The sequence below is a fragment of the Hippopotamus amphibius genome, chromosome 17 (assembly GCF_030028045.1).
Source record: "Hippopotamus amphibius kiboko isolate mHipAmp2 chromosome 17, mHipAmp2.hap2, whole genome shotgun sequence".
NCBI lineage: Eukaryota > Metazoa > Chordata > Mammalia > Artiodactyla > Hippopotamidae > Hippopotamus > Hippopotamus amphibius.
In genome coordinates, this window is record NC_080202.1 from 12134367 (window position 1) to 12246681 (window position 112315).

Consider the following 112315-nt stretch of genomic DNA (forward strand, 5'->3'; position numbering starts at 1 on the left):
CATTAATTTTGTATCCTGCTACTTGACTAAACTCATGAATTAGTGCTAGCAGTTTTCTGGTAGAGTCTTTAGGGTTTTCTATATATAATATCATGTCATCTGCAAAGAGTGATAATTTTACTTCTTCTTTTCCAATTTGGATTCCTTTTATTTCTTTTTCTTCTCTGATGGCTGTGGCTAAAACTTCCAAAACTATGTTGAATAATAGTGGTGAGAGTGGACACCCTTGTCTTGTTCCTGTTCTTAGAGGGAATTCTTTCAGTTTTTCCCCATTGAGAACAATGCTGGCTTTTGGTTTCTCATATATGGCTTTTATTATGTTGAGGTAATTTCCTTCTATGCCCATTTTCTGGAGAGCTTTTATCATAAATGGATGTTGAACTTTGTCAAAAGCTTTTTCTGCATCTATTGAAATGATCATATGGTTTTTATCCTTCAATTTGTTGATACGATGTATCACGTTGATTGATTTGCGTATATTGAAGAATCCTTGCATCGCAGGGATAAACCCCACTTGATCATGGTGTATGATCTTTTTAATGTGCTGTTGCAGTCTGTTAGCTAGTATTTTGTTGAGGATTTTTGCATCTATATTCATCAGTGATATTGGTCTGTAGTTTTCTTTTTTTGTGACATCTTTGCCTGGTTTTGGTATCAGGGTGATGGTGGCCTCGTAGAATGAGTTTGGGAGTGCTCCGCCTTCTGCAATATTTTGGAAGAGTTTGAGAAGGATAGGTGTTAACTCTTCTCGAAATGTTTGATAGAATTCACCCGTGAACCCATCTGGTCCTGGGCTCTTGTGTGTTGGGAGATTTTTAATCACTGCCTCAATTTCCGTACTTGTGATTGGTCTGTTCATGGTTTCTATTTCTTCCTGGTTCAGTCTTGGAAGATTGTATTTTTCTAAGAATGTATCCATTTCTTCCAGGTTATCCAATTTACTGGCATATAGTTGCTTGTCTCTCATGATCTTTTGTATTTCTGAGGTGTCCGTTGTTACTTCTCCTTTTTCATTTCTAATTCTGTTGATTTGCATCTTCTCCCTTTTTTTCTTGATGAGTCTGGCTAATGGTTTATCAATTTTGTTAATCTTCTCAAAGAACCAGCTTTTAGTTTTATTTATTTTTCTTATGGTTTCTTTCCTTTCTTTTTCATTTATTTCTGCTCTGATCTTTATGATTTCTTTCCTTCTGCTCACTTTGGGGTTTCTTTGTTCTTCTTTCTCTAGTTGTTTTAGGTGTAAGGTTAGGTTGTTTATTCGATCATCTTCTTGTTTCTTAAGGTAGGACTGTATTGCTATAAACTTCCCTCTTAGAGTTGCTTTTGCTGCGTCCCATAGGTTTTGGGTTGTTGTGTTTTCATTGTCATTTGTTTCTAGATATTTTTTGATTTCCTCTTTGATTTCTGTAGTGATTCCTTGGTTGTTTAATAGTGAATTGTTTAGCCTCCATGTGTTTGTATTTTTTGCAGTTTTTTCTCTGTAATTGATATCTAGTCTCATGGCGTTGTGGTCTGAGAAGATGCTTGATATGATTTCAATTTTCTTGAATTTGCTGAGGTTTGATTTGTGACCCAAGATGTGATCTATCCTAGAAAATGTTCTGTGTGCCCTTGAGAAGAAAGTGTAGTCTGTCATTTTTGGATGGAATGTCCTATAAATATCAATTAAGTCGAGATGGTCTAATGTGTCATTTCAAGCTTGTGTGTCTTTATTTATTTTTTGTTTGGATGATCTGTCCATTGATGTAAGTGGGGTGTTCAAGTCTCCCACTATTATTGTGTTACTGTCGATGTCCCCTTTTATAGCTGTTAGCATTTGCCTTATGTATTGAGGTGCTCCTATGTTGGGGGCATAGATATTTACCATTGTGATATGTTCTTCTTGAATGGATCCCTTGATCATTATGGAGTGTCCTTCCTTGTCTCTTTTAATCGTCTTTACTTTCAAGTGTAATTTGTCTGATATGAGTATTGCTACTCCAGCTTTCTTTTGACTTCCATTGGCATGGAATATCTTTTTCCATCCCTTTACTTTCAGTCTATATGTATCCCTTGGTCTGAAGTGGGTTTCTTGTAGGCAGCATATAGAAGGGTCTTGTTTTTGTATCCATTCAGCCAGTCTGTGTCTTTTGGTTGGAGCATTTAATCCATTTACATTTAAAGTGATTACTGACATGTGTGTTCCAATTACCATTTTCTTCATTGTTTTGGGTTTGTATTTGTAGGTGTTTTCCTTTTCTTGTGTTTCCTACTTAGAGAAGTTCCTTTAGCACTTGTTGTAAGGCTGGTTTGGTGGTGCTGAATTCTCTTAACTTTTGCTTGTCTGGAAAGCTTTTGATTTCTCCCTCAAATCTGAATGAGATTCTTGCTGGGTAGAGTGTTCTTGGCTGTAGCTTTCTCTCTTTCAGGACTTTCAGTATATCCTGCCATTCCCTTCTGGCCTGCAGAGTTTCTGTAGAAAGGTCAGCTGTTATCCTGATGGGTTTTCCCTTATATGTTGTTTGTTGCTTTTCTCTTGCTGCTTTTAATATTTTTTCTTTGTGTTTAATTGTCGTTAGTTTGATTAATATGTGTCTTGGTGTAGTTCTCCTTGGGTTTATTCTGTATGGGACTCTCTGTGCTTCTTGGACTTGGTGAATTATTTCCTTTCCCATGTTGAGGAAGTTTTCCACTAGAACCTCTTCAAATATTTTCTCAGACCCTTTCTTGTTTTCTTCTTCTGGGATGCCTATAATTCGAATGTTGGTACGTTTAAGGTTATCACTGAGGTCTCTGAGACTGTCTTCTAATCTTTTTATTCTTTTTTCTTTTTCCTGCTCCGTGGCAGTTATTTCCCCCATTCTATCTTCCAACTCACTTATTCGTTCTTCTGCCTCAGTCATTCTGCTGGTTATAGCATCTAGAGTATTTTTAATTTCAGTTATTTTGTTATCCATTGCTGTTTGTTTTTCTGAGTTCTTATGAACTGTTTCTTGTACTTTCTCTATTTTGTTATCGAGATTTTGTATCATTTTTACTATCATGACTCTAAATTGTTTTTCAGGCATTTTTCCTATTTCCTCCTCATTTATTTGGTCTTGCGGGTTTTTTTCCTGCTCCTTTGCCTGCATGGTGTTTCTTTGTTTCCTCATGGTTGTCCAAACTTTTGGGGTTGCTTGTCCTGGCGATAGAGGTGTTTATAGAAGACTGTCCAAGCCTCAGACTAATGTCCAAGTATTGGATTAAACGAATATTAAGTCGGCTATGTCGGGCTCCCTGCAGCCCTTTCTGGTGTCCGAGGCCGTCTGCTGGTGTTCAGCTGGTTCTCTGTGGGAATTACTGCGTCCTTCCGTGCATTCCCAATGCATCTGTGGAGAGGGATGCACTCCACGTCTCTCTACTTCGCCGCCATCTTTTCCCCTTCACACATATACTTTTTGATCCTACTGTCAAAATACAGTCAATCCCATTTTGAGAGACGTGGATGGACCTAGAGACTGATCTCACCAAGCACATCAAACTGATGAGGAAGTATAATCTCAGCATGTGGAAACTGGAGACCGTCTGTGTCACATTCACGAGAAGAATGCTCACCTGTTTTTATCAGCTCTTCATGCTAGCAGTGTTTTTAACTGCCATCATGGCACCCCATTGTAGCAGAGGTAGCTGGTTTTCCCCTGATACAAAGTTTTTGCTTCTTCCATACCAATATAATATTAGCCGGGCATATGGGCACCATGTATAATGAATACATTTCCCAGGCTCAGCTGCAGCCAGGTAAGGCCAAGTGACCAAGTTCTGGCCAATAGGATATAAAGGGAAGAGGTATACGCAACTTCTCCCAGATTTTGCCCTTAATGGGAAAAATTGTGTCCTCCAGTTGACCTTTCCTCTTTCTTCTTTGTTGAAATAAAGACTTATTGGCAGAAGTTTAGTAGTCACCTTGGACCATAATATGGAACCATTCTTTAAGGTTGGCAGAGAACCAAGAGAGAGGTAGCCTGGATCTTTAATGACTATATAGTCAACATATCATGAGATGGTTTATTTGTACATGAGAGGGAAATAAATGATCAATTTTTTAAAGCTAAGATTATTTAGAATTTATCTATTATAATTGCCAAACTATTGCCATTTTCCCTACAAAATCCTAGTTAATTAGGCAGGACAACTATCAGTGATTTCATTTCATAGATGAGAAGACTAGACTTACACAAAATAAGTGGAGGCACTTAGCTTAGGATCCAGGACTCCTGGGCACCACCTGGGACTCACTCTTTCCTCATGAAACTCTGGGATGAATTTGTTCCATGGCCTTGACTTTAGACAATGCTCTTGCATTCACTCTCGGTCTTGATGTGGACTTGTGAATTTTACACCATAGAAATAAAAATCATAAGCTCCATTCATCTTTGATTCAGTCTTGGTTGAGACTGGAGGGCACACATTTCAACAGAAAGAATCTTGAAAGGACACAAGATTCCTGGACTGAAAATGTGAAAATCAGCATTCACAATCAGCCATGACTTAAGCAGATAAGGAAGAAGGTTAGAAAACAGCTACACACGAGTTACCATAATTTTACCTTAAATTTATTATTTTACCCTCTCATTATAAATTGTTCATAAACCCGTTTCCTGAAAATAACACAGATCATTCCTATATTGTTGGGAGCTTTGTTTTAATGGTTGCAATGATCCTTGATTCATAACCTTCATGAATGTGTTTATCTAATTTCCTATTTTTATAGGAAAAAAAATATACTTGATCACTGGCAGTTGTAAACTCTTTGCTGCCCAATATTGATCTTAGTTGCTCATCTTTTGATCATTAACTACTTTCCATGACCTTACTGATCAACGTTTGATAAATTAGTATGAGAGGCTGCACAGACTTTTAGGATTACGAACATCTCAAAAGACATTCACTCTTGTGAAAAGTTATTTTGTAAGGAAAATAAGTTAATAAATGGGACTTCCCTGGCGGTCCAGTGGTTAAGACTTCGCCTTCCAATGCAGGGGTTGTGGGTTCGACCCCTGGTCAGGGAGCTAAGATCCCACGTGTCTCACGGCCAAAAACCCAAAACATAAAACAGAAGCAATATTGTAACAAATTCCATGACTTAAAAAATAAGTGAATAAATAAGCAGCTCTTAACAGACTAACTTTAAAGAAAGATGCAAAAATCTTGACTTTTCTCAATAATATCAAACTCATAGTGGAGAGGCAGGAGAGGGGAGTGGCGATAAGGTGCACATGTGGGGTTCGGAAATGAGACACTCGAGGTAGATATTTCTGTGACGTTCCTCACTGAGGGGATGGAGGACACCTGCAGTTTCTCTGCAAAGTCACTGGCCCCATGAGCAGGAGACTTTGCCCCCAAGAAGTCTCCCCAGGGCCCCCTTCATGTCCTTGTTCCGCAGGCTGTAGATGAAAGGGTTTAGCAGGGGAGTCACCACTGTGTACAGGACAGCAGCTGCCATATCCTCTTCTATTGAGTTGGAGGAAGAGGATGAGGGGCACAGATAAGCCCTGATCACAGTCCCGAAGAACAAGGCAACAACAGCAAGGTGGGATCCACAGGTAGAGAAGAACTTGTACCTTCCTTGGGCAGAGGGGACCCTGAGGATGGCTGACACAATGAGGATATAAGAGACCAGAATGAGCACAAAAGGGATTAAAATGACGGCTCCCCCCAAGAACAGGAGCACAAGCTCACTGACCTGAGTGTCAGAGCAAGACACCTTCATCAGGGGTCCCAGATCACAGAAGAAGTCGGGAATGATCTTCTTAGAGCAGAAAGAAAGTCGGAAGATGAGGAAGGTGTGCGTCAAGGCAACAAGGCTCGTAAGGGTCCAGCAGGCTGCAACCAGGACGACGCAGCGCCGGCGGCTCATGACCATGGCATAGTGGAGAGGGTGGCAGATGGCCACGTAGCGGTCGTAGGCCATCGTAGCCAGGAGAAATATGTCCATGTCCCCAAAAGTCAAGAAGAAGTAGAGCTGAGTCAGGCATTCTGCATAAGAAATGGACCTGCTCTGGGTCTGGATGTTCACCAGGGCCTTGGGCACGGTGGTGGAGGTGAAAAGGATGTCTGCACAGGACAGGCTGGCGAGGAAGAAGTACATGGGTGTGTGGAGACGCGTGTCAGTGCCAATGGCCAGGACAATGAGCAGGTTCCCAGCCACAGTGACCACGTACATCCACAGGAACAGCAGGAAGAGCACGCGCTGCTGCTCGGGCTGCTCTGAGAGTCCCCAGAGGAGGAGCTCAAAGATGCTGCTCTGGTTCCCTCCTGCCATGAGCCCAGAGGTCAGAGAAGGAGACCTGCGGTGAGACCCATTAACCCTCTCTAAGCACACTTCACTCTACATGACTGATGAGTGTGCCAGTCTCTTAACTCTAGAGAAGAAAAACAAGAATGGCCTTAATTTACCTGTACTGATCACATACTACATGCACTGTATATTTTTATTGAAACCTACTCGATACAAGGTACTAGGAAGTGTGCGAGATACAATTTAAGGGAATTAAACTAGATTTCTTGGTTTATTTCTTTACACTCCTTTCGGTTCCCAATTTCTTTAGTTGTAGTTTCTTCTTCTTCAGCTGTACTCTCAGGAAAGTCTAGAACCCCTCCTTCATTCATTCCACAGATATTATGTACTAATTCTGGATCTGGTAGAGTGCTCGGTAAATAAGACAATGATAATCCTTAACCTCAGAAAAATTTCCATCTAATTTGATAGACATAACTGCCTATTTTAAAGTCCTGTAAAATTTTGACTCAGGGTTCTCCACCCATTCAGCTGCCTCTGAATCACTCTCAGACCCCAGACTTTACCTGACCCGATCTATTGTGCCCAAAAGTCAACATTCTGAAGACAAAGAATCTAGTATCTATTCTTTTTTTCTTTTTTAATTTACTTATTTATTTTATTGGCTGTGTTGGGTCTTTTTTTTTGCTGTGCGCAGGCTTTCTTTTAGTTGCGGTGAGTGGGGGCTACTCTTCATTGTGGTGCGCAGGCTCCTCATTGCTGTGGCTCCTCTTGTTGCGGAGCTCGGGCCCTAGACGCGTGGGCTTTCAGTAGTTGCAGCACATGGGCTCAATAGTTGTGGCTCACGGGCTCTAAAGTGCAGGCTCAATAGTTGTGGCACACGGGCTTAGTTGCTCCGTGGCATGTGGGATCTTCCTGGAGCAGGGATCGAACCCGTGTCCCCTGCATTGGCAGGCGGATTCTTAACCACTGCGCCACCTAGGAAGCCCTCTAGTATCTATTCTACCAGAAACCGATTTAATAATTAAACAGCTATTTAGTAAAGATATGTAAGATAACTCAAGTTATCTATAACGACAAAGAGGACATCATAATCCCTAATCTCCAAAATCTCAAAACCTGGTTGTATGTACGCACATACACACACTTGATACAAAGCAGACTGAGACAAAATTGGGAGATTGGGATTGACATACACACACTACTATGTGTAAATAGACAACTAATAAGAGCCTACTGTATAGCACAGGGAACTCTACTCAATACTCTATAATGACCTATATGGGAATAGAATCCCCAAAAGAGTGGATATATGTTTACCTATAACTGATTCACTTTGGGGTACAGCAGAAACTAACACAATTGTAACTAACACAGAAACTAACACAATTGTAAATCAATTATACTCCAATAAAAATTAATTTAAAAAAAAAAGCAGATTGTGGCAGAAAAGGAAGGCTTTCTGGGCCATAAATGTAGTGCAGGATCTTACCAGTTGGACATGGGCAGCACACTGAGGCAAACTCTTGAACAAAGACCCGGTGGTAGGAAGCCTACTAGGTTCAGAGCTGGGGAGCCGGAGCTTTGAGCATGAGATGGAGGAAGGATTGCAGGCTGACATAAAGCTGGAAAGGGAACTGAGGGTCCAATTTGGAAATATTTGGAATGGGAAGTACTGGATCTGGAATTTATTCTGTATGTTATAAGGAGCCACTAAAGCTCCTTGACCAGGAAGTGATGTTAGCACTCGAGTAGGTCCAATACCTGAAAATCCTGTTCCTTTCCCATGTGTGAAACCAACCAAGGGTTAGCTACAAAGTTGGTCAGTCAGATGGAAGGAAAAAAATTTACTTTTGTTATAGAAAAAAACTAGGTTGGAGAATGTATATTAGCTGTGTTCACTAAGTGAGCTTTTAATACACTGCTGAAACTAAATTTATTTCCCCTTTCACAGGCTCAGCTGAACAATTATGGGACTTTCTCACAGGGAAGAGCCTGCCCCTACAAAACATAAAACTGGGAAGAACAGAACAAAACGAGTGTTTCCTAAAAGTGATCAGATTCCTGATAAGAAGGGAGAAGCTGAGGAAACTCAGCAATCAGATAAGTCACTGGACAGAGCAGTGCCCAGGCCGGGGCTGCTAGTCTAATGGAAGAGGTCTTCACATGGAAAGAAACATCAGGATTAGGCAGTATGTGTTCCCCTAGTGAGTGAGGCAATTGTATACGGATGCGTTTTCTTTCCATCTCTGATTGGTAAAATTCCACACATTCCACACCAATGTCACCTACTACATAAAATTTCACTGGTCCTTTTATTAAAAAAAAAAAAAAAAAAAAAAAAAAAAAAGGTTGTCCCTGCACCAAACTTCCTCGATGTTTTGTCTACAGAATTTTTATGATTTTTTTTCTGTCAGCACTTGAAGTGAAGATTTTCATGTTCGTGTATTACCTCTAGATTCTTTGATGTATTTTTGTCTTCCCCATAGTAGCTGCAATAGTGACTCGAGTACAGAAAAAGTTAAAGAAATATAAGAAAAAAAAAAAAATTCAAGCCTGTCATCAGAAGAGAACTCCCTAGGAAAGTGTCTCTAGAGAGAAAAATTCCAGTACAATATATCTTCAAGAAATATTGTGTGATCACGCCCTGCTCCTTGACTCCTCACTACTCCCTCCAGGATGGGGCACACAGTCTTGAAGGTATTAGCCCTCTGTGCCAGCTTTAGTGCCTGGCAAAGCAACAAAGCTATTTCTTTTTACTTCATCCAAAACTCTGTCTCCAAGATTTAATTGGGCATCAGTATAGAGCAGTCGGATTTTGGCAACATTTGTAGTAAGAAACAAAAGATATTGTCTAAAGAAAGAAGGGACTCAGGGTATATGTTATAGTAAGATGTTAGCATAATGGAGAACCTCCTATGATGAGAAAGAAAGAAAGGAAGGAAGGAAGGAAGAAAGAAAGAGAAGGACCAGACTACACACTAAAGGACATAAAATAATATGACAGGTAAAATAATATGGCAGATCTGGGCCAAGCACATCAGACACGTTAATAAATATAAATGAGCTTAATGCACCCTTTAAAAGAAAAAACTCTAAATTGACTTGCCAAGCAAAATCCAACTCTACTCTGTATCCAAGAGAAACAGCTAAGATAAAGCAATTCAGAAAAGCTGAAAATGAAATGATGGGAAAAAGCATGGGGACTAATGTAAAAAAGGAACATGATCTTTATATCAAACAAGGCATATATCACTGTGTTCCAATAACAGTAATAAATACACTTTACTTTCAGGTTCCTATAGAGCATACAGAAAGAAAAAGACACTTTATTAGAACACAAAGAAAATTTCAATAAACAGCAAAAAGTAGCTATAATTCAACTATGCAATAAAATGCAAAATGCAATAAAAGTAGAACAAAATCAAAAAACAAAAAATGGCCTTTCAACTTGTAAATATTTTAAATGTCTCTATTAAATAATCCTTGAGTCCAAAGGACAAATAAAAATCCAAATTTCAGAATGTTTAGAAAATAATAATTTTACATGTTAGAAACTATGGAATATTGTTAACACAATAATCAAAAGAAAATTCATCACCTTAAACACATGAATAATGGTAAAAATATAATATATGAATTAAGCATCGGTGACAAAAAAACAGCAAAAATAAACTAAATACAAAAACATTTAACGCAAAGATTGAGTTGGAACTCAGAAAACAAATAAAATTAAAAAACAGTTATTTGGTCTTTTCAACAAATGATGATGGAACAACTGGAAATTCACCTACAAAAGAATTGGGACCCCCACCTCAGATCATATATAAAATTAACTCAAAATGGATCAAAGACCTTAATATAGGAGCTAAAACAATACAACTCTTAGAAGAACATAGAGGCATAAATCTTTGTGACCTTGGATCAGGCAATGGTTTCTTAGTATGACACCAAGAGCATTCTCAACCAAAGAAAAAGTAGATAAATTGCATATGATCAAATTTTAAAGCATTTGTACTTCAAAGGACACCATCAAGAAAGTGAAAAGGCAGCCCACAGAATGGGAGAAAATTCTTACAAATCATATATCAGATAAGAGATTTTTATATTTTATATTCTAGATAAAAATAGATAGAAAGACAACTAACCCAATTTTAAAATGAGCAAAGGATATGAATAGACATTTCTCCAAAGACAATACACACATGAGCAACAAACATATAAAAAATGTTCAACATCATTAGTCATCATGGAAATGCACATAAAAATCACAAGATACTACTTCACATCCTTTAGGATGGCTAGAATCAGTAAACCAGATAACAAGCGTTGTTGAGGATGTGGAGAAACTGGGACCCTAATAAATTGTTAATGGCAATGTGAAATAGTTCAGTCTCTTTGGAAAAGTCTGAAAGTGTCTCAAAAGGCTAAACAAAGAATTTCCATATGACCCAGCAATTCCACTCTTAGGTATACATCCAAGAGACATGAAAACATACATCTACACAAAAATTTGTACACAAATGTTCATAGCAGCATTATTCATAATAGACCAAAACCAAAAAAGACCCAAATGACCCTCAAGTTGTGAATGAGTAAATAAAATGTGGCATGTCCATACAATGGATTAGTGTTTGTCAATAAAAAGAAGTGAAGCACTGATAGATGCGACAACATGGATGGTCCTTCTTATACCAAGTGCAAGAAGCCAGACACGAAGGACAACGTATTGTATGATTCAGTTTATATGAAATATCCTAATAGGCAAGTCTATAGAGACAGAAAGCAGATTAGTGGCTGCCTACAGCTGGGAGCGATGGGGGGAGTGGGGGTGATGGCTAAGGAATGTAGGGTTTCCTTTCAGGGGTGATGAAAATATTTTAAAATTGATTGTGGTGATTAATGCACAATTCAGTAGATATTGAATATAAAAAGCCATTGAACTGTACACTTTGAATGGATGAATTGTACTATATGTGAATTGTATATCAATAAAGCTGTTAAAAAATTTTAACTTCTTTGAAAAAACTCAATAAAAGAGGTAAGGCACTTGCTAACCTAATCAAAAAAAAAAAAAAAAAAACGAGAGGACAGGGAAAAAAAACACAAATAGACAAAATGAGAAATGACAAGGTGGATATAAACCGAAAAATTAAATTATTTAAAATCACAATACTACTTAGCAAGAAGCCATACAAACAAATATGTAATTCTAAATGAAATAACCCCTCCATTGTAAACTCACATTTTCCTTTGCAGGATGCAATGTACCAAAAATAACCCTAGTAGAGATGGAAAGCCTAAGTCAACAACATTCCGAAAAGAAAAAAAAAATGTTGTGGTAATCTTTTCTCCTCACGGTAAAACTGTGGTAGGAACCACCCCCAAATCTTGGTGGCTTACAAAAACAAAGATTGATTTCCTCACTTACATTCCATGTCAACTTGCAAGTTGCACGTGGCTCTGATTAGCAATGCTTCATGTATCTTCTTCATTCTGGGATCCAGGCTGAAGAAGCAGCCCACATTTGGAATGCCCATGCCACTCTTAAAGAAAAAGAGAAAAGAGTAAGGGAGCTTATGGAAATGCATAATGGTTCTTAAAGCTTTTACTTGGAACTGGCACATACCATGTTCACTCAACTTCACTGGTAAAAACTGGTAACACGGCCAACGAGACAGCAGAGGGATGCAGAACAATAACCTCCCACAGAGAGGCCGTGCAAGTGATACAGCAAAGAACGGGAGTGAATAATCCTCTTTCAGGGAAGGTAGAAAAAAACTGACATCAAAACTACAATCTAGTGTATCTGTCAGCAATGTGTCCCCACAGGCAACACACAGGAGCAGAGACGGGGGAGGAAGGTGAGCAACATCTTGAGGGGCCAGAAAGAGGAGGTCCTGACTCAGACACTAGAATGCAGCCCTCTCTGTGGGCGTGACCCCTCACCTGGACAGGGCAGGACTCAGCACATTGGGCTGCATGCCTGGCTCCGCTGGACCTGAGTACAGGCTCAGAGCAAGACCCTCCCAATTAAAGGGCATTTCCTGTAAAGTCGAACAGCAGAGCAGGTTCCTGCCAGAGCCTCCCTGCAGAGAAGGAAGATGATGTTGAGGGAGGACAGTGTTAAAGGAAAGGGACTTCCTTTCAGTGCATCCTACCAGGAGCCCTGACCAGGAAACATGCGAAATCCCCTCCAGGGCCACTGGAAGCAGATGCTGTTGTCATCCTATGCTAATGAGGAAACTGAGGCTCAAAGAGGTTGAGTGAGGTGCCCCAAGGTCACACACTGATAAGTAACAGAATCTGGATCTGCTCCTTACTCATGTGACTCCTGCTGCCAGGCACTGGTATCCTGTACTTTAGAAGGGAGAAAGGCCAGGAAGAGCTGACAGCTGGGCTTAAATAGCATCCTACTGGCCACATAGCTGTCCGTTCTGATCCAGAGCTAACCCTCTGATGGCCAACAGATGCTATCCTGGGTGCCCTGAGTTCCCTCCATCAGTACCTGCCTGACGTTGACTGTCTTCTTATGACCTATCCATTCAACACCACCATCAATCTGACACTGCCTCCTCTGTTAGCACCAGATATGATATTTATCAGCTTTTTGAACACACAGGCTCCCCTCAACTCTACCCCCTAGTCCTCATCTCTGGATGCTCTCAGTTACTCTTCCTTCTACCTGGAACACTGTCTCCAGCACCACTTTCCACTTCCTGTATCAAGTCCTGCTCATCCCTGAGGTCCCAGCACAAACATCCCTAAGAGGACTTCTCAAGCTCTCTGTATCTTGCTGGGTGTTCTGATATCAATTTTCGCTGTCCCTCTTTCAACACCACTATAATTTACAATACTTATTTCATTAAGTCCAGCTTCAGCACCAGAATGAAACTTTCAGGAATTCAGGGTCCTTGTGTATTCTGTTCATCATGTGATTGCCCAGTGTCTAAGATAACGCCTGGCACCAAAGAGATGTTCAAAAAACAGACAATATCTGAGTATATGAAGGCATGAACACTGGAAAATTATAACTCAACTCTTCCATTTTACCTTCAGAAAACTGAGTTCCACAAACATGAGAGAAACAAAAAGGTAGCTTCCGTGAATTCATGTGTGGATGGAAGCAGGGATACTAACCACTGACCCCACATTCAAGAAGTCCAAAACCTTGTACTGAGAGCAGACCAACTACAGGCTTGCCTTGATTAGGGCCAGAGATTAGTGGACATTCTCAATTCCCACCCAAACTTGAGACATCTAATACCAAGGATCGGTCCCACAGGAAGGAATTTCACAGTCAAAACACAGACTCCCTTTTTTAGAGTGCCCAACTTTCTAAGCCTTCCTACAGGGGCTAGAATATGAAACCCACAGCCATCCTAAAAGATTCATCCTGGGATTTTCTTTTAAAAGAAACTCTTCTCTCACCAGTCCTTCCACCCTCTTCGGGGGTGGGGGGCTGGTTCTAAACCCCCCTGCTGTCTTTGTTTGTGAAGCCCTCCTGGACATACCAGTCTGCAGGGATCCTCATTTGCCTGCCTTCCCCCATCACCTATTTTCTGTATCCCTCATTTTATGCGGCTCACATAAACTGCCTGGGGAATCTCTTATCTTCTGATGGAAACGACTTTTAGGCTTACATCATCCTTCCTCCTAAACAGTGCAAGTGTCAAGATTTCGTTACATTTTTATTAACAAATGCTTAGGTCTTTTATTCCTTACTTGACCCCGACACTTCAGAGACGGAGAGTATGCCTTTTCTACCTTCCTAGCCCTCTGCGCACTAGGACATCTCGGTCTGCATTTGCTGTTGTGCATGGGGTCTGTACTGGCGCTTGTGTTCCACCCCTGCTCTGAGGCTTACCTTCCTGCCTGTGTTTGTCACTGATGACCTGCTGCCTCTTCTTCAATGCTCTACATCACTGGAAATTAACAGGGAAAATCTGCTCAGGTACTCACAGGCTGTCCCTGTGTGAAGCAATGAACGTGGTAACAGGCTCACGTGCAGGCTGCCTGCCTCTGCTTGCAGGGCTGCAGACAGGGGTGTTTCTGTTCATTAACATCAGTACCTCTGGAATAACCCTCGGGTTCCCAGCCCTGGGCTGTCAGGGCACTTGTGCTATTTATGTATTTCCCAGGTAGCCTCAGTGTGAGCCCTCTCAGGGGTCCTGTGGGAGTTTGAAGCTTAGTTATTGTCCCCTGCCCTTTACATCCCTTCAGGAGCAGTTGCTGAGAAGAGGGAAGGATGTGGTCCAGCAGCATTGAGATTTCCTTTCAGAAACGTTATTAACTGCCTGTCTCTTGGGTTGAACTAGAGAGCTACCCTATTCATCCAAAAATGTCTCCTTTCGTCAAAGGTATCTGAAATGACACTCTTTAATTAAGTCACAAAAGGCCTCTGCTAAAATTAGGATATCTTGTGTGAGGAAAATCACCTCTCGAGACAGTAGAAAATGTATGAAGTCATGGTCATTCTCATTCAATGTGGATTTTTTTTCTCAGAATTTTTATGAGAAGCTTGGAGGAGGGATGGAGAGAGGGACAAACATTGGGACACAATGATCTGTGAGCTTCCAGTGAGAAGACATTGAGGACTGAGGGGCACCACTGGGTACCAGAAAACTCCAGTCTCTGGACATGCTTGCTACTCACTACAGATCCTCCATCAAAGTCAGCTCCTGGGCCACCAGGGATTGGCCCTCCCCAGAGTGGGTCTCTGCACTTGCTCCTCTAAGTGCAGCTGCTGCACACGTGATCAGACTTAGACCCAGCATAGCCCCACCCCACCATCATCTCTGTGGCCAGAGCTTTCCTTGCTCTTCCTTCAGGAAAATCCTAGAAAAGAAAAGTTCAATCTTAGAATATACATGACGTTGTCTTAGAACTGCGAACCCATGCCACTGAGAAAAACAAATAACTAGAGTATATATGTTTACAGTTCCTTTTACAATTTAGTATGTGAGGATATACAGTCAAAATACTGTGTTCAAAGATCACTGAGGGAGAGGGAAATGGGTGTCCAGACCAAGAATGGCAAAGTAACTCAGCTACTGAGCTCAGCTCCTTCAGTGGACAAACCAAAACTACAACTACGTATAGAACAACTCACTCTGAGAATGACCTGAACACTAGCAGAATATAGATTTTCTACACCTAAGGATATAAAGAAAAAGCAACATTAAGATGGGTGGAAGGGCAGAGATGTGGTCTAGTCAGAACCCACACTCCTGGTGTGGTGACCCACAGTAGGAGGGATTTCATAACTATGGAGTTTCCCCCTGAGGAGTGAGGGGTCTGACCCCATCTTAGGATCCCCAGCCCTGGGGACCTGCACCAGGACGATGAGCTCCCATAATGTCTGGCTTTGAAAATCAGTGGGGCTTACGTGTGGGAGAGCTGGAGGGCTGTGGGAAACCGAGACTCCACTCTTGAAGGGCTTGCACACAAATTCACTCACCCCAAGTCCGAGTGCAGAGGCAATAGCGTGAAAAGTACCTGATTCATGGAGAAAAAGATTCATTGACTAATTTTAGGGCATGTGCTGGAGGGGCAGGGATCTGGTGGAACTTTGTCTGCAGACTGAAGTGCTGATGGGAGCCTTTTTTTTATTCTCCATCTATCTGGCCCAGCACTGGCAGACACCATTTCCGTCAGCCTCTGTCAACCTAGCTAACATCGTGTATCCTGTCCTGACATTCTCCAGGACCCAGCCCACCCAACCCACCATCCCTGCCCAGCCCCTCCAAAGTGGCTCCCATTCCACCATAACTGGTGGGCAAAGTGGCTCCTGCTTCAGGGGGTCAGCCCCACTCCACCTGGCGGATGGCCTTGGCTGTCACCAGTGCCCCTCCAAAGCAACTCTTACTCCAGAAGGCCAGCCCCACCTCATTCCACCTGGCAGGTGGCCTCACTTTGCACCAGTGCCCTTCTAAAATGGCTTCCATTCCAGAGGCCCGCTCCACCCACCAGCCCAGCTACAGAAGTTGCAATCAGGCCTCACAGAAAGCCAGGCTGGGGACTAGTCCCACCCAACAGTGCACCTACAGCAATCATTGCTCAACCACAACAGGAGGGCACATGCATCCCACACAGGGGATACCTCTGTAGCACCTGGTTCTGTTGACCTGGAGGGATTGTGCCCCTGGGCCCCACAGGACACCTTCTACATAAGGCCACTCCTTCAATACGGAGAGGCATAGCTGATATACTTAAAACACAGAAACAAACACAGAGAGATAGACAAACTTAAAAGACAAAGGAATACCTTCCAAACAAAACAATAAGACAAAACCTCAGAAAAAGAACTAAACAAAATGGAGATAAGTAATTTACCAGATAAAAAGTGCCAAAAAATAGTCATAAACATGCTCACTGATCTTGGGAAAAGAATGGATGAACTCACTGAAAACATCAACAAAAAGAGATAAAACATTTAAAAAAAACCAATCAGACTGAAGACTATAATAACTGAAATGAGAAATACACTAGAGGGAATCAGTAGCAGATTAGAGGATGCAGAAGAACAGATTAGCAATCTGGAAGACTGGGTAGTAGAAATCACCCAATTGGAACAGCAAAAAGAAAAACAAATCTAAAAAATGAGGATAGTTTAAGGGACCTCTATAACAATACCAAGCATACCAACATTTGCATTACAGAGGTCCCAGGAGGAGGAGGAGAGAGAGAAAGAGACAGAAAACCTGTTATAAAAAAATAATAACTAAAAACTTCCCTAACCTGGTGAAGGAAACAAGACATCCAAGTTCAGGAAGCATAGAATGTCCCAAGTAAGATGAAGCCAAAGAGACCCACACCAAGGCACATTATAACTAAAATGTCAAAAGCTAAAGATATAAAGAGAATCTTAAAAGCAGTAAGAGAGAAACAAGTAGTTATATACAAGACTATCAGCTGATTTTTCAGCAGAAACTTCACAGGCCAGAAGGGACTAGCATGATATATTCAAAGTACAGAAAGGAAAAAACTTACAATGAAGAGTACTCTACCTGGCAAAGTTATTATTCGAAGTTGATAAAGAGTTCCCCGACAAGCAAAACCTAAAGGAATTCATTTATGCACCATTAAACCAGACTTACAAGAAATGTTAAAGGAGCTGCTTTAAATAGCAAAGAAAAGGCTGTAACCAGAAACAAGAAAATTATGAAAGAAAGAATCTCACCAGTAAAGGCAAATATATAATAAAGGTAGTGGGTCAATCACCTATAAAGCTAGTATGAAGGTTAAAAGACAAAAGTAGTAAAATCATCTGTATCTAAAATAATTAGCTGTGATACCCAGAATTTTAAAATGTAAAATGTGACACCAAAAGCATAAAACATGGTGAGGGAAGTCAATGCTTTTAGTGCTTTTAGAATGAGCTTGAACTTAAGCAACCATTCATTTAAAATAGATTACTATATACACAGGTTGTTGTAATATTAACCTTATGCCACAACCAAAAACCTATAACAGATAAACAAAAAATAAAAAGAGAACACAAACATAACACTAAATCAGTTCATCAAATCACAAGGGAAGAGAACAAAAGAAGAAGAAAGGAAGAGAAGAACTACAAAAACAACCAGGAACAATTAAGAAAATGGCAATAAGTACATACCTATCAATAATTACTTTAAATGTAAATGGACTAAGTGCTCCAAACAAAAAATATAGAATGGCTGAATGGATTAAAAAAAACAAGACTGTGCATATGCTGCTTACAAGAGACTCACCTCAGATTTAAAGATACACATAGACTAAAACTGAAGGGATGGAGAACAGGTATTTTATGAAAATAGAAAGGAAAAGAAATCTAGGATAGTAATACTTATATCAGATAAATAGACTTTAAAACAAAGACTAACAAAAGACAAATGAAGGCATTACATAATGATGAAAGAGTCAATTCAACAAAAGGCTATAATATTTGTAAACATTTATGCACCCAAAAGAGGAGTACATAAATATACAAAGCAAATCCTAATAGAAATTAAAGGGAGAGGGCTTCCTAGGTGGCACAGTGGTTAAGAATCGCCTGCCAATGCAGGGGACACGGGTTCAATCCCTACTCAGGGAAGATCCCACAAGCTACGGAGCAACTAAGCCCGTGTGCCACAACTATTGAGCCTGTGCTTTAGAGTCCGTGAGCCACAACTATTGAGCCCATGTGCTGCAACTACTGAAGCTCATGCACCTAGAGCCTGTGCTCCACAACAAGAGAAACCACGGTGATGGGAAGCCCGTGCACCATAACGAAGCGTAGCCCCCACTCCCTGCAACTAAAGAAAGCCCGTGTGCAGCAACGAAGACTCAACACAGCCAATAAATAAATAAATAAATTAAATTAATTAATTTTTAAAAACCTTAAAAAAAAGAAATTAAAGGGAGAAATAAAGACAGCAATATAATGATAGTAGGGGTCTTTACACCCCACTTATGTCAATGGATAAATCACCAAACAGAAAGGAGGAAACAATAGTCTTAAATGAAAAATTAGACCAGATAGATTTCATAGATATGTACAAAAAATTCAATCCAAAAGCAACAGAACATAACATTCCCCTCAAGTGCACATGGAATATTCTCCAGGATGGATCACGTATTAGGCCACAAGTCCCAATAACTTTAACAAGATTGAAATTATACCAAGCACCTTTTCTGACTACAACAGTATGAAATTAGAAATCAATTATAAGAAGAAAACTGAAACACACACACACTTGGAGACTAAACAACAAGCTATTAAACAATCAATGGGTCAACAAAGAAATCAAAGAGAAAATCAAAAAATACCTTGCGACAAATGAAAATGGACACAGAATTCCAAAATCTATGGGATGTAGCAAAAGCATTCTAAGAGGGAGGTTTATAGTGATACAGGCCTACCTAAGGACACACACACAAAAATAAACAATCTAATCTTACACCCAAAGGAACTAGAAAAGGAAGAACAAACAAATCCCAAAGTTAGTAGAATGGAAATAATAAAGATCTGAGCAAAAATAAATAAGAGACTGATTGAAGATTCTGGAGAGGTTCTAACAAACACATGTGTAGAGTAGGAGTTATAAAATAATAGCATTGACTTTTAGTGCTAACTATATGCTAGGCTCTGCTAAAAGGACTTTCTAGGTATTAACAGATTTGATCCTCATAACAACTTTATGAGGATATTATTACTACTCCTATTTTAGAGATGAGTAAGTATATTCAATAACTGTCCCAGGTCAGTTACAGCCAATAAGTGGAGGAGCCTGGATTAAAATCCAGCCAGAACTCAGAGTCTTCACCACAGTCCTCTACAGAGTCCTAGTGACCTCTCTGCCATAGGAGATGCTAAGTCATAGGATAATGGCCATTAATGAGGACTGTTATAAAAGTGGCACACACAAGAAGTGGACTGAATAACATCTAGTTCCCTTCCACCTCTGTGAATCTAAAAAACACAAGAGACCTACCATCAGCATGGTAGATAAAGAAAGCGTAATTCCCACCCTAACTCTATTCAAGTCAAATCCTAGAGGAAAGTGACCAAGAGCTTAGCTGTACCACAACCTTTTTATCCCCAGGGGTGGTTCTAAGTTTGTGCTGAACAGCAGAAGAGAGGGGCCCATATTCCAACAAAACATTTACAATAGACCAGCCCAGGGTTTGGACCCTAGAGACATAATCTCCCTACACCTATCTTGCTTATTCTTCCTTCTAGAAAAGAACTCTGGGAAACGTTACACTTGAGAGCAACTCCATCCCTCAGGGCATAGTTATAGGAGTGTGTTAACAGAGCTCAACAATTATTTGGATTCTGGCCTGAATGAAGATGTGGGGAGTCACTTTTCAGGACATTATAACCTGGTGAATGAGTCATGATTATATCTATCCTATGACTCATCCTGCTTTCTTAAGGAAGAAGATAGAGCCCTCATCTTCAGGCTCCATCCAGAACAGCTCCTTCTGCCCCTTCTGCCCTACAGTTAGGAAATGCAGGGTTCCTCTTTGTAAACCATTCCAGTCCTGTCTCTTCTGCTTCAAGAACACAGGCCCAGAGACTCACTCTCCAGGACTACTACTGGCACGTTCTCCAGCATGCCTGCCTCCAGAAAGGAAAGCTAACAGATGCTGAACCACCTGGCTATAAACTCATTTGTGGAAGAGGTGTGACGGGCACATGACCAAGACCATTTTGGCAGCATCTGAGCTGACTCTCCAGGTAGATGCTGTGGATGTTGGAGAAGACACTCTTTATCAACATCAAGGGATAAATAGCCAATAACTGCCCTACATGTATCATCTCCTTTGACCCTCACAACACCCTCAAGAGGTAGGTAGGATTATTTTGTCTTTTTTCAAATGAAAAAAAAAAAAAAAGAAACCAGTGAACTGCCTATAGTCACAATATAGGCAAAACTAGGACTCAAATCTTGGCTCCAGACCCAAGTTCTTAAGATCTGATGGATATAAGACGAACAGAGAGAGAGAGGCAGGTGTGTGTGTGTGTGTGTGTGTGTGTGTACACACACTTGCACAAGCCCACTGTCTCTACTAGAGAGCAGCTACAAACCGACTTTGCACTCCCACATTCCACAGTGCATGTTAACAGACCCCTTCAGGAAATCATGTTATTTCATTGTCAAAGCACTGATGGGTTCAACTATCAGGGAGTCTCAAAACACTCAGGGGACATTTTTTGACCTTGTCTGCTACCCCTCTTGACAAAGGGAGGCATTTCACCTCTCTTGTCCCTGAAAAACTGTCTTCAGCATCGTCACACTCCTGTAATGGATATCTCAGAGCACAAACACTTCCTATGAAGAGTATGTTAGTGGCCAGCATTGCCTAGGACTCCCGGCTTTTTTCCAGTGGGCTTGAGGCTCTCATTCTGTCTCTGGTATTTACATTGAGGCACCTCCTGCTCCTCTTCCTGGAAGTGTAAGTTTCTTTCACCTCTTAATCCAGGATGTCTATAGAAATCATCTCTCACCATGATGACCCCAACATCTCATACTGTAGTTTTCTATCCTCAATTCCCTGTGCTCAGAAACCTCTCTCCTCTGGTTCCCTGTTTCTTTTGCTCTGCAAGGAAATTGCCAACCTCATATCCTTTCCTGGTGCTACAATTGGGATTGCAATGAATTCATTAATTGGAGGAGAATTAAAATTTTTACATTTTTATTAATACTGAATATCTCCACATTGCTTATCTCCACATTTTTTAGGTATTCTTTTTGTCATTCATTAAATTTTTGTAATTTTTTTCATCTAGTCTTAAACCTTGTTTGTTAGAATTGTTTCTAGATTCCTTACATTTTTGTTCTTATTGAGAATAAGAAGTCTTTTAAAATTATATTTTACAATTTATGTTTATATATACAACATAATATAACAATATAAATAATATATAATAATATAACAATATTATTTTTAACATTTATTTATATCAGACAAACTTGCTGAAACCTCTTAGTTCATCTAGAGAGTCTCCTGGATTTCCTTTGCAGACAATCATATTTTCTGTTTATTCTATCCATTTTGTTCTTTCATTTCCAATTCTTTTCGTTTGTTTGTTTTGTTTTGTTTTTCATTTCCAATTCTTATACGACAAAATTTTCTTCTAGTGCTCAAATGCTATGCAGAAGGCTCAGATCAAGTTCCCTGCTTCATGTGAATATGTGGCCACATCTCCCAGGGGCCACCACTTCTGGCTTACAACTCTGGCTCTGAGGGATTTTTTTCTTTCTCATATGTACGTAATTCCATTTCTTTCTTTGGGTTTGGCTATGTGTTTTCTCTTTTTCTTTAACAATTTTTTTATAGAATTTCTATGTGTTTTAATAGGAATGGGACATGTCAACATCAGCTAAGCCTGCTATGTTGCCACTAAACTATTATACTCTTTACCATATCAGCTAACCATAGTTTCTGAGCCCTCCTGTTTACTGAACTCTCTCAACTCTGGGATATTATGATTCTGTGTATATATAGGAAAGGGAATTTCAAGAAGAAAACCAATTCATTTACGTCCAGAGATGGAAAAGCACATCACATTTAGGGTAAAGATATTTTCCCTGCTTCCGCTGTGCCTAGCACATGATTCTGATGTGTACTATAGGAGACACTGAAAATTGATGGTTAAATTAATTAAAAATAGAATTAATTATTGAGTAGAGGTCTCTTTGGAAAAATTAGTGAGTTATTTAGGTTATCCTGAACTACAGTTTCTAAAAAAATACATGCAAAATATGTAATAGCTTAAACAGAATGAAGTTTATTTCTCTTTTATGTAGCAGTCCTAGTAGGTGTCCTTGGTGATGGGTAGCCTTCCTAGGTGTAGAGAGCTAGAGACACAGGCTCATTTGACCATGTGACTGCACCATCCCATTCAGCCTCATAGCCATTTGCATCCAGCTGGCCCAAGGGGAAATGGAATTTGGAGGAAGATCAGAACTGGAACAATGGATGGATTGGCTATAATTTAGTCACATGTTCACACCTCAGTGAAAGGAAGGCTGAGAAATTTAGCTAAGCTGAGGGTCTAGGAAGAAGAGAACAAAGTGTATTTGGGTGAAATGCTAGTAATCTCTGCCACAATTAGTATGCCTCAGATTCAAGGTGGGAAAAGGAGAGAACCCATACTAAAGCAGTTAAGAGAGCGTTTCAATATTTCAGGTAGAAATGATGGTGGTCAAAGCTAAAGCACTGAGACGATAAGTAGAAAATTATGTTTGAATTTTTTACAATGAAGAATTAACAAGATCAGATATAGAGGTGAGGGATAACCTGGGTGACAGTGCCTGATAACATTCCACACGTGGGGAAAAGTGAAATAAAAATATACCCAAACTATTGAGTGCAAATATAGCAATGCATACAATGAGTAATATTCCAAATAATCTCTGTAAAGAAGATAAAAATAAACAAGACATGCTACTCTTCTTCAAAAAAGCTTGCAGTTTATTAAGGTCGGATGTTCAAAGTATGGTATTTGGACAGACATGTTGGCAGCATGACTGAATGAGGAAATGTGGGGAAAAGAGATCAAATCTACAAATATAGACCCGAGAGTCTACTAAGCAGCTGTTGAAGCCACAATGGAATTGGATGAGTCACCAAAGGAATTAGTGAAAGAAGGTAAGGTAAGGTCAAAGGGAAATGATTACACATATTTAAGGGTTTGGAATAGAGATGAAATCTATCCAAAGAGGTGGTATACGTCTACATTTAAAAAGGGATACCTGGAGTAACACTGACCTTGTGTGGCTATGACCTAAACCCAATTAATTGTCTTTATGATTTACAATCTTCTGATGCCAGTCTAGACACTTGTTGCCTCCTGGGCTCTGGGCTCATTCTGAGTTTGGTCAGTGGAACAATTTCTACTTCTCCAGGGTGCTCCTTGAACTAACCATACTTTGCACTGGGGTGTTTTCTCAAAGACCGTAAAATATTCTCCTTTTCCTTTTCACGTGTAATAAAATTAGCAGGTGACTCTGTCTTCTCCATTGAGTTGAAAGATCATTGAGACAAGAGACTATGCCATATATGACTAAATGGATGAATAAACTGTACTTTTGTCCATATTTATGATTTTGCTTCAAGGTCTAACAAAGTTTCTAGCATATCCAATATGAAATTAATTATCTGTTAAATGATTAAACCATAGATGTTTGGGTGGTGGGGCTGGGTTTGGAGACAATGGGCACTTTTGACTCATAGATTACTCACTTCTTAGACATGAGTGTCCTGGGCTAATTGTCAGCTAGTCCCACTGACCAATAGGGAGGTTTTTCCTACAATAAACTGCCTATCTCTGGATTTAGTAAGCCCAGGAATGGACATGGCAACCACCAGATTCAAAAGGAGAGGTTAAGAAACATCATTACACACAGCACTTCACTACTAATTTTTGATTTCCCTCCCCTTTCCTGCTGAAGCATCCATGAGAGAAGACAACCAGTCCTCTACCCTCGATTTCATCCTCCTGGGAGTTACTGGTCAGCAGGAGGAGGAAGATTTCTTCTTCATCCTCTTCCTATTCATTTACCCCATCACAGTGATTGGAAACCTGCTCATCATCTTGGCCATTCGTTTTGACATTCACCTCCACAACCCCATGTATTTTCTCCTTGCCAACCTCTCCTTTGTCGACATCTTCTTCTCCTCTGTAACCATCCCTAAGGCAATGACCAACCATCTCTTAGGCACCAAAAACATTTCCTTTGGAGGATGCCTAACACAGATGCATTTCATTATTGCCTTGGCTAACACAGACAGCTACATCCTGGCTGCAATGGCATATGATCGTGCTGTGGCCATCACCCGCCCACTTCATTACACAACCATTATGAGCCTGAGGTCTTGTGTCCTGTTAATTTTGGGGTCTTGGGTAGTGGGAAATGCCAATGCTCTTCTCCATACTCTACTCACAGCTAGTCTGTCCTTCTGTGGAAACCAGAAAGTGGCCAACTTCTACTGCGACATTGCCTCTTTGCTCAAGCTGTCCTGTTCTGACATCCACTTTAATGTGAAGATGATGTACCTGGGGGTTGTTGTTTTCTCCGTGCCGTTACTATGCATCACCATCTCCTACATTCGGGTCTTTTCCACAGTCTTACGGGTTCCATCCACCAAGGGTGTGCGCAAAGCCCTCTCCACCTGTGGTTCCCACCTCACTGTTGTTTCCCTGTATTATGGGACAGTCATGGGCATGTATTTCCGCCCTCTGACTAGTTACAGCCTAAAGGATGCAGTGATAACTGTGATGTACATCGCAGTGACCCCAATGTTAAATCCTTTCATCTATAGTCTGAGAAACCGAGACATGAAGGCTGCCCTGGGGAAACTCTTCAGCAAGAGAATCTCCTCAAGACCAATGTGAGGTCACTGGAGACTGAAGTCATTTGGAAATCCTTCTGCCCCTTCCCAGAAGCCACACTTGATCTCTCAGGGCAAGGTCACTCAGGTCTGCTAGCTTCCATTAGATCTTGTCACGGCCAAAGGGAGACATGGTGTCAGCAACACATGGCTTCACCCTGTCACACATCTGGTAGAACTGTGTCAAGAGGCAGTATCTTCTTTTGCTCTGTGCCTCTCTAACTGGGCAGGACCCTGCGGGGCTCTCCCAGGGACAGACCCCTCATGTCCCCCAACTGCCTCTTGTTTGTAGAAGAAGCTTGGCATCTGTGACTCCCTTTTGTATCTGTTATAACTGTTGCTTTAAACTCTGTCATTAGTCTCTGCTTATCTGTGCACATAGACATGTTATTCCCTAAAGGAATTCTGCCTACAGCTTAAGATTGATGCAAACAGCCCCTCACCCAAAACTTGCCTCCCACGGGGAGACGAGGAAATTTGAATGAAAGTAACAATTCTCTTGTCAAGATTCATAGGAACATCGTGTCCAGACTCATGTCAACCAAAGTCAACTGACCAAGAACAAAGAGGTTTCACAATTCTCCTCAGACCCTTGCAGGCGCCCAGATGTCTGTGGTTGTCCATCACTTCCTGACCTTAACCCCCTCAAGGTTCCCCATTCCCTAGCATAAAAGAAGCTTGAATTCTAACTTGAATTAAATGATACTTGAGGACATTAGTCTGCCATCTTCTCAGTTCACTGGCTTTCTGAATAAAATCACTTTTCCTTTCCCCAACACCTGTCTCTCGTTTTACTGACTCATTCTGCAGCAAGTCATACGACCTTGGACCCAGTTACACCTCTTTCAAGGTGTTAATGGAATATTGGATTCCCTCATCGCATAATCAATTTATTCATTCCTTATCCTCAGCTACTATTCCACCGTCTTCATTATACCCTAACTTTTCCAACTTTGGATGAGACATTAGGTTAAGCCACTGTGCTGGTTAAGACTGTAGGCAGAAACACTAGTCTAGCAAGTCCCTCCCCATCAGTCCACTTCTATTCAGATAGGGTAAGGTTGCACAGGTACAGAACTAGTGAGCTAGTCTGACCACTTAGGCAACCATGTTGCCAGATGGGCTCAAAGTACTATACACCCTAAAAGGCCCTTAGGAATTCTGACTTCAGATTTTAAAACATAGTTATACTTTCTTGCATAGCATTATTCCTGTGTCCAGACCTGGTACTTGCAGTCCTGGTACTTGCAGCCCTGGTCCTGGGACCGCTGCATCAAGTAACGGGAAAAAAATCTAGGTAATGTGGGAAAGAAAAAAAAAGTATAATCAGCATGCCAGCATACTCCTCCCACGGCAAAAACTGTGTAGTCATACCAGCATTCTACCTTATCTCCTGTTCCCCAGATCCACCAGTAATGCAGAAATATATCCAGTACCAACATTGCTTTAGCCCCATTCACTTTCATGTTGAAGGTGAACACACACTGATGAGGGCATGTAAGCCAGCCCTACATGTTTATTCCAGACAAGCAATGTTTCAAATGTCCGTTCCAATTCTCTCTGTCAATACAGCACTCTGAGGAGGATATCTCTCTGCCCACTGTTGAACATTATGGGCTGTAAAGTGTGTTCATCAGTCTGAAGAAATGACATTTGTCTGTCCAAAATGATACAGTAGCTTCTGTTTCAGTTTTTTATAGCAATCTGAGCATCTGCTTCTACAACTGGGTAAGCAAAGCCTGGTGCACCATCAGTGTCTATTCCTGTTAAGATTCAATCGCAGCCCCTCTTGGCTACCAGCATCAGTCTCACGTGCCAACGAGGGTCAAGACCTTCCCCTCAGGGGATCTGCCACGTAGCCATCAGCAGTCTCTGCCTCTCGTGTTGGCAGACAGAACAACTCTTACCGGCATTTTGTGCTTTGGATGGGGGGCAAGAGGAATACATCTAGATTCAGCCCATTGTTGCATTGCTGCAGTATCCCATGTCCACTTACTTCATGAACCCAGGGGGCCACTTCAAGTGACCACACAGGTATATCTGCTTGTAACTCCAATCACCTTCTAAACCTAGAAGGGAGCTCTTATGATGGGCGTCAACATGTCCTACTTTCATGAACCCCTCAAATTCCCACTGTGATTTCATAGGACTGTGCTCCACATGGGCATCCCTTTAGTAGGCCAGGTTTCCACTGTGCTGCTGCCTGACCATGTGGCTAGGCCATGTGTCAGTGAAACCCAAATATCGGGGCCGGGGGTGCAGGTGGTTACCACTCTTCAATCAGTGTCAAGATCTGAACACACAGCTACTCCAAATATTTAGCCTCTAGTCATGAAGGGTAGAACACTTGAAATGTGCCAATCCAAAGTGAAATGTGTTATAAGCATAAGTTACACTATGGATTTTAAATATTATAAAATACCTCAATAGTATTTTTAAATGTTGATTGCATGTCAAAATGATAATAGCTTGGATGTGGTGTTTTAAATTAAATATGTTATTAAAGTTTTTTTCACCTGTTTCTTTTTCCTTTTATCCCCAGCTTTATTGTGCATCTTTTTAAAAATTCAACTCTTACTTTCATTCACCATTTCTTTTCTTTTTTTTTAGTCTGTTTTTCATTTATTGCTGCTCTGATTTTTGTTATTTCCTTCCTTGTGCTAACTTTGCCCTTAGTTTGTTCTTTTTTAGTTCCATGAGATATACAATTAGGTTGTTTTTTTCTTAATGTATGTGTTTATTGCTATAGAATTCTCTCTTAGAACTGCTTTTGCAGCATCCTATAGATATTGGTATGTTGTCTTTCCATTTTCATGTTTTTCTAATATCTTTTTGGTTTCCCTCTTGATTTCTTATTTGACCCGTTGGTTGTTTAGGAGTGTGTTCTTTAGTTTCCACACAATTGTGAATTTTCCAGCTTTCCTCCTATTATTCATTTCCAGTTTCATTCCATTGTGGTTGTAAAAGATACTCGGTATGATTTCAATTTTTTAAATTTGCTAAGACGTATTTTGTGACCAATTATGTGCTTTATCCTGGAGAATCTTCCGTCTGCACTTGAGCAGAATGTGTATTCTGCTGTGGTCAGATGAAATATTCTGTACAGGTCTTTGTCTAAAATATGGTTCAAGTCCAAAGTTTCATTGATGATTTTCTGTCTGGTGATCTATCCATTGTTGAAAGTTGGGTGTTGAAATTCCTTACTGTTTTTGTGTTGTTGTCTGTTTCTCCCTTCAGATCTGTTAGTATTTGCTTAATATATTTAGATGCTGCAGTGTTGGGTGCATATATACTTATGATTACCATATTGACTTCCTCTTCAGTATATAATGACCTTTTTCTCTTGTTAACATTTTGGGCTTTAAAGTCTATTTTTCTGTATGAGTATAGCTACCTCTGTCCTCTTTTGGTTTCCATTTGCATGGAATATCTGTTGCATCTCTTCACCTTGAACCCATGTGTGCCCTTAAAGCTAAAGTGGGTCCCTGTAGGCAGCATATATCTGGATCTTGTTTTTTATCCATCCAGCCTCTCTATGTTTTTTGATTGGAGAATGCAATCCATTTACATTTAGATTAATTTTGACAGGTAAGGAGTTACTAATGCCATCTTACTGACTGGTTTCTGTCTGTTTTGTAGTTCCCTTGTTCCTTTCTTCCTCTTTTGCTGCCTTCCTTTGTGATTTTCCATAGTGATATGCTTTTATTCCCTCCTTTTTATCTTTTGTGAATCTACTGTAGATTTTTACTGTGGGGATACCATGAGGCATACATAAAACATCTTATAGATATAAATGTCTATTTTACACTGAAAACAATGTAACTTAAATCACATACAAAAACCTTGCTCTTTTACTCCCTCCCTTTATGCATCTGGTATCATAATTTCTCTCTTTTTAAACTGTGTATCTATTAACAAATATTTTGCTGATAGCTATTTTTAATACTTTTGTCCTTGAACTGGAGTTAAGTGGTTACAAAACCACTACATTTACAGAATTAGAATGTTCTGAATCTGAATCAATGGTTACTTTTACCAATGTGTTGAATATTTTCATATGTTTTCATGTTACTAATTACTGACCTTTCACTAATTAGTGACCTTTCATTTCAGCTTGAAGAACACCTTTCAGCATTTCTTGTAAAGCAGATCTAATGACGATGGAATCTCTCAGCCTCTGTTTGTTAATGAAAGTCTTTATTTCATATTCATGTCTGAAGAGCAACTTTGCTGAGTAAATTATTCTTGGTTAGCAGTTTTTTTTTTTCCCTCAGGCTTTGAATATATCATCTTACTCTCTCCTGGCCTGCAAGGTCTCTACTGAGAAATCTGCGGATAGTCTTATAGTAGTTCTCTTTTATGAGAGTTTTATTTCCTCTTACTTTTCTTTTTTTATTAATTAACTAATTAATTAATCTATTGGCCATGTTTGGGTCTTCATTGCTTCACACGGGCTTTTTCTAGTTGCAGCTAGCCAGGCTACTCCTCGTTGTAGTGTGCAGGCTTCTCAGTGTGTGGCTTCTCTTGCTGTGGAGCACGGGCTCTAGGCATGCGGGCTTCAGTAGTTGTGACACACAGGCTCAGTAGTTGTGGTTCACAGGCTCTAGAGCACAGGCTCAGTAGTTGTGATGCATGGGCTTAGTAGGATCTTCCCAGACCGGGGATTGAACCCATGTCCCCTGCATTGGCAGGTGGATTATTAACCACTGCACCACCTGGGAAGTCCCTCCTCTTACTTTTCTTACAAATTTATTTTTCTGGTGTTAATTCTACCTAAAATGTCAATTAGAATCTCCTCTTTTGGTCCTTATTGATTTCTGTCTGCTGTCTCCAGATCAGTTTCATTTTCTCCTAAATTTTTGGCTGATTTATGCTGTATCTTTTTAGTAATATCTTAAGAACATGAAAAAATTAATTTATAAAAAATTATTCTGCTCGCTTTCTTAAACTGTTTGCAAGGATAAGTTTCTCTTCCAAGTATTTATGGTCTTCCTCTGCAAATGTATTTCATGCATAATTTCTTCTTTTAAAAATATCTTTAAATGAGAAGGGATCTAACCATGTCTCAATACATAAGGCAAATGCTAACAGCCATAAAAGGGGACATCAACAGTAACACAATAATAGTGGGAGACTTGAACACCCCACTTACATCAATGGACAGATCATCCAAACAAAAAATAAATAAAGACACACAAGCTTGAAATGACACATTAGACCATCTTGATTTAATTGATATTTATAGGACATTCCATCCAAAAACGACAGACTACACATTCTTCTCAAGGGCACACGGAACATTTTCCAGGATAGATCACATCTTGGGTCACAAATCAAACCTCAGCAAATTCAAGAAAATTGAAATCATATCAAGGATCTTCTCAGACCACAACGCCATGAGACTAGATATCAATTACAGGAAAAAAACTGCACAAAATACAAACACATGGAGGCTAAACAATTCACTCTTAAACAACCAAGAAATCACTAAAGAAATCAAAGAGGAAATCAGAAAATATCTAGAAACAAATGACAATGAAAACACAACAACCCAAAACCTATGGGACACAGCAAAAGCAGTTCTAAGAGGGAAGTTTATAGCAATACAGTCCTACCTTAAGAAACAAGAAAATTATCAAATAAACAACCTAACCCTACACCTAAAACAATTAGAAAAAGAAGAACAAAGAAACCCCAAAGTGAGCAGAAGGAAAGAAATCATAAAGATCAGAGCAGAAATAAATGAAAAAGAAAGGAAGGAAGCAATAGCAAAAATTAATAAAACTAAAAGCTGGTTCTTTGAGAAGATTAACAAAATTGATAAACCATTAGCCAGACTCATCAAGAAAAAAAGGGAGAAGATGCACATCAACAGAATTAGAAATGAAAAAAGAGAAGTAACAACGGACACCTCAGAAATACAAAACATCATGAGAGACTACTACAAGCAACTACATGCCAATAAATTGGATAACCTGGAAGACATGGATAAATTCTTAGAAAAATACAATCTTCCAAGACTGAACCAGGAAGAAATAGAAACCATGAACAGACCAATCACAAGTACAGAAATTGAGGCAGTGATTAAAAATCTCCCAACACACAAAAGCCCAGGACCAGATGGATTCACGGGCGAACTCTAACAAACATTTAGAGAAGAGCTAACACCTATCCTTCTCAAACTCTTCCAAAATATCGCAGAAGGCGGAACACTCCCAAACTCATTCTACGAGGCCACCATCACCCTGATACCAAAACCAGGCAAAGATGTCACAAAAAAAGAAAATTACAGGCCAATATCAGTGATGAATATAGATGCAAAAATCCTCAACAAAATACTAGCTAACAGACTCCAACAGCACATTAAAAAGATCATACACCATGATCAAGTGGGGTTTATCCCTGGGATGCAGGGATTCTTCAATATACACAAATCAATCAACGTGATACATCATATCAACAACTTGAAGGATAAAAACCATATGATCATCTCAATAGATGCAGAAAAAGCTTTTGACAAAGTTCAACATCCATTTATGATAAAAGCTCTCCAGAAAATGGGCACAGAAGGAAATTACCTCAACATAATAAAAGCCATATATGAAAAACCAAAAGCCAACATCGTTCTCAATGGGGAAAAACTGAAAGAATTCCCTCTAAGAACAGGAACAAGACAAGGGTGTCCACTCTCACCATTATTATTCAACATAGTTTTGGAAGTTTTAGCCACAGCCATCAGAGAAGAAAAAGAAATAAAAGGAATACAAATTGGAAAAGAAGAAGTAAAATTGTCACTCTTTGCAGATGACATGATATTATATATAGAAAACCCTAAAGACTCTACCAGAAAACTGCTAGCACTAATTCATGAGTTTAGTAAAGTAGCAGGATACAAAATTAATGCACAGAAATCTCTTGCATTCCTATACACTAACAACGGAAGAGCAGAAAGAGAAATTAAGGAAACTCTCCCATTCACCATTGCAACAAAAAGAATCAAATATCTAGGAATAAACCTGCCTAAGGAGGCAAAAGATCTGCATGCAGAAAACTTTAAGACATTGATGAAAGAAATCAAAGACGACACAAACAGATGGAGGGACATACCATGTTCCTGGATTGGAAGAATCAACATCGTGAAAATGACTGTACTACCCAAAGCAATTTACAGATTCAATGCAATCCCCATCAAATTACCAATGGCATTTTTCACAGAACTAGAGCAAGAAATCTTACGATTTGTATGGAAACGCAAAAGACCCCGAATAGCCAAAGCAATCTTGAGAAGGAAAAATGGAGTTGGTGGAATCAGGCTTCCTGACTTCAAACTATACTACAAGGCCATAGTGATCAAGACAGTATGGTACTGGCACAAAAATAGAAAGGACGATCAATGGAATAGAATAGAGAACTCAGAAGTAAGCCCAAACACATATGGGCACCTTATCTTTGACAAAGGAGGCACAAATATACAATGGAAAAAAGATAGCCTCTTCAATAAGTGGTGCTGGGAAAATTGGACAGCAACATGCAAAAGAATGAAATTAGAACACTTCCTAACACCATACACAAAAATAAACTCCAAATGGATTAAAGACCTACATGTAAGGCCAGACACTATAAAACTCCCAGAGGAAAACATAGGCAGAACACTCTATGACATACATCAAAGCAACATCCTTTTTGACCCACCTCCTAGAATCATGGAAATAAAATCAAGAATAAATGAATGGGACCTCATGAAACTTAAAAGCTTTTGCACAGCAAAAGAAACCATAAACAAGACTAAAAGGCAACCCTCAGAATGGGAAAAAATAATTGCCTATGAAACAACGGACAAAGGATTAACCTCCAAAATATACAAGCAGCTCATGGAGCTTAAGACCAAAAAAGCAAATAACCCAATCCACAAATGGGCGGAAGACCTAAATAGACATTTCTCCAAAGAAGACATACAGATGGCCAACAAACACATGAAAAGATGCTCAACATCACTCATCATCAGAGAAATGCAAGTCAAAGCCACAATGAGGTATCACCTCACACCGATCAGAATGGCCATCATCACAAAATCTGGAAACAACAAATGTTGGAGAAGGTGTGGAGAAAAGGGAACTCTCCTGCACTGTTGGTGGGAATGTAAGTTGGTACAGCCACTATGGAAAACAATTTGGAGGTTCCTTAAAAAACTACACATAGAACTACCATATGATCCAGTCATCCCACTCCTGGGCATATACCCAAAGAAAACCATAATCCCAAAAGAAACATGTACCATAATGCTTATTGCAGCACTATTTACAATAGCCAGGACATGGAAGCAACCGAAATGCCCATCAACAAATGAATGGATAAAGAAGATGAGGCATATATATACAATGGAATATTACTCAGCTATCAAAAGGGATGAGATGGAGCTATATGTCATGAGGTGGATAGACCTAGAGTCTGTCATACAGAGTGAAGTAAGTCAGAAAGAGAAAGACAGATATTGTATGCTAACTCACATATATGGAATCTAAAAACGGTACTGATGAACTCACTGACAAGAACAAGGACACATATGCAGAGAATGGACTGGAGAACTCGAGGTTTGGGAGGGGGCAGGGGGTGAAGGGGAAGCTGAGACGAAGTGAGAGAGTAACACAGACATATATATACTACCAACTGTAAAATAGATAGCCAGTGGGAAGTTGTTGTATAACAAAGGGAGTTCAACTTGAGGATGGAAGATGCCTTAGAGGACTGGGACGGGGAGGGTGGGGGGGACTCGAGGGAGGGTGGGGGGTGAGTCGAGGGAGGGAGGGAATACGGGGATATGTGTATAAAAACAGATGATTGAACTTGTGTACCCCCCCAAAAAATAATTAATTAATTAATTAAAAAAATTATTCTGCTCGCTTTCTTAAACTGTTCGCAAGGATAAGTTTTTCTTCCAAGTATTTATGGTCTTCCTCTTCAAATGTATTTCATGCATAATTTCTTCTTTTAAAAATATCTTTAAATGAGAAGGGATCTAACCATGCCTAGAATTTGCCAACAGACAGTTCAATTTACCTTCTCTCTCCATTCAGTGACTTATTTCTCTTTAGGAGGAAAGAAATGGTCAGATATTCCTTGAGGATTTAAGGAAGATGTAATCACTGCCCACAGATTATATTTGCAAATGTTTGAGTGTTAAAGCATTATTTTCCTCATAGTTCTCTGATATGTTATTCCACAATTCCTTGACCCTAATGGGTACCCAGTAAATAAAATTTAGAATAATAAAAGATTCTTAGAATGATACCAAGAGCAAAAAGTTATTATTAAGAAGAAAGTATACCATGGGATGTCATCTTATCCATACATGAGAGTCCATTATCCGGACTTTGAAACATGATATGAACACAGGGCAAGTAAAAACAGAGCAGATAGGATATATGACCTGAAACTTGTCTATAAGAAAATGTAATTAAACAAAGGTTTCACCATCTACCATGTGCAGCCTCTGATGAAAGATTTTGGAGAGTTATACAATTACATGAATAAAGCAGGAATTAGTAAAATAACAGCCAACATTCACTAACTGCTAAGTATGTGCTAGGATTTAGTCTAAAGACTTTACAGATATTAACTCAGGACAACTTTATGAGGATGTTGCTGTTGTTGCTGCTTTGTTATTCCAATTATAGAAATGAGTCCGTACAGTAAATTACTATCCAGAGTGAGTTACAGCCAATAAGAGGCAGAATCAGGAATGAAACCCAGCCAGAGCTCACAGCCTTCACCACGGTGCTCTACAGAAACTTAGTGACCTCTCTGCCACAGGTGCTAAGTCACAGGATAACAGCCGTTAATCAGGGATGTGATACAGGTGACACCTATTGTACAGGAAGTGGACTAGATGACATGTAGGCCCTTTCCAGCTCTAAGAATCTAAAAAAGTAAGAGACCCACCATCAGCATGCCACATAAAGTGTAATTCCCACCATGACCCCCCTCAACCAAATGGAAGAGGAAAGATAAAATTGAATTGTTTTTCTCTGCCCCACTTCACACCAGAAAGGCTTCAGTGCAGCCTGGAAGTAAAACCGAGAGCTGAGTTGTATCACAGTCCTTGTGGCTCCCAAGGGGTGGTTCCAAGTTGGTGTGGAAATGGATAGAGTAGGTCAGCCCAGTGTTTGGACCCTGGAGACATTCTCTCTGGGAAACCATCTCACCCCTCCTTCCTTCAAGTAGATTTCTAGGAACCATTACTCTTGAGAGCCACTCTGTCCACTCAGGGCACAGCTGTAGGAGTACATCAACAAGTCTCACCAGCTGTTCTGACTCAGGCCTGAGTGAGGACCTGCAGGAGTCCTGATGCAGGACTTTATAACTTGGTGAATAAGTCACAATTTTCTCTCTGCTGTAACCCACTCTACTTCCATGAGGAGGAAGCTAGAGTCCTCATCGTGAGGCTCCATTCAGGACAGATCCTCCTGCCTTGTCTGCTCTATGGCTGGGAAGCTTGTGGCTCTTCTTTCCAAACCATTCCAGTCCTGTCTCCTCTTCCTTGGGTGCAGAGGGCTACAAACCTGCTCTCTAGGCCTATGACTAGCACTTCCTCCAGCATGCTTTCCCCCAAAAAGGAAAATAATGGGTGTTAAACCAGCTGCTGTAAGCTTCCCATTGAGGGAAGAGAAGTGAAGGCCACAGGACCTCCAGGACCCTTTTTGGCAGCGTCTGAGCTGATTCCCCAGTAGGAGCTGCAGATATTAGAGAAGAGAATCTATGACAGACACACCAAGGGATGGACGGCCAGCAACTGCACAACATGCATTATTGCTTTTGACCCTCACAAAATTTCCAAGAGGTGAGTACAATTATTGTCATTTTATCACATGGAAGAATGGTGAATTGAATTGCCTGAAATCACATGCACAGTTTGGGAAGGCAAAAGGCAGAGAGAGAGAGAGAACACTTCTCTTCTGACAAATGTTTATTTGGATTCTTGTCCATGAAAACAGAATCAGGAAGAGGTATTTCTGATTTGATTTTCTCAGGTCTGAGCTCTCTCTAACTCCTGAAGTTGTATTGTATGAGTGTGTGTGTACACACACTTGCACAAGCCCACTGTCTCTATTAGAGAGCAGCTACAAACCCATCTTGCATCTCCACATTCAACAGTGCATGCTAACAGACCCCTTCAGAAAATTATTTCATTGTCAAAGCCCTGATGAGCTCAACTATCAGGGAGTCTCAAAACACTCAGAGGACATCTGTTGGCTGTGTCGGCTACCCCTCATGCCAAGGGGAGGTATTTCACCTCTTGTGTCCCTGAAAAGCTGCCTTCACTCCTGGGGTGGATATCTCAGAGCACACTTTCTAGGAAGATTGTGTGAGTGGTCTTTAAGTACAAGGTTTATTTCACCTCTTCCTTCAGGGTTTCCACAGAAACCATCTCTCCCCATCATGATCTCCTACATCTCACATCCTCAAGTCCCTGTGCACAGAAACCTCTCTCCTCTGGTTTCATTTCTTTAGTTCTACAATGAACTAAACATCCTTTTCCGATGCTACATTTCTTACACTGCTTACTTCTTTCATTTTATCACCTTATGGTGTCTGTGTACCAGACCGTCCCTTCAAAATGTTGCCCTACTGGTCACTAACATTAATTCTTTGTCCAAATGTGTATATTTATAGCAATCTCTTTATAGCAAACAAGAGATTGCAGATTCCTGTTATCCGAAAGAGTACGGCAACACGTAGCCGCCACACCAATTCTAAGTTTCCAATGATTATAAAAATTGATTCAAAATCGTCCACATATCAACCCAAATTTCTTTTCCAGACTGACTTTCCCACTGTCTCCTGTGCCCCTAATAAAGATACATAATCCATTTCTGCCTAATGTCTTTTTCCATAGTATGAATTCTTTGTCCTTGAGTTTTCTCCATGAAATGAAACTTGGACTTCACCTGTTAGGTGATGGGTAGACAGTGAGTGATTTAAAGAGACAGACACAATCCCATTTGCATGTTATAAATATACTTGTGGATCCAGTAAGCAGACATCTCTATAAAGAAGCCTGTCTGAGAAAGGATGAACATAGGTTTAAAATACAGCTGCTTCGCTTTGTTGTACAGCAGAACCTGGCACAACAGTATAAAGCTATTATACTCCAATAAAGATCGGGAAAAAAAAAGAAGAGCAGATTTATCATGTGTTCACAACTCCAAAATAAAATAAAATAAAGTAAAATAAAATGGGATAGTAGATAGAAAGAGTTATGAGATTGAGGAATATGGTTGAACGATCAAAGAGATCTCAATATTTACCAGTTAATGGGAAGGAGCTTGTGTTTAAGGTAGAAATTGGAGAAAAAATACTGCAGCTGAAAGAATGATGGAGTTAAAATTGGTGGAAGACCTAAATAGACATTTCTCCAAAGAAGACATGTAGATGGCTAACAAACACATGAAAAGATGCTCAGTGTCACTAATCATTAGAGAAATGCAAGTCAAAGCCACAATGAGGTATCACCTCACACCAGTCAGAATGGTTTTCATCAAAAAAACTAAAAACAATAAATGCTGGAGAGGGTGTGAAGAAAAGGGAACCCTCCCGCACTGTTGGTGGGAATGTAAGCTGGTACAGCCACTATGGAAAACAGTTTAGAGGTTCCTTAAAAAACTACAAATGGAACTACCATATGACCCAGTAATCCCACTCCTGGCAAATACACAGAGAACTCCACAATCCAAAAAGAAACATGTACCATAATGTTCATTGCAGCACTATTTTCAATAGCCAGGACATGGAAGCAACCTAAGTGCGCATCAACAGATGAATGGATAAAGAAGATGTGGCACATATATACAATGGAATATTACTCAGCCATAAAAAGGAATGAAATTGAGTTATTTGTAATGAGGTGGATAGACCTAGAGGCTGTCATACAGAGCAAAGTAGGCCAGAAAGAGAAAAACAAATACCATATGCTAACTCATATATACGGAATCTAAAAAAATGGTACTGATGAACCCAGTGACAGGGCAAGAACAAAGATGCAGATGTAGAGAACAGACTTGAGGACATGGGGTTGAGAGGGGGCAAAGGGGAAGCTGGGACGAAGTGAGAGAGTAGCATGAGAGAGTAGCATATATACACTACCAAATGTAAAATAGATAGCTAATGGGACGCTGCTGCATAGAACAGGGAGATCAACTCAATGACGGGTGATGCATTAGAGGGGTGGGATAGGGAGCCGGGAGGGAATCGCGGGAGGGAGGAGATATGGGGATGTATGTATAAAAACAGCTGATTCACTTTGTTGTACAGCAAAAACTGACACAACAGTGTAAAGCAATTATATTCCAATAAAGAGCTTAAAAAAAAAACGGATGGATAAAGCGCACACGCGCGCGCGCGCACACACACACACACACACACACACACACACACACAATGATGGAGTTATATAGCTAAGAAAACCAAAGAGAATTAGGGTGTGAATATATAGATGCATTTACAATTTTCTTCTACATTTTTGGAGAAAAAGAACAGGATGGAAGGAGGTGTATGGAAATGGTGTACTGGGGCAAATACTGAGGGAATATTCCCATATGGGTTTAAGTTTCTCAGCGAAGAGGAATGTGACACCTAGGTTACTAGGAAAGTATTGATGTAGGGAATGTGGTGGTTTTGAGGAGAATGGAGATGGTTTGGATTGACTGTGATTATTGATTTTATAATATTGAGTTATCTCACACATATATGCTGAAACCTCTTATTTCATCTAGAAAGTCTCTTGGATTTTCTTTGTAAGCAATCATATTTTCAATGAATTCTATCCATTTTGTTCTTTCCTTTCCAAATCTTATATGGCAAAAATTTTTTTTCTAGTGCTCTTTTCATCAATAGGACAATGCTTTAACTGTTTTATAAAGAGGTTCAAATTAAATTTCCTGCTTCATGCAGATCTGTGGCTACACCTTGTATAAAGGTCATTAACACCCCCAGATTCCAGCCTTTAGACCTAATTCCTGGTTGAAACATCAAGGGTCCATCACAGTATCAGCTCTGGCTTACAACTCTTGTTCTGAGTGTTCGTTTTGTTTCTCATACCTACATATTCCCATTTCTTTCTTTTAGGCTTGGGTATGCATTTTTAACTACTTACTAAATTTATTTATAATTTCTATGTGTTTTCATTGGAATGGGACTTGCTGACTTTGGCTAAGTCTGCCTTGTCACCACATATTACAATTTATTACCATGTTAGCTGACGTTTGTCTCCGAACCCTCGTTTTACTAACCCTCTCAACTCAGATATTATGATCTCATATGAATATAGGGAAAGGCATTTGAGAGAGAAAATCAAATTCACTTAGGTGCAGAGATGAAAAAGTGCATCGTATCTGTGGGAAAGATAATTTTACCTGCATTCCCTGTGCCTAGCATATAATCCCCATGTGTACTACAGAGACACGCAGAACAGGTGAATGAATTTATTAGAGATGAATCAATTTTGAGCAGAGGTCTTTTTAGAAAAATTAACGAATTCCTTGGGATATTCTGGACTACAGTAACAAATACAGGACAAAATGTGCAATGGTTGGAGCAGAATAAAGTTTACTTTTTTCCTGTGTAACAGTCCCAGCAGGTGTCCTTGGTGGATGATGGTTCTCCTAGGGACACAGGTTCCTTCCACCGTGTGACTCCACCATCCCATTCAGCCTCCTGGACATTTCCGTCCAGCTAGCACAAGGAGAGCTAGTGTGGAGGAAGCCTGAGATCATAAACACAATCTCCCTCTAACTTCTGTGACCTTGGCTTCTCACAATTAATCCTTTAAAAATTACTTTTCTGTATTTTCATATATAGGTATCCAATTGTCCTAGCACTCTTTACCAAATATACAGTCTATCCTTTTCCTGCCTAGTACTAAACCAACCATGTCAGATACCAATTTCTCACAATGTTGGATCTGTCTCAAGGCTCTCTAATCTGTTACATAGCTCTGTTTGTCTGCTCCTATGCCAGTACCACTCCACTGTTTGAATTACCAGAGTAAATCCTTTTGATAACTGACTGCTCAGTTCCTTTCTCCTTATTCTCATTCCTCAAACTATCTTAGCTCTTCTTGGCTCTTTATTTCCCTACACAAATTTTTGGATCAGTTTAGTAAGTATCATCTTTTACAGAAACTTGTGGTATTTTGACTGGAATTGCAATGAACTCATAAATTAACTGGAGGTGAACTGACATTTCTACAGTATTGAAACTTCCATCAATATTATTTGTCTCCCTTTTTCTTTTTTGGTATTTATTTTCAGTTGCTCGGTAAAGTTTTGTAATTTTGGCAACAAGTCTGGAACTCCTTTTTTAAAGAATTTTTTCTGTATTTCTTAAAATTTCTCTTGTGAATGGGGATTCTTTTTTAAATTATAATTTTGAATTTATTATTACTGAAGTATAAGACAATATTGATATTTTAATATTGATTTCTACACAACTAACTTGCCCTAATCTTTTAATTTACCTAGAGAGGCTCTTGAATTTTCTTTGAGAACAACTCTGTGAATTCTATCCACTTTGTTCCTTCTATCCATTTCTTTTATGGTAAATTTTTTTCTAGTGTTCTCTTAACAAATAAAGCAACATTTCAGGTGTTTTAAGCAGAAGGCCCAAGCTAAGCACCCTACTTCATGCAGATTTGCCTACATCTCCTGAAAAAGGACCACTGTCATCCCAGACTCCAGCCATTAGGACCGTATTCCCAAGGGACCACCAGAGCATCAGGCTCTGCTTTACAGCTCTTTCTTTGAGCTTTCTTTTTACTTCTCATATCTAAGTATTCCCATATCTTTCTTTTATATTTGACTACATGTGTTTTTATTTTACATTTGTAACATTTAGACTTTTTACGTGTTTTGATAGGAATGTGGCCTGTCAACATCAGCTTAGTTGGCCGTATTACCGAGAGCACTCTCCTTACTCTTACACTTCCTTACACATGAGCTCACCACTGCCTGTGAGCCCTCCAGTTTTATGGAATCCTCTCAATTCTGCAATATTATGATTCTGTGGCAATATAGGCAAAGGCATTTCAGGAGAGAAAAACAAGTTCAGTTAGGTACAGAGGTGAAAAAGCAAATTATCTTTAGGGGAAAAATCATTTTCCCTGCATTTCCTGTGCCTGGTATAGAATTCCCATGTATACCACAGGAGACACTGGGAAGTGGCAGTTGAATGAATTACTGTTTAAGTCAATTATTGAGTAGAGGTCTCTTTACAAAACTTAGTGAATTACTGAGAAAAACCTGGACTACAGTATTATACATGACAAAATGTGTAATGTTTTAAGAAGAATAAAAGCATATTTCTTTCCTATGTATCAATCCCAGTGTGTCTTCTTGGTGCACAGTGGCCACCCTGGATGGGGAAAGCATGGGACAAAACTAAAGCATGGAGACACTGAGTAGAAAATTTATACACAAGTTATTTAGAATTAAGAATCAATGAGAACACATGTAGAGGTGAGGGTTAAACTGAGTGGGCCTGTGAGCATTCCCACATGCAGGAAACCCATAAAACAAAGCTGGGTATAACTCAGAACTGCTGACTGCAAAATTACTCACACGTATCATGAACCGTATTCTGCAATAACCTCTGGAAGGGATCAAAATAAACAGGATATGGTCCTCCTCCTCAAAGAAGCTCACAGTCTACTTAGACTGGATGAGTGGCGGATGGAGTTTGGTCAGACATGTCGGCAGAATGACTAAATGAGGAAATATAGCAAAAAGAGATCAACAGGTACAGACGTGAGATTCTATGAAGCTGTAATTGAAGCCACCATGAAATTGGATGGGGCACTAAAGGAGATAATAAAACAAAAAGATAAGAAAGGTCAAAGAGAAAAACATCATAATTACATAAAGAGTTTGGAACACAGATACAACATATCAAATGTGAATGTTTACTTTTAAAAACGAGATACCTGGGAAATAAATTCACTGATCTCATTTTGCTATGAGTTAACCCCAGTGAGCTTTGTGATTTGCAATCTTCTGATGCCAGTGTAGATACATGCTATGTTCTGGACTCTGGGCTTATTCAGAGTTTAGTCGGTGGAACAATTTCTAACTATCCAGGGTGCTCCTTGAACAAACCATCCTTTGCACTGGAGTGTCTTCTCAAAGACTCCAAAATACTGTCCTTTGATTTTCATAAAATGAGCAGGTGATTCTGGCTTCTCCATTCAGTTGTAAGGTCCTTGAGAAAAAGACTTTGCCATATATGAAAAAAAAAATGAATACATTGCATTTTCCCATATTTAAGATTTTGCCTCAAGATCTAACAAAGTTTCTAGCACATCAAATAAGAATTTAGTTATTCATTAAATAATTAAACCCTAGGTGTTTGGGTGATGGTGCTGGGGTTGGGGAGGATGGGCACCTGTGATTCACAGATTACTACTTCTTAGAACGAGTGTGAAGAGCTAACGGTCAATTATTCCCACTGACCAATATGGATTATTTCCCCCAGTGTACTGCCTATCTCTGGATTTCGTAAACCCTGGTATTGACACAGGAGTCAAAAGTGGGGGCTTTAAAAGATCCTCACACACAGTAACTTCACTACAAATTTTGGATCCCTCTCCCCTTCCCTGCTGACGGATCCATGAGAGAAGACAACCAGTCCTCTACCCTCGATTTCATCCTCCTGGGAGTTACTGGTCAGCAGGAACAGGAAGCCTTCTTCTTCTTCCTTTTCCTGTTCATTTACCCCATCACAGTGACTGGAAACCTGCTCATCATCTTGGCCATTCGTTTTGACACTCGCCTCCACAACCCCATGTATTTTCTCCTTGCCAACCTCTCCTTTGTTGACATCTTCTTCTCCTCTGTAACCATCCCTAAGGCACTCACCAAGCATCTCCTGGGTACCAAAGCCATCTCCTTTGGAGGATGCCTAACACAGATGTGTTTCATGTTAGCCTTGGGTAACACCGATAGCTACATCCTGGCTGCAATGGCATATGATCGCGCTGTGGCCATCACCCGCCCACTTCATTACACAACCATTATGAGCCCACAGACTTGTGTCCTGCTAGTCGTTGGATCTTGGGTGGTTGGAAATGCTAATGCCATCCCCCACACTCTGCTCACAGCTAGTCTGTCCTTCTGTGGAAACCAGAAAGTGGCCAACTTCTACTGTGACATTGCCTCTTTGCTCAAGCTGTCCTGTTCTGACATCCGCTTTAATGTGAAGATGATGTACCTGGGGGTTGCCGTTTTCTCCGTGCCGTTACTATGCATCATCATCTCCTATGTTCGGGTCTTTTCCTCTGTCTTACAGGTTCCATCCACCAAGGGTGTGCGCAAAGCCCTCTCCACCTGTGGTTCCCACCTCACTGTTGTTTCCCTGTATTATGGGACAGTCATGGGCATGTACTTCCGCCCTCTGACTAGTTACAGCCTAAAGGATGCAGTGATAACTGTGATGTACATCGCAGTGACCCCAATGTTAAATCCTTTCATCTACAGTCTGAGGAATCGGGACATGAAGGCTGCTCTGCAGAAACTCTTCAGCAGGAGAATCTCCTCAAGACCAATGTGAGGTCACTGGAGACTGAAGTCATTTGGAAATCCTTCTCCCCCTTCCGAGAAGCCACACTTGATCTCTCAGGGCAAGGTCACTCAGGTCTGCTAGCTTCCATTAGATCTTGTCACGGCCAAAGGGAGACATGGTGTCAGCAACATATGGCTTCACCCTGTCACACACCTGGTAGAACTGTGTTAAGAGGCCGTATCTTCTTTTGCTCTGTGCCTCTCTAACTGGGCAGGACCCTGTGGGGCTCTCCCAGGGACAGACCCCTCATGTCCCCCAACTGCCTCTTGTTTGTAGAAGAAGCTTGCCATCTGTGACTCCCTTCTGTATATATCTCTTCTGTTGCTTTAAGCTCTGAGTCATAAGCATCCGCTTAGCAGTGCACGTAGACATGTTATTCGCTAAAGGAATTCTGCTTACAGATTAAGAAACTTGACTCCCACGGGGAGATAAGGAAATATGAATGAAGATAACAGTTGTCTTGTCAAGATTTATAGGAACATCGTGTCCGGACTCATGTCAACCAAAGTCAACTGACCAAGAACAAAGAGGTTTCACAATCCTTCTCGGACCCTTGCTGGCGCCCAGATGTCTGTGTTTGTCCATCACTTCCTGACCTTAACCCCCTCAAGGTTCCCCATTCCCTAGCATAAAAGAAGCTTGAATTCTACCATGAATTAAAATGGTTCTTGAGGACATTAGTCTGCCATCTTCTCAGTTCACAGGCTTTCTGAATAAAGTCACTTTTCCTTTCCCCAACACCTTGCTTCTCAACTTACTGACCCGTTGTGCAGCGAGTTATATGACCCTGAACTCAGTTACACCTCTTTCAAGGTGTTAATGGAATATTGGATTCCCTCATCACATAATCAATTTATTCATTCCTTATCCTCAGCTACTATTCCACCTTCTCTCCATTATACCCTAGCTTTGGAAGAGACAGCTGACGCCACTGTGCTGGTTCAGACTGTAGGCAGAAATACTAGTCTAGCAAGACCCTCCCCATCAGTCCACTTCTATTCAGATAGGGTAAGGTTGCAAGGTACAGAACTAGTGAGCTATTCTGACCACTTAGGCAACCACGTTACCAGATGGGCTCAAAGTACAATCCACCCTAGAAGGCCCTCACTAATTCTGACTTCAGATTTAAAACACAGTTTCCTGCATAGCAATTATCCCTGCATCTAGGCCTGGTACTTGCAGCCCTTGTCCTGGGCCCACTGCATCAAGTAGGGGGAAAAAAACCTAGGTAATGTGGGAAAGAAAAAAATATATATAATCAGTATACCAGAGTACTCCACCCATGGCAAAAATTTCTTAATCATACCAGCATTCTACCTCACCTCCTGTTCCCCAGACCCACCAGTAATGCAGAAATATATCCAGTACCAACATTGCTTTAGCCCCCTTTATTTTCATGTTGAAGGTGAACACATACCCATGAGGGCATGTAAGCCAGCCCTACATGTTTATTTCAGACAAGCTTGTTTCAATTGTCTGTTCCAATTCTCTCTGTCAATACAGCACTCTGAGGAGGATATCTCTCTGCCCACTGTTGAACATTATGGGCTGTAAAGTGTGTTCATCAGTCTGAAGAAATGACATTTGTCTGTCCAAAATGATACAGTAGCTTCTGCTCCAGTTCTTTCATAGCAATCTGAGCATCTGCTTCTACAACTGGGTAAGCAAAGCCCGGTACACCGTCAGTGTCTATTCCTGTCAAGACTCAGTCGCAGCCCCTCTTGGCTACCAGCATCAGTCTCACGTGCCAACGAGGGTCAAGACCGTCCCCTCAGGGGATCTGCCACGTGGCCATCAGCAGTCTCTGCTTCTCGTGCTGGCAGACAGAACAACTCATTGGCATGTTGTGCTTCGGGGCGGGGGGGTTGGGGGGCGTGTGGGCAAGAGGAATACATCTAGATTCAGCCCATTGCTGCTCTGCTGCAGGGTACCCCATGCCAATTCATTTCATGGACCCAGGGGGCCACTTCAAGTGACCACACAGGTATATCTGCTTGTAACTCCAATCACCTGCTAAACCTAGAAGGGAGTTCTTCTGATGGGCGTCAACATGTCCTACTTTAATGAACCCCTCAAATTCCCACTGTGATTTCATAGGACTGTGCTCCACATGGGCATCCCTTTAGTAGGCCAGGTTTCCATTGTCCTGCTGTCTGAACATGTGGCTAGGCCATGAGTCAGTAGAAACCCAAACATGGGAGGGGGTGTTTACCGCTATTCAATCAGTGTCAGGAGCTGAACTCTCAGCTATCCCAAATATTTAGCCTCTAATATATGTGTCTGTAGAACTCTTGAAATGTGCTAGTCCAAATCGAAATGCGTTGTAAGTGTAAATTACATTCTGAATTTTAAATATTATAAAATATCTCAATAGTATTTCAAAATGTTGATTGCATGTTGATATGATAACAGTTTGGATACAATGTTTTAAATTAAATATATCATTAAAATTATTTTCACTTGTTTCTTTTTCCTTTTTGCCCCAGGTTTATTGTTCATCTTTTCAAAAATTCAATCCTTGTTTCATTCGCCATTTTTTTTCTTGGTCTCTACTTCATTTATTTCTGCTCTGTTGTATTTACTTCCGTGTGCTAATTTTGCCCTTACTTTGTTTTCGTTCCATGAGATAAAAAATTAAATTGTTTATTTGAGATCATTATTCTTATCTTAATATAGGTGTTTATTGCTATGAAATTCTCTCTTAGAACTGCTTTTGCAGCATCCTATAGATTTTGGTATGTTGTGGTTCCATTTTCATGTTTTCCTAATTTTCTTCTTGGTTTCCCTCTTGATTTCTTATTTGATCCATTGGTTGTTCAGAAGTGTGTTCTTTAGTTTCAACACATTTGTGAATTTTCCAGCTTTTCTCCTATTATTGATTACTAGTTTCATACCATTGAGGCTGGAAAAGATACTTGGTATGATTTCCGTCTTTTTAAAGCCAGATTCCTGGAGAATCTTCCATGTGCACTTGAGCAGAATGTGTATTCTGCCGCTGGCAGCTGAAACATTCGGTATATGTCTTGGTCTAAAGTATGTTTCAAGTCCAAAGTTTCTTTGTTGATTTTCCTGTCTAGGTGATCTATCCATTGTTGGAAGTTGGGTATTGAAATTCCTCACTGTTATTGTATTTTTGTCTATTTCTCTTTTCAGATCTGTTAGTATTTGCTTAATATATTCAGATGCTACAATGTTGAGTGCATGTAAACTTATGCTTACTAAATGTTCTTGATGAATTGACTTCCTCTTCAGTATATAATGACCTTTTTCTTTTGTTACCACTTTGGGCTTTAAAGTCTGTTTTTCTGCATAAGTATAGGTACCTCTGTCCTCTTTTGGTTTCCATTTGCATGAACTATCTTTTTGCATCCCTTCACCTTGAACCTATGTGGGCCCTTAAAGCTAAAGTGAGTCTCTGTAGGCAGCATACAGTTGCATCTTGTTTTTTATCCATCCAGCCACTCTGTGCTTTCTGGAGAATGCAGTCCATTTACACTTAGAGTAATTCTGATAGGTAAGGCCTTACTAATGCCATCTTATTGATTGTTTTCTGGCTGTTTTGTAATTCACTGTTCCTTTCTTCCTCCTTTGCTGCCTTCCTTTGGCAATTGATAATTTTCCATAGTGATATGCTTTTATTCCCTCCTCTTTATCTTTTGTGAATCTACTGTAGATTTTCACATTGTGGTTACCATGAGGCCAACTAAAACATCTTGTAGATACAAATGTCTATTTTACACTGATAACAATGTAACCTAAATCACATACAAAAACGTTGTTCTTTTACTCCCTCCTTATGCACTTGATATCATAATTTCTCTTTTTAAATTGTGTATGTATTAACAAATTATTTTACTGTTAGCTATTTTTAATAGTTCTGTCCTTTAGCGTTAAGTGGATACCAAACCGCTACATTATACAATTAGAGTGTTCTGAATCTGACTCTGTGGTTACCTTTACCAGTGTGTTGAATATTTTCATATGTTTTCATGTCACTAATTAGTAACCTACCACTTCACCTTGAAGAACTCCTTCCAGCATTTCTTGTGAAGCAGGTAATGGTGATGGAATCTCTCAGCTTCTGTTTGTTAATGGAAGTCTTTATCTCATATTCATTTCTGAAGAGCACTTTGCTGAGTGTATTATTCTTGGTTGGCAGGTTTTTCTCACTCAGGCTTTGAATATATCATCTTACTCTCTCCTGGCTTGCAAGGTCTCTTGCTGAAAAATCTACTGATAGCCTTCCAGTAGCTCTCTTTTATGAGAGGGATTTTTTTCCTCTTACTTTTCTTACATTTATTTTTCTGGTGTTAATTCTGCCTAAAATGTCAATTACAATCTCCTTTTTTGGTCCTTATTCATTTCTGTCTGCTGTCTCCAGATCAATTGCATTTTCTCTTAAGTTTTTGGCTGATTTGCGCTATATCTTTTTTTTAAACATCTTAAGAACAGGAAAAAATAATTTATAAAAAATTATTCTGTTCACTTTCTTAGACTGTTTGCAAGGATAAGTTTTTCTTCCAAGCACTTAAGGTGTTTATTTCCTTTCTCTTACTCTACAAATGTATTTCATATATCATTTCTTTTTTTTAAAATATCTTTAAATGAGAAGGGATTTAACCAAGCCTGGAATTTTCCAACTGACAGTTCAATTTAGCCTTTCTCCATTCAGACATTTATTTCTCTCTGGGGGGAAAGGAATGGTCAGATATTCTTTGATAAGTTAATGAAGCTGTAATCGCTGCCCACAGATAATATTTGCAAATGCTTGAGTGTTAAAGTATTATTTTCCTCATAGTTCTCTTATATATTATTCCACAATTCCTTGACCCTAATGGGTATCCAGTAATTAAAATCTGGAAGAACAAGAGCTCTGAGAATGATACCAAGAGCAAAAAGTTATTACTAAGAAGAAAGTACACCATGGGATGTCATCTTATCCATACACAAGAGTCCATCATCTGGAATTTGAAACACGATATGAACAGAAGGCAAGGAACAACAGAGCAAATAGGATGTATAACCTGAAACTCATCTACAAGAAAATGTAGTTAAACAAAGGTTTCAACATCTACCATGTATAGCTTCTGATGCAAGATTTTGGAGAGTTATACAATTGCACGAATAAAGCAGGAATTAGTAAAGTAACAGCCAACATTCACTAACTGCTAACTACATGCTAGGCTTATTTTTAAAGACTTTTCAGATATTAATTCATTTAATCCTCAGGACAACTTTATGAGGATGTTGCTGTTGTTGCTGCTTTGTTATTCCAATTATAGAAATGAGTCCCTACAGTAAATTACTATTGAAAGTCATTTACAGCCAATAAGAGGCAGATTCAGGACTGAAACCCAGCCAGAGCTCACAGCCTTCACCACGGTGCTCTACAGAAACTTAGTGACCTCTCTGCCACAGGTGCTAAGTCATAGGATAACAGCCGTTAATCAGGGATGTGATACAGGTGACACCTATTGTACAGGAAGTGGACTAGATGACATGTAGGCCCTTTCCAGCTCTAAGAATCTAAAAAAGTAAGAGACCCACCATCAGCATGCCACATAAAGTGTAATTCCCACCATGACCCCCCTCAATCAAATGGTAGAGGAAAGATAAAATTGAATTGTTTTTCTCTGCCCCACTTCACACCAGAAAGGCTTCAGTGTAGGCTGGAAGTAAAACCGAGAGCTGAGTTGTATCACAGTCCTTGTGGCTCCCAAGGGGTGGTTCCAAGTTGGTGTGGAAATGGATAGAGTAGGTCAGCCCAGTGTTTAGACCCTGGAGACATTCTCTCTGGGAAACCATCTCACCCCTCCTTCCTTCAAGTAGATTTCTAGGAACCATTACTCTTGAGAGCCACTCTGTCCACTCAGGGCACAGCTGTAGGAGTACATCAACAAGTCTCACCAGCTGTTCTGACTCAGGCCTGAGTGAGGACCTGCAGGAGTCCTGATTCAGGACTTTATAACTTGGTGAATAAGTCACAATTTTCTCTCTGCTGTAACCCACTCTACTTCCATGAGGAGGAAGCTAGAGTCCTCATCCTGAGGCTCCATTCAGGACAGATCCTCCTGCCTTGTCTGCTCTACGGCTGGGAAGCTTGTGGCTCTTCTTTCCAAACCATTCCAGTCCTGTCTCCTCTTCCTTGGGTGCAGAGGGCTACAAACCTGCTCTCTAGGCCTATGACTAGCACTTTCTCCAGCATGCTTTCCCCCAAAAAGGAAAATAATGGGTGCTAAACCAGCTGCTGTAAGCTTCCCATTGAGGGAAGAGAAGTGAAGGCCACAGGACCTCCAGGACCCTTTTTGGCAGTGTCTGAGCTGATTCCCCAGTAGGAGCTGCAGATATTAGAGAAGAGAATCTATGACAGACACACCAAGGAACAGACAGTCAGCAACTGCACAACATGCATTATCGCTTTTGACCCTCACAAAACTTCCAAGAGGTGAGTAGAATTAGTGTCGTTTTATCACACGGAAGAATGGTGAATTGAATTGTCTGAAATCACATGCACAGATTGGGCAGGCCAAAGGCAGAGAGAGAGAGAGAACACTTCTCTTCTGACAAATGTTTATTTGGATTCTTGTCCATGAAAACAGAATCAGGAAGGGGTATTTCTGATTTGATTTTCTCAGGTCTGAGCTCTCTCTAACTCCTGAAGTTGTATTGTATGAGTGTGTGTGTACACACACTTGCACAAGCCCACTGTCTCTATTAGAGAGCAGCTACAAACCCATCTTGCACCCCCACATTCAACGGTGCATGCTAACAGACCCCTTCAGGAAACTGTATTATTTCATTGTCAAAGCCCTGATAAGCTCAACTATCGGGGAGTCTCAAAAGACTCGGAGGACATCTGTTGGCTGGGTCGGCTACCCCTCATGCCAAGGGGAGGCATTTCACCTCTTGTGTCCCTGAAAAGCTGTCTTCACTCCTGGGGTGGATATCTCAGAGCACACTTTCTAGAAAGAGTATGTTAGTGGCCAGCATTGCCTGGGACTCCTGGCTTCTCTTTAGTGGGCTTGAGGCTCTCATTCTGTCTCTAGCCTTTACACTGAGGCACCTCCGGCTCCTCTTCCTGGAAGTATAAGATTTTTTTCATCTCTTTCTTCAGGGTTTCCACAGAAACCATCTCTCCCCATCATGACTCCCCAGCTCTCACACTGTGGCTTTCTATCCTCAAGTCCCTGTGCAAAGAAACCTCTTTCCTCTGGTTTCGTTTCCTTAATTCGACAATGAACTAAACATCCTTTTCTGATGCTACATTTCTCACATTCTTTACTTCTTTTATTATGTCATCTTATGGTGACTGTGCACCCGGTTGTCACTGCAAAATGTTGCCCTATTCATCGCTCACATTATTTCTTTATCCAAATATCTGTATTTACAGTAAACAAAAGCTTGCATATTCCTACTATCAGAAAGAGTACTGCAACACATATCCACCACACTAAGATTCTAATGAATATAAAACATTGATTCAAATCCTCCACATATAAATCCAAACTTGATTTTCCCACTGTATCCTGCTCCTAATAAAGATACAGAATCCATTTCTGCCTAATGTCTTTTTCCATTGTTTAAATTCTTTGTCCTTGAGTTTTCTCCATGAAATTAAACTTGGTCTTCATCTGTTACGTGATGGGTAGACAGTGAGAGATTTAAAGAGACAGACACAACTCCATTTGCATGCTATAAATATACTCTTGGATCCAGTAAGCAGACATCTCTATAAAGAAGCCCGCATGAGAAAGGAAGAATGTAGGTTTAAAATAGGGTAGTAGCTAGAAAAAAATTATAAAATTGAGGAAGATTTGTTGAATGGCTAAAGAGGCTATGATATCTAACAGTTAATGGGAAAGAGCTGGTGTTAAGGTAGAAATTGGAGAAAGAAAATACCATAGTTGAAAGAATGGTGGAGTTATATAGCTGAGGAAACTGAAGAAAATAAGGGTGAGAATATATAGACGCATTTATACTTTTCTTCTAAGTTTTGGGAGAAAAAGAACAGGATGGAAGGGGGTGTATGGAAACGATGTACTGGGGCAAATATTGAGGGAATACTCCCTTAAGGGTTTAAGTTTCTCAGTGAAGAGGGATGTGACACCTAAGTTACTGCAGAGTTTTGATGTAGGATGTGGGTTTGAGGAGAATGGCAAAGGTTTGGTTTGACTGTTATTATTGATTTTGTAATATTGACTTATCTCACACATATATGCTGAAACCTCTTATTTCATCTAGAAAGTCATTTAGATTTTCTTTGTTAGCAATCATATTTTCAATGAATTCTATCCATTTCGTTCTTTCCTTTCCAAAACTTACATGGCAACTTTTTTTCTAGTGCTCTTTTCACCAGTAGGACAACCCTTTAAGTGTTTTATACAGAAGTTCAAATTAAATTTCCTGCTTCCTACGGATCTGTGGCCCCATCTTGTGTAAGGGTCATTAACACCCCAGACTCCAGCCTTTAGACCTAATTCCTGGCTGAAACCTCAGGGACCATCGCAGCAGCAGCTCGGGCTTACAGCTCTCATCCTGAGTGTTCGTTTTGTTTCTCATACATACATATTCCCATTTCTTTCTTTTAGGCTTGGGTATGCATTTTTAACTACTTACTAAATTTATTTATAATTTCTATGTGTTTTCATTGGAATGGGGCCTGTTGACAGCAGCTAAGTCTGAATGTTGCCAAGAGCCCCAACTCTAAAATATTACACTTCATTACCATATGAGCTAACCATACTCTCTGAACCCTCCAGTTTTACTGACCCTCTCAACTCGGAAATATTATGATTTCCTGTGAATATAGGGAAAGGCATTCAAGAGAGAAAATCAAATTCACTTAGGTGCAGAGATGAAAAAGTGCATCGTATTTGGGGGAAAGATAATTTTATCTGCATTCCCTGTGCCTAGCATATAATCCCCATGTGTACTATAGAGACACGCAGAACAGGTGAATTAATTTATTAGAGATGAATCAATTTTGAGCAGAGGTCTTTTTAGAAAAATTAACGAATTCCTTGGGATATTCTGGACTACAGTAACAAATACAGGACAAAATATGCAATGGTTGGAGCAGAATAAAGTTTACTTTTTTCCTGTGTAACAGTCCCAGCAGGTGTCCTTGGTGGATGATGGTTCTCCTAGGGACACAGGTTCCTTCCACCGTGTGACTCCACCATCCCATTCAGCCTCCTGGACATTTCCGTCCAGCTAGCACAAGGAGAGCTAGTGTGGAGGAAGCCTGAGATCATAAACACAATCTCCCTCTAATTTTTGAGACCTTGGCTTCTCACAATTAATCCTTTAAAAATTACTTTTCTGTATTTTCATATATAGGTATCCAATTGTCCTAGCACTCTTTACCAAATATACAGTCTATCCTTTTCCTGCCTAGTACTAAACCAACCATGTCAGATACCAATTTCTCACAATGTTGGATCTGTCTCAAGGCTCTCTAATCTGTTACATAGCTCTGTTTGTCTGCTCCTATGCCAGTACCACTCCACTGTTTGAATTACCAGAGTAAATCCTTTTGATAACTGACTGCTCAGTTCCTTTCTCCTTATTCTCATTCTTCAAACTATCTTAGCTCTTCTTGGCTCTTTATTTCCCTACACAAATTTTTGGATCAGTTTAGTAAGTATCATCTTTTACAGAAACCTGTGGTATTTTGACTGGAATTGCAATGAGCTCATAAATTAACTGGAGGTGAACTGACATTTCTACAGTATTGAAACTTCCATCAATATTATTTATCTCCCTTTTTTTGGCATTTATTTTTTTGTTGCTCAGTAAAGTTTTGTAATTTTTGCAGCGAGTGTGGAACTCCTTTTTTTAAGAATTATTTGCATATTTCTTAAAAATTTCTCTTCCTATTGTGAATGGGGATTCTTTTTTAAAGATTATAATTTTGAATTTATTGTAACTTAAGTATAAGACAATATTGATATTTTAATATTGATTTCTATGCAACTAACTTGCCCAAATCTTTTAGCTTATCTAGAGATTCTCTTGAATTTTCTTTGAAAACAACTCTGTGAATTCTATCCACTTTGTTCATTCTATCCATTCCTTTTAGGTAAAAAATTTTCTAGTGTTCTTTTAGCAAATAAAGCAACAGTTCAGGTGTTTTAAGCAGAGGGCTCAAGCTAAGCTCCCTACTTCATACAGATCAATGTCTAAGTCTCATGAAAAAGGGCCACTGTCATCCCAGACTCCAACCATTAGGACTGTATTTCTGGTTGTGAACCCCAAGGGACCACCAGAGCATCAAGCTCTGCTTTACAGCTCTTTCTTTGAGCTTTCATTTTATTTCTCATATCTAGGTATTCCCATTTCCCTCTTTTATATTTGACTACATGTATTTTTGTTTTACTTTTATACCATTTAGACTTTTTATGTATTTTGATAGGAATGTGGCCTGTCAACATCAGCTTAGTTGGCCATATTACCGAGAGCCCTCTACTCAGTCTTACACTTCCATACACATGAGCTCGCCGTACTCTCCGAGCCCTCCAGTTTTATGGAATCCTCTCAATTCCACAATATTTTGATTCTGTGTCAATATAAGGAAAGACATTTCAAGAGAGAAAAGCAAGTTCATCTAGGTATAGAGGTGAAAAAGCAAATTGTCTTTATGGGAAAAATCATTTTACCTGCATTTCCTGTGCCTGCTATAGAATTGCCACGTATACTATAGGAGACTCTGGGAATTGGTGGTTGTATGAACTATAGTTCGAGTCAATTATTAAGTAAATGTTTGTTTACAAAAATTAGTGAATTACTTAGAAAATCCTGGACTACACTAACATACATGACAAAATGTGTAATGCTTTAAAAAGAATGACAGCTTATTTCTTTCCTATGTATCAATCCCAGTGTGTCTTCTTGGTGCACACGGGCCATCCTGGATGGGGAAAACATGGGACACAGGCTCCTTCCACCATGTGACTCCGCCATCCCATTTAGCTTCCTGGCCTTTTTCATCCAGCTGACAATAGGGGGGAAAGAGTGTAGGGGAAGCCCATAACTGGAATACATGGATGGATTGGCTAGAACTCAGTCACAGAACCACACCACTACATTGGGAAATGTAGGCTAGCTGAGTGTCCAAGAAGAGCACAGCGTGGATTTGGGAGAGCAGCTCGTAGCCTCTGCCACAATTAGTATGCGTCAAGATGGATCAAAGAGTAGAGAACCAGTAGTCAAGCTGTTAAGGGAGCGTCACAATATTTCAGGTAGAAAATGATGGTGCTCAAAAGTAACACAACATTGTCAATCAACTATATGCCAATAAAACTTAATTTAAAAAAAAACTGAAGCACAGAGACAATGAGTGGAAAATTTACACACAAATTATTTTAAGTTAAGAATCAACAAGAACGGAAAAGAGGTGAGGGATAAACTGAGTGAGTGTGCCTGTGGGCATTCCCACATGTGGGAAACGCATAAAACAAACCTGGGTATAATTCAAGAACCACTGACTGCAAAACTATTCACATATATAATGAGCCATATTCTACAATAATCTCTCTAGAAGACGTAAAAATAAATAAGATATAGTTCTCCTTCTCAAAAAAAGCTTTCAATTTAATTAGATTGAATGTGCAAAGTATGGAGTTTGGTCAGACATGTTAGCAGGATGACTAAATGAGGAAATATAGGAAAATGAGATCAAGCTGACAGATACAGACCTTTCTACTAAGCAGTAATTGAAGCCACCATGAAATTGGATGAGTCATCACAGAAGGTAATTTTAAAAAGATAATGAAGGTCAGAGAAAACATTGTCATTATGTATATTTAAGAGTTTGGAATATAGATAAAACTTATGAAATGTGAATGTATACTTTAAAAATGAGATACCCAGGAAGTGAATTCGCTGATCTTTTTTTGCTATGACCTAACCCCAGTGTTTTTGTAATTTGCAATCTTCTGATGCCAGTGTAGGCACTTGTCATGTTCTGGACTCTGGGCTCATTCTGAGTTTAGTCAGTGGAACCAGGGTGGTCCTTGAACAAACCATCCTTTGTACTGGAGTGTTTTCTCAAAGACCCCAAAATACTGTCCTTTCCATAGTGTAATAAAATTAGCAGGTGATTCTGGCTTCTCCATTAAGGTTAAGGTCCTTGAGAGAAGACTTTGCCATATATGAACAAAAATGAATAAATCATATTTTCCCACATTTCTGATTTTGCCTCAAGATCTAACAAAGTTTCCAGCACATCGAATAGGAACTTAATTATTTATGAAAAAGTGATTAAACCGTAGATGTTTGGGTGATGGTGCTAGGGTTGGGGAGGATGGGCACTTGTGATTCACTTCTTAGACATGAGTGTCCAGGGATAATTGTCACCTAGTCCCATTGACCAACGGGGATGCTTTTCCTGCAATGTACTACCTATCTCTGGATTTGGTAAACCCACGTATTGACAGCAACTACAGGAGTCAAAAGTGGTGGCTTACAGTGGGAAGTTGCTGTATAACAAAGGGAGATCAACTCGAGGATGGATGATGCCTTAGAGGACTGGGACGGGGAGGGTGGGGGGGAGTTGAGGGAGGGAGGGAATACGGGGATATGTGTATAAAAACAGATGATGGAACTTGGTGTACCCCAAAAATATATAATAAATAAATAAAATGGAAAAAAGATAAAAGAAAATATAAATCAACATTAAAAAAAAAGTGGTGGCTTAAAAAGAACATTATACACAGCACTTCACTACTAATTCTGGATTCCTCTCCTCCTTCCTGCTGAAGCATCCATGAGGGAAGACAACCAGTCCTCTATTCTTGATTTCATCCTCCTGGGAGTTAGCAGTCAGCAGGAACAGGAAGACTTCTTCTTCTTCCTTTTCCTGTTCATTTACCCCATCACAGTGATTGGAAACCTGCTCATCATCTTGGCCATTCGTTTTGACATTCGCCTCCACAACCCCATGTATTTTCTCCTTGCCAACCTCTCCTTTGTTGACATCTTCTTCTCCTCTGTAACCATCCCTAAGGCTCTGACCAACCATCTCCTGGGTACCAAAGCCATGTCCTTTGGAGCATGCCTAACACAGATGTGTTTCATGTTAGCCTTGGCTAACACTGATAGCTACATCCTGGCTGCTATGGCATATGATCGCGCTGTGGCCATCACCCGCCCACTTCATTACACAACCATTATGAGCCCACGGACTTGTGTCCTGCTAGTCGTTGGATCTTGGGTGGTTGCAAATGCCAATGCCATCCCCCACACTCTGCTCACAGCTAGTCTGTCCTTCTGTGGAAACCAGAAAGTGGCCAACTTCTACTGCGACATTGCCTCTTTGCTCAAGCTGTCCTGTTCTGACATCCGCTTTAATGTGAAGATGATGTACCTGGGGGCTGGTGTTTTCTCTGTGCCATTGCTATGCATCACCATCTCCTATGTTCGGGTCTTTTCCTCCATCTTACGAGTTCCATCCACCAAGGGTGTGCGCAAAGCCCTCTCCACCTGTGGTTCCCACCTCACCGTTGTTTCTCTGTTTTATGGGACAGTCATGGGCAATTATTTCCGCCCTCTGACTAGTTACAGCCTAAAGGATGCAGTGATAACTGTGATGTACATCGCAGTGACCCCAATGTTAAATCCTTTCATCTATAGTCTGAGGAATCGGGACATGAAGGCTGCCCTGGGGAAACTCTTCAGCAAGAGAATCTTCTAATAATCAGTGTGAGGTCATATTGGAGACTGCACTTACCAATTAGGATACACTTGAAAATACAGCCTTAATATTCTCCCCCTCCAGGAAGTCACCTTATTCTTTACAGCCATTAAATATCTCTTCCTAAGAAATCTTGTGACAGTTTTATGAGACATCCTATTATCAATTTATACACATTACTGGTCCTTTTGGCAAAGTGGCAGCAAGGGTTATTGGGTTCCTGTCCCAACTATGCTACTGATGGGCAAAGTTCAGAAAGTTTGAGCCATGGTTTTCACATGTACATAATAGAAATAAAAATGCCTGCCTTGTCTCTGTCATAGAGTGTGAGTATCACAGTACTTCATGATTTGAAGTCTGCAAATCATTATTTAAACATCAGTTTGGAGGATTATTATGTTATAACACCCCTACTTTGCTTGCAAACCTTGAGGGCAAGAGCTGTCTTAACACTTCCCTCTACTTCTACCAATGCTGGTCATGAAGGTGCAATCAATAACTATTGGTGAAGGTGGAGTGAATGAACGTAAGTGAATAAGTTTAATCTGATAACAAGTGGGCATGAACAGATCTTATGTGACTTCCCATCCATCCTATACCTGGTATTTTATAAAGTCACTCTGGAACCATTCAGGAAACATAAATTATAAAGAAGATTTAAAACAAGGAATTAGATACATAGGTGTATTCTGAAAGTGACGTAAAAAAAGATAAAAGATGGATGCTGATGTAACCCAAAAGTTATCAACTGCAAGAAGTTACTTTCTGCAGCTCAGCCTAAAACATTTTTTAATGAGGGAATACGAAAGCTTGTTGACAGATGGACAAAGTGTATTGAAAAGCAAGGAGATTATGTCGAAAAATGATGTATTCTAAAAGTTGATTAAAATAAATTCTACGGCCAGGGGAAAAAAAGTTACTTTCACTAGAACTGGGGAACTGAAGGGGAAAGGTGGTGTTACCAGAACCTAGGAGTTCAGAAGAGGGATGACCACATACCTGAAGCTCAGATCTGAGAGGAGCTGTCAAGCTGTTTCTACTTGGTCCCCACCTACTAAGGTGATGCAAACGTTCATTTCTGGGGGACCTCTGCATCCTCATAGTACTGCCTATTTTTTGGTTGACGTTGTTTCTACTAATCTTTACTACTGGACATAGAAATACAAATGCATCCCAGACATACGCGTAGACATGGGTCCTCCTGGCACTCCATTTTGTAGCATCAACACAATGTCCTTCTAAGTGAGATCAGCTGCTACAGCCTGTAGAGAAATCCTTTATTTTCTGAATGGCCCACAGAGTCATGCTATACTTTGGCTGATCTTATCATAATAATATGAGCTGAAAATATGTAAATCCCCAAAGATTATTAAAAGATTATTATTGATAATATTTTCATAAGGTTATGGACAACCAAAACAACAAAAAATACATTCTGTGGGATTAGAAATAGATGCAATAAAAGTGCATTAAAAACAAAAGCAACAGAAAGATGAGTATAGGGTTCAGGATGAAAGGATATTTAAGAGGAAAGACTCAAGGGAATGGAAGTGGGGTACCATGTAGTTGATATAGGTTATTACAAAAGTCCCAATTTTCAGGTTGGGTGGTGGATCAATGGGAGCTTACAACATTTTCCTTTATGAATAGATTAATAAATAAATGGTAGATGCGTAGATAGACAGATCGATGTTGATAGGTAAAAAATAAGAAGCTCTGTATGAGGCAACAATAAGGTTTTCTTTAATCAAGGATTGGATAAAGAGAGAGCCGTAAGGGAGGAGTGGAGATTGGTGAGACCAGGAGTTTAATTGAGCATATTAGAACAATCGAGAGAGAGAGTGAAAATATAGACAAAGAATCTGGATGTAAAAGGAATGTGGAAATAGAAACAATAAAATGTAGTAATTTTTATGATATTAAATGATGCCTTTATTGGAAGTAAAGAAGAGTGAAATTTAAGAAAATTAGTTCCACTTTGGGCAGATTTTAAAGGTTCCCGGGGAGCACTCCCATGGAAGTGTTCAATTAAATCGTACAATGAAGATATGAAACTTTGCAGCGAAATTAACAGAGCTTGACTCAGAGTGGTGTTGACAAGTAAAGTTTGGAAATAGATGAAACCATCTAAGAGCCTCTGTAGAATGACTAAATTTCGAGAAAGGGCGCCATATGAAGAATGAGGATTCTGGTGGTGGAAGGAAGACACGTGTACAATCTTGACTTGATGTCCCTGTGAGTCAAGCTATGTGTCTCTCTCAGTTTTCTATCCAACAAAGCACATAGCACAGTGTATTTTTAGTGTATTGTTATAATGCTATTGAGTGGCAGGCAAATACTTGTTTTGGAAAAAATGAAGCAACAGGCAACACAAGGAAGAAAATGACGAGTGCTACAAAGGAAATTCCAAATGTGCCATATAGTTTCAGAGAAAGTAGGTATTTCATTAAATATCAAATATATATGTGTGTGCGTATGCTCTTTTACTATGTCACACACATTATCGTCTCTTAATTTTCAAAAGATCCCAAAAGCACAGAAAATAGTAGCCCTCTTTTACAGACAAGAAAACCAAATCTAAAGGTGAAATGACTTATTTGATGTGTTTCAAGCAGATAAGGATTGGAGCCCAATTTTCCTCATGCCCAGTGCACTCCCCTGACTAAGGTGGCCCACAGAGGAGATATAAAATAATAGGACAGAGGGCTTCCTTGGTGGCGCAGTGATGGAGAATCCGCCTGCCAATGCAGGGGACACAGGTTCGAGCCCTGGTCTGGGAAGATCCCACATGCCACGGAGCAACGAAGCCCATGCACCACAACTGCTGAGCCTGAACTCTAGAGCCTGTGAGCCACAACGACTGAGCCCAAGTGCCACAACTACTGAAGCCCGCGCGCCTAGAGCCCATGCTCTAGAAGAGAAGCCACCGCAATGAGAAGCCTGTGCACCGCGACAAAGAGCAGCCCCTGCTCACTACAACTAGAGAAAGCCCTCACACAGGAATGAAGACCCAATGCAGCCAAAAAATGTAAAAAGTAAATAAAATAAACTTAAAATAATAGGACAGATATCTAAGCAAGTCAGAATGTGTGCACTAGCAGAAGACATGACTAGGATCTTTACAAGCAGAGAGGGCACTCTAGGCATAGCAATAGTTGAGCTACAGGACAGAGATGGGAAACATGGGCTCCCATAGAAGTTACCAAACTTTAAAACAGTAAAGAGAAGTGATCCTTCTAATCTTAACGCCCATCCTCATCACCATCATTCAGTCCATGTAAATGTATCCAGTGTCACTAAGGCAGATGCCAAGGAAGTCCACAAGGAGAGAATGACAGTAACATAAATCACAGCTGTCACATTTATGCCTCTGGTTTCTCAAGAAGTCATGTAAGCTGCTTAATGATGTAGCACTGGGCCATGCGTTTGGATAAAAATCTAAGCAGAGGAAATACTTCTTCTCTAAAATCATGCTTTCCCGACCTAGAGTCTGTCATACAGAGTGAAGTAAGTCAGAAAGAGAAAGACAAATATAGTATGCTAACTCATACATACGGAATCTAAAAATGGTACTGATGAACTCAGTGACAAGACAAGAATAGGATGCAGATGGAGAGAATGGACTGGAGAACTCGAGGTTTGGGGGAGTCTGGGGGTGAAGGGGAAGCTGAGACAAAGTGAGAGAGTAGCATAGACATATATATGCTACGAACTGTAAAATAGATAGCCAGTGGGAAGTTGCTGTATAACAAAGGGAGTCCAGCTCGAGGATGGAAGATGCCTTGGAGGACTGGGGCAGGGAGGGTGGGGGGACTCGAGGGGGGGGGGTCGGGGAAGGGAGGGAGTACGGGGATGTGTGTATGGAAACAGATGATTGAACCTGGTGTACCCCCCCCCCAAAAAAAATTAAAAAAATTAAAAATAAATAAATAAATAAATAAATAAAATAAAATCATGCTTTCCCTAGGGAGAAGGGAACCAAGAAGGCAGCACACAAAGACCCTGAACTCACCTCCTCACACAGACACACCAAATCTATACCTACAAATAGAGCAGGTCCTCCTGAAGAAGAACTGGGGGCTGACTGAGCAGCTTTTGCACGTAGAAGGACCACACAGAAATGGGTAATACAGATGGAGACACACCCACAGGAACCCACCCCTATGCAACAACCTTCAGGAGGGAGGGATATTACTGAAGGGCCTGAGCGCAGGCTCACCTCTCCCAGGACACAGTGAAAAAACAGCAGTTTAAAGGGTGTCTAGACTACATGGGAAGAAGGTTGGGTTTTTTTTGTTTTAGTTTGGTTTGGTTTGTTTAATTTTTATTGGAGTATAGTTGATTTATAATGTTGTGTTAGTTTCAGGTGTACAGCAAAGTGAATCAGTTATACATATACATATATCCACTCTTTTTTTTTTTTAGATTCTTTTCCCATATAGGCCATTACAGAGCATTCAGTAGAGTTCCCTGTGTTACAACTGGTTCTTATTAGTTACCTATTTTATACATAGTAGTGTGTATATGTCAGTCACAATCTCCCAATTTATACCTCCTCCCCTTACCCCTGGTAACCATGAGTTTGTTTTCTATATCCATGACTCTACTTCTGTTTTGTAAATAAGTTCATTTGTACCTTTTTTTTTAATTCCACATATAAGTGATATCATATGATATTTGTCTTTCTGTGTCTGACTTACTTCAGTATGACAATCTCAAGGTCCATCCATTTTGTTCTTTTTTATGGCTGGGTAATATTCCACTATATATGTGTACCACATCTTTTTTATCCATTCCTCTGTTGATGGACATTTAGGTTGCTTCCATGTCCTGGCTATTGTTGATAAATAGTGCTGCAATGAATATGAGGATGCATGTATCTTTTTGAATTATGGTTTTCTCCAGATATATGCCTAGGAGTGGGATTGCTGGGTCATATGGTAGCTTTGTTCTAAGTTTTTTAAGGAACCTCCATACTGTTCTCCATAGTGGTACCAATTTACATTTCCATCAACAGTGTAGGAGGGTTCCCTTTTCTCCATACCCTCTCCAGCATTTATTGTTGTAGATTTTTTAATGAGGGCCATTCTGACCAGTGCGAGGTGATACCTCATTGCAATTTTGATTTGCATTTCTCTAATAATTAGTGATGTTGAGCATCTTTTCATACTTTTTGGCCATCTGTGTGTCTTCTTTGGAGAAATGTCTATTTATAGAAAGCCCAGGGAAGGTTTTTTAAAATATAAATTTATACACCTTTCTCAGGTAGAATTCTAGAGAAAGATGAAACAGAATTATTTTATTTTCCACACTTAACACCAGAAAGATTTCTTTGTAGGCTGGAAGTAAGACAAGGAGCTTAATTGTACCACAGTCTTTGTAGCTCCCAAGAGCTGGTTCCACTCTGTGCTGGTGCAGAGGACAGGGGCCCACATTCCAACAACGAGGCCAGCCCAGGGCTTCTACCCTGGAGACATACTCTGGGAAGCCGTTACCCATCTTTCTTTCTAGAAAAGAACTCTGAGAACAATTACTCTTGAGAACCACCGTGTCCCATCAGGGCACAGCTATAGAAGCATGTAATGAGTTTCAACAATTACTCTGACTATGGTCTGAATGAAGGCCCGAGGGAGTCATGTTTCAAGAGACCTTATAACCCGGTGAAGAATTCCGAATGTTCTCCTTGCTATGACCACCTTGCTTCCTTAAAGAGGAAACTAGAATCCTCATCTTCAGGCCCCATCCAGGACAGCTCTTTCCACCCATTCTGCTCCACGATTGGGAGACTTGAGGCTCTTCTTCTTTCCAAACTATCCCAGTCCTATCTCCTTCCCCACAGAAATAGGGGAACAGTCTGCCAAACCAGTATTGGCACTTTCTCCAGCACACCTAGTCCCCAAGGGGAATTTTAATGTGTGCTAGACCAGCTGGTTGTAAATTTCCCTTTTGTGGAAGAAGCCAGAAGGCCACAAGACCAAGACCTTTTTGACAGCATCTGAGCTGACTCCCCAGGTAGGTGCTTTGGATATTGGAGAAGAGACTCTTTATGACAGTGACATCATGAGATAGATAACCAGCAACTGCACTACACGCATTGTCTCCTTTGAGCTTCACACAACCCTCAAGAGGTAAGCAGAATTATTAAATGCTTTTATCAGATGAAAAAATAATTAACTGAATTGCCTAACATCAAATGAAGAGAGTGGCAAAAGTGGACTCAAGAACCAAAGTTCTCAAGAACTAAGTGTGTGTGACAGACAGACAGACAGACAGACAGACAGAGAGCATACCCTTCCCTTCTGATAACGCTTCTCCTTGGGCTTTGTCTGAAAAAACAGGATGAGGAAGGGGTAGTTCTGATTTGGTTGTCTCAGTCCTGGGCTGTCCACCTCTTAAAGTAACACTGTCCATGTGTGCACACACTAGCAGTTACACAAGTGCATTATTTTAGAAAGGTGCTAAGGACAACCCTCCTTCCACTGCCACACTCAATGGTGCACGCTAAGAGGCCCCTTCAGGAAATTCTGTTATTTCACTGTCAGAGCACCGATGAGCTGACCGATGGGGGAGTCTCAAAGCACTCAGAAGATGCCCTTTTGGTATGTTTCCTGCCTCAGACCACAAGGGGAAGCATTTGCCTTCTTCTGTCCTCAGCACCATGTACTCATGTGACGGATATCGCAGAGCATAAACACTTTCCATGAAAGTGGATTTTGGTGGCCAGCATTTTCTGAGACTCAGACTTAATTCCAGGGAATTCTGGCTCTTACTCTGCCTCTAGCATTCATGCGGATGCCCCCCACCCTGGCTCCTCTCTGTGGGGGCATACGATTTTTACCTCTGTCTCCGGGGTTTCTGTAGAAATCATTTCTCCCCATGACGACACTTGACACCCACCACTGAGGATCTCTGTCCTCAATCCCTGTGCTCAGAAATCTCTCTGCTCTCGTTCCCTGTTTCTTTGGTTCCTGCATTGATTATACCAACCACTTTCTTTCTGGTGCTATTCTTACATTGTTTACTTATTTATCTTTTTATTTCCTTGTGGTTGTTCTTGCAACAGACTACCATTCAAAATGTTGCCTTATGAATCAGTCATTTAATATATATGTCCAAATATCTCTGTTTATATTAAACAAACAGTTGCATATCTGTATTATTAGAAAAGGTTCTTTCTACTCACATCCACTATACTATCTTTGCACCTAATGAATAAAGTACAAATTACTTGTGTAGGTCAAAACTCCCCAGTTCTTTTCCTGATTGAATTCTTCCTATTCCCCTGCCTGAATCCTCAGCTTCTGATAAAGATACATAACATGTTTCTGCCTGGAGTTATGCTCCATTGTCTGAACAATTTGGCCTTGAGATTTTCTCCAGGATAAGGAACTTGGACTTCAGCTATTAGGTGATGGGTAGACAATGAGTGGTTTTAAAGAGACAGACACCATCACTTTGCATTGCATAAATATACTTTTGGGTCCAGTAAGCAGCCATCTCTATAAATAAGCCGAGATGAGCATTGTATTTAGCCTCTGGGTCTCCATTCCCAGTATAAATAACTTCCATTTATTTTCAACCTCTTCACAAGGAACACTCTTTTTTTTTTTTTTTTTTTTTTTAAGGAAAACTCTTATCTCCCACATTCACTGGGAAATAGACTTGAGCCACCCAACTTCACGGCCACACTCTAGACCCAATTCTCACCCAAACTGTGAGATTTATATTTTAAATTAAATTTTCTTATTATAATATTATTAAAACATAAGAATGACAAAGAGAATAACATAAAACGCATCATATAGATTTAACAAATGTAAGATTTGGTCAAATTTACTCCAAGAATTTTTTTTGGAGTATAGTTGATTTACAGTGTTGTGTTAGTTTCAGATATACAGCAAAGTGATTTGGTTTGCTCCAAATTTTTTTAAATAAATATTACAGATACATTTGAAACTCCCTTTATTCCCATCCAAAATCTCATTTTTCTCTCTCTCACTCCAGCAATAACTGCAATTCTAGAGTTGATAGTATACTCACATTCAGGATTTATACTTATACTATATATGTGTGTATTATTTTATATATTAAAAGTGTGCATATATTGTGTGATACGGAATATATCTTCCAGCAACTTGCTTTTTTGCATCCTATTTTTATTAATTTGTTCAGATGAATTCATCCACTTTTACTATTGTATACAATTCATTAATAAGAAATTGGCACAATTTACTTATCCATTCCTCCACAGGTAGGCCATTTCTAAGTTTTCTATATGACAATATACATCCTTGTCTTCTTGGACACACACGCTGGAGTTTCTTTAGGGTCTCAACCAGAAATGGAATTTCTGGGTCACAGGTGTATGAATTCCAGCTTTCCTAGAGATGGGCTAATTTTTATTCAAATGGAAACACTAGTTTTTCCATTTCTTCCCAATACTTAAAATTGTCAGGCTTTTATACTTTTACATACTCCAAAATGAAGAATGTTAATTTCTTAAATTTAGTTGAACCTCTTTTGTTTATTGACCATAATAAACAGCTTCCTCTTCTATGACTTGCCTATCCTCACCTTTGCCCATAATTTCCTACTATATTTTTAGTTCCTTTCTTGCTGAAGTGTAGGACTCTTCCATATTTTGAATACTAATCCTTTGTTGATATACGTGTACCAGGTAACCTCGTTCAATTTATGACCTGTCTTTCCGCCTCGTTTATGTTGTATTTTCACACAAATGTTTTCAGTTTTAATGTAATTAAATTTTACAATATTTTCTCTTATGTTTTGTGCATTTTGTGCCTGGTTTCAGAAATCTATTCCTACCCATATATTAAAGGCATATTTTCTCTTTTTTTCTTCTACAATTTTGAAGTTTTCTTCCTATTAATCTTCTATATATTATTTTTCGGTATTTTTTTATTGTTTTCTTCATTTTATTATTTTTAAGCTCTTTATTGGAATATGATTGCTTTACACTCTTGTATCAGCTTTTGAGGTACACCATAGTGAATCAGCTGTATTTATACATATATCCCCATATCCCCTCCCTCCCTCGACTTCCCCCCACCCTCCCCATCCTGGCCCTCTGAGGCATCATCCATCAGCGTGTTGATCTCCCTTTGTTATACAGCAACTTCCCACAGGCTATCTATTTTACAGTTGGTAGTGTAAATATGTCTATGCTACTCTCTCACTTTGTCCCAGCTTCCCCTTCACCCCCCCCAACCCCGTGTCCTCCAGTCCATTCTCTGCATCTGCATCCTTATTCTTGCCCTGTCACTGGGTTCATCAGTACCATTTTTTTAGATTCCGTATATATCAGTTAGCATATGGTATTTGATTTTCTTTTCCTGGCCTACTTTGCTCTGTATGACAGTCTCTAGGTCTATCCACCTCATGACATATAGCTCCATTTCATTCCTTTTTATGGCTGAGTAATATTCCATTGTATATATATGCCACATCTTCTGTATCCATTCATTTGTTGATGGGCATTTAGGTTGCTTCCATGTCCTGGCTATTGTAAATAGCGCTGCAATAAACATTATGGTACATGTTTCTTTTTGGATTATGGTTTTCTCTGGGTATATGCCCAGTAGTGGGATGACTGGGTCATATGGTAGTTCTATTTGTAGTTTTTTAAGGAAACTCCAAATTGTTTTCCATAGTGGCTGTACCAACTTACATTCCCACCAACAGTGCAGGAGAGTTCCCTTTTCTCCACACCCTCTCCAATATTTATTGTTTCTATATTTTTTGATGATGGTCATTCTGACCGGTGTGAGATAATACCTCATTGTGGCTTTGACTTGCATTTCTCTAATGATTAGTGATGTTGAGCATCTTTTCATGTGTGTGTTGGCCATCTGTATGTCTTCTTTGGAGAAATGTCGATTTAGGTTTTCCGCCCATTTGTGGATTGGGTTATTTGCTTTCTTGGTATTAAACTGCATGAGCTGCTTGTATATTTTGGAGATTAATCCTTCGTCCGTTGCTTCGTTGGCAAGTATTTTCTCCCGTTCTGAGGGTTGTCTTCTTGTCTTGTTTATGGTTTCTTTCACTGTGCAAAAGCTTTTAAGTTTCATTAGGTCCCATTTGTTTATTCTTGATTTTATTTCCATGATTCTAGGAGGTGGGTCAAAAAGGATCTTGCTTTGATGTATGTCATATGTTCTGCCTATGTTTTCCTCTAGGAGTTTTATAGTGTCTGGCCTTACATTTAGGTCTTTAATCCTCAGTATTTTTTTTATAAATGGGTATCCATTTATCCCATCAGTCTTTACTAAATACTCAGTCCTGCTCATATCTAAACCAACCTATGTCATATACCAATTTCTAATAAATGCTTGGACTGCTCTGAGCTCTCTAGTCTGTTTCATAGATCTGTTTTTGTAGTCCTTCTGCCAGTATAACGCCACTGTTTGCATTATCATAGTAAAACATTCTGATATGGTAATTCCTTTCTTCTTCTTATTCTTCTTTTTTCTGCAATTAAATTAACTCTTCTTGGCTCCTCATTCTTCTACATGAATTTTAGGATCAGTTTGGTAAGTTCCATGTTTAAAAGAAAACTGTGGTATTTTTATTGGATTGCACCGAATTCATAGATTAATTGGAGAATTCACATTTTTGCCACATTGAGTCTTTCCATTAACAGTGCTTTTCTCCACATTATTTTAGGTATTCTTTCTTTCCTTAACTAAAGTTTTATAATATTGGATGCCACTCTTGAAGCTCTTTTGTTGGAATTATTCTAGATTATCTAAAATTTCTCTTGCTACTGTGAATAAGTGTTTTTTAATTATAACTTCTAATTCATTGTTACTTAAGAACAGGAGCAGTACTGATTTCTCTTAATACTGATTTATACCCAACAAACTTCCTAAAATCAATTGGTCTATCTATAGATTCCCTTGTATTTTCATCATAGACAACCATAATTGCTGTGAATTTGCTCCATTTTGCTCTTTCCTTCCTGTTTTTTACATGATAAAAAAAACTTTTATAGTGCTCTTTTGACAAATAGGGCAGTCCTTGGAGTATTTTATGCAAAGGGATCAAGTTAAAGGTATTTCAAGAGAGAACACTAAATTCCTTTAGGTGCAGAGATGAAAACTTTATCTGTATTCCCCAGCCCTAGCATATAATTCACATACACTATAGGAGATACTGAGAACTGGTGATTGACATAATTACAGATTCAATTAATTGTTAAGCAGAAGTTCTTTAGAAAAATTAGTTACTTACTTGGACACAATAGACTACAGTAACAAATGGATCACAAAATGTGTAATGGTTTAAAAGAATAAAAGTTTCTCTCCCATGAAACAGTCCCAGTAGGTGTCTTCTTGGTGGCTGGTGGCTCTCCTGGACATGGAGAACCAGACACAGGCTCATTCCACCACGTGACTCCACGGTTCATTCAGCCTCCTGGCCATTTTCATTCAGTTGGCACAAAGGGAAAGAGAGCATGGAGGAAGCCCAGAACCAGAACACACGGGTAAATTGGCTGGAACTCAATCACATGTCCACACCTCTGAGGCTGGGAAATATAGTCTAGCTGAGTACTCAAGAAGAGAATAAAGCAGATTTGGATGAGCAGCTAGTAGTCTCTACAACAATTACTATGACCAAAAAGTTCAAGATACCAAAGAGGCATGAACCAGTGGTCTAACAGCTAAGGGAGCATTACAACATTTCAGATAGAAAATGATGGTGGTCAAACCTAAAGTCCTGAGACAATAAGTAGAAAAGTTGAGTTATATATGAATTATTTTAAATGAAATCAACAAGACCAGATGTAGGGGTGAGGGATAAGCTGGGTGAGTGTGCCTGGGAGCATCCCACATGTGGGGAGCCCATATAATAAACCTGGGTATAATTCAAGAAATACTGAGTGCAAACTTATTGGTACACAAAATGCACAATATTCCACAAGAGTCTCTCTGAGGAGATAAAAATAAACAAGGCCTGGTTTTCCTTTTCAAAAAACCTTAGAAACTATTTAGGTTGGATATGTAGTGTATGGGGGTTGGTTAGACATGTCACAGCACAATAAATGTGAAAATAAAGGAAAGAGAGATCAAGTCTACAGACATAGAGCTTACAGTCTACTAAGCAGTAGCTGAAGCCACTATGGGGCTGAATGAGTCACCAAAAGAAATAACAAAGCAGGGACTTTCCTGGTGGCACAGTGGTTAAGAATCCACCTGCCAATGCAGGGGACACGTTCAACCCCTGGTCCCAGAAGATCCCACATGCCGCAGAGCAGCTAAGCCTGAGCCCCACAACCACTGAGCCTGCGCTCTAGAGCCCATGAGCCACAACTACTGAGATCACGTGCCACAACTACTGAAGCTCGCTGTGCCTAAAGCCAGTGCTCCACAACAAGAGAGAAGCCACTGCAATGAGAAGCCTAAGCACCACAACGAAAAGTAGCCCCCACTCTCAGCAGTGAGAGAAAGCCCGTGCGTAGCAACGAAGACTCAACGCAGCCAAAATATTAATTAATTAAATAAAATAAAAAATAAAAATAAAATAAAATTATTTTTACAAAAAGGAAATAACAAAGCAAAGGAAGGGAAAACCAAAGAGAAAAGTGTTGTGCTTATATATATTTAAAAGTTTGGAAAAGAGATAAAACCTACCAAAGAGATAGCAAATATATATGTGTGTATGTACATATGTGTGTGTGTGGGGGGGTATATATGTACATATACACTGTGAAAATGGAACATCTGAGGAGGAATTTTACTGGGCTGGCCTTGCTAGGACCTACTCGCAGTTGTCTTTCTGATTTACGAACTTCTAACACTGGTGTAGACAACGGGTACCACCTAGGCTCTGGGATCACTCAGTAGAACAATTACTAATTGTCCAGGATGCTCCATGTGCAACACACTCTTTGTACTGAAACGCTTTCTTCAAATACAAAATGCTGTGCTTTTTCAGTAAAATTCGTGTGACAGCCTGGATTCTCCAGTAAGTTATAAGGTCCCTAAGAGCAGAGACTATGCCGTATATGTTGAATAAATGAACAAATAAACGGTATTTTTGACATGTTCATGGTTTTTCCACAAGGCCTAACAAAGTATCTAGCACATGCAAATTGAAATTTAATTACTTGTTAAATGATTAAATCAAAGGTCTTTGGGATCAGGAGCAGGGGCCCCTCTGATTCACATTGCTCACTTCTTAGACAGGTGTCAAGGGCTCTTTGACAATTAGTCCAACTGATGAACAGGGATCATCTTCCCCAAACATTAGCTATCTCTGAATTGAGCATAGCCAAGTATAAACCCAGGTAAGCCAATGTGGTGAATAAAGAATATATTAGACACAGTAACTTCACTAATAATTCTGGATACTTCTCCTCTCTTGCTAAGGAGGAGCTATGAGAGAAGAAAATCAATCTTCTGCCCTGGATTTCATCCTCCTTGGAGTCAGTGGTCATCAGGAACAGGAAGACTTCTTCTTCATCCTTTTCCTGTTCATTTACCCCATCACACTGATTGGAAACCTGCTCATCATCTTGGCCATTCGCTCTGACACTGGCCTTCACAACCCCATGTATTTTCTCCTTGCGAATCTCTCCTTTGTTGACATCTTCTTATCCTCCGTAACGATTCCTAAGACACTGGTTAACTACCTCTTGCACAGCAAAGCCATCTCCTTTGGAGGATGCCTAACACAGATGTATTTCATGATTGCCTTGGCTAACACAGACAGCTACATCCTGGCTGCAATGGCATATGATCGCGCTGTGGCCATCACCCGCCCACTTCATTACACAATAATTATGAGCCCACGGACGCGTGTCCTGCTAGTTGCTGGGTCTTGGGTGGTTGGAAATGCCAATGCTCTCCCCCACACTCTGCTCACAGCTAGTCTGTCCTTCTGTGGAAACCAGAAAGTGGCCAACTTCTACTGTGACATTGTCCCTCTGCTCAAGCTGTCCTGTTCTGACATCCACTTTAATGTGAAGATGATGTACCTGGGGGTTGTTGTTTTCTCCGTGCCATTACTATGCATCACCATCTCCTATGTTCGGGTCTTTTCCACAGTCTTACGGGTTCCATCCACCAAGGGTGTGCGCAAAGCCCTCTCCACCTGTGGTTCCCACCTCACTGTTGTTTCTCTGTATTATGGGACAGTCATGGGCATGTACTTCCGCCCTCTGACTAGTTACAGCCTAAAGGATGCAGTGATAACTGTGATGTACATGGCGGTGACCCCAATGTTAAATCCTTTCATCTATACTCTCAGGAATCAGGACATGAAAGCTGCCCTGGGGAAACTCTTCAGCAAGAGCATCTCCTCGTAACCAATGTGAGGTCATACATTGGCGACTGCAGCCCCCCAGTGCGGATGCACATGGAGACCCATCCCTAATGTCATCCCCCTCCAAAAAGCTGCCCTGATCTTTCCATCTGGAAATTCTCCTTCTCAGAAATCTTGTAACAATTATGAGCCATGTTATTGAAATTATCACTTTGTACACACTGTTTTGCTTTGGCAGGAACACTGGGTTCATGTCCCAGTTAAACAATTGACTATTAGAGGAAAGCTGAGAAAGACTGAGCCTCAGCTTTTAGGAATAATAACACATCCACGTATTAGGAATAATAACATCTGCCTCGCCACTGTCATAAGGTGTTAGGATCACAATTGTTCAGACTATCAGAAGGCTATAAATCACTATTCAAACGTCATTTTTATTGGACTATGATATTTAATCACCTCTGCTTTGTTTGTAGTCCTCTTAAGGCAAGAGCTGTCTTAACATTGACCACACCTTTCACAGTCTTGGTCATAAAAACTGCATCCAATGAATACTGGTGGAAAGCAAAAGAAATATATGAAAATATTAGTCTCTAAACTGTAATATGATAATGGTTATACGTAATCATACTGGATATTGCATCCATTATACACCTGGTATGTCAATAAGGATTCACCCTGGAAAAAGAAATCACAACAGCTATGTTTATATCAAGAAGATTTAATACAGGGAATTAGGTACATAGTTATATCCTAAAAGCGAATAAAAGTGAAAACAGAAAGATGCTGCGGTAAGCCAGAGAGGGAAAACTGCAGAAAGAAGTTACAACCTCTCAATTAGGTGAACAAAAGGCAAAAAAGGTGGTGTTACCAGAACACTGGAGCTCAGCAGAGGGATGACCACATATTTATGCTCATATCTCCGAAGAGAGCTATCAAATAACCGACATTGGTCTTCACCTGGTGAGACTGACAGCCTCCGAATTGCCCTGCATATTGCTCATTTATTTTCTGAAATGTCAATTCTGCCTAAAATGCCAATTAAAATCATGTACGGCTCATTCAATTCTATCTGCTGTTTCTATATCGATTTCATTTTCATCTAACTTTGTTTCTGTTTGATAATGCTCTCATTTTAAAGATCTTAAAGATATTCGAAAATTTAAAAAATTGTTTCTGTTCCCTTCTTCAAAGAGCTTTCAAATACAATTTTTTCTCTCAAGTACTTCAAGTATTTTTCCTCTTCTCTTACTCTGCTATTATATTTCATAGATCATTTTTTTAGTGTCTTTAGAAGAGATTTAACAAAGCCTGGAATTTTATAACAGAAAATAAAATTTAGCCTCTCTCACAATCCACAGGATCTTCTCTTTAGGACACTGAAGGTCAGAGATTCCTTTCATAAGCTAAGGAAAGTTGTAGTCACTATGCATAGAAATATTTGCAATGTTTGAGCTTAAAGCATCATTTTCTTCCTAGTTCTCTTTGATGTCATTACACAATTCCTTGCCCCTAATGAGTCCTCAGAAAACAAAACATGGAAGTAGTAAGATATTTTGAGACGGACAAAAAGAGAAAAATGCGATTACTAGGATGAAAATATTTATCGTGAGATGTCATTTTATCCACATCTGGGGACTGGATCTAAGACCTGGATCCAAAACCTAGGCACTGGAGCATGATCTGAGTAACAGGTAACAACAGAGTAAATAGGGTGGTGTAACCTGAAACATGTCCAAGGGAAAACGTAATTCAGCAAAAGTTTCAACATCTACTATGGGTAGAATCTGAAGATTTTAGAGAGTTGTCCAATAATTACATGACTAGTAGTAAAAGAGGTAGTTGTATTTCAGTTTGTGCTGAAGCAGAGGACAAGGGCCCCACATTCCAACAGAGAGGCTAGAATAGGTCGGCCCAGGGCTTGGACCCTGGACACACACTCTCTGGGAAATGCTGTTGCCCCTCCTTCCTTCTAGAAAAGAACTCTGACAGCAATTACTCCTGAGAACCACTGTATCCCCTCAAGGCACAGCATAGTAATGAGTCTCCACAATTACTCCGACTATGGCCTGAATGAAGACATGGGGGAGTCATGTGTCAAGAGACTTTATAACCTGGTGAATAACTCACAATTTTCTCTATCTGATGACCCATCCTGCTTCCTTGAGGATGAAAGTAGAGTCTTCATCTTCAGTCCCTATCCAGGACAGCCCCTTCTGCTCCATGGGTTAGAAAACTCAGGGCTCCTCTTTCTAAACCATTCCAGTCCTGTCTCTTCTGCCTCGGGAACACAGGACCAGAAACCCTCTCTCTAGGACGACTACTGGCACTTTCTGCAGCATGCCTGCCTCCAGAAAGGGAAGCTAACAGGTACTGGACCAGCTGGCTATAAACTCCCCATTCATGAAGAGGAGTGAAGGCGACAAGACCAGGACCCTTTTCGGCAGCATCTGAGCTGACTCCCCAGGCAGGGGCTGTGGATGTTGGAGAAGAGACTTTTTAATACCACCAAAGGATAGATAGCCAGCAACTGTACTACATGCATAACCTCCTTTGACCTTCACAGCACCCCAAGAGGTAAGCAGAATTGTCATTTTATCAGATGAAGAAAATGGTGAATTGAATTGCCTACAGTCACACAGAGAGGCAGTGGCAAAACAAGGTTTCAAACCTTGGTCTGAATCCAGAACCCAAGGTCTTAAGATTGGATGAACAGAAAAAAAGAGGGGTGGGGAGGCCCTCCACTTCTGACAACGGTTATTTTGGGGCCCTTATCCATGAAGACAAGATGAGGAAAGGGTAGTTTTGATTTGGTTATCCCCGTCCTCAGCTACAAACCCACCCTGCATTCCCACATTCAACACTGCGTGCGTGCAAACAGACCCCATTTTTTTCAGCTCTTTACTGGAGTATAATTGCTTTACACTGTTGTGCCAGTTTCTGCTGTACAACAAAGTAAATCGGCTGTATTTATACATACATCCCCATATCCCCTTTTTTCTTGAGCCTCCCTCCCACCCTCCCTATCCCATCCCTCTTGGTCAGGTCATCACCAGTCATCGAGTTGATCTCCCTGTGTTATGCAGCAGCTTCCCACTAGCTATTTATTTTACATTTGGCAGTGTATGTGTATAGATATAGATATATAGATATATATAGATATATATGTCAATGCTACTCTAGACCCTTTTAGAAAAGTAAGTAGTACAGTCTACATCCACATATTAATTTTTAGTATGTAATAAATAAAGTACAAAGGTCTTATGTTGGTTCAAAATTCTCCACCACATGACCCCAAATTTCTTCTCTAGGCTGATTTCCCACATTTGTGTGATTTCTCCACTATCCTTTGGCTACCTAGGATAAGAGAAGTAAAAGTGTAGACATGTTGTCTTAGGGTAGAAGTTTTTTGGAAGGGCACATGGACCATGGGATGCATGCTGATGAGAAATGGAAGTGCCAGAACTGGGCTCTCCACCTGAGATGCAATATAGTGGTTAAGACGCTGGAGATCACCATTGGGTCAAAGAGCAGGTGTACGCAGGATCGATGAGCTGGGAGGGGCAGCACTGGACAGTTAAAAACATTAGCAAAATAGCATTAAAATCCATCCCTACTTGCATCTACTTACTACTTTGCTTCCTCTAATCTGAATCATTTTACCACTGTAACCTTCAGTCTTAGCAGCATATATGACCCCTGGATCCCTCTCCCCGGTGTAAACCCCTGTTTATTCTCAAACTATTCACAAGCAACACTCTCTCTATCTCCTGCCTTCAGTGAAATGGATTTGAGCCACCTCGCTCCATGGCCACACTCTGGACCCACTTATCAACAAATCTCTGAAATCTTTATTTTTTTTTAATCTTTATTGGAGTATAATAGCTTTACACTGTTGTGCCAGTTTCTGCTGTACAACAAAGTGAATCAGCTGTATTTATACATATATCCCCATATCCCCTCCCTCCCAAGCCTCCCTCCCAAGCCTCCCTCCCACTCTCCTTATCCCACCCCTCTAGGTCATCCGCAATCATCAAGTTGATCTCCCTGTGTTAGGCAGTTGCTTCCCACTAGCTATCTATTTTACATTTGGTAGTATATAAATGTCAATACTACTCTTTCACTTTGTTCCAGCTTCTCCTTCCCCACCTCCCCATGTCCCCAAGTCTGTTCTCTATATCTGCGTCTTTATTCTTCCTCTGCCACTGAGTTCATCAATACCATTTTTTAGATTCCATATATATGTGTTAGCATACAGTTTTTGTTTTCCTTATTCTGACTTACTTCAATTATATTTCTTTGATTTTAAAGTATCAGAATGACAAGGGGAATAACAGCAAAAACTCATTACCTAGATTTAACAAATGGAACCTCTGCTTCAAATTTTTCAGGGAAAGAAATATTACAGGTATACTTGAAACACGCTTTGTTCCCATCCAAAATCTTATTTTTCCTCCTCTCGTTTTAGAGATAATCAATCTTCTAGAGCTGGTAGTATACACTCATTCAGGATTTATATTTTTACTACATACACATATATTATCTTATGTGTTAAAATGTACATATATTGTGTGATAAGCAACTTTCAGCAACTTGCTTTTTTCCATCACATTATGGTTTTTATTTACCCATGTGAATTCATTCATTTCTACTATTGTACAGAATTCCTTAATAGGAAAATGGCCCAATTTACTTATCCATTCCTCCTTGGGTAGGCCACCTCTAGGTTTCCTATATGACAGCCACATCCTTGGGAACATCTTCATGAACACATATGTTCAAGTTTCTCTGAGGTCTAATCCAGAAGTGGAATTGCTGGGTCATAATGTATGTGAATTCCAGCTTTCCTGGAGATGGGCTAATTGCTCTTCAAATGGCAACACTAATTTTTCCATGTCTTCCCAACACTTGATATTATCAGACTTTTACATTTTTACCTGCTCCAAGATGAAGGACATTAAATTAAACTTTTTAATTTGGTTGAACATCTCTTCTTTTTTTATTGGTCATAGCAGCATCCTCTTCTATGACTTGCCTCATCTAGCCTTTTGCGCAGGATTTCCTACTGCATTTTTGGTCCTTTTCTTATCAATGGGTTGGACTCTTGTGTACTCTCAATGGTTATCCTTTATTGATTATGTGTGTAGCAGAAAGCTCTTTCTACTCCCTGACATTGTCTCTTCCATACAAATCTTATAAATTTAAAGTAGTCAAGAGTTTCATATATTTTCCTTATGGTTTGTGTGTTTTGTGCCTGGTTTAAGAAATCATCCCCTTCCCTGATATTATGTTTTCCTCTAAACTTTTTCCACCTTTATTGAGATATATAATATTGTGTAAGTTTAAGGTGTACAACATGTTGATCTGATGTCCTTATGTGTTTCTCTAAATTTTTTGAAGTTTTGCTTTTCATAATTAATCCTTAAGGAATTATTTTTTTGTATTATTTTTCATACATGGGTATTCCATTAGTCCAACACCGTTTAATAAATGGTCAATCCATCTTTTTCCTGCCCATCTCTAAACCATCCCATGTCATATACCAACCTCTAATAAATGCTGATCTGTGTCTGGACTTTCTAGTCTATAACTAAGTCTGTTTGTTATTGCCTACATCAGTACTACTCCACTGCTTGCATAATTATAGTAAATCATTCTGATACATGATGGGATCATTTCTTTCTCCTTATTCTCTGTCCTCAAATTACCTTTATGCTCTTTATGACTCCTTATTCTTCTGCACGCTAAATTCCATGTTTCAAAGAAATCTGTGGTATTTTTACTGACATTGCATCATTCCATAGATTAATTGGAAGAGAACTGACATTTTTACCACACTGAGTCTTGCCACTTTCATTGCTCCTCTCTCCATTTTTTAAGGTATTCTTCTATTCTCTTGCAGTAAAGTTTTGTAATGTTTTGAAACCACTTGGACCTCTTTTGTTAGAATTATTTCTAGACTCCTTAATATTTTCTACTACTATTGCAAATTAGGAGTCTTTTTTAAGTTATATTTTAAGTTATTATTAAGTAAAAGAAGAGCATGGGATATTTTTAATATTGGTGTATATAAAACACTTGCTGATATCTCTAGAGATTCCCTTCAGAGTCCTTGATTAATCTGGAGATTGCATTGGGTTTTTTGGTAGACAGTTATATTTTCTGTTAATTTTTTTTGTTCTTTCCTTTCCAATTCTAATATGCTCCCCCACCACCAAAATGTCTAATGTTATTTCACAAGTAGGGCATCTCTTCAAGTGTTTCATACAAAGGACTCAAATTAGCTCTCTATTTCATGCAAATCTGTGGCCACAGTTCTTGTGCCAAAGGGAAATTGACACAATAGACCCCAGCCTTTAGGGACTTATTTGTGGCTGAAAACCCCAAGAAGCCACAACAGCATCAACTATGGCTTACAACCCTTGCTCTTATTTTCTTTTTTGTTTCTCATACCTAGGTATTCACATTTCTCTTTTAGGTTTAGCTACGCATATTTTTAAATAATTTTAAAATTTATTAGAATCTCCATGTGTTGTCATTGGAATGGGATCTGCCAACATTACCTTACTCGGCTATGTACCCAAGAGCTCCACCTCTAAAATATTACAAACCATATGAACTAACCATAGTCTCTGAGCCCTTTAGTTTTATTGACCCCTCTCAACCTTGAGATGTTATGAACTTGTGTGAAGATAGGGAAAGGTGTTTCATGAAAGAAAGCCAAATTCCTTTAGGTACAGAGAAAAAGCACATCATATTTGGGGGAAATATAATTAGAACTGCATCCCCTATACCTAACATATAATTCACACATAAATTATAAGAGACGTTGAGAATTCATGACTCAATTAATTATAGATTAAATATATTATTGAGAAGAATTTGCTTCAGAAAAATGAGTGAATTATTTAGGATATCCTGGACTACAGTAACAAACAGATCACAAAATGCCTAGTGGTTTAAACAGGATGAAAGTGTACTTCTCTTCTATGTGATAGTCCCAGTGGGTATCCTCGGTGGTGGGTGGCTCTGCTGAAAGTAGAGAACTAGGGACACAAGCTTATTCCACCCTGTGACTCCACCATCCTATGCAGCATCCTGGCCATTTCCATCTACTGTTGTCACAAGAGAAAAGAGAGTGTGGAGGAAGCCCAGAATGCACATGGATGGATTGGCTAATACTGGGTCACATGACCACACCTCAGTGCAAAGAGCCTGGGAAATGTAGTCTAATTGTGGGTCCAGGAAGAAGAGAACAACATGGATTTGGATGAGCAGCTGCTAGTCTCTGCCATAATTAGTATGCCTCAGAGTGCAGGTGGATCAAAGAGGAGGGAATCTGTAGTCAAGCAGATAAGGGAGCATTACAATATTTCTGGTAGAAAGAGATGATGATCTAAGCTAAAGCTCTGAGACAATAAATAGAACAGCTGAGTTATGTATAAATTATTTTACATGAAGAATCAATAAGATCAGACGTAGAAGTGAGGGGAAAACTGGGTGAGTGTGTCTTTAAGCATCCCACATCCCATATGGAACCAAGAAATAAAACTTGATTTAACTCAAGAAATACTGAGTGCAAACTTAGTGGTTGATACAATAAACAGTATTCCGTAATGATTTCTCTGGGGATGACCAAAATGAACAAAGCATTGATTTCCTCCTCAAAAACACTTACAAACTACTTAGGATGAATATGCAGATTATGGGGCCTGGACATACACATGGGCAGGATGGCTGAACTTAGAAATATGGGAAAGAGAGATCAAGCCTACTGACACAGACCTCAGAGTTTACTAAGCTAGTAGCTGAAGTGACCATGGAGTTGGATGAGTCACCAAAACAAAGAGTAAAGAAAGGGAAGAGAAGACCAAAGAGAAAAGCTCTGCAATTACCTATGTTAGAGCATTTCCAAAGAGCAAAGACCTGTCAAAGGAGGTGATGAAAGTCATCTTCAAAAATGGAACATTTGGGGTGGAAATTCACTAAGCTTGTTTTGCTAGGATCTAAGGCCAGTGGTCATTTACAATTTTCTGAGGTCACTGTAGACACCTCTAAATTCCTGGGCTCTGGGATCATAATGAGTTTTGTCATTGGAACAATCCTTAATTTTCTAGCTAGTCCTTGTACTAGCATGCCCTCTGCACTCAAATATCACTTCAGAGACTCCAAAATACTGTCCTGTCCTTATCATCTGCAATAAAGTTTGTGTGTGATTCTGGCTTCTCCTGTAAGCTGTAAGGTCCCTGAGAGCAAAGACTATGTCTTACATATTGAATAAATGGATTAAAATTTTTTATTTTTCAGATATTTGTGATTATGCCACAAGCCTTAACAAAGTATCTAGCACATGCAGTGTAAAAATTAGTATTTGTTAATTGATTAAATCCTAGATGTTTGGGTGGTGTTTCTGGGATGGGGGAGGATGGGCACCTCTGATTCACAGATTGTTCACTTCTTAGACATGAGTGTCCAAGAGGAATTGTTGACTAGCCCCACTAATCAACAACGATATTTCCCCAAAATATTGGTTATCTCCAGATTTAGTGAACTCAGTTGTAGAGATGGCTGGTCATGTGAGTCAAAAATGGTGCATAAGAAAGATCATTATACACAGTAACTTCACCAATAATTCTGGATCCCTCTCCTCTTTCCTGCTGAAGGATCCATGAGAGAAGACAACCAGTCCTCTACCCTTGATTTCATCCTCCTGGGAGTTACTGGTCAGCAGGAACAGGAAGCCTTCTTCTTCTTCCTTTTCCTGTTCATTTACCCCATCACATTGATTGGAAACCTGCTCATCATCTTGGCCATTCGCTCTGACATTTGCCTTCACAACCCCATGTATTTTCTCCTTGCCAACCTCTCCTTTGTCGACATCTTCTTCTCCTCTGTAACCATCCCTAAGATGCTGGCCAACCACCTCCTGGGTACCAAAGCCATCTCATTTGGAGGATGCCTAACACAGATGTACTTCATGATTGCCCTGGGTAACACGGATAGCTACATCCTGGCTGCAATGGCATATGATCGCGCTGTGGCCATCACCCGCCCACTTCATTACACAATAATTATAAGCCCACAGACTTGTGTCCTGCTAGTCATTGGGTCTTGGGTGGTTGGAAATGCCAATGCTCTCCCCCACACTCTGCTCACAGCTAGTCTGTCCTTCTGTGGAAACCAGAAAGTGGCCAACTTCTACTGTGACATTACCCCTTTGCTCAAGCTGTCCTGTTCTGACATCCACTTTAATGTGAAGATGATGTACCTGGGGGTTGCTGTTTTCTCCGTGCCGTTACTATGCATCATCATCTCCTATGTTCGGGTCTTTTCCTCCGTCTTACGAGTTCCATCCACCAAGGGTCTCCTCAAAGCCTTCTCCACCTGTGGTTCCCACCTCACAGTTGTCTCTCTGTATTATGGGACAGTCATGGGCATGTACTTCCGCCCTCTGACTAGTTACAGCCTAAAGGATGCAGTGATAACTGTGATGTACATGGCGGTGACCCCAATGTTAAATCCTTTCATCTATAGTCTGAGGAATCGGGACATGAAGGCTGCCCTGGAGAAACTCTTCAGCAAGAGAATCTCCTCACAGCCATTGTGAGGTTATCAAAGATTGGAGACTGCACTTAACATTTAGGGTGCCCTTGGAAATCCATCCCCAATGTCATCCCTCTCCAAGAAGCCATCTTTGATCTTTCCAGCTAGAAATTCCTCTTCTCAGAAATCTTGTAACAATTTATGATACATCTTATTGAAATGACCATTTTGTACACATTATTGTCCATCTGGCAGAGTGGCAGCACAGAAATATTGGGTCCTTGTCCCAGATAAGCTACTGATTATCAGAGTGAAGTTGAGAAGGTCTGAAGCTCAGTTTCTACATCTGCATACTAGGAAAAATAATATCTGCCCCACCACTGCCACAAGGTGTGAGCATCACAAAAGTCCATGATTTGAAAAATATAAATCACTATTCTAATGTCTCTTTTTATTAGACTATTATGTTAATCACTCCCTCTATGCTTGCAAACCTCTGAGGGTGGTACACATCACTGTACCTTTCACAACCTTGGTCATATAAAAAGTGTATCCAATAATTCTTGGTAGAAAGTGGGATAAACAAATGAAGCTATCAGTCTCTGAATTCTAATCTGATAATGATAGACATAATCAAACTAGACATTAATTACCCAACTTTTAAAATATTTGAAGGAGATTACATGAGTGGATATTTTTGTTATTTCTATATTGTTAATTAAACAAGACTATTTCTAAAGAGTGTAAGACTCTCCCTAAAATCGAGGTTTGGGAGGGGGCGGGGGGTGAAGGGGAAGCTGAGACGAAGCGAGAGAGTAGCACAGACATATATATACTACCAACTGTAAAACAGATAGTCAGTGGGAAGTTGTTGTATAACAAAGGGAGTCCAACTCGAGGATGGAAGATGCCTTAGAGGACTGGGGTGGGGAGGGTGGGGGGGACTTGGTGGGGAGGAGTCAAGGGAGGGAGGGAATACAGGGATATGTGTATAAAAACAGTTGATTGAACTTGGTGTACCCCCGGAAAAAAAGAAAATCTTACTGAAATGCCACTCATCAATAGAGTTACTGCATCCCTAAAGTGATAAATATGCTGATTTAATTACTATAATAAAGTGCTGATTTAATTAATTATAGCATGAAATAAGAGTTAGAGTGACAAAAAGTTGGGTGTCGAATAACAAATGAAAAAAAAAGAGCAGTACTGAAAATGCTGTGACCAGGCTCTTCCCGCCTGGCTCAGGAAGGATGAGACTTTCATTCTGGATGACCAGCCCTGCTTATGCAGGTGGTATTCCCCCAAAACAGAGAGTTAATCCAGGAGGTCATTAAGTACCCACTAAGGAACTCTACTACCTATGATTCAATTCTGTTCAAGATAAAATTATAAATCTTTTTTAAAATATTAATATATAAACGATTGTCCTGAAATATCATATTTCCAAACAGGATAACATTCTGAATAGGTGGATTCAGTGTATCTTGGAACAATGTGCAAGTTGTTTTATTATCTACTATTTTAACTTCCATTAAAAATATAAAATTATTATCTTCTATGGATAATTCAGATTGCCAAGAATTTGACCATGGGTGATAGATAATGACATGATTCACCTTTTAATGCTCTCTGGGTCTCTAAAACACCAAGGATGAGAACTACCCAAATTATCTTCTTTTTAACCAAAAAAGATTTGATTACAAATGCATATGAATCTGTGTGAATGAATGACCAAATCATGAAGAGAATGAAGGTATTTCATGTAGAGAATTTTCAAGGTTGGCCAATAAAAATGTTACATAAACTTTTATCTATTTTTCCCCCAAAAAAATGTGAAGATTTGAGATCTGTTCCGATCACTGCTGTATCTTCAGCACTTAGACAGGGCGGACATACAGTAACTACTTAATAAATTTGTATTAAATGAATGAATGAGTCCAGCACTATTATGTTTATTATGTGATGACTGCATAATTTTGCTATTATAGGTAAATGGATATAGACTCTTAGGAGAACCCCATACCACTTAACTGCTCTATCCAGCTCACATTATTCCTCTGTTTGAATTTCGACAAGGAAAGTTGACCTCTCCTACTAAATACCCTACGACAATCATAAGAATCTATGTGTATGTTTGTACCTTTAAATGCAAATAAAAATCATTGCACCTACATCGCAAGTCATTGTCTCACCCATCTCCCTCTGATTTTGTCAAACATGCTGTCCTGGAATAATTTTAACATTATAATTTAAATTACTTCATGTACCAATGTCTTGAGATTATCTGGAAAAGACTACATAGCTGATAATGTCAATTCAGGACATTAAGGTCCATTTAGGAAACAAAAATCACATCTGGAATTTTTGAGCCAAGAAGATTTAATACAAGGAATTAGGTACATAGGTATATCCTGAAAGAGACTAAAGGAGAAAAAAGGTGGATGCGAACGTAACCCAGAGATTATTAACTGCAGGAAGAAGTTATTTCTCGTAAGGCTAGGGGAACAGAAGGGGAAGGTAGTGTGACAAGAACCTAGGAGCACACAAGATGGAATGACCACATATCTAATGCTCAGATCGCTGAGTGGAGGTACTGAACAGCTGCCACTCGGTCCTCACTTAATGAGATGATCCAAACTTTCATTCCTGAGGGGTCTGAATCCTCAATAGTACTGCCCTTTGGTTTTGGTTGATGAAGTTGCTACCAACCTCTGTTATTGGGTATGTAAATACAAAAGGCATCCTAGACAGAGTTCTAGACATGGCCCTCCTTGCCCCACAATTTGTAGCAGCAACACAATGTCCTTGGTAATTGGTTTAGCCACTCCAGTTAGTAGAGAAATCTTTTTTTCTGAATGGCCCACAGAGATATGCTACAGTTTGGCTGAATCCTAGCAATACAGTAGCAATATTTAAAAATAAATCCCAAAAGATTATTATTGATACCCTTTTGTAAGGTTATAAACAGTTAAATCAACCAAATAGTAAACTTTCTGGGATTGGATATATATGCAATAAAAGTGTATTAAAAACAAAAACAAGGCAAAGATGAGCACAGGATTCAAGACAGGAGGAAATTCAAGAGGGGAGAGTCACAAGAATGCAATTGGAGGTACCATGTAGTTAGATACAAGTTATCACTAAAGTCCTAACTCTCAGGTTGCCTGGTGGTCCTAGGAGTATTTATAACACTAGATAGATGGATAATAAAAGCTCTGCATGAAGCAATGGTGAGTTTTTCACTTGAATTAAGACTAATGGAGAGAAGTAAGAGAGCAGGGAGGAGTGGTGAGAACAAAAGTTTAATTAGGCAGCTCCTAGAACAATCTAGAGTAGAGACAGTAAAGCTACAGATAAAGGTTCTAGATGTAAAGGTAATGTGGAAATAAAAACAATAGAATGCAGCACTTTTTATGAAAGTAGTAAGTAAGGAGATGTCTTCCAGGTTTTGAGGCTGAGCCACTAAAAGGAAAATGATGCCTTTAATGAAAATAATAAGCAAGGGAGTAATTTAAGAAAAATTAGTTCCATTTTGGGTGTGTTTTCAAGGGTTCCTATGGGACATTTTGGAGGAAAAAATGCAATAATAGCCAACACAAGGGAGAAAATGGTAAATTCTACAAAAGAAATTCAAAATTTAGAGAAAGTAGATGTTTCATTAAATATTAAATATACATGTGTGTATGGTCATGTGTATTTACTATAGTATTGTCTCAATTTTCAAAATAGCTCTATGACATATATGCAAATAGTCTTCCTTAACAGATAGAAAAGCCATATTTCTGAAAGGGAAAGTGACTTATTAAATGTCTTTTAATTAGTAAAATGCCGGTTTAGGATTTGACTCCAATTTCCTCATACTTAATGCTCTTCCCTTGATTCCAAGCTGATCCACAGAGGAGGTATAAAATACTCCTCTTAGAGGGATATCTAAGTAATTCAAGATGTGTGTTCTAGTAGGAGACATGCCTAGAACTTCAAGAAGCAGAGAGAACAATTCCATCCTTGGTAGAGCAGGAGCTGTAGGACAGAGATGGGAAACATGGATCCATATAAAAGGTATCAAACTTGGAAGAAGAAGAGAGAAATGGTCCTTCACTGTTTCCATCCTTACCACCTTCAATCAGCCAATCAAAATTTATCCAGTGCATTCTGAAGGAGATGCCAAAGAATTCTACAAGTAGCACGTGATAGTAACATAAATCACAGCTATCATACTCCATTCGTGCTTCTCGTTTTCCAGGAAGTCAAGAAAATTTTAAAATGATGTGGCATTGGGCTGTTGACCTGAAACAAATACACTTTCAGATATTTCTCCAACAAAGATGGATTTATTTAGGATCAGCAGAGAATTGCAACTCAGGGTCTGCAACCATGGTGAGCTATGTGCAAGTACCCCCATGGTAAGGGCAGAAGAACACTTTCATAGAGGGGAAAAGGAAGTTAGGAAGGCTGTGGTAAACAAAGAGTCAATGGCTTTTCATTGCCTGAGCTTTTGCCAGGAAAGAAGAGGAGTCTTTCTTCTTCCTGTTGGGCTCTCCATCATGGCAGGGCATGAGACCTCCCCTTTCAGGTCTCTCAACTCTATTTAACTGAGGTTTCTGTTTATTAGTTTTGTACACACTTTACAAATATTAGCTTCCTTTATGAGTTAGGTATTATTGTCATCCCAATATTGCACATGAGAAAACTCAGACCTAGAAAAGTTAAATAGCCTGCCCATGGGCACACAGTTAGTAATTGGTGATGCTGTGATTTAACCCAGGAGGTCTGGTTCCAGAATCTATACTCTCAACCACTACAGTCTGCCATCTATTTAGCTCAGACTGAAAAGGAACAGTTCTTGGACCTTTTTCAACTTCTGGCTGTTCACTTTCCATCATCACAGGCACAACTGGAGGTATCAGAGCCAGATCTTTGTGATCAGCATCTCAAACAGAGACAAGCAATGAGTAACAGCTGAGTGGCAGGAGAGGCAAAAGGTTCTTTGAGACATACGATTCCATCTCTCCTCCTACAGTTATTGTTTAAAAGCAACAATCACAGGAATAACTGATGGTTGTGATTTTTTAATATTTAGAATCTTTCCAATATCAAAGGTATTATATTTATTCTGTGTAGCTCCAGAGGGCAGGTTTATGACTAATTCCACTTAACTAATAATTTTTGCAGTCTATTAGGTCCTATACTGTGCTATGGGGTTTTCATCCAGGATGCCACCCACCAGTGGAATTTAAAACAGCATTGACCAGTGTATTTTTATTTACATAATTGTGATTTTCAGTTCTAGAATTTCTATTTCATTTTTCTTCTTAGTTTTAATTTTTCTGTTGAGATTCTCTATCATTTTATTCCTTGGTTGCATGTTTTCCATTACCTCATCAAACAGTTATAATAGCTGCCTTAAAATCCCTATCTGATGAGGTGGGATCAATATAGCAGAGTAGGAAGACCCTGAGATCACCTCCCTACCATGAACACATCAAAACTACAAAAACACATAGAATAACTCTTACTGACAATGACCTGAAGACTAGCAAAATGACTCTTCTACAACCAAGGCTATAAAGAAAGAACCACATGGAGTCTAGTAGGAGGGGAAGGGACGTAATCTAGACAGGACCCACACCCCTAGTGGTGAGCCAGAGAGGAGGGGGATATCACAGGCTCAGGGATCCTCCCTGGGGATGGAGGGGTTCAAGCCACATATTAGGCAACCCAGCCCTAGGATCCAACACCAAGAAGATGAGCCCCCTTATCTAGTTTGAAAACCAGGAGGGGCTTATCAGAGGGCTACAAGAAACCTAGACTCATAGGAGCACCTCAATACATAAGGCAAATGCTAACAGCTATAAAAGGGGACATCGACAGTAACACAATAATAGTGGGAGACTTGAACACCCCACTTACATCAATGGACAGATCATCCAAACAGAAAATCAATAAAGACACACAAGCTTGAAATGACACATCAGACCATCTCGACTTAATTGATATTTATAGGACATTCCATCCAAAAATGACAGACTACACTTTCTTCTCAAGTGTACATGGAACATTTTCCAGGATAGATCACATCTTGGGTCACAAGTCAAACCTCAGCAAATTCAAGAAAATTGAAATCATATCAAGCATCTTCTCAGACCACAACGCCATGAGACTAGATATCAATTACAGGAAAAAAACTGCACAAAATACAAACACATGGAGGCTAAACAATTCACTCTTAAACAACCAAGAAATCACCACAGAAATCAAAGAGGAAATCAAAAAATATCTAGAAACAAACGACAACGAAAACACAACAACCCAAAACCTATGGGACACAGCAAAAGCAGCTCTAAGAGGGAAGTTTATAGCAATACAGTCCTACCTTAAGAAACAAGAAAATGATCGAATAAACAACCTAACTTTACACCTAAAACAACTAGAGAAAGAAGAACAAAGAAACCCCAAAGTGAGCAGAAGGAAAGAAATCATAAAGATCAGAGCAGAAATAAATGAAAAAGAAAGGAAGGAAGCCATAGCAAAAATTAATAAAATTAAAAGCTGGTTCTTTGAGAAGATTAACAAAATTGATAAACCATTAGCCAGACTCATCAAGAAAAAAAGGGAGAAGATGCACATCAACAGAATTAGAAATGAAACAGGAGAAGTAACAACGGACACCTCAGAAATACAAAAGATCATGAGAGACTACTGCAAGCAACTATATGCCAATCAATTGGATAATCTGGAAGAAATGGATACATTCTTAGAAAAATACAATCTTCCAAGACTGAACCACGAAGAAATAGAAACCATGAACAGACCAATCACAAGTATGGAAATTGAGGCAGTGATTAAAAATCTCCCAACACACTAAAGCCCAGGACCAGATGGGTTCATGGGCGAATTCTATCAAACATTTCAAGAAGAGCTAACACCTATCCTTCTCAAACTCTTCCAAAATATTGCAGAAGGCGGAGCACTCCCAAACTCATTCTACGAGGCTACCATCACCCTGATACCAAAACCAGGCAAAGATGTCACAAAAAAAGAAAACTACAGACCAATATCACTGATGAATATAGATGCAAAAATCCTCAACAAAATACTAGCTAACAGACTGCAACAGCACATTAAAAAAATCATACACCATGATCAAGTGGGGTTTATCCCTGCGATGCAAGGATTCTTCAATATACGCAAATCAATCAACGTGATACATCATATCAACAACTTGAAGGATAAAAACCATATGATCATCTCAATAGATGCAGAAAAAGCTTTTGACAAAGTTCAACATCCATTTATGATAAAAGCTCTCCAGAAAATGGGCATAGAAGGAAATTACCTCAACATCATAAAAGCCATATATGACAAACCAAAAGCCAACATCGTTCTCAGTGGGGAAAAACTGGAAGAATTCCCTCTAAGAACAGGAACAAGACAGGGGTGTCCACTCTCACCATTATTATTCAACAAATTTTGGAAGTGTTAGCCACAGCAATCAGAGAAGAAAAAGAAATAAAAGGAATACAAATTGGAAAAGAAGAAGTAAAATTGTCACTCTTTGCAGATGACATGATAATATATATAGAAAACCCTAAAGACTCTACCAGAAAACTGCTAGCACTCATTGATGAGTTTAGTAAAGTAGCAGGATACAAAATTAATGCACAGAAACCTCTTGCATTCCTATACACTAACAACGGAAGAGCAGAAAGAGAAATTAAGGAAACTCTCCCATTCACCATTGCAACCAAAAGAATCAAATACCTAGGAATAAACCTGCCTAAGGAGGCAAAAGATCTGTATGCAGAAAACTTTAAGACATTGATGAAAGAAATCAAAGATGACACAAACAGATGGAGGGACATACCATGTTCCTGGATTGGAAGAATCAACATCGTGAAAATGTCTGTACTACGCAAAGCAATTTACAGATTCAATGCAATCCCGATCAAATTACCAATGGCATTTTTCACAGAACTAGAGCAAGAAATCTTACGATTTGTATGGAAACGCAAAAGACCCCAAATAGCCAAAGCAATCTTGAGAAGGAAAGATGGAGTTGGTGGAATCAGGCTTCCTGACTTCAAACTATACTACAAGGCCATAGTGATCAAGACAGTATGGTACTGGCACAAAAATAGAAAGGAAGATCAATGGAATAGAATAGAGAACTCAGAAGTAAGCCCAAACACATATGGGCACCTTATCTTTGACAAAGGAGGCACAAATATACAATGGAAAAAAGACAGCCTCTTCAGTAAGCGGTGCTAGGAAAACTGGACAGCAACATGTAAAAGAATGAAATTAGAACACTTCCTAACACCATACACAAAAATAAACTCCAAATGGATTCAAGACCTACATGTAAGGCCAGACACTATAAAACTCCTGGAGGAAAACATAGGCGGAACACTCTATGACATACATCAAAGCAAGATCCTTTTTGACCCACCTCCTAGAATCATGGAAATAAAATCAAGAATAAACAAATGGGACCTCATGAAACTTAAAAGCTTTTGCACAGTGAAAGAAACCATAAACAAGACTAGTAGGCAACCCTCAGAATGAGAAAAAATAGTTGCCTATGAAACAACGGACAAAGGATTAACCTCCAAAATATACAAGCAGCTCATGCAGCTTAAGACCAAAAAAGCAAATAACCCAATCCACAAATGGGCGGAAGACCTAAATAGACATTTCTCCAAAGAAGACATACAGATGGCCAACAAACACATGAAAAGATGCTCAACATCACTCATCATCAGAGAAATGCAAGTCAAAGCCACAATGAGGTATCACCTCACACCAATCAGAATGGCCATCATCACAAAGTCTGGAAACCACAAATGTTGGAGAGGGTGTGGAGAAAAGGGAACTCTCCTGCACTGTTGGTGGGAATGTAAGTTGGTACAGCCACTATGGAAAACAATTTGGAGGTTCCTTAAAAAACTACAAATAGAACTACCATATGATCCAGTCATCTCACTCCTGGGCATATACCCAAAGAAAACCATAATCCCAAAAGAAACATGTACCATAATGTTTATTGCAGCACTATTTACAATAGCCAGGACATGGAAGCAACCTAAATGCCCATCAACAAACGAATGGATAAAGAAGATGTGGCATATATATACAATGGAATATTACTCAGCTATAAAAAGGGATGAGATGGAGCTATATGTCATGAGGTGGATAGACCTGGAGTCTGTCATACAGAGTGAAGTAAGTCAGAAAGAGAAAGACAAATATTGTATGCTAACTCACATATACGGAATCTAAAAATGCTACTGATGAACTCAGTGACAAGAACAAGGAAGCAGATACAGAGAATGGACTGGAGAACTCGAGGTTTGGGAGGGGGTGGGGGGTGAAGGGGAAGCTGAGACGAAGCTAGAGAGTAGCACAGACATATATATACTACCAACTGTAAAATAGATAGCCAGTGGGAAGTTGTTGTATAACAAAGGGAGTCCAACTCGAGGATGGAAGATGCCTTAGAGGACTGGGGCGGGGAGGGTAGGGGGGACTTGAGGGGGGGGCGAGTCAAGGGAGGGAGGGAATACGGGGATATGTGTATAAAAACAGTTGATTGAACTTGGTGTACCCCCAAAAAATAATAAATAAATAAATTAAATTTAAAAAGAAAAAAGAAAAAAGAAACCTAGACTCTGCTCTTGAAGAGCTTGTGCACAAACTTGCTCGCTCTCAGTCCCAGCACGGAGGTAGCAGAGAGAAAACTCCCTGGTGCTCCAGCCAACCTGCCAGCACCTCCCCAGCATGTCCCTCAGCCCACACCAGAATCCTGCTCCAGCACCTCCTGCTCCAGCGCTGCTCCCCACTAATGAGGAGGCCACCATTGCTAGTGCAGGCGGACATTAACCAGAGAAGGAGCAGAGCCAGGTCAGGCCCTAGCCCTGTCTCTAGCCAGAGCAGAGACTACAACTGCCAGTGCACATGCGCATGATGGAAAAAGCAGAGCTGGTTCAGCTAGGCCCTGCCACTAGCCAGGGTGAAGACAACAGTTGCCAGTATGTACATGCATGTGCACACTGGGGAAGAAGCAGAGCCAGCCAGGTCCCAGCTCTGCCTCTAGCCAGGGTGCAAACCACCACTGGCATAATGCACATGCATGCATGCACCAGGGAAGGAGCAGAAACAACTCAGTAGTGCAGCTCCAACCCCTTGACCCGATCCCACTGTATTCAAAGCAACCACACATGGGGAGAAAAGCAGAACGAGCACAGAAGCATAGCCCCCAGTCCTCTGGCCCCAGCCATGCCTCCAAACAAGGCAGAGACTACCATTACACAGGGGAAAAGCTCAACTCCATTAAAACTCGTGCTCCAGGCCCTTGAGTCCTGGGCCCACTCCAGATAGGGCTGCAACCATCATTGAGGCTAAAAGAAGCCACAGCTCACACTTGGCTCTGGCTCTTGACTCTCCAACTCTAGCCCTACCTTCCACCAAGGCAGCAGTTGCCAGCACACCCCAGGAGAAGACACGGCTCCTGCTTACTTCAGATCCAGCTCTCACACCAAAGTCACTGGTCACTTACTGGCTGCATATGGATGCTCCCACACGAGGACATGCTTCAAGACCAGAAGAGGTAACTGTCTCACCTAATTTCATAAAGACAAACAGAGAAAGTTAAACAAAATGAGAAAATACAGGAATATGTGTCAAAGGAAAGAACAAGATAAAACCCCAGAAAAAAACTTAATGAAACAGAGATAAATAATTTACCTGATAAAGAGTTCGAAGCAATAGTAATAAAAATGCTAAGTGAAATTGGACAAACACAGTGAGAATTTCAACAAAGAACCAGAAAATACAAAAAAGAAACAGAGCAGAAGAAAATAGTAACTGAAATGAAAAATATACTGAAGGAATTCACAGGAGATTAGGTGATACAGAAGAATTAATAAGCAATCTGGAAATTAGAATAACGTACATCACTCATTCAGAACTGCAAAAGAAAAAACAAATTAAAAACAATGAGGACAGTTTAAGGGCCCTCTGGGACAACATCAAGCATACTAACATTCACATTATAGTGGTCCCAGAAGGAGAAGAGAGAAAGAAATGGGTCAAAAATTATGGGTGAAAGCTTCCCTAGCCTGAAGAAGGAAACAGATAACCAGAGACAGGAAGCACAGAGAGTCCCAAATAAGATGAACCCAAAGAGAATTCCCTGGTGGTCCAGTGGTTAGGACTCTGCACTCTCATTGCTGAGGGCCCGGGTTCAACCCCTGGTCAGGGAACTAAAATCTCACAAGCCATGGGATGCAGGAAAAAAAAAAAAAAAAGATGAACCCAACAAGACCCACACCAAAACATATCATAATTAAAATGGTAAAAGTTAAAGACAGAATTTTTAAGACAGCAAGAGAAAAACAGAGTCACATGTAAGGGAATATCCATAAGGCTATCAGCTGACTTTTCAGTACAAACTTTGCAGGCCAGAAAGCAGTGACATAATATATTTAAAGTGCAAAAGAAAAACAACTACAACCTAGGATACACTACCAAGTGAGATTATCATTTGACAAAATTCAACATCCAGTGATGATAAAAACCCTCAACAAAGTTGGTATAGAGGGAACATATCTCAACATAATAAAGGCCATTTATGATAAACCCATACCTAACATTACACTCAATGTTGAAAAGCTGAAAGCTTTTTCTCTAAGATCAGGAACAAGACAAGGATACTCACTCTTAGCATTTTTTTTCATGTTTTTGTTTGTTTGTTTTTATTTATTTAATTGACTGTGTTGGGTCTTTTTTTGCTGTGCGCAGGCTTTCTTTGGTTGCGGTGAGTGGGGGCTCCTCCACATTGTGGTGCGCGGGCTCCTCATTGCCGTGGCTTCTCTTGTTGCAGAGCATGGGCTCTAGGCGCGTGAGCTTCAGTAGTTGCAGCACACAGGCTCAGTAGTTGTGGCTCATGGGCTCTAAAGCACAGGCTCAATGGTTGTGGCTCACGGGCTTAGTTGCTCCACAGCATGTGGAATCCTCCTGGAGCAGGGATCGAACCTATGTCCCCTGCATTGGCAGGCGGATTCTTAACCACTGTGGCACCTAGGAAGCCCCTCTCACCATTTCTATTTAACATGTCTTGGAAGTCTTGGAAGTCTTGGAAGACAAGTAAGAGAAATAAAAGGCATCCAAATTGGAAGGGAAGAAGTAAAACAATCACTGTTTGCAGATAACATGATATCATACACAGAAAACCCTAAAGACTCTACCAAAAAAACCTATTAGAAAAAATGAATTCACTAAAGTTGCAGGATACAACATTAATATATAGTAATCTAGTGCTTTTGTATACACTAATAATGGACTATCAGAAAGAGAAAGCAAGAAAACAATCCCATTTACAACTGCATCAAAAAGACTAAAATACCTAGGAATAAATTTAACCATGCAGGTGAAAGACCTATACTCTAAAAATTATAAGATATTGATGAAGGAAATTGAAGTCGATATAAATAAATGGGAAGATATTCCATGTTCATAGACTGGAAGAATTAATATTGTTAAACTGTGCATACTGCCCAAAGCAAGCTACAGATTTAATGAAATCCCCATTAAAATATCCATATTTTTCACAGAACTAGAACAAATAATCCTAAAATTTGTATGGCCCCACAAATACCCCAAATAACCAAAGCAATCTTGAGAAAACCGAACGAAGTTGGAAGTAACACACTCACTGACTTCACTCTCTACTACAAAGCTACAGTAATCAAAACAATATGGTATTGGCACAAAAACAGACATATAGATTAGTGAAACAGAATAGAAAGCCCAGAAATAAACCCATGCACAAATGAGGCAAATTTATGACAAAGAAGGAAGAACATACAATGGGGAAAAGACATGCTCTTCAATAAATGGTGTTGGGAAAACTGGACAGCTACATGTAAAAGAATGACATTAGAATTTTTTTCACATTATATACAAAAATAAACTCAAAATAGATTAAATGTAAGACCTGAAACCATAAAACTACTAGAAGAAAACATAGAAAATACGCTCTTCGATGTTGGTGTTAGCAATTTTTTTTACATGTCTCCTGAAGCAAGGTAAACAAAAGCAAAAATAAGCAAATGGCACCTAATGAAACATAAAACCTTTTTCACAGTGAAGGAAACCACCAACAAAGCAAAAAGGCAACCTGCAGAATGGAAGAAAATATTTGTAAATAATAAGCCTGATAAGGGATTAGTATCCAAAATACATAAAGAACACATACAGCTCAACATGAAAAAGGAAACAGCCCAATTTAAAAAATAAGCAGAAGACCTGAATAGGCATTTTTCCAAAGAAGACATACAGATGGCCAACAGGTACATGAAAATGTGCTCAACATTACTAATCATCACAGACATGCAAATCAAAACCACAAGGAGATATCACCTCACGCCTGTCAGAATGGTTACCACCAATAAGAACACAAATGACAAATACTGGCAGGATGTGGAGCAAAGGAAACCCTTGTGCACTGTTGTAGGGAATGTAAATTGGTGCAGCCACTGTGGAAAACAGTATGGAGGTTCCTCAAAAAACTAACAATAGAACTACCAGCAATTGCACTCCTGGGTATATATCTGAAGAAAACAAATGTGCTAATTCAAAAAGACACATGCACCCCAATGTTCATGGCAGCATTATTTACAAAAGCCAAGATATGGAAACAACCTAAGTGTCCATCAACAGATGAATGGATAAAGAAGATGTGGTGTGTATATACAATGGACTATTACTCAGTCACAAAAATGAATGAAATTTTGCCATTTGCAACAATACAGATAAATCTGGAGAATATTAAGCTTAGTGAAATAAGTCAGACAGAGAAATACAACTTTCTGCCCATTCAGCTCTGCTAGTTGCCATTCCATCCTGGTAGATGGAGTCTGAGCATCAAAGACCACGTGATCCAAGCTGCATTACATTCCTTCTTAAAGGACCAGTTCACTATTTTCCTTTTGCCCATGGTAGACAAAAATTAAACTAGATTTCCTAACATGGAATCATGTGGTTATTTTATTCAATAAAATGGAATAATGTATTTAAACCATTAAATTACTGATTTAAGGGTATATCATGCCAGCACACACAAGAATTTGTCCACTGTTCCAAAGAGATTCCAAAAATAACCCATATTCCAGGTTACTCATATTCTGTGCCTCTTTATTTTCTGTGTCCTTAATTAGGTGAACTTGGAGAAGAGGGGCTATTATGTGATCATTTCTAAAGGAGAAGAAGAGATGCCATTTGCTGGGTGTCATTTCAGCTTCCACGTTGCATACATACATAGATCTATGTATGTATGCAACTTACACATAAACAGGCTGCTGGTATCTGTCATGATAAGGAATTCCAGCTTCTTACCCCTAGCTGCTCCAGCTCAAAGGAGGTACAAATAGCACAAGTCGGGCGGCACCAAAATAGCCTCAACCTGGACTAGGATTATCAAGTCTAGAAGAAGTCAAGATGTTAAGGTACTCTCTAAGTCAACAGTGGTTCAACTCATCTGGCTTTTTTCATGGCACAGAAAGCTTCTATCTGCACCTCCATGAAAAGTTCCAGAAAAAAAATCACAACCCTAAATGAAGCAACCAAAGCTTAGTTTCTTTGCTGGTGAATGGAACGCTAGGATCCTGTTGCGACCACAGAGGTGTCAAGGACCGGTCCCTCATGCCTTAGCCTCTCTTGAACCAGCTCACAGCAGGGACACGGCAGTGGATTCTCAATTCTCTTGGGTTCTGAGTACCTCACAGAATTAATTATCTTCAGTTTAACATATCTTGAGATCCGTCCAACCTACAGCTAAGAAATAGCAGAACCTTAACTCCGGGGGTGCTGATGAAATTGCAAGAACACATTTCTCATAGGTTCTGTGAACAAGTAAAAGGAGCAAACATTAGCGGAAAATTCTGAACTGAAGAGCAAAGGGATGCTATGTGGTTGTCATTAGGCTCTATGTGGTGTTCTGTGAATGCAGTTTTCTGGGATGACACATACTGGCATGATTATAACCTTGACCTGGAGCTATTGTCCCTTTTTTACAGAATGGACAAAAATAAAAAGTTCTCTAATACTGTGAGACCAAAGGAGAAATTTGAGCAGATGCAGCAGTGGCAAGAATCATTATCACATCCAGAACATGAAGCAAATTTCCTTTTGGTGCCTTTGAAAGGAGTTTCTGTCACCTTTTCTGATCATCCTCAGAGGGAGAGGTGTATGTGAAGAAGACAGAAGCCTGCCAGTAATACCCTCAGCGACTGGCAAGAACAGCCAGGTAAGGACTAGGAAAGGAAGATACACGACTTCATGTTGCTTCTTTTTTCTTCCCCTTTCTCCTCTGCCTATGCCACCCTATGGTCAGTTGGGAGCCTATCTCTCACAAACAGTCCTAAAACAACAATGATGTGCTGCTTCTCAGTGCGGTGGCTTCCCTTGTTGTGCAGCAGGACTCTAGGCATGCGGGCTTCAGTAGTTGTAGCACGCAGGCTCAGCAGTTGTGGTTCATGAGCTCTAGAGCACAGTCTCAATAGTTGTGGCACAAGGGCTTAGTTGCTCCATGGCATGTGGAATCTTCCCAGAGCAGGGCGCGAACCCGTGTCCCCTACATTGGCAGGTGGATTCTTAACCACTGCACCACCTAGGAAGTCCCATCTGCTGGTTCTTGCTTTTGGTATCTTATTTCCTTGTGTGTCTGCTTCTCTGGTCTTCTGCTTGATATTGTGTTTGAAAAAATTATTAAGAGGAATAATTTGAAGACTAGGGTGACTATTTTCCTCTAAACACGTTTTTTTTTTTCAATCACTAGCAATTGGGCTCTTCAAAATCCATATTTAGTGCTCGAGATTTTCCAGTCCCCTGATGACTCAAAACCAGGCAGAAGCACGTGTGTGATGTCTTCTTTAGTTATAGTGTGCTGTTACTCCTAGGGACCCTTTTAGGAAGGCTTCCCAATATAGAGTTGGTTTATTCCTTGTAAATAAGACTCATTTCCCAAGACCCTTTCTTATAGATATTAATGTTGGAGCAATTATCCACTTTCATCTCAACAAGCTGTCATGGGATTGCTTCCCCAAGGCCTCATCAAAACTGATAAGTAGGTGTGATGTGCTCCTAGTACACCCCTTTATCTTTATGATTGAAGCACCAGTTCTCAGATTCCCCATCCTCATCAGGGCATCCACAGCCTTCCATTCTGTCTCCTCTTTTACAGGGACTGAAGATCCAGGCACCAGTATCCTGCTTCCCATCTTTAGGCAATAGGACAAATCACCAATTCCTACTGACAAAGCAATGCCTTAGGGTCCTCAATGTCCTGACTGAATTTTCATCCTATGTAGGAGGAAACTGAAGGCAGCAGAACCAGCGACTCTGAGAGCAGCACAGAACAGTGAGTAAGGTCTGGACATCACAGACTCATGTTCTCTCTTTTCTCCTTTTCTTACCTTCTCTCTTCTCCATTTTCTCTCTCTCAGAAACACACAAACTTTGAAAGAGCATTCGTACAATCTAATTCCTTAGTATTAAAGATAATATAAAAATCCATCCAATTCTTACAGTGCTCTGTAGGTTTCAAAGTGCAGTCACATGCCTCGCTGCACATGATTCTCAAACCTGCAAGAAAGGCTTCATGGATGAGCTGAGGTGGTTCAGGGATGATGCATGCCCTCTTCAAGGTCATACAGCTAGGCAGCAACACAGGAGATATAAAAGACTAATCTTCTCATATCAAGCATGGAATACTTTTCCATACCTCTCCACATTCTCCCCTCTCCACCCAGCCATACTTCAGAGGGGTTTGTATCTCTAAGGCTATCTAACCACACAAGTGTTCAGAAATCATTGACTTGTACAGACTCAGAGGCAGTGTTTTCCAAGGTGTATGATCAGAATCACTGGGTTACTGCTAAAAAGGACTTAGTTCTCAGAACAGAACCAGTATTTCAAGAAATGAGAAAACCAGCTTTTTGTTTTAAAGCATCACAGGTGATTCCAATGCACACTAAACTTTGGGAGACACTTGCCTTGAGGGCAAAAAGCAAAAATATCAATCCCTCTGGGTGTCCTCTGACTTTTCCCAGCCCTCTCCCCTGCCTCCCTCCCTCCCTCCCTCCCTCATGTCAGGCAGATGCCCCAAAGGGCCCTGAACTCCAGGCAACAGGCTATGGAAGGAAGCAGTTTCTGATGAGGTCTAAGGAGGTGGAAGACCTTCGTCTCCAAGGCAGAAACAGGTGGTGGCCAGCTGTGCTCAGGGTTGAGGTCACTCAGGGAGTCACTTAGGCCATTTTGTTTCTTAGGCCTCAAGTTTCCAGGTCTTCTATGTCCTCCCATTTCTAGGCTAACATAAAGCACACACCTAGCTTGGAACTCCTGGTCAAAGTCTCATCTCTGCCACCAAATCACTCAGACCTTGGGCAGATCTCCTAAGCTAAACCCCTCCCTTAAGTACTGGGAGAAATAAATGAGCTCATTTGTAGTGCAAAACCACAGGTGAATTATATGGTAACAACAGATGTGGGAAGCTGTACATACAAAAATTTTCTAGAGCCTGTGCTGAGAATTAATCCCATTTTCACTCAAATGTCAAAGGACTGACACATGATTAGTCTTATAGTTTGGATTCTCAGTGTTAAAAGACAGCTTAACCAACACCCACTTTCAGTAGAAGCTTGAATCAGCTCTGAAACAATCATTCAGCCTATGGGATTGTATTCCAACACCTTCTGTGATGCGGAATTCACTGCCACTCCAGCCCCCTTATTGGCAGAGCACTGAAGTCCTCTGGGAGACAGCCTGAATCACTCCTATGTCTCCCTTTTATTCCCTGGATCCTGACTTGGACAAATCCTATCCTTGGATGTAGAAAGCCCATGTTAATACATTCCCTCACTCCTGTCTCCCCTTGTAGATGGCACCAAGGGGCCAGCCACAAACAGTCCCCATCAGGGCCGTTCCCTGCAGACACAGGTGGGCTGAGGCTGCTCCCATGGATGTGGGGGCAGAGCCAGGTCCAGAATGGAGGAGAGACTGAAGCCCCTGATGCCTCTTTATCTTGAGAGCATAGTTTTTTACTGGAAAGAGGTAGGAGATAATCAGAAATTTGAGAAAATAGTGAAGAATAGGACTCCCTTTACGATCCCTCCCATTTGGGCTGGAGAAGTGCTTCCATCAGCTGTTAATGTTATTATGGTTTCTGTGTAAGTAGAGTCATTTGTTTCTTGCTGCTTTCAAGATTTTCCCCTTGTCTTTGCCTTTCAGCATTTTTACTATAATGCGTGTGTTTGTGGATCTCTCTCTGTTTATCTCACTTGGAGTTTGCTGAGATTCTGGATGTGTAAGTATTTTCCAATAAATTTGGGGAATTATTAATCAGCATTTCTTGAAATATTTTTCTGCTTCCCTCTCTCTCTCTCTCTCTCTCCTCTTTCCGGTACTCCCACTACACTTATGCTGGTGTGCTTAATGGTGTCCCACATTTCTCTTCACTTTTCATCATTCATTTTCTCTCTTTTTTTTCATCTTGCACAATCTATATCAATATATCTATGTGTCTACTAATTATTCTGCCAGCTCTAACCTACTGTTGAGGCCCGCTAGTGAATTTTTTAATTGTTTTACTTTTCAAGTCCACAACTTCCATGTGCTTATATTTTAAAATTTCTTTCCTCCTAATGATAATTTTGATTTGATATGGCACTGTCATTATACTCTCTTGCACTTCTTTAATCATGTTTTCCTTTAGTTCTATCAACATATTTTAATGGTTACGTTGAAACCTTTCTCTGTTAAGTCTGTTATCTGGTCATTCTCACAGGCAGTTTCTCTCGCCTGCTTTTTATCCTGCTGTATGTATGGGTCATATGTTCCCGTTTATTTTTATGACATAAAAATCTGTTGGAAATGGGGCATTTTAGATAATATTTTGTAGCAACTCTGGGTACTGACCTTCCCTTCTGGATCTTGTTATTGTTATTTACTTATTTATTTGTTTAGTGTTGGCTGAATTATTTCATGGTTGTCAATGTTACCCCCACAGTGTTAAGCCTCTGTTACAGCTCCTAGGGCAGCACAACCTTAGATATGCCTACAGTCACTGTGAACTCACAGTAATATTGGTAGAGCTCTTCTTCTCTTTCCCTCAACATACTCAGCTGTTAAACTCCACTAATGGGCAGCTGGCTGCTCTATTCTTTTTAATAATTCTCTAGCACATAAATTGCTCTACAAACTAATCCAATCAAATTGTGAACTCCTTTGAATGAACAGTGTTGTAGGTCAGTGTTTAATATTTGTTCTGTCCCCAAGAGGGCTCCTCCCAGCTGTCTTATTCCTCGGCTGTCTTATTCCTCAGTTTCCTGGGCTGACCTGCAGTCTAGGTTGTATCAGCATTAAATCCATGAATCTCCTCCCAATGGCCTTTTGCCACAAACTCAGCTATCCTTGAGATCATCTTTTGGCTTGAACTTCCACGCTCTGTTGCAAATAAACTTGGTTCTTAGGAGAAGAGATTAAGAGCTAATTTTTAGGGCTGCTTCTTCACCCAGGCAAAACCTCTAAGCCATGGCTCTGGAGCTTGGGGTGAGGAGATTAGCAATCTTCTCTCTGAGTGACCCCACAACCCCTAGAAGCTGAGCACTTTGTTGAAGTGTGGTGGGACTGTTTCACATTATATCTTATCAATTATTATTGATTATTTTTACGTATAATAACAATAGGCAAAGTTTTTTGACTGCTCACTGCAGACCAGCTCTTCATGTTAAGCACATTGTTACTTAATTTCATCCTTGCCCCAACCCATTTTCACATGAAGAAATGGATTATTAAAAAGCTCAGGAAATTTACCAGAGAATTCACAAGTGGACACACTCATACTTGAATGCAAGTGTTCTGACAATACAGTCTTAATAATTGCACAAAATGACTGTGGGAGCAGTATTAGTTTTGGGTCCATATACTGTATGATTGTCCAGTTTAATATAATCCCCTTTTTATTTCTTTTATATATATATATATTTATTTATTTATTGGCTGCGTTGGGTCTTCATTGCTGCGCGCAGGCATTTCTCTAGTTACGACGAGCAGGGGCTACTCTTTGTTGTGTGTATGGACTTCTCATTGCGGTGGCTTCTCTTGTGGAGCACAGGCTCTAGGCGCATGGGCTTCAACAGTTGCGGCACATGGGCTCAGTAGTTGTGGCTCACAGGCTCTAGAGTACAGGCTCAGTAGTTGTGGCACATGGGCTTAGTTACTCCGTGGCATGTGGGATCTTCCCGGGCCAGGGATGGAACCCATGTCCCCTGCATTGGCAGGTGGATTCTTAACCACTGCACCACCAGGGAAGTCCCAACCCTTTTTACCTCTAATGGCATTTCAGTTGATTATCTTAGATTTCTGAGAGAGATTACTATATCAGCAAATAACGATCAGCAAATAATTTTTTCTTCTCCTTTTCAATAGTTTTACTTATCCTTTCATTCTTCACTTGTATAATACCCATTTCTATAATGTATATACCTATTTTAATGTATATACCACTGAAAAATTTATGTAATATCATAGAAAAACATACTAATGTTTAAGCACTTCAAGAGTATTTAAGATGATAGGATTTCAAATATGACATAGACATAATGCCTACAATATTGAGTATGCCAAGTTAGAAGTTGCTGGAATGATTAAGATACATAAAGATTTCTCATGTTCTGTCCTTGTGTCTGTTATTATTTTCTTTCTCATGTAAAAAGAAATTATAAAATTAGGTCTAAGATATTTTAACGTTAAGAAAACAGATGACTTTGCTTATCTGAATGTCTTTATTCAATTGAGGGCACTCAGTAGATGTTTGTTGGTGCTGGTATTGCAGACAGTTGGGGAAATGCATGGAGGCAACCAGACTGGGGTCTCTGACTTCCTACTCCTGGGGATCTCGGAGAATCCTGAGCAGCAGCAGGCCCTGTTTTGGATGTTCTTGTCCATGTACCTGGTCACAGTGGTGGGAAATGTGTCCATCATCTTGGCCATTGGCTCTGACTCCCGCCTGCACACTCCCATGTATTTATTCTTGGCCAACCTCTCCTTCACCGATCTCTTCTTTGTCACCAACACAATCCCCAAGATGCTGGTGAACCTTCAGTCTCAGAACAAAACTATCTCATATGCAGGATGTCTGACACAGCTCTACTTCCTGGTCTCCTTGGTGACTCTGGACAACCTCATCCTGGCCACGATGGCATATGACCGCTATGTGGCCATCTGCCGCCCCCTCCACTATGTCACAGTCATGAGCCCTAGGATCTGTATGTCACTCCTTACCTTGTGTTGGGCACTCTCTGTCCTCTATGGCCTCACCCTCACCCTGCTCATGACCAGGGTGACCTTCTGTGGGTCCCGGAAGATCCACTACATCTTTTGTGAGATGTATGTCCTGCTGAGGCTCGCCTGTTCCAACACCCAGATCACTCACACAGTGCTGATTGCCACAGGCATCTTTATCTTCCTCACCCCCTTTGGGTTCATGATCATGTCCTATGTCCAGATTGTCAGAGCCATCCTCCAAATACCTTCCACCTCTAGCAAGTACAAGGCCTTCTCCACCTGCAGCTCTCATTTGGCTGTGGTGTCTCTCTTCTATGGGACACTCTGTATGGTATATCTGCAGCCCATCCAAACCTACTCCATGAAGGACTCAGTAGCCACAGTGATGTATGCTGTGGTGACCCCCATGATGAACCCTTTCATCTACAGCCTGAGGAACAAGGACATGCATGGGGCTCTGGGAAGACTCCTTCTAGGGAAAGGCTTCCAGAGGCGAACATGAGGGCAATATTGTAAAAGGGGCACTGAGTGGACACTGGGAATTTCCTCCTCCGTGTACAAGATATCTTGTGAAATATACAGCATGACAAGGACAGAGCTCTAGCTCAGAATGAGTTTTTATATCTGTGATGAAGGAAAGACATATACACGTAAACCAAATTCTCTGAGCACAAAAGCCTCGGAAATAAATAAGGTCACACTAACACTAATACCAGAATTTTGTAGGATAAGATCCTTCAATTTACCTGACTACAGGACCACAACACCACCATGCTCTCTGAAATCCGTGAAAATGGATTAAACTCATCAACTAAAAGATATGCAATGTCTGAATGGAATAACTTGCTTGTTAAAACAAGTCTTAAATTTCAGGAAACTGAAATAATTGCAAATCGTAGTCATTTCTGAACACAAGGAAATGAAACTAGAAATCAATAACAAAATGAAGGCTATTCACAAAAATATGGTAACTAACACATTCTTGAATAACGACTGGGACAAAGAAGAAATCAAAAGACGAATTGAAAAATATTGCAAGGCAAATAAAAATGAAAACACAACATACCAAAACTTATGAAATGAAGCAAAAGCAGTTCTAAAAGGGAAGTTCATAGTGATAAACACCTACATTAAAAAAGAAGACACTTTCAGTTGTCATAGATGGCATGAGGGGTTAATGCTACTAGCAACAAGTGGGTGGAGACCAGGGAAGCAGCTAAACACCCTACAGTGCACAGGACAGCCCCCACCACAAAGAATTATCCAGGCAAAATGCCAACAGTGCTGAGGTGGAGCATATAACCCAGGGGGAGGGGACCCCTCTTGCTCAGGATTAAGGGCAGTTCTGTCAAAGGCTGCATCCAGAGGGTAGACATGTTTTATTCCACCTGAAGAATATTAACTTTTATATTAATTGTTGTCAATATTAGAAATGGAAAAACCACCACAAAAATCTAAATGTAATAGTTTATAGTTTAATAATTATAGTTCAATCCAAATATATAGTCTAACCAAAAGTGTTTCCAGGAATCGGACTCATCATTCAGTGCTCTCCTTGATAAGTTGGATACACAAGATTGTGGCCATCTGTACTAATGGAAGTCTGATGTGGGGCCAAATATCTGGGAGAAATTGTGATCTTGGGTCTACATTCCTACATGGGAACAACCTTCTACGGCCGAGTAGCAACTAGTCCCTTTGTTTTTTTAAATTAATTATTTATTTTTTGAGGTACACCAAGTTCAATCATCTATATTTATACACATATCCCCGTATTCCCTCCCTCCCTCAACTCCCCCCCACCCTCCCCATCCCTGTCCTCTAAGGCATCATCCATCCTCAAGCTGAACTCCCTTTGTTATACAGCAGCTTCCCACTGGCTATCTATTTTACAGTTGGTAGTATATATATGTCTGTGCTACTCTCTCACTTTGTCTCAGCTTCCCCTTCACCCCCTGCCCCCCAAACCTCGAGTTCTCCAGTCCATTCTCTGCATCTGCGTCCTTGGTCTTGTCTTGTCACTGAGTTCATCAGTACCATTTTTAGATTCCATATATATGAGTTAGCATACAATATTTGTCTTTCTCTTTCTGACTTACTTCACTCTGTATGACAGACTGTAGGTCTATCCACTTCATTACATATAGCTCCATCTCATCCCTTTTTATAGCTGAGTAATATTCCATTGTATATATATGCCACATCTTCTTTATCCATTCATTTGTTGATGGGCAACTAGTGCCTTTAGACAGGGCATAAACTCTGCAGTTCACCGTATTCTCCAGCATTTATCATTGCCTTTTTGGTACTGATTCTCAGAAGGAGGCAACATTTACTGGATTCATGCAGATATCAAAAATGGAAAAAAATAATTATGTTTTCCATATGATTATAAGATAAACAATGATATTGTGAAATGCTGTTCTATTAAGTGAAATAATTGACTGGGCATCAAACCTTTTAGAGATTTTGAGGGCCTTTAGGGTTTAGCAAAAATTTTGTACTTCAACCAGAAACAAGCATTCATATGTCTGTTGCCATCTGAGAATAGAGGCAAATAATACCCTTAATTCACCATTTATTTGCTTGCGTTGTTGATGAAAAGTTTGATCTTTCCACAGAAATTTTGGAGAAGATTCTCCTAACAGGCCCAATATCAAGATATTAGTTGTATTTTTGTTGGGGAAAAAATAACTTCAAATTTTTAATGTGAGCTGGTTGAAACTACTGACTACAAACTACTCTGGTCATATTGGTAATAATTTCAAACTTATTTTTTAAAATTAAATACAAAGTGGCAATATTTTCCATGACACTGAATGTGCGGTGGTTTTTTTTTTTTTTTTTGCAATAATTTTTCAATGCTAAAAAGTCAAAAATAAAACCAATCATAGAATAGTGACTGATACCATAAATTGAATGTGCTCCCAAGAATTGAACCAGTCATCCAATGCTCTACTTAATAACTTGGATACACAAGATGGTGGCCTTTGGTACTGCAAGGAGGTTAGGCATGCAGCCAAAAAGGCTTTAGAAGTGTTTAAAGAAAATGAGTTACTCATGTCAGGCAAAAAAAAATTTTAACACTCGTATCATTTGTGAAGATCTGATTAAATACATGGGCTTGGTTTGAAATTGCAAATCATGTAACCACTATGAATATTTCTGTGCAAAGGCATTCACAAATACTCATAATTGTACAAATATATCATTCAATTGACTGATTCCTTTTTTAAAAACTGTGCCTTTGCAAACTTAATTTGGCAAAGAGTAATGCAAACTACTCACAATTGCTAAGATGCATTTACAGAAATGAAAGCAATAACCTGTCTAAAATTATGGAGTTGAAGGATGAATTATTTTAAAAGGTTAATTTATTTCCAATTATAGGACAATAAAATAATATTATGTGTTATATGAACATTTTAGTTCACCTTTCTCAATTAGTATGATGGTGTAAATAAAGAGCAAAAAAATCAAAGTTAATAAAACAGTGCAATGTAATACTGAAAAATATTATGACAACTTTGGGATATCAAAACTCTACTTATATCTACAGAAAAGTGATCCTAAATGTAAAAATGTTTGTGCAAAGATTTGCTTCATATTCAAAGTGCATGCATTTGTGAACAGCTCTTATCTATTATTAAACAGGAAAAAAAATCTAAACATCACTCCCAGTTATTGGACCCAAGCCTGAACTCTCTAGTAAACAATTAAAAGAGAAAAACAAAAGACTTCATACTGACACCTTGGTCAGAAAGAAAATTTTCAGGTTTTGTTTTCAAGTCAAAGGAGTAACAAAATATAATAATATATTTAATGATTAAGTATGTCTATTTTCAATTAGAATTTATTCAGTATGAAAGTTATATCGGGCTTCCCTGGTTAAGAATCTGCCTGACAGGGCAGGGGACACAGGTTTGATCCCTGGTCCAGGAAGATCCCACATGCCATGGAGCAAATAAGCCTGTGCACCACAACTATTAAGCCTGCACTCTAGAGCCAGCATGCCACAACTACTGAGCCCACACGCCACAACTACTTAAGCCCCCACACCTAAAGTCCATGCTCTGCAACAAAAGAAGCCACCACAATGAGAAGCCCCCACCCGCTGCAATTAGAGAAAGTCTGCACGCAGCAACAAAAACTCAATGCAGCCAAAGGAAGAAAGTTATATCGTCCCTAGTAGCACAGATTTTTGAGTTATGGTAGAGGCATACTCCATGAATTCATAAAATAAAATATCTTTGACATATCCCTGAAGTTGAGTTTTCTTAAATCTGATACACTTTACACTCATCTACATTACTTGTTTGGCCCCCCAGGAATATGGTTTACAATTCCCATTCCATAATTTCCGATTGTATATGAAGAAAATCATAATTCAATGCCCCAATAAGAAATATGAAGAGGATAGGAAAAGCTTGGCATGATTGACTGACAAGTGATTGGAACTGAACAGAATGCATTGTTATAATGGAAGGCAGTAAGATTCTATAGCCTGAAGATGCGATATTGTATGGTCATGAAGATCTTGAACTGTGAAGCCAAACTGCATGGGTTCAGATCCTAACTAGACCACTTGGACATTAAATTAACATTTTTGTCACTTTGTCTATAAAGGGGAATAATAACAGGACCAACATCACAGAGGTGGTAGACTAACAGATGGGAAAAGTGCCTGACACATGCTATTTATTATTTTTTAAGGGAAGGTTGCTCTGACCTGGGCCCAAAAAGTAAAATTAAAGAATAAAATGATATAAGTATATGGGTGGAGAGGGGGAAATAAGAGATGCTTTTATTCACAGGGAAAAGGAAGATGTATTAGAAATAGAGAACCCCAGGAGTTTCTGTGCTCTGTGAAACAGAAACGCTGCATTTCATTCTTTCTTCATTTGAGAGTGTCACTGAAGATTCTTGAACAGGAAGAAAGCAATGATTACAGTGAAGCTTGAAAAGATAATTCCTGAATTAATATGGATAATAAATGTTCTGCACCAAGATCTATAAATCTTTTTTTCAACATCAATTCCACCTGGGAAGAGGAAAATCAGGATGCAGAGCAGATGGTTTCCTGACCTCAATTCTACCTCAGACACAGCTTTGTGGTCATCACATTTTCATATTAGCCTTTAGCATGGGGTTTTGCTTGAACAGAAAGTTTGATGGCTTTAAAACTGAAAAAAGAAAGCCATTGATTTAGAGTAATACTCCATTAGCAGCATTACTATACCCACAGAATTAAATAATGTAAAAATCCCAATTGTTACCATTTTAGAGAGAAAGATATTTTCTTTTTGCAAAAGACTCTTCCCAGGGCTCCCTTCATGTCTCTGTTCCTCAGGCTGTAGATGAAGGGGTTCAGCATGGGGGTCACCACAGTGTACATCAAGGCCATGACAGTCTCCTTAACAGCAGAGTTATTAGCTGATGGACATAAATAGAGACCAATAATTGTCCCATAGAAGAGAGACACCACGGTGAGGTGGGAGCCACAGGTGGAGAAGGCTTTGCAGATGCCCTTGGCAGAAGGAACCTTGAGGATGGAGGAGACAATCCGTGCATAGGACAGGATGATGAGTAGGAATGGGACGACAAGAATCAGCCCTCCCATGAAAAGTATCACCAACCTATTGACTCGAGTGTTAGAGCACGACAGCTTTAACAAAGTAGATGTGCCACAGAAAAAGTGAGGAATCACACTGTCAGCACAGAAGGACAGCCTGGCCATGAGCAGGGTGTGCAACATGGCATGGGCAGTAGTCAGCACCCAGGACAGCGCCAGCAGAGAGAGACAGAGCTTGGGGCTCATGATGGTGGTGTAGTGCAGGGGGAAGCAGATGGCCACATAGCGGTCATAGGCCATGGCCACAAGGAGGAAGCTCTCAAGAACTCCAAAAAACAGGTAAAAATACATCTGGGCCAGGCAGCCTGCGTAGGGGATGGACGGGACTTGGCTCTGCATATTCTGCAGCAATTTAGGCATTGTGACAGAGGAAAAGCAGAGGTCGGAAAAAGATAAGTTACGGAGAAACAAATACATGGGTGTGTGAAGGTGAGAGTCCAGCCGAATGAGGATGATGATGAGGAGGTTCCCCAGGACGGTGGTAACATACATGGCCAGGAACAGGGCAGAGAATAGATTCCAATGCTCTGGCTGGATAGGCAGACCCAGAAGAAGGAACTCTGAGACGACGGTTTGGTTCCTCTTTGTCATTCTGTAACTCTATTATTTATGAAAAAAGTAATGGACCTTAAATCCAAATTTAAAAAAAATGTGTATTGCATGTGGCTTACCATCAAATAGACGAGAATTTAGGCACAGGTGGCAGGTGGCTCTATTGAAACTACCCCATCAAAGTCTCCAGTGACATCCATGTCTCTAAATCTAATAGCATATCCCATTTAGCACTAATGATCACTGTTTCCTTTGTAAAACTCTCCCATCTCTTCGCCATGGTGATACCTCATCTTCCTGGTTTTTTCCTGCCTTCCCTGCAATGCCATATTCACACAGTCCTCAGAGAGCTCCTCCTGCCAAGTCATTATTTGAATATTGGGGATCCTCAGTGTATTGTCCTTCTATACCCTCTCCCAAAATGACAGTGAATCCCAAAGGTATTTATTCAGCCCACACCACTCTTCTGAGCTACAGATCTGGGTGTTCAACTCTCTGATGACACTCTTACTTGCATGTTTCACTTGCACTCCAACAAAACAAATCTTTCTGATACTAGGTTTGTTGTCTCCCCCATCCCATATGTGCTCCACTCCCAATGTTCTCTAGCTCGGTGACTGGCAATACCAGCTACACGATACACAAGCCAGACCTGAGAGCCATCATTGACTCCTCCCTCTCCTCACCCTCCTCTTTCATTTACTATGTTTCCAGTCCCACTTTCTGAACATCCCTCCTATATGCCCTCTTTACATCCTACAGCCACCATTCAGCTCACTTACTTTTCCCACCTGAACAACGGCAACAAATTTGGACTCCCCATATCTACTTTTGCTCCCCTCCAACCCATCGACATTATCCAGAATCATTCTTTTTATAACTCAACCTGCCCATGTCACTATTCTAATTGAAGAGTTTCCCCTTTCCACTAACATAAAGTCCAAAGTGGTTAACATGGTCCACAAGACCCTTATTTCATCAGATCAATGGGTTCATGGCCAATCCTCTCTCTCTACTCCAGGTATACCAGGTATTTCTCATTTTCTCAAAGGCACACTGCTCTCAACCATCATAGCACATCATGCTTCCATTACCTGAATACATGCTGTCTCCACCCCACTCCATTCCTTCTCCTAGGAACTCATCCTCTAGATGATTAAATATGGATTATTTGCTCTTTGCTCAATGTTAAGTATTTAAAAAGTTCTACCTTGTTCACTGCTGAACCTTAACATCTAGAACAATGTGAGATGCAAAAAGAAAAAAATTTTAGGCCATCCAAGAGATTACTGAATTGTTTCAATAGATGCCAACAATATTGGAGGTTGAAACATCCACCGACACTGAGCCTTCCCAGATCACAGCTCCTTTATCTAAATCATTTGTGTTGATTTCCAGATACTGCACTGCAGACTGTCCAGAATTTCTCTCCCCAGGTCAGAAAACTACCCCGTCTCAAGCTATCCTGTTATGTGGCTGAACACTAATCTACCCAAACAACAAGGCTGTCATTTTTTCTTAAAATTCAAGCCCACACAATGTCAGTATTGATGTGGGAAGAAATGAGACTGATGTGGAAGTTTAGAGATCATGGCAAAGATAAAAAATGAGGATAATTTACAATCTCTTGGACTCCTCTCCTCCACAGTGTGACTCAGGATTTGACCAAAAAAAAAAAAAAAAAAAACAGAGGAGCATCTCAAAATGAAGGAAACTTCTTCTAACTTGGAAGAGGTGGAACGGTGCTCTCACTGCAGAGTGTTCACCAAGATCATAGAGTTTAAACCAGGCAAATGCATGTGTTTTCACACTTGGACAGAGGAAAGAACGATGTATTGTTATATATTAGTGAGGAGACAGTTGAGTCTCTGAGTCCTTAGAAATGTCCATTCCTGGGAACCAGATGGGATCCAACTATTGTGTAAAATGCCTGATTACAGAGTCCAAATGAGTCAGATATCACCTAAAAATGCTGCCCTTGAGGAAACCCACTCCTAATTACCAACTCCTTTCATTTCTCTGCATCTTACTTTCTCAGCTTTAAGATGACAATGCTGACTTTTCCTGCCTACCTCTCAAAGCTACTGTAAACTTGAAATCTCTTTTGAGACGCTCTTGCAAAATATAGAGGGCTCTATTATGAAATACTTATAAATACTATCTAGAAAAAGATTAAATCTGGTAGACACTAATCAACATAGTATTTCTAGGCTATTGAGCAGGTTTTTTAGACTGCCTGAAGAAAAATCCCATAGAGTCACACGACAGAACCTTAGTAGTCTGGATGCTACGGTTGCAAGATCCCTAAAGCATGAACTCTCCAGCCTAGCTTACCGAGTATGTCTGAGGGTGACTTCAGGGCTTTGTTCCAGGATCATTCATTCTTTTATTCATTGTAGGCATATGGAGATAGACTCTGTAGTCATCACCTGATTCTACAACATCCCTTAAGACTTCTGTCATTCTGTCTTCCTGGACCTGAGGGACATTGGGTCCCAGTGGAACCTAAGACTTGGAAAAACTCACTAATAACAAAGTAAATGTTATTGCCTCTCTAGGACAAATCCTCTAGGAGGTCTAAGGCAGATGTTTCTTAATTACTAGTCATCTTTGGGTAGGGGAACAGGCAGCAGAGGAAGCAAGCTCATGCCCTAATCCCACAGGAATGATGCTCTGGCTACCACAGCCCAGAAGATCTCTTCCTTCTCCAGGTTCCATATTATTTTCACTCCTGAAGTATTTGCCTTCTGATGTGCAAAAGACTGATAAGTTACTGTTCTGTGTAGTCCAATCATTGCTTCAGAAGGATCATCCCAAAACCAGAGAAAGAAATGGCTTACAACAAGCAATGTTCTTGCTGCAACAATTTTTTTAAAAGACATAAAATCTTAAATCAGATTTGAAAGGCATTAGAAAGTTGCAGGAGCAACAAAACCTACATAAATTAAAGTTCCAGCGGGAAAAGAACTGTTCTGAGTTGAATTGATGTCAACTGGCTAGTTTTATTTTTTTATAGTTAGCATTGATTACATACTGATTATGGAAATGTACCAAGCTTTACATGCATTACTCCATTTAATCCTTCACAACCTCATGAGATAAATACTTTCATTATCACAATTTTATAAAGGAATGGCCTTAGGGAGGTTATGCAACCCGCCCAAAGCTGTAAAGTGACAGAGGCAGGGTTTAAGCTAAGGCCAGTCTGATTACCGAACCAGATCTCTCAACCTCTTTTACCCGAGTTTCAAGAAACAAAGCTGCTCCTCTCAGAACAGAAATTTCTATCATTCATCATTATATTTGATTTTTTTTATCTTGTCCATATTCCATGACTTATATACAATGCACTAAATTCAGTCAAAACACCATATTGTGCCTCATCATATTGTGCAGATTTTTGCATTATAATAAATCAACTGGCTATTTTAAATAGGAGGCTATTTGATGAATCTAGGCACAGACTGAGACAGAAGATCTCTTCTGGGGAAAGAGAAAGCATCAAAACCTATAGCAGGCATACAGTATTGGAATAACC

At 39.9% G+C, this 112315-nt stretch overlaps 8 protein-coding genes and 1 non-coding gene across 9 annotated transcripts; 7 read left to right on the plus strand and 2 right to left on the minus strand.

The window, feature by feature from the left end:
• Positions 1 to 5326: 5326 nt before the first annotated feature.
• On the minus strand, positions 5327 to 6286 carry LOC130840663 (olfactory receptor 1P1-like). Its single transcript, XM_057716380.1, has one exon. It carries the CDS (start codon positions 6278 to 6280, stop codon positions 5327 to 5329), a length of 954 nt encoding a protein of 317 aa, XP_057572363.1. The 5' UTR covers positions 6281 to 6286.
• Positions 6287 to 24191: 17905 nt separating this feature from the next.
• LOC130840783 (olfactory receptor 1A1-like) lies at positions 24192 to 25130 on the plus strand. Its single transcript, XM_057716689.1, has one exon. It carries the CDS (start codon positions 24192 to 24194, stop codon positions 25128 to 25130), a length of 939 nt encoding a protein of 312 aa, XP_057572672.1.
• Positions 25131 to 42781: 17651 nt separating this feature from the next.
• LOC130840746 (olfactory receptor 1A1-like) lies at positions 42782 to 43720 on the plus strand. The gene has a single exon (XM_057716580.1). The coding sequence runs from the start codon at positions 42782 to 42784 to the stop codon at positions 43718 to 43720; it is 939 nt and encodes a 312-aa protein (XP_057572563.1).
• A 12778-nt stretch (positions 43721 to 56498) lies between these two features.
• On the plus strand, positions 56499 to 57425 carry LOC130840769 (olfactory receptor 1A1-like). Its single transcript, XM_057716658.1, has one exon. It carries the CDS (start codon positions 56499 to 56501, stop codon positions 57423 to 57425), a length of 927 nt encoding a protein of 308 aa, XP_057572641.1.
• A 13396-nt stretch (positions 57426 to 70821) lies between these two features.
• LOC130840781 (olfactory receptor 1A1-like) lies at positions 70822 to 71751 on the plus strand. Its single transcript, XM_057716687.1, has one exon. It carries the CDS (start codon positions 70822 to 70824, stop codon positions 71749 to 71751), a length of 930 nt encoding a protein of 309 aa, XP_057572670.1.
• An 8625-nt stretch (positions 71752 to 80376) lies between these two features.
• On the plus strand, positions 80377 to 81315 carry LOC130840729 (olfactory receptor 1A1). Its single transcript, XM_057716503.1, has one exon. It carries the CDS (start codon positions 80377 to 80379, stop codon positions 81313 to 81315), a length of 939 nt encoding a protein of 312 aa, XP_057572486.1.
• An 11124-nt stretch (positions 81316 to 92439) lies between these two features.
• On the plus strand, positions 92440 to 92512 carry TRNAE-CUC (transfer RNA glutamic acid (anticodon CUC)). Its single transcript has one exon. It is a non-coding gene; the product is annotated as a tRNA-Glu (tRNA).
• Positions 92513 to 102105: 9593 nt separating this feature from the next.
• Positions 102106 to 103095, plus strand: LOC130840666 (olfactory receptor 1D2-like). The gene has a single exon (XM_057716384.1). It carries the CDS (start codon positions 102154 to 102156, stop codon positions 103093 to 103095), a length of 942 nt encoding a protein of 313 aa, XP_057572367.1. The 5' UTR covers positions 102106 to 102153.
• A 4770-nt stretch (positions 103096 to 107865) lies between these two features.
• LOC130839546 (olfactory receptor-like protein DTMT) lies at positions 107866 to 108816 on the minus strand. The gene has a single exon (XM_057713805.1). It carries the CDS (start codon positions 108814 to 108816, stop codon positions 107866 to 107868), a length of 951 nt encoding a protein of 316 aa, XP_057569788.1.
• Positions 108817 to 112315: the final 3499 nt, after the last annotated feature.

Coding starts and splice junctions, on each gene's coding strand:
- LOC130840663 (XM_057716380.1), bottom strand. CDS start 6,280: ATGGCAGGAGGGAACCAGAGCAGCATCTTTGAGCTCCTCCTCTGGGGA.
- LOC130840781 (XM_057716687.1), top strand. CDS start 70,822: ATGAGAGAAGAAAATCAATCTTCTGCCCTGGATTTCATCCTCCTTGGA.
- LOC130840769 (XM_057716658.1), top strand. CDS start 56,499: ATGAGGGAAGACAACCAGTCCTCTATTCTTGATTTCATCCTCCTGGGA.
- LOC130840729 (XM_057716503.1), top strand. CDS start 80,377: ATGAGAGAAGACAACCAGTCCTCTACCCTTGATTTCATCCTCCTGGGA.
- LOC130840666 (XM_057716384.1), top strand. CDS start 102,154: ATGCATGGAGGCAACCAGACTGGGGTCTCTGACTTCCTACTCCTGGGG.
- LOC130839546 (XM_057713805.1), bottom strand. CDS start 108,816: ATGACAAAGAGGAACCAAACCGTCGTCTCAGAGTTCCTTCTTCTGGGT.
- LOC130840746 (XM_057716580.1), top strand. CDS start 42,782: ATGAGAGAAGACAACCAGTCCTCTACCCTCGATTTCATCCTCCTGGGA.
- LOC130840783 (XM_057716689.1), top strand. CDS start 24,192: ATGAGAGAAGACAACCAGTCCTCTACCCTCGATTTCATCCTCCTGGGA.